This window comes from Haemaphysalis longicornis, unplaced genomic scaffold (genome assembly GCF_048455015.1).
Source record: "Haemaphysalis longicornis isolate Haplotype H1 unplaced genomic scaffold, Haemaphysalis longicornis Haplotype H1 scaffold_4, whole genome shotgun sequence".
NCBI lineage: Eukaryota > Metazoa > Arthropoda > Arachnida > Ixodida > Ixodidae > Haemaphysalis > Haemaphysalis longicornis.
The window spans coordinates 89676482-89805924 of NW_027526361.1; the positions used below are offsets into that span (position 1 = coordinate 89676482).

A 129443-nucleotide genomic window follows, 5' to 3' on the forward strand; every position below is an offset into this window, starting at 1 on the left:
CGCATCTAAAAATAATTACCATGGGTCACTAAGAATATAACAGTCAGTCAGCAAAAACTCCACACTTATAAGTCATTGTGCAGACCACAACGAAAATTCCGCTGAGTTTTTAATGGGCATCTCAATCAGGCTTGAATTTCTGTCGACCTTCTGTTGAATCAATAAGAACTCAACAAAATGTCAGCGGGAATTGAGAAAACATTTTTGTTCAAGGGTGGGGACAACAAGAAAACAACAATTCACAGTTTGAAGGAAACCGGTCTTGTAGGAATAAACCGTTCTTAGAAATAACGGACGCCGACCACCGATTACAAATTGAATAAAACATCGAAAAAAAATCAAGGAACGTTTCGCCTTCCTTCTGGAAGCCTTGTGAGCAAGGATTCCGCAGGTAAGTCGGAATGTCCCTCATTTTTGTTTCATTCGAATAAAAAGTGTCAGTGAAGTTTTAATGCGGGGTCGCATACGTCCTTTCTAACAACGAGTAAAGGAAGCACTCGCGTACGAGGTGACGGGGATAACATATCGCACCGGGACAGTGTTTTAATGTACCTACAATGGTTATTCAGTTGCTCGTTCGGCAAAATGCGAAGGGTATTTGCAGTTCGAAACCGATGAAGCCACTAAGTGGCGGGAGGGTCAAGATATTCGGCAGAGAGACTTATTACTGCTTACGTGTACGAATGCGAAGGTGTTATAGTCCGGTGAATGAATTACTATAGAGTTTTAGCACAGAGGAAAGCGTACGCTACGCGACGGTTGGTGCGTACCGGGACCAGAGTGGGCAGGTGCGCATTCGTTCCGCGGGGACCAGCGCCCTGCTTCACCGAGCCCGCACATTCGTTCCGGTGAGGGATGGCCGTCCCGGGCCGGCCGTGCCAGCGCGCATGCGCAGTCCTGTCCCGCTACCCGCTATGCAAATACTCTCTCTTTTCAGAAATGTTTCTGCATGCAATAAAAAGGGACCATAAAGACAAAATAGAAGTTCGGTTCATTAAAAAGGCTGTTTTGTCGCGGTAATAGCGATAGCGATTGTATCGCAAACTTCAAAACTAATAATCGAGATATTAAAGAAAACATGGGGAGCTGTGGCGAGTCTGCGACTCCCCAGCCACTTTCCGGCAACTTTTTATGACGTCACGGAATCTCGCTTGTGCGATTGGCTGCCGCAAACCTAAGCCACTACCAAGAAACATATGATTGGGCGATTGTAGTGGGGACTACGGTTCCGTTTCATCGCGTCACTTGAAAGCTAACCCGCAGTTAACCCACCGAGAACTATGTTTTTGTTGCTGGCCTATATTACGTCACTCCTACCCATATTACGTCACTGTAGCGCGAAATTTGAAGGATTTTCAAAATTGTCGATTTTTTTTGTGTTAAATATATTTCGCGGCTGGAATGGAACTGAGTAAGTTACCAAAGGCGAGCTCCTTCAAGCTCCTTCAAGCTGCTTTAAGTGAATTCTGTCTTCACGGCCACTGTAAGAAGCCAGACCTCTGAGTTAGGCGGTGGAGGGGTACGAAAAGGACGCTTCAAAATCAAGCCTAGATGCATTATCAGCGTCCTCAACGTCGTCACTATCGGTGCGTGAACAATGAAGCACGCTTAGCGTTACTTGAGGAGAGGAGGCCGTATAGCACTTTCCTGCGGAAATGATATTCTCAGAGGACCGGCAAATTTTCCTAGAACTAACTCTCATGCTGAATATTTTTGCGCTCTAATTTGCACCACGCGAGAGTCGGTGGTGCATGTGAATGAAGTCTCTTGCATGGCCCCTCTCATTTCCCAAACAGATATCTTCTTGCACATAAACAGCCGCAAAGGAGCGTCGCGGTAGTGGTCATGTTGATCCGAAACCGGGTGATAATCTCCCTCGTATATTAAGTAGGCGTGCCAACTTCAGCACTGCCCTCCATTCTTTCCGTTTTATTTTTGTTATGTCGCACTCAGAGAGGGGAAGGCTTGGTACTTGTGCAACGTGTGCCTGCGATACAGATTAGCTCGGCGTTGCATCTACAACCACTCGGTTCTCTCACGTGCTTTACTTCGGCGTCGCTCGGATCACGTCCACGCAAGGAAACGTGGTTCGAGGATATGCGTGTCTTAGCTGCAGAGCAGGAGACTCGACTTTAGGGAAATGAACAAACGCTGCACTTTACAGGACCTTCGCGGCAGATTTCGAGACAGTCTGCGGAAATCGGGCTTGTTAAAGCGTACGCGCATAACGCAAGTATGTACTGCAGAAATTGCAGTTGAGTGAACGAGATGACTATTATTAGTAGAAATTTCGCTCAAGGGTGCAACGAACACAGCCACTGTACCCGAGTTTAAGTCTTGTTAGGTCCTGTGCTAATTTCGAGTTTAGGTCCTGTTTAGGTCCTGTGCTAATTTCGACCAATTTATCCCCGCAAACTTCTTGATCTCATCGGCCCATCTAACTTTCTGCCGCCACCTGCAATGCTTGCCTTCTCTAGGGATCCACTCTGTTACCCTCAATGACCAACGGTTATCTTGCCTTCGCATTACATGCCCTGCCCGTCCATTTCTTCTTCTTAATTTCTACTAATATGCCCAATATGTCTACTAATTTCTACTTCAATGTCTACAATTTCTACTAATATGTCGTGCAGAAGGACCGTGGTTCGAATCCCGGTGCCGGACAATTCCCACCGGATTAAAAAGAATATCCGCATATTGATGGAATTACAGAATGAGGCTTGGGGTGCGGCCTGACCCCGGCGACCATTGCCGGTAACGCACTCTCTCACCAGAGCAGGATTGGCCACCCCGGTGTATTAACGGCCACAACCTCGCATGAATACGCCAATTAACCTGTTTAGAACGCAATAAAATAAATGGAAGCATAGTTTGTTTTCAAAATTTTGTACAGTGTTGGTGGCCACAGTTAATTTTACGAAGAGATGAAGATCACGATGTGACCTTAATCAGGTGGATCGGTCGCCCGAAGATCGAAATGATGATCAGCTGAAACGATGGCTCGGTGCCCGGACTTTACAGCCACCTTGAATAAAAACTGCTGAAAGCATAACATTTGATGTCATACGTCAAAAGCATGCAATCTCACACGTTAAAGGTAATCGGTGTCTATAATTATCAATATTAAATAAAATATTTTGTCAATGTAAAATGTAACGGTGGCTTCGGTGTTGCAGCGCTACAAACAATATAATATGAAAATTGAGGGCAGTCATGTTTGCGAATTTCAGGCGTTTATTTACAACAAACTACTGCTGAATGTCAAGCCAACAGGGCAAAGAAATTCTGTTCACTTAACCTTTTAATGTGAATATTACTCAGTACTGCACGTGTATACACCTGTGATAATCTGGAAATTATGCATTGATTCTGCGAAAAGGGAACTGGTGCGGAAATATGACGCCAAGCATTGTGAAGCTGCTCAGATTCCGCAGTTTTGTGCCCGCATTGTTAGGCAAGAAAAACTACATTATAAACGGCTGATATTGGATGCCGGGAAAGTTTAAGCGGGTAAAAGGGCCATGAAGACAAAACCCAACTTTTTTCAAATTATGTATGCTCGAAATAACGCCACGTCAGAATAACATTCACGCCAACTTTAGCATCAAGTTACAACAATTAAAACAGGGGAAAAGCGGCAGGCGGTTTGCTGTGCCAATTACGGATTATGGTGCAAGAACAGGATACATTTCTTCTGAGGAAAGCGAGTCAGAAGGTGTCGAGACACCTGGAAGAGGACAACAAAGCGTTTATCTTCTTTCTCTCCCGGGATCGCCCTCTTTTGGGAACTCCGGCCTGGCAGTCGCTTTGTAAACAGCCACTCGTGAGAAACATTTCGCATTCGTTTCATCCTGATTCACCTCCACCTGCACCGGCGCTGATCTTGCCTGCGAGCTGATAGCCTTCGTACTCATCAAAACATTACCTCCATCTTTTCCTTGTATCATTTTGTGTGGCGAAATGGTTAGCTTTGTTGAAACACGTGGCCGTAGTGCTAGCGCTCTTTGCATTCCATCCCTCATACAAAATAGGATTATACGGCTCCCCGCATACTCTGGGCTTAAACCTCAATGTGTATTTATAGCAAAGTATGCGTGAATATGCTTATACGAATTTCATCTGGCTTCCAAACCAGTGTCTACGTATGCAGCGTACCTGGCGTGAGAACCGGATTCTAGCGTGCACGGTTGGTGTTGGCAGAGCTGTTTGGCCGTCGTGAAACTTGGCTTTCGAGGAGGCAAAAAGAAGCGTCCTCGGTGAAGGGAAAGTAAGACGCTAAACCAGGAGGAATCTAATCGCTGAAGCCAGATCGTTCCTACGTCATTTATAAAAAAGGGCGCTCCCGGCCAGGAAATAAAAGATCGCATGGCGAGAACATGGGCAGACAAAGCAAGATGTCAAGGGAGGGGAGACGAGTATAAACTTATATTTCCTGGAACTGTTTGGTTGCTTAGCGCGTGCAGGTAACATCGAATACGGGTCACGCCGCGACCTTTGCGCTGGGTAATACCCTCCACTTTCGTGGGATTGTTTCTAGAATTCGGGCTTGGGGCTTTGAAACGCCTCATCTCAGTTCAGCATTTGAAGACATTAAGTGCTCATCTCAAAGACCTGCTGGAACTTCTTTGTAAAACCGATAATTGGTGTACTGGCATCTTTTTGGCTGAACAGTAGCGTTAGGGGGGAACTTTGTACACATGTGGACGTTACACACGTCAGCGTATTTACAACAAAACTATACCAAACACCCAGGAACGTATAGCTGGAAGTTGTGAGACTAGTGCAATGTCCCAAAATGCTGGGCGTGCTTACCTGAAGTAAATTGCCGATCGCCGGAATCATGCAGCGTATATGGTTGCCAAAGCATTCGGCTGTTCTACACACGATTTCAATGTTTAAAACCAGGATCGCGTCGCAAGGTATGACTTCAGTACATACACCTCTATGCTTGCTTTAGAAGCCCTAGCTCTGTTATTAAGGAGGCCTACCATAGAAAGGACGCCTTATTAATAAAATGCCCCCCCCCCCCCCCCTCCCCAGGGCTTTTCATCAAGTCCGCGTGGTCTCTGTGTACCTATGAAGCGCATCGTGTCACGCGTTAAAGATGAACGGATGGATGGAAAAATTTCAGGGGAAGTCACCCAAGAATGCTAAGGCACTAAAAAAAAAGGATCGCACGATTACTCCCATCGTCTTACAATCGCCAAGGTAAGAAGATGTGCCCTGTTTCGGCCTCTGTGTCCTGACCGCAACCAAAGGGACACTAAGACCTTCGGCTCATGGGAACCATGTAATTTCCCGCCGAGATTCCCGGAGCCCATCTTCCAGCAAATACGCGCTCAACAACATCTAAACCGCGTTGTATACCACTCAAGGCTTCTTTCGTGCACCGTGTCGAGAAATTAGCCTCGCAGGGGCAGCGGACCACGAAAACATGCCATCGCTTTGCTTGGGCAGCCACAGAGCGCACCGATTATGCATGCAGTAAGTTGGCATATCATGCGTGTCATTGCATGGCCCGTTTGTTGTCGCGCTCCGTTACCTCTACGTACGCGTACTAAACACATGGAGCATCCCAGCACGCGTCCGCCGTACACTACCCCGAACATACTTCGACGTTCTCGTTGCCGTAGGAAATTAACTTTGGCTGGCTTGACGCGCGAGTTAGCTGGAGAAAGTCGATGTGGACCGTCGAAGACGATGTCACCGTCTCCTCTCAAAGGGACACCGAGACAAAAAATAATGGTTAACATTCGCTTGACGTGGCACAAAACGGAAATGATCTTTTTTTTTTGTTTTCTTCGGTAATGCGCAGCATGCATGAAGTTGCGAACTGCTCGTCACAAAGTGTGGGGAGCGCAGGCAAGGAATGTGTACGTACTTGGAAATTCTGGTGCTGCTGGTCAATCTCTCCAAGGTTCTCTTCTAAAGCGCCTGGCAAAAGGCGTTTTGAAGGTTAGCAAAATAAAAAAAATCCCGGGCCATCTCCACTAACGTGAAACCTGGGGAGGGGCGAAGCGTGCAGTGTTCTGCCACCTCGGCGTTTTTTCCAACGGAGATAAAACCATTTGGTGGTACAGGTATACAGATTTGCTGTAAAAGTCTTCTGTCTTTGAAGGACGAAGCTCTTTAGCGCGAGGCGCAAACGAGTGTCCCGTTGTTTTTTTTAGTACGCGTTACGTTCTAGCGCGGGGCGTAGACGAGTGTCCCGGTGTTTTAGTACCGTGACTATATGAGAAGACAATTACCACGATGACATAAGACGCCAACAGCTGCAGCCCCTATGGGGCCTCACTCCTAATAATTGGGATATTAAAGAAAACATGTGAAGTGGCGATTCCGTGACCCGTTCTGCGGCGATTTCTCCATGATATCACATAATCTTGTTCGTGTGATTGACGGACGCCAGCCTAAGCCATGGCTGAGAAACGACTGGGCTATTGTAGTGGACCCTCTCGTTCCGTTTCATCGTATCACTTGAATGCTAACGGGCAGTTAACACACTGTTAATTATGTCTTAGTGCTGGTCCATATTACGTCACTCCCACCCGCATTACGTCACTGTAGCATGAAATGTGAGGTGTCTCAATTTTTCTCGCGTTTTTAAAGGTTAAAACAACGTCTTTCGCGACTGCAATGAAGCTGATTGAGTTACCGAAGTCTAGTTATGTCAAACCGAACCATGCTGTATGTTGGCTCCATTGTCCCTTTGGACTGCCCCGAATGCATCTTTGCTCGTGGGAGCCCTTGCACACACCTCGGGATTTCAGCAAATATTTGAGTTAATACCCACCGGGCCGGCTCTCTCGAGGTCGTGAGCGGGAAACGTCTTTGCCCCGAGACTATCACGCCGGCTTGTTTCCCCGTGGGAAAATTTATGAACGTTGTTGTTTGGCTAGCACTTCCCGGACAACCCTCGGGCGTTCCACAATGTGATCATCTTGCTATCTGTGTATAATACGCCTTGTTTGCTATCCCCGTCACACACCCGGAGCGCAGCATTGCGTGGCGATAGGCGTAAATTAAGGATCTCCACTTGAATGTGTCCTTTTGCGCGCTTTCGTTTTGTTTTATGCTTGCCCCCATGCGACGCGACCTCCAGCGCTCTCCGCTGGAAGCCATCTGTTTTTTCGAGTGTCCTTTTTCTTCACGTTCTCGGCCTTACTCTTCCTAAATAAACGAGCAAGAAGTTTTCTTTATTGTTTTTTTTTAAGTTGGAGCTGAAATAAATTGTATCCTACTGCAGAAACAAAATTTTCCGTTGTGGCACAATGCGCGGACCACTTACTGGCCGCTTTCGAGTACTAAAAATTAAATAAAAAGAGGAAAGGGGACAGCCGGCATGGTGGGAGGCAGCTACAGTTTTCTCCAGCAAATCAGGCCATCGCATTTTTTTTTCATCAAACAGTTCAAGACACGTCTGATCACGCCGATGATCAAGTAAACAAAATTACGCGCCCGAAAGCAAGGGAAAAAAAAAGGCAAACAGATATCTCTACATTTTAGTAAAAGTCACAACCCAAAAGTTAGCATTTATTGTGTTAAGAACAATTTGCGCTAACGCTGTGAAGTAAGACACGGGTGTGTACGTGTGGAGAGAGAGAGAGAGAGAGAGAGAGAGAGGGAGAGAGAGAGAGAGAGAGAGAGAGAGAGAGAGAGAGAGAGAGAGAGAGAGAGAGAGAGAGAGAGAGAGAGAGAGAGAGAGAGAGAGAGAGAGAGAGGTGGTATCGTAGCGCCATTCATTACTTAACGTTGCGGAATATATGTATACAATTAACGAGAGCTATTGCGTAAGTACCCGGAAAAAAAAACGTTCTTGCTAGCTTCGTGCATGTGCAAGTCCTCACCTTATGAAACCCTGATTCCCTAATATCGCGTCACCTTGCTTCGCCTGCCGTGTACGATATCCGTTAAGCGGGCATGTAGACCCATATATCAGAACGGCTATCGCGAATGCGTGCACCCTTGCTTACTACGGCAGCATGGCTGAACCGAGTTTTGAAAGCCCGATTATCAAGGAGCCGCAACATTATTCGCTCTTTCGAGGGCAAGCTCCGCATTTTTGCGTGCCTCTCTGAGAATTGAACAGCTCGTCGTGCGCGCGTGTGCTCGCTTTTCAAAGTACCACTTCCTCCTCGAGGTCTTGGCGACGTGATTTGCATGGATGCGCCGGCTAACAGCAACCAGTATACACTAGTCATATTATACGCGAGCGTTGCTAATTGATAAAATTTAATACCGGAGGAACGTGATAGGAATGCCAAAAGACCACCGTTTCAAGCACGGTGCGGACAGACAATGGGCAAAATATCACGCTGTTAAGAACAGCTGATGTCTCTGCGGCTGGTTTCAAATTTGCGTCCACATCTGTGTCTATTCTTCTTATGCGTTTTTTCTTATGTCTGCATTGTGTCTTATGCCTAATTTTGTGTCGCATTCTTGTATCTTATTCTGAGACCGCGATACCGCGCAGTGTAAACTAACAAATGGTAACAGCCTTCTCAGACTTAACTGGCTTGCAAAGGTCGTTTCTCGCTCACTGCGCAAAGCTCTCGATGCTTGTGTCAACGCTTACTGTATTTCACCGCAAGCAACAAGTTTTTCGTTCTTTGAAAGTAGTTGTTACGCTACGTGACAGTTTTCACTCTTTCGGGATTCTTCAAAGAGGCCCCTGGGTGACCTCTTTGAAGGATCCCGAAACAAGGGGGTAGAGGTATTTTTTAAACTCAGTAGTGTACCGTAGCTTGTGCAACGTGTGTCACGACCATGCACCACAACGCAAATGGTCATAGATTGCGTCGCAAAAGTGAGATCTGCTTAACAACTTCAACGTGCATTTGGTTTACGTGTTCTGACGTGGAGCGTTCTTACAAGATGTTCCCGAAGTGCTTGATGAGAAGAGATCACACATGCCATATAGGTCACTGCTGGGCTGAATAACAACCAAAGATCTGCACATATCCTTCGTTCAACCGCCAGATGACGTGAGCGTTCAGTTGGCAAAACATTACGTGCACGGCCGCGAAAACTTATTGACAGATCCGATTCGGAAACCCGAGATAACCACGAAAGACCAGGGACGACTACTCTGACCACGTCACGCAGACGCACGAGTAACCATGCTTCATTTCGACCCCGAGAGAAAAGTCACCTTTTCTGTTGTTGCATAGTAAATGTCCTGGAGCGCTCTTCCGGCACTAACGCGTCTAGGCCGTGGAGGGAGCACTTGGCATGTGTTCCACGGTCAGCGCACGTGCTGCACGTAGCTTGGCCGGTCTCCTTCACCGCACGTGCGGAAACGTCTACGTTCCGGACTTGCCTGGGACTGCCAATTACGTACGCGTGTGTGTTCGCACGCTCACTACCCAAACAGGTGACACAAACAAGATGCGAGCGTGGCATTGCGCGCTTTTTACACCACCTTACGAGAACCGGATTACGCGCACCTCTAATTAAATCCACACTTGAAGCTTCGGAGGCAGCTGATCGTTCGGACGCGTTAGAGAAACGGCATGGAGCGGAAATGGCGGAAGTCGTATTTGGAAAGCGTCCGAAACCGACACGGACTGATCGGTTCCGACATGGGCATGCGTGACCGAACGTACGTATCATTTCGTGGTGCCTTCCGATACGAGAGGGGAATCTCTCCACTAGAGCCTCGCCGCGCGCCTAGGCCGAGGAGGAAAGCACAAATAGCGAACAGAGCGTGGTCGGTGCCAAGTCTGTTCACACCGGGAACATGTGCTGCTGCCGCGTCGCTTCATCTGATAGCGGCCGCTGCTCCGGGCGAGGGGGAGGGAGCGGCTGCCGCCTCTTCACTGCCAAGGTCGGGAGGAAGCGTGCGCTCTGATTGGGCGCTTGCGGAGCACATGGTGTTCTGGCTCTTCTCTATAAGAGGCACCCCGTGCAGTAAATGGCTTCACTTTCACTTGAGGGGCCGTGGATAAATTTTGAACTCTGTGCGGAACTTAAGAGGCTGCTTCTTGAAACAAAATGCTCGTCGCCGGCGTGTGGGTTCTGCTGGCGCTCGCGGCGCCGCTTTCGCTCGCTTTCAACCCCGTCGTGAAGACGTCTTCCGGATCGGTCATGGGACGCAGGGTACAGCACGAGGACAAAGAAGTGGACGTTTTCTACGGCATCCCGTACGCCAAGCCGCCCGTCGGAGACCTCCGGTTCAGGGAGCCCCTGCCCGTGGAGCCGTGGTCTGGCATCCACAATGCCACCGCCAAGGCGCCCACGTGTGTGCAGCTGAGACAGAAAGAGGACAACTCGTCATTCGGGCCGCTGATGAAGATGATGAACCAGCAGCCCATCAGCGAAGACTGCCTGACGCTCAACGTGTGGCGGCCGGCGTCGTGCCAGGGCGCAAACTGCCAGGACCTTCCGGTATTCGTGTTCATCTACGGAGGCGGCTTCTCCGTCGGCGACGCGTCGCTGTTCATCTACGACGGCGTGCACTTCGTGGCGCGCACCGGCGTCATCTACGTGACGATGAACTACAGGATGAACATCTTCGGCTTCCTGGACGCCGGAACCAAGGAGGCGCCCGGAAACGTGGGCATGCTCGACCAGACGATGGCCCTGCGCTGGGTCAACCAGAACATCCGCTACTTCGGTGGCAATCCCGACCAGGTCACCATCGGGGGTCAGAGCGCTGGCGCCATTTCTGCGGGCTACCACATGATATCGCCCCTGAGCAAGGGTCTCTTCAGGCGCGTGATTCTGGAGAGCGGCAGCCCGCTGTCCACGGTCGGTGTCCACCACGCGTCGGGGCCCGGCCAGATGATCGCCGTGGCCAACGCGGCCGGCTGTTACGACCTGTCGAGGCCGGCCGAACAGCAGATCGACGACATGGTGAGCTGTATGAAGAAGAAAGACGCCGAGAAGCTGCTGCAGGCCGCCGACGAAGCCCTCGGCATGAAGCTGTACCTCTACTTCCCTAGAGCCAACAGCAATTTCATGCCTTTCGACCCGTCGGACCCCGACGCGTACACGGTCAATGCCAAAGAGGTCTTCGTCGGGCTTACCCAGAACGAGGGACTGCTGTTCGCGTACGTGATCCAGAAGAAGTTCGAGAGCTCCATCGACTTCATCCAGAGCAACTTCCCCACGGTGATGCGCACCGTCCTTAGGACATTTTTCCAGCACATGCCGGGTCGGGTGGCTCAGGACATCGCGGTCTCTTACACCGGAGGCAAGGAAGAGCTGACCGAAGAAGAGCTGAAGAGCATCGCCAGCAGCGTATTCGGCGACATCATCTTCACCTGTCCGACCGAGCTGTTCGCCGATGTGATGCTGAAGAATAAGGTGCCGCTGTACCAGTACGCCTTCGTGCACAAGCCCAAGGCCAGCTTTTTAAGTAACTTCTCCGACGAGGTGACGCACGCCGAGGAGCTCCCGTTCACGAGGGGCGTGCTCGTGTCTCAGAGGGACGAGTTCGTGAAGGTCACCGCTGGTCACAGTGATCCCGCGATCAGAGACTTCATGACGACTCCCGAGGAAGTCCAGTTCAGCGAGGAGCTGCTACAGACGTGGGCGTCGTTCATCAAAACTGGGTGAGTCGCCCCTTCTCTTTTGCCGAGCGAAAATAACCTTTATTGGCAATTCGTCCCCAGTTCGCTGCAGTGCAGTTCATTTACGAGGAAGAAGAAGCGCGAGAGATTAACGTTACGAAACCATTCGCGAAAACTGTGGCGTAAGAAAAACAGGCGTTTTATCTCGCTCAAAATAATTTGGAAAGCTTTCGCAATCTGGAAAGGTTGCCAGTGGCACGTGCCAATGTCTGAAACGGTGATTCCTTCTTTCTCCGGTTGTATTTTCTCACTTTTCGTGTGAGAAACTGTTCACTCTTGTCAGCTAGGGAGCTGCGTCTACCTCGAGCGAATATATACATGACTTCCATCAAGACTAAACCCTGGGGACTCGAGTAAATGGACGATAACCTTGGCGCCGCAATGTTCGTGTGGCGGTAATGTTGTGCGCGTTTTACAAAAGCAAAATAACGATTATATATTTGAAGGAGTAAAAAATCGAGAAACGATGTGTGGCATCAATTTTAGAAGAAATATGATACTCCAATGCGGAACGTGTTAAACACGAACACACCACTAAACGACTACAACTACACACAAAAGGAGCCAGTGGTGGAACGTATTGCTACGTGCGGTCAATCGGTCGCCATCAATTCAGTTTTGAACTTTCACATCAAGACCATTCAATTCTTCGCGCTATCGCGTAATCGTACAGAGCATTCAAGGTCACCTGCCATGAGCTTCGCCCCGTTACGTACACGGACACAGTCATGTGGAGGGGGGAACGTACGTGACTCTAACCAGGGACGCCCGCGATTTCATCGCGCACAGCCGTGATCGCCGCCAAGAAATGACGGACGAAACTTTTTTAGCGCGATGAGTATCGCAAGACTACTGGTGCTCGGACGCCCTTCTCTCCAGCTCCTTCAGGACGTAATGTTTTATTCAGCTTCCAAGTCTACCGCAACCACGGTGCCACGCCACCTACCGCTCCGTCGTACACAGTGTAGTAAGAAACCTCCGGCGACTGTGACCGGAGGCAACGGCCGCCGTCGACTTCCTTCTCACCTCGCAGTGACTCCCGGGGGGAGGGGAAACGGTCACTGAGCGGCTACCGGTTCAGACGTATACTCTTTGGAACTATCCCAACAACACGACGTCCCAAGCCTATTGCGACAGCGCTAGCTTCCTTTTGCGTGCTGAGTTGACGTGATTAGTTTTGCGCCTTGAATATTTTAGTACGTGCAAGAGCGCGCGTGTAACGGTATGACTTCCGAAAATAATTGCTTGAACCACGAGTCGCGAGCAGTCGAACGGGCGTCACGATACGGGAAAGAAATCTAGTGCGCCGAACTCCGCGCTGTGCGGAAGCTTCGGCGTTGGCTGTGCCCCCTTTTCTACTTGTACGCAACGTTTACCGTCATAACCTGTAGCGCACGTTGTACACTTGCGGCACCTAGCTCTAGCATACGGTCAATGTCGATGTCCTTCGTGCGCATAAATAAAAGGCTTTCGTGCGACGCATGTTGTAAGGTGGTGTGTAGATGCTAGTGAACTCAACGCAACTATTAATCCTCATTGAATAGCGGCCTTTGCAAACATCATGTACGAGTAAAATCATCTTAACTATCAAAACTTTCTAACATCGCGGTGTCTAAAAGACCGCAGACAAGTTGTGAGGTGAGCGACCGGTTGGTTGATAGATGGCCCAATGAAAAAAATCTGTGCGGTGCTAAAATTTATTACTGAGATCTTTTAACGTGCCTCGTAGATATGTATTTCGAAGTGTTTTACCGTGTTTGTGCAGAATGCAGGGTCGTTTCTTTTTTCTCCCGCATTCTCTGCGGCCACTCACGCGTGTTTCACCTTCATTTCACGATCCCAAGCGGCGCTAAGGACAGACACACGGGCGCTGGCACGTTCGTGTCCTTCGTCGTGTGCCTTTTGTGCTGCTTGCCATCGTGGGGTTGCGCCGCCGGCTAGCCCGGCTTTCCCTCTGCCGTACATGTCTCCTCGCCTTTTTATGCTTGCGGCGTTACCTTAAGATTCACGCGCCTTTAGCCGAGTTAACCAGAATTCGCCTATATCCCTCTTTACAACATTGTGCAATTTCGTATCACTAAGACGAAGCAGAGAAACTAACTTTAGTTTGCACTACACCGTGATGGTTGCGTGAACGTGTTCCTGATGTCTGCACATTTTATCTTTGGTGTTTATTTCGTTAAAAGGGGTAGAGACGAAGGGCTGAACGAGCAGTTCGCGATGCATATATTAGGTGCGGGCGTTAGTCGCAAGTGTCGTGTTTTCTTTCCTTTCGACGCCGTTTGTGCGGGCTCTAAAATACCCATGGCAGCATTGGGCAAGCTAGGCTGTTTGCAAAATAAAAAAAAAAAGTTTTGATCTGGGGGCGCAGGTTGGAATCGGCGGACTTGCGACTGTTGATGGGCTTATTGCCAGTCGAAGCCACAGGGAAGAAAAAGCCGTTAGAAATTGTTACAGTTCTCAACGTTACGACAGAAATATCTATCGACCTGCATTGAGCCTCGGGGCGCATTACGGGTAAAACGGGCTTATACAAAGCAGTGCAATGTCTGTGGTCAGGAAAGTCCTTGGGGGATGCCTGTAGTGGCGTGCACTGCTATCATGCGTGGTTCTTAAGGCCGCTCTCCAAGGGCGCCAACCCGCCTCCGCCTGGATGAGACAACATCGGCTAACTCTCGACGCGTAGGTGACAGCCTTCTCTTTTATCTCTCGCGCCATGCGTTATACGTCTGATATCGGAGCGATAACGGAAGCGGTTGTGTGTGCTTGTGTACGGTGGGGATTGTGTGTACGCGACCTTTCGCGAAGTAAACTGCATTTACAAATAAGCAACAGGAAGTGCCTGAAAACGGATATTTCTTTTACTGTTTCAGTGTTTAGGAATAATTCTCGGGTTAAACTTTCCGTTCAGCTTGGTTGCACTAGTCGCCCGTAGACGTACTGTCCCTGCAGGAGTTAGTAGCTCGCACTGGGTTATCGTATTCACTTTATGCGTAAGGAATACGTCATATTGACGACTTCAAGTGCACGTTGAGGAACCAGCGGTCCTCCATTGTGCGACTAAAATGCATCCTGCTTCCAGACGTCAAATCTCAGATTTAACATCTAAACGTGTGAACGCATTTACAAAAACGTTGAGCGCAAGAAAATACCTCCCTGCGCCATTCTACTGCCATGTATTTCACCCTTCTCATTTTAAAATACCCGTCACAGATGAAAGAAAATTTGAATTTGGCGGTAAGTTGCTTCAATTTGGACATACACACTGACCAAATTTCTCTGCCAAAATTCGTTTGGAAAAAGCAGCGCTTTGAAAACTACCCGAAACGTCCGGAATACAATCGATAAGAAATAATTAAGTTAATCCACAATTTGGATCCTCTGAGCTTCACGAATGCTTTCTTCCGAAACAGAAAGAGGGGGAATAAATAGGTGGGACCGAATAAAACAGGAATTGAAAAGAATACTACATGCCTCGCGGAAACACGGACAAGTCGAAATAAATGAGTGCATGGTCCCCCATGGATCGTTTTTCTTTTTGTTTGCTTGCTTCTTGGGCGACCTTATTGTAATAAGGCTGGTGATCTTAAAAAAAGTTGCCAGTGAACGCTTTAAACGTTTGTTAAGGAAAACGAAACAAGAAAAGCCTATTTTAATTTATAAGGTATAAATAAAAAGTATACCGATAAGGCAATGCAGGCAATAACTACGACTCTGCTTCGCACTGCTCGTTGGAATTAAAATTTTGCAGTCATCTCACTTACCACCCACCCCCCGTAAAACGCCCCCGTCTTTCTCTCCGCCACCTCTGACCTAACACTGTGCAGTTTTTTTCTCAGAAAGCTCGCGCGGTTGCTCATATGAGGTTCAGTTTCGGGTTTTTCTTGTACCGTGCCAGCTGTAGTGCGTCACTGCTTATAGAGGCGCGGGCTATGACGCACGTGCCAGGCTCTGTCACATCGCAAACAAATCTTCGATCTCCCGCGACTTGTTTATCGAAAGCGGGCGCGACCTGTGGCTGATTGTGGCACACGGGCCGGGTCGTGTATTCCCCCCATTAAGACCTGTTTGGAGCCACGCCGCTGGTTTAGCACGCGAATGGCATTGCCCTGCATGAATAATGCATTTTATTTAGGGACTGGGGTCTATTATGCATAGACAAATATAAACTGACCAAGGCCACGCGAGTACTTGAAGGGCGACTGCACCCAGGTCAGGGGTAAGCGATGGTACACGGTATCTGAGGCGGCCGTCAGGCTGTTGGCAAAAGCGCGCAGGTGTCATGTTTGTTTGCTGTTTCTTTGTGTGATATATATATATATATATATATATATATATATATATATGTATATATATATATATATATATATATATATATATATATATATATATATATATATATATATATATATATATATATATATATATATATATATATATATATATATATATATATATATATATATATATATATATATACTGAAAGAAATGCCGGCAGTCTACAACGCCAAAGAAGGCATAGGGGAATGGTTAGATTATTTTTTACTGTTAGTGACGTTACATTGTTATTTTATTATTATTAATAATTATTATTAATTTTATTATAATTAATTATTATTAATAATATTATTAATAATAAAATAACAATGTAACGTCACTAACAGTAAAAAATAATCTAACCATTCCTCTATGCCTTCTTTGGCGTTGTAGACTGCCGGCATTTCTTTCAGTATTTCCTAACGAGCCCCTCATTTTCAAACCCTATTACCGTGCGAAAGCTTAGCGAGGGCCTCGGTTCTGGCAGCCTTGATGCCAAGGTAGCATAAGAGGGTTTCCCGCCAGTTAGCCACTTATGACAGGTTGTAGGCGTTCGCGTCACGCCCCGGGGGTTGAAAAGAAGGCCCCCTTCTCCCCGTGTAGTCTGAGTGGCGCTGGCTACCACCCTCAAGCGTCAGATACAGTTGTAGTAAATATAAATACCCCAGAAAGTGACGGAGAACACAGTCGCCCAGATAGCCGAATTGGTAAGGCAATCGATATCTAATCGAAAGGCGTGGGTTCGGTCCCCACTCTGGGCGCGTGTTTTTCTTTCTTTCTTTCTCACCTAATAGTATTAATAATAATAAAATAAGAATGTAACGTCACTAACAGTAAAAAATAATCTAACCATTCCCCTATGCCTTCTTTGGCGTTGTAGACTGCCGGCATTTCTTTCAGTATTTCCTAACGAGCCCCTCATTTTCAAACCCTATATATAGGGTATATATATATATATATATATATATATATATATATATACACAGAAATACGGATTGCCAGTCAAGAATGCCAAGGACAGCAAAGGGGAGGATGCTGTAGGTCATTGAAACAGATAACGAAGGTTTGAAAGAAAGAAAGAAAGTGGAGAAATAAGTCCCGGAGTCGGAGTGGCGCTGGCTACCACCATTAAGCGCAGACAACAAATCCATTCACATAAATACCCGAGAAAGTGGAGGGGAAGACCTGGAGGGGAGGTAGCGTAGTGAGGAGGGGAGGTAGCGTAGTGGTCATCGCACCAGACGCGTATTCTGGAGGTCGTGGGTTCGGATCCCACCCGGTGGGCATTTTTTTCCACTTTCTTTCTTCCAAACCTTCTTTATTTGTTTCAATGACCTACAGCATCCTCCCGTTTGCTTTCCGAGGTTTTCTTGACTGCCAATCCTGATTTTCTGTCTTATTTCAACGAGCCTCCCATTTCCTGATTTGATATATATATATATGTATATATATATATATGTATATATATATATATATATATATATATATATATATATATATATATATATATATATATATATATATATATATATATATATATATATATATATATATATATATATATATAAAAGAAAAATTCGTACAAGGTAGAAACCACGATTGTTGCCAACGTTTCAGCAAAGAGACTCGCCTTTTTCTTTTCTTGTGTTCTCTACCATCTTCTAAGTTATATTGCTCCCTATATATACATACATATATATATATATATATATATATAGCAAAAAAAAGAAAGACACACGTCGAAAAAGGAAAAGGTTTAACGTTTCGGCCGAGGGACCGGCCTTCGTCAGAATAACCGGTTATTCTGACGAAGGCCGGTCCCTCGGCCCTCGGCTTTTTATTGCTACGACTTGCCAGTGTCCAAGAAATATTTTCCTGCGATATATATATATATATATATATATATATATATATATATATATATATATATATATATGTATATATATATATATATATATATAGTAAAAAATGGGTATAGCTTCTAACAAAACTGTTTATTGGTCGACGTTTCGATCGGATGCCGATCTTGAGAAAGATCGGCATCCGATCGAAACGTCGACCAATAAACAGTTTTGTTAGAAGCTATTCGCCCCGAGCGCGAACACAGTCGGCCCCTGGCGGCGGCGGGACGAACCGCTCCTAGTGTGGATGGCGCTCTCGCGTCGTCTGCTTTTTAACGTTGCGTGCGGCGCAAAACGCGTGCTGCACACGACAAAACAACCAATATGTGTGCTCGTTTGGCAGTAAGCAATGACATACTTACCTCTGCTTGCGCATTTCCTCTAGAAACGCAATAATCAGCGGCCGTTGCGGGTTAATGCGCTGGTTTAATTCCACAAAACATCTTCACCCTGGTCACCGCTTGAGTGTGAAACGTGTTATATAAACATTGCTTCCACACATTGCACTTTTCTTATTGTTCAGTGCAGTCACCTGCCGTTTCGGGAACGTCGAAGGGTGCTTTTTTGAAGGTGGCGTGGTGATTATTTAAAGGATAAAAGTTTAGTACGCTAAACGGGTAAGAAGCGACAAGACCTGTGCATACGTGTGCAAATTCCACGCCCTTGTAAAATTGCGCTGTGTCCTTATCGAAAGAAGAAACAAACAAAAATATTTACACTGCACACGACCCGTGCGCTATCGCCCATACATTACCGGACACGTATTTTACACCCGCAAGCGCCTGTGTCATCGTGTCCTTTCCGTACCTTTTCTAAAATAAATACCATTTTTGGACAGTCGTTGTTTATACTCGGTAGGAGGAATAAACGTTTATTCAACTGTATCGAGTTGCTAATTTTACGTATTATTTAAAATACGTTTCTATGGATGCGCAAGAGTATTTAGGGGGATTCTTCGGTAAAATTAAGCAGTTGTGAGTTCGCGTCTGTCATGTGGCATTTAGTGTATCATGTTGATATATATCATTTTCAAATCCGACATGAATCACCTTGTCCAGAAACGTGTCTCACTCAGCATAACCAAATGCCTAATATGGTCACGTCTTAACCTTTTAAGGTGGACCTAATGTTTAAAGAAAGAGGAGAAAACGCGTAATATAATGCACGTCGTTGCCCACATGTGTGAGGGTGTGTGCCAGGACTCGCTGTTTTTTTTTAATTTTTTCCCACAATGCTTGCTTTCTATACAATTTTGAAAAAGGCGAGCCACAATTCCTGGACAATCCCGGACCAAAGGGGGGTTAATCAGTTTTAAAAATACGTACTGCTTTTTCACCGCTACAGAACACGACGCCTAGTGTAGTTTCGATTGTAAGTAATACTGATAACCATAGTTTGGCCTTTCGCGTTACATGCGTTCTCTTCTCGCTGCTCTTGCAACGTTGGCAGGACCACCCCCCCCCCTCTTCCCGAAAAAAAAAAAACTAAATTCACAGAATTTCATTTTTTAACCAATCCTCAAGAATTAAATTCCAAAACAAAGGCGATATTCAGTTTACAAAACAAAGTAGTTACCGGGAATCCGTTGCGCTGATTCGACAGCGAGAAATAAAAAGGAAATGTTTTACTACATCTACAACAGCACAACTTCATTTATTGCCATATTTAGGGCTCGTAAGCGACCTTATACGCAAGAATGCAAGCACATCTCGCCGTTGCAGGCACCTGTTAGATTTTAAAAGGAACGCAAATGGTCAACAGAGCCGCCGTAACAGAAAATTTGTGCTCACTGTGAGGTCCCATTAGCTTGGTTTGCACACTGTAAATCTGCTTGTCACTTTGCGGAAACCTTGCTAAACATGAGATGTTGATTGTACTGCGTGCGTTGACAATTCAATTCGCAAGTTCACTTGCGACGAAAGCCGTAAATAAGTGATCCGAAACCGTTATTCATCAAACCTTCCTTCAGAGTCGTTAAAATTTCATTTAAAAGACCCGTTAGAGCGGTTACATTTATATTTCTGCGCTGATCAAAATTCAGTAATTTTATGTTGCATTTTGAACACACAAAAAATATCGTAAGCTCTTAGAAAGAATTTCGGGGCAGTTAAGTAGTGTTACCATTTTAGGGCATCCCACAAATGCAAGAATGCGTCATGCTACCAGTGAAAGCGATTGAGATTGCCGTTGTAAACTGAATTTCAGAGATCGATGCATCCTGATTTGTTTCTATTTATGCTTTTATTGAAGGCCCAAACCCGTAGTCTGGAAAGATAGAGCTTGCTACGAGCCACAGCGTACAAGTAGTAATGAAAACTGACTGCTTCCATGCTATACATTGAACGTTGAGGAACCGAACTACAGCATACCACTCTTGTTTGCACCTTTCGTGCGCACGTACGGTGGGAAAAAGGCACGAAGCGCGCCCACAGTGTGCATTCTTACGGGCCGCTCAGCGGAGCATCCACACTAGCAGCGCGACGCTGTCGCCACCTACATGTCGAGCTCGCGGCGAATACCCATTTTTTACTATTTGCTACGGCAACCAAAGACAGCCCTTCTCGCAATCTATATATATATATATATATATATATATATATATATATATATATATATATATATATATATATATATATATATATATATATATATATATATATATATATATTTATATTTATATTTATATATATATATATATATATATATATATATATATATATATATATATATATATAGAGAGAGAGAGAGAGAGAGAGAGAGAGAGAGAGCAGCGCGGTGAGTTGCATTAACAGGTGGGGCTCCCTATTGATTGATTGATTGATTGATTGATTGATTGATTGACTGATTGATTGATTGTGGGGTGCGCCGAAGCTACACCTGGCCTCTGAGGCACGCCTGCACGGCATCTTCAACGTGCCCACAATCTCAGCACTTGGGCGTTTTCGCTTTTCGCCTCCACCAGAAAGGCAGCCACCGCGGCCGGGGTCTAACACGCGTCCTTGGGCTCAGCAGCATAAAGCCTTAGCTACTGAGCCACCGCGGTGGGGTGAGGCTCCACATCGAGGCCTGTTTTGCGCTCGAATCTCTTTGACAACTTAAAATCTGTTTAACTATCACCCTGTTTGTTGCGGACACTCCTTCTTAAAGCGTCAGTGATCATGACCGATTTTATGGCACCTTGAAAGTAACAAATCAAAATTTTCGCGAAATAACGAGAGAGAGAGAGAGAGAGAGAGAGATGACAAAAACAGAAGAAGGAGTCTCTACAAACACGGAGGAAAAAATAAAGATTTATTGTGAAACGGACACCTGTATTGACGGATTCTATAATTGCGGTTTTATTACCGACACTATCAGCTTCTCGAGAGACCGATAAATTTCTGCATGAAATTTCTGCAGCGTTGCTGAAAGTGCTAATGCGTGGGATGAGCGAACGCCAAATATTGAGAATTCGCATAACTAGCGCATGCATTTCCTCCTCTTGTATGAAGCCACGAGAAAACTTTTAAAAACCGCTTCGATGTCTCTGCGTTGACGAGTACGTAAATTCCTCTTCCTCCGAGCAATGCAAAGCTGAAGCCACTGAAGCAGCACGCATCCATACGTCAAGGTACAGGGTATATGAAGAAAATACTTGACTGAACTTTCAGATGCCAGGCCAGTTTTTATCATGTTCTGGTTTGTTTGCACCGAATGAAGATTATATCGAGAACTGACTTTGTCCAGGGAGATGGCAAATATCCGGCAAAAGATTGGTCCCCGACTTTCAGAAAAAAGAAAAAGTGTTGTAAGAGAGGACCTTGCTTTTACTGAGTGTTCAATTCGGTCGAAAAATTCAATGAGCCTACTCAAACAACTAAATCTCGTCGATCGCTCAGAAATCTTCCTTCGGTACTCGTAAACACTTTCCCTGCTTTTAAACTCCGCTGTCGGTTTCTCTCAACCGGTAGAGGAAGTGATCAGCAATCGTCGGTTGTTCGTCTAGGCGGCAACCGCGGCTCTGTGGGTGAGGACGGGGAGGCCTCGGGTGACGATCGCCCTTGCTGATGCGGCCGGCCTTTCGGGGCTCGCCTTAGTCACACAAAGGCACGCCGGGGTGGGCCGAACTCAGTAACGCCTAAATGGCGCCGCTCTCGACCTGCCAGCAAACGATCCTAATCAGGGCCTTCGCACGGGAGGAGGTCTAGAGTGCGGCTGTCACGGTGGTGTCGCAATTAACGCGCATGGCCACAGCGCAGCGGTTCTCGTTATCATTTCTACATACACGCATGCATGGCGACGTTCTTCATCCATCAATGCGTCCAAGTACGAACGCGTTCCTTTAGGGGGCCCTCCTTTTCCAAGCCCAACCGTCTAGAAGTATTTAGCGTGTGCTGGCTGTGAAGCCGAGCATTACCGGCATTTAGCGTCACTTCAGTCCACGTTCCTTTTCGTCGCTGATATCTCTCTCTCCGAGGGTGATATGTATCGTGTGGTTACCCGGAGGATTCGTTACGCTGTGAGTCGCCGATACCAGACGGAATGGATAAGGCAGGCGTGACATCTACTGGCGTGACTCGCGATAAGGTATACACGCCTTTATGCGAGTTGTTAGCGGCTAATAAATATCGCGTGCCTCGTTAACATGATTCGAGTTGCTGTATGTGTGTGTGTGTGGGGGGGGGGGGGGGGGGAGGGAAGGGAAGGCGGAAGGGGTGGGCGAGCGAGGGAAGTTTTGATTCCATCTTCACCCTTTGGCGACTGGCGTAGCAGGTTGGGCAGTTTGTCTCAAGCGTGACCTCACCGACTCATTCAAATGGCTTCCCTGCATCCTTCTAATTTAGTGCGTACGAATAAAGCCAACAAAAATAAGGATTCAAATGGTTGTTTGTTTAGTAGTTAACCATACATTAAATGATCGTATTTGTCTTTCGATATCCGTGTGTACGAGATTTCGGCGCACGTTAAAGATCTCCAGGTGGTCAAAATTAATCCGGAGCCCTCCACCACGGCGCGCCTCATCGCCTGCGTTGCGTGGGCGCGTTAAACCCTACAATCAATCAATTGTCTTTCGATATTGAATTGCCCTGCTTTTAATATTCCATTCATTTCTTTCACAGTTATCTTTTGAAAGTACATCTAAATAGCGATTGAAACTGGTTGGGTTCTTAAGTGCAGATGGGATATCGTCTACCGCAATACTTAACTGAAGCATGCAAAATAACCATTGGCTTCTAGGCCGTACTAAGAGCGTAAAAGCTACGTTTAGGAGTGCAGTAAGGTAATGACGTAGCGGTGATTTTTTTTCTCGTATTTGTCACTCCATTCTTACTAAATGAGCGCAACTCCTCAACATGTTGTTGTGTTCCGTAAATGCGCTCAATTTCTTTTGCGCATAGCGACAGTGCACGATCGAAATGAAAGGCTATTGGCAACCGGATAATAACAATATCTAAATTAATGCAGCCGTACGTACCTTACTTGGCTATTATTATTCACCCTCTCGAGTTTTGCGCGTCGGTAATGAGCAATATCTAAATGGCGTTGAATTCACAAACAGTGCGATGATGCTCAACCGCGTAGTGCGGCAGCAGAATTCCGTACAAAGCTATATGACACGTGTATTCGGTCCTTGTTTCTTCTTCTCTCTGAAAGAAAGGCTGCGGTAGCAATGACCCCAATTCCGCCAAGGTGCTATGCCAAGCCCTTGAAAGTCGCCGCCCGTCAGACAGAAGCTGCCAGCCGCGACTAATTGAGCGTGCAGCGTGCGACCGACGTCACTGTCACGCGTGTGCGAAACCGAGCTGTTAATGATCGCCGAGCCCTTCCTGTATATAGCATATAGAGTCTGACACTCCGCGGACTGCTCTGCTGAAGTGCGCCGTGCGGTGTGTCCTTCGAGGTCAGTGTGTCAAGGTCGGCACCGCGGAACTCCGTAAACGCCTCGGCTCGCTCCCACTGGAGCATCTTCTTAGCCGAACTGCATCCAGTAGAACTGTATGGTTATGGCGACAGAACTAGTTGCCGGGTCTGAGCTTATCCTCGACGTACTCCCAATAGACCGACGGTATCATAATTGTTAAGGTCTACTAATGAATGTTTTTGCACCAGTTTTAATTTGCGCAAACAATGCCCTACACTTGACTACTGGGCTACTTCCTGTCGCCAGATATCGGCTAAAGTGTCGTTTACAATAGCAGTCTCAACAGCAAGAGTTTGCAGAAGCTACATTAAATTCTCGGATAAGGCTAGAAAAAAAAAAGATAGTAATAAGAAATGTCTAAGCAGCCTTCTCTAACCGTGCAAGCAAGACTACTTATTAGAGTTTGGGTTTGGGCTAGTTGGTAGCGTTAATGCATGACTTCGTGTAGCGCCAAAAAAGAACGACAGAAGACACAGGGAGGCGACGGGCACAAGCGCTTGTGCCCGTCGCCTCCCTGTGTCTTCTGTCGTTTTTTTTTTTTGGCGCTACACGAAGTCATGGACTACTTATGCCGCTGCCATAATGCAGTCTACAGATCATATAGAATGCAACATTACCACCAGCACATAGTGTCTGATACCCTTTCGTAAGTAAGGCGTCATAAATGGCTCGCGGATAAAAAGATTGGTTTATGTTTGGTGGGAAAGGGTGAACGAGTGAATGCACAATCGGGTGGTTGGTTGATTGATTTATTGATCTATTGGCTAAAGATAAGAAAAGAACAACGAGACGGTAATGTAGAGTACGCTCACTGCACCTCAAAGTTTTTAAAGTTACGAACCGATTTGTTTTTGTTATTTTTTGTTATTTTTGTTTCTCTCCGTATTAAGGTCTCACTCCCCTCGCATGTGTTGCATGAATATCAGATATGTAGAAGCAATTAAGTGAATGGTGAACTGTCGCTCAGGTCGTCTTTTCTTCGGCGACTTCACTTCAACGGTCGGGCCTATAAACCTTAGATCTCTCCGACGTGTTTTCAGTTAAACAAAAACTCGCTATGACCAGCAGTCGTGCTTGCATGCAAGCCATTTATCGCTTATTGAAGGCTGCCCGGACTTGACAGGATCAGAGAAGATGTCGCCGCAGAACAAGCGCAAGCTTAGAGTCAATCCTTGAGCTCATACCTGTCCAATCGCGCGAATGAGTGGATAAATTACCGAAACGTTGCGCGTGAATGCAACAGAATTCTCATTTTGTTGTTCTGTGGCAATGAAATTGAGAAAGGCGCTGCATACGCCCGGTGCCTCATCGAACGGAAGGCGGGAGGGAGATGTGAACGGCCCCGTTCAGAGCCTGCGGGAAGCCTTGAGAAAGCGAAGCCCCGATGGCGGTCGATAGATTACTGTCTTGTTCCGCGATATAGATCAAGAATGGTGCGAGCCTCCTCCTCGCCTCTTCCTGTTTTCTCGCCTCCTCGAGGCACAACAAGTGGTGTCCTAGCTCCCTGAGGTCGGCCGCACAACTGCCGCCGTTTTGTCGTTCCCATTGCTAAATTCTCACCCTTTTCCACGAGACGCCGACAGCAGCTGGATGTCCCTCAAAAGATGAATACTGGCTATGAAGCGTTTGCATTTTCGCCCGCACTTCGAGACCGGTGGTTGTCATGTCTCGCCACGCACTCTTCGGGCTCCGCACACTCTTCGTTGTGACTCTGCACTTATCCGTCTGGAAGACGCCGCGGGTATGGGGTGCCCCGGATGTGGAAGAGGATGACGTTATTGTGAAGACGAAGCAGGGCGACATCGCCGGTGAACGGGTTACTATCGACGGACACGGGGTCTACAGATATGTCGGAGTGCCCTTTGCCGAACCGCCTTTAGGAAAGCTGAGATTCCGAAGGCCCTGGCCGGTCAAACCGTGGAAGGGGGTCCTAAACGCCACGAAATTCACTCCGTCGTGTATGCAGATGCCGCTGCAGGTTGACGAACAAGTGTTTCTGGACTACGGCAAGACGTCGGAAGACTGCCTCCACCTGAACATTTGGCAACCGGCCGGTGCGAGGGCCTGTTCGAAATCCGCCGCCCCGGAGAAGTGTCGGCTGCGGCCCATCGTCGTCTACTTGTACGGCGGAGGGTTTTTGACGGGCGACGCGAGCTTCTTTGTGTTCCGCGGCGAGCGATTCGCCGCCATCGCCGACGTGGTGTACGTTACGGTCAACTACCGGGTCGGCGTGTTCGGCTTCTTCAAGACGAACCTGCCCGACTACGGAGGAAACGCTGGTATGTTCGACCAGGTGGAGGCGATAAAATGGGTAAAAAAGAACGCAAGGTCGTTCGGTGGAGACCCAGACGAGATAACCCTTTGGGGCCAGAGCGCAGGAGCGGTGTCCGTCGCGTACCACGCTATCTCGCCCGTCAGCAGAGGACTGTTCAAGAGGGCGTACCTGCAAAGCGGGGCTCCTGGAACAGCCCTCGCGCTCATCAAGCTCAACACCCCTGCCGTGGCGCACAGGACCCTGGGCCTGCATGGCTGCTACAAGCCGACGGTCCCGTGGAAGAAGCAGGCCCACGACAGCATAAGGTGCATGCAAAGCGTCGACGCCAAGGAGCTTCTCGAGAAGACCGCCAAGGAGCTTCCCCTGACGAACCTGCTGTTCCTTCCCAGCACCGGAGACGAGTTCCTCCCAGAAAACCCTCTGCAGGAAGGCCAGCAGATTAAGACGGGAAAGGAATTTATGCTCAGCACCACGCCCGACGAAGGGTCCCTGTTCGTCAAAGGGATGCTCTTGAGGAACCCGCCCCTGCGGGCGCTCATCGCCGAGGACTACAAGACACCGGTGAAGATCTTGATGCGTCTCTTGCTGGACGTGCCGTCGTACGAGACGGAGGCGCTAGCGGAGACGTACCTGAAAGGCATGGACAAGGGCCACATCAACGAGACCGAGTGGAAGATGAACCTGGCCCGCCTGTTTAGCGACGCGTTGTTCGAGTGTTCCGTGGACTCCTTCAGCCTGGCGGTCGCGAAGAAGGGCCACGACGTGTACCGCTTCGTGTTCGATCACAAACCGTCGTTCTCCATCTGGGACGACTGGATGGGCGTCACGCACGGGGACGACATCATATTCACCGCCGGCACGGCGGCCGACCTCACGAGCAAGATAAAGATGTACGGCCGGTACCTGGGCGACCACAGCATCGCACTCCCGGAGCCCAGTGAGGACGAGCTGGAATTTTCGCGGGATCTGGTCCGCACCATCGGAAGCTTTGCCAGATATGGGTAAGCCAACAAAAATGTATTCTCACGCGTTTCCTGGATGGTGCGCTTCCCATAAATGAGATAGTAAATGAGATAGTTTAATTTGTTTTTAAATAAATCTGGTGCGCGGAAGGAGCTCAAGCATTATGGCAAATAGCTATGCGCGAAAACTCTTCGTGCAAGTGCGTAATTAGGCCGGTCTTGCCCCTATGTAATAAGTAATTGATAAGCTTCGATCAATATTGATGTATTTACCATTAGTTTGAAATATATGAGGCAGAGAAATCGATCTTTCCTGATGCCATGAGAACACGCGCGCTTCTGCGTACACTCGAAGTGTGAACGCAAGGGGCAAAGTTACAACAGTTCCAAGCTAGAAGCAACAACGACAAAAAAAAAAAAAAAATATGTGCACCTTGAGTGTCATGTTGGCAATGGTTGTGCAGTTCTCTTTTAGTTGTGCTCGTTTTAATGCACAAGCTATGCGATTGAATGCATCGGCCACAGTAGAGGTGTTCATATTGCAGCGTTTATTAACTAAAGGTGCGGTTAAAATACATCAGATCTGTCGTGGACCAATTTTTTGTCGTCCCGGTTACTTAACGTTTTGGCATGTTTTCTTGCGATTCTTTCCCACGAAGCGGAATAGTTATTTTTACATTCACGACGGTGCCTACTTGTCCTTTTTATTAAGATTTTACTGCACACAATGTTTAAGTAATTACGGCTGAAAAATTTAAATTTAAATAAAAAACAGCGCTTCCCGACTCCACGAAGACTGTTTGAAGCATAAACGGCACAGCCTTGTTGCTTTTTTTCACTTGTCATTTCCATTAGGCATAGCGTTACTGCCTACTTGTGATGACAGTTTTACCTACTCCTTAATGGCCTTCCCTTTGAGAAATTTCGTGCCAAGGTCATGACCTTCGTCTTGTCGCTTGTAGAATTTTCGCTCAGATTGTTCTTACTCTTTTTCATGTGCCCTTGCAGCGTAAGGCAGGGAACTGAATTCCACATCGCCTGCCGTACGGCACAGACTTGCACTATCGAGTAACGAGACGCAGTAGAACTATCATGCATGGAGCCGTTTGTGATACTCTGGCAAATGTCTTGCAGAACGCAAATACGCCACCCCCTTTTCGTTATTATTTTTAAATGTTTACCGACAAGCGTTTTTCCTCCTCCTCCACCTGTCGAATAACTCGCTGTCAAATAACCCGAGGCGCCTGCCAATAACTCTGTCGAATACTGTCGAATAACTCGCGAATGTACAAGACCCAGTTCATGCAAACCGTTCGACTTTTTCTTACTGCCGATTACTGCTTTGCACACTTGCAATTTCTTGTGTGTTTTGGCCGCGCAATTCCGGTTCGGGCATTTTGATGGAGAGTCTTCGGGACTAACTTTCGCAATGGCCACTTTTTTGTTTGCAGTAGAATTATGAAAATGTCATTGGCCGTAAGGTGCGTCATAATTTGGTTTTCCGAACTCCTCTTGCCCTTTTATCAACCCACTTCCCAGCACGATTCCTCGACAACTTTTCCGTTTTTGCGCCAATAACCCGAAAAATTGCCGCCTCACTCAGCACTGCACGACCTCTTTGTCCGAGGCGCAAGTGTTTCGAGAGGAAAATAGAACCTCAGCAGTGAAGTTATTTGCGCTACGCGTCAAGGTCCGCGCTTGAGGGAATCTCCAGTTCATACATATGCGATTTGGTCCGCCAGAAGGCTCTGTGTTTTTCTGAGGCCCCTAAAATTAATTCGAGGGGTCTTATGTTTTGCCGTACTGCGGCGCCATCTGGAAAGAAAGTGGCGAAGCACGTTTTATGCCAATGCCCTCTCTCCATCTTTCCTCCATGCTAAAGTTCACTTCATCCATGCCTCTCTCAGAGGCGCCGGTACCACGGTGCCTCTACAAAAGGGTTACGGTTCAACAACTTGGCGCAGCAGTTGAAACGTGTTTCACAGCTTCTGTCTATGAGCCATTGCCGTGGCGTCTGCCTTGTGGGGCTAACGCCAATCCTCGACTTATTTGCAAGTGACAGTTAGCGCCACCCTTCGACACGCGTAGAAAGCCTGCGCCGACTCCGCGCGCAGAAGAGGGCGCGAAAGACAACTCCTTGGAGCGCCATGAGATGGCGCGGCATGTCAACGGCTAATGAGCGGCTATTACGCCATTACGCCTTCCGCGGAGCGGGCACGGGGATGCCGGCACTTATAACGGAGCTCTGCGTGGCGCTACTGCGAAGCTGAAGCGCTGGAGGTAAAACGCGCTTTATCTTTTCCCTTGTATCCTTGAGTCCAAGCGGCACTGATTGCACTGTTGGTCGTTGCGTGTCCGGAGTGGGTGTGCAGCTATTACGACACTATCCTTCTTGCGTTTCATTTTCCCATTAAACGGACTTTGTCTTCATTCTCTCGGACCGCGATGTCCGCGTGGCCGAGGTCAAGGGTGCTGGTTGCAATATTGCTGAAAACTACCTTACCCGGGGGGGCTCCGCTGCACCACACACTTCGAAGGGCCTTTGCTTGCAAGTGGCCCCACGGGGGCACGCTGCGGAAAGTTGCTTCACCGACTGGCTTTGTAACAGCGGGTTGTTGTAACAACGGAAAAAAAAAAAGTTTCATCATATATCATCTTTGAAAAAAACGGCAATGGTCGTTTTGGCGGTCCGCAACCGTTAAATGTCACGTTCTGCCTCGGCTTCAGTATTGTTTTTTCTGTTTTATTTACACGCTCACAACACCTGCTTGCTTGGGCTGCTTGTTGTTGCATGATAACAACAACGACAAGAAAAAAAAACAAAAAAAACAGGGCGTTGATTTGTTCAAAAGGACCACGTATATGGCCCCTAAAAACGTGTTTCGAGCAATGCATTTCTGTGTAGTAGTGAAGCAGGCTTTATAGAGGCTCGGTAGAGGCTCGGCTTTATAAACGCCCAGTAATGGCTGCTCAAAGCCGCACAAGGAGAGCTGAATATCGGTTCAACTGGCTGAATTTCCACTTAGCTCTGATAACTGAATTGCCCGTATTTCTTCAAAAAATTAAAAAAAAACAAAACCGGGCCATCTCCACCAACGTGAAGCGTAGGGAGGGCAAAGCATGCAGTGTATAAGTGTATTCTTGGCGCCGTGGCGTTTTTCCCACGGAGATGAAACCGTTGTGGAATAGAGGTATACAGCTCTGCGGTAATAGTTTCGTGTCTTTGAAGCACGAAGTGTCTTAGCGCGAGGCGTGGGGAAACGAGTGTCCCGGTGTTTTAGTACCGTGGCTTCATGACACGGCGACGACGACAGGAGACGCCGACAGCCCGAGCCCCTGAAATCTTGATTTCATACTGCTCACTGCACTTCATACTTCATACTTGGGATACTGCACCTCGGTGTCTGCGAACAGCATTATAATTTACCTCTGCTGCACTGAGTAAAATAACGTTGTCTTGCACTATAGGAAGAGGGTAGGGGTGATTGGTTGATTGATTGATTGATTGATTGATTGATTGATTAATTGATTGATTGATTGATTGATTGATTGATTGATTGATTGATTGATTGATTGATTGATTGATTGATTGATTGATCGATTGATTGATCGATTGATTGATTGATTGAAGGGGTTAACGCACCGACGCAACGCCGGCGATGAGGCGCGCCGTAATGGAGGGCTCCAGATTAATTTTGACCACCTGGGGTTTTTTAACGTGCGTCGAAATCTCGTACACACGGGCGTTTTTGTTTTCGCCTACATCAGAAAAGCGGCCGCCGTGGCCGGGAATCGAACCCCTGACTTCGTTCTCAGCAGCGCAACGCCTTAGCCACTGAGCCACCACGGCGGGTGAGGGTAGGGGTGCACGTGACCGTGGTGGTGCAGGACACCTTCGAGCACCTCCCCGTACGTATGTGACGTGATCATTGCACTTAAAAGTGATTAGAATGTAATGCGCTAAGAACGCGCCGAACAGAAAGAAAAGACACACCACACGCTCATTGCAGTCTGGTGTCTCTTCGTTCTTTTTTTCGGTATTAACGTATTGCATTCTAATCATGTCCGACCAACCAGCCCCTCAGATCGCCTTTATGCAGTTAGGCTCCGCTCCGAATTAACTTCACTGCGCATAGGCTCTCGCAAAAAAGACAACATACCATAATACGACACGCGCTGATGGATAAAGCGGCCGGAAATAAACTCAAATACTGCACGCATTCAACCGCGCCATGTAACAGCAGGAGGGGGCGTATACAGCATGTGAGACCAATTTGCTTCCAGCTGAGCCATACCCACGGCATTATCGCATTTTTGTTGGCGTGAGGCCATAGTGTGAGGCATAATAGGAACTTCGCACGCTCGGGCTGTCCGTAGCATCGGTTGCACAAGTAATGGCACAGAGCCCAAGTTGCGACGATTACGACCTATTGTTCCCCGTAGGCGTCCGCGGCTGCTTAGTTAGGTATTCCGTGAGCGGAAGCATCAGCTGCTCCAACCACTTCTGGAAGGCCTTGGCACGCGGAAGCAACTGGAACGCTTCGAAACGCAAGGTTTCGGGCTATCGCCACGTGCTTATAGGATACGTGATAGCCAGAGTGCACATGTATTGGCTGTTAGTCTCACGAGTGCTTAGTTCCCACAGTAAAACAGCGCTGAAAATGCTAGACCCAGTGCTTCACTTGGGGCTTCGCCTCGCGTCGGGCGCTTTCCGTACAAGCCCCTTACAAAGCCTATACGTCGAGTGCGATAAATGGTCCCTAGATCATCAGCGAACATACATAGATCTTCTGTACGCGTTTAAAATTTCGTCAATAACCGACCATCCTTTCAAACCATTTATTTGTGATACACCCATGTCCCAACTTCTTCTTAATCGTCCATCTATCTCTGCTCCGTTCTCACATAGGGTGAGACAGGAAGTGTCAGAATTATCTGTGACCTTTTCAGACACCTACAAATCAACCCTTTCCGACTTTTTACCACCGTGGCAGCTTCGCCCCGTGTCGTGCGATTTGTCGTTTGTAGCGATTGATAAAAAACGAGTACCCACAATTGTAATTCTTCAGCACTTCTTGTTCCTTCAAGATAAATACAAGTGTGCAGAATTTTTTAGCGATGCGTCAAAAACAGCCCGTATGGTGTCGTGTGCTGCGCACGGACCTGATTTTAGGGTATCTAACACCCTAAACTCGAAAAGCAGCATTTTTACGGCCGAAGACTATGGGATATTTCTGGTTTTAAAGCACATAGTTCATCATAAAATTCCCAAGTCCATCATATTTACAGATTCCTTGAGTGTAGTACGTGCATTGTCATCTAAGCAGCTTTGTAAAAACCATGTTATTCATTTAGTTTACAAAACCATTATGTCAGCATATGCATTAAGTCTTGAAGTGACCGTATGCTGGGGGCCAGGTCACTCGGGGATCGCCGGAAACGAGACAGCAGATCAAATGGCCGCTGCTGCTGCACTTGCAAACACGGTGGACATAACAACAATACCGTACACTGACGTTAAGTTACACATTAGACAACACTTTCGCAATACATGGCAAGCACACTGGAATGAACAGGCAGACAACAAACTACACGTTATAAAGACACTCTTGGGAGCATACACCACAGACACACACAACAGGCACAATGAAGTTACCCTGGCTCGATTATGGATAGGCCACACGCATGCAACGCACTCATACCTGCTCACGGATCTCCAAGACCCTTGTGTAGCAGGTGTGGAGACGGCCTATCCGTGATCCATGTGCTACTTCAATGCAAAGCACTCCACACAACACGACAGAAACACTTCGCCGACCTCTACAGACAACACATTCCACTCCACCCAGCATTGTTTTTAGGGGATGATCCCATGATTCCTGTACAACGCACCTTTAAGTTTCTTAGTGACATCAAGTTTTTACACCTCATTTCCTATCACGCGTAGTTGTTTTTAAACCCGATTTCATGCCACGCACCATCACAACCTGGCCCTTTACACCAGCCATCCTCATTGTCTTTTACTGTATTCACTTTTGTTTTTGTTGAATGATTTTACCGTTTACGGTTACATCCATCATACTTAACCACCGTTTTGGCGCTCTTTGCCCTCGTCGGCCTTGCACCATTAAACACCAACAATAATCACAGTTCCCACAGTATCTTGGAAGGACCAACTGATTCGACGAGATATTTGAAAGCCCATTTCGGTTTTATCGCGTTTGCTCCGACTCACGCGTGCGTACAGAAAGAGTGAGCAGCGCTGGTCGCTTCAGGTGGTGCATTCACGAATCTCGTGGAAATGTCTCCGTACGTCTACAGATGCGGAAAACATTGGGGAAAAATGTAGGACAGTTTTAAAGCTCCGTCGCGTTCTACAGGTGGCGGAAAGCTCTAGGTTAGTTTAATTTACTCATTCCATTGATTGATTGTAGGGTTTAACGCGTCGACGCAACGCAGGCGTTGAGGCGCGCCGTAATGGAGGGCTTCGGATTAATTTTGACCACCTGGGGATCTTTAACGTGCGCCGAAATCTCGTACACAAGGGCGTTTCTGCTTTTCGCCTCCATCAGAAAAAGCGGCCGCCGCGGCTGGATATCGAACCCGCGACCTTGTGCTCAGCAGCGCAACGCCTTAGCCACTGAGCCACCGCGGCGGGTTAATTTACTCATTCACCTCTAGAGTTATCTGGTTTTTGTGTTGTTAGCGTTAGTTTGACATAGGTTTGCGCGTGAAGGATGGACGACAATCTTCAGTAGGGTTTATTTTGCTTCGTTACAAAACACCGAGAGGAGGCTGATGCAGATTCATTCAGGGTTCAGAGAGAGAGAGAGAGAGAGAGAGAGAGAGAGAGAGAGAGAGAGAGAGAGAGAGAGAGAGAGAGAGAGAGAGAGAGAGAGAGAGAGAGAGAGAGAGAGAGAGAACTTCGGCAATGTTATGCTTCTTTCTATGTAGCAATCACGTGAACAGGTCATGGTCGCGGCGTGAACAAACGATTTTAAAGGATCAATTAAACCGTTTCATGGCCTCGGGGGCCATGAAACAGGGTTGTCGCCGATCTTTCTTTGAACAAAAACTGGTCTGACGTGACGGCGGCCTTGACGTTCCGGCGAAATGCACGACGCGGTCTCCTATAGCCGCACGCCGAAGCTCACGAAGAAGCTCGCTTTTATTTTTGACCCCTCGACATTTTCTAGGCGCCAAGTTTGTACGTCTTCTATTTGAGTAGCATACGGCGCAATTCTTTTAGTTGAAGCTGAACAGGCCGCATACTTGGATTTTGATGACGGAGGTATTAAGCCTTCGTAATAGGCTCCTCAGACAACTGATGGAAACTGAAAAAAAGAGAGAGAGGAGGAAGTAAAACGTACAAATTGGCTGTTCAAGTTCATGGGATTGGACCAGTGTAGCTTGATATGTTAGACACTGTGCTTCAGCAAATGCACAAATCGTGTGTTCCAGGGAACCGAAGAAGATGCGAAAAAAAAAAAAAAAAAGACACCCTAGGAAATTCGCGTAGCCTGGGAGGGCCAACTTACATATCAGTTTCTCAGCCGAGCAGCTCATATATTCTACCCCGAGTGTCCCATAGAGTCGTTTGTTACACCCGAAGTCCTCTTTGGGCGTTTAGATCGCAAAGTAGCAGTTTCAGAAAACTCCCTCGATGTACGCAGACATTCGACATATATGGATATTGATATATTGGTGTCAGCATTGTGCGCACCCACATGTATTGACAGGAGTCGTTATTTTTCGCGTGGACCCATTGCTTTGCTACGTGTACAGGAAAGCCGCAATAAAGCAAGGACGTGCCTGAATAGTCAAGTTGGCTAACGATTCGCTTAGGCTATGTTCAGACTACCGACGCAAAGTCATATCGCGATCTATGGACGTAAAAAAAACGGCGTGTGACGTTGTTCGGTTGACTGAGACGTAAAATGACATCATTCTTTAAAGTTATTACGACTGCTGCGGCAACAGTCTGAGCCCGCCCTTAGTGCTTCGCCACTTCCAGCCATCGCTGTTCGGATCTTAATCGCACATAGTCGCCCATGCGCCTCGGCTGCGCTCGGCCACAGCGCATGCGTGCTGGACGTTCGAACCGGCGGCACCACATCGGGCTTCCCCTACGGGCCCGCGCCCATGACCTGCGAAGTCAGGGCTAGGGAAATTTGCAAGGCCATTGTGAACGCCAGACCACGCGTGAGAATCTTGCCGGCATGGTTGCCTCGTTTAACGTATGATTGCCGGCACCGGCGGCTGGGAAACACGTGCGCGGTTACTTTCATCCGTGGTGAGCGGATTCCCGCACTGGGGGAAGGCCTTGGCTAAGCGGGTGAGAGCGTTGAAATGGATAAAGGCTTCAAAATGACTTAAGCGTAGCAACTGTAACGAAGAAACAAGGCAGGAAGTATGACGGCACTCTGTTTTGAGTTACGGATGCGTCAGATAAGCGCATGTAGAGACAGGTAACCAGCAAAGGGGTGGTACGCAGGCGCGAGATTCCGCCACTCTTCGGATGTCCTTCCCTTTTAATTTACTACGAAACCCAGCAGTTTTGTCCTCGGGTATAGGCGGAAGTGTGCAACGGCGTAAAATTGTATCCGGCGTTTCTCTTTTTAAGACTTTCAGTTTATTGTATGTAAGACCACAAGAACTCACGAGTACACGTGACCTAAGAGGGTTTTATGAGTAGCTGATGGAAATTAGACCGATATGACCGATATGATAATATTGTCTTCGTAGGAAGTTTCGTACGCATTGTATCTCCGCTGTATACGAGTCTCTCAAACCGCGTGGCAAGTCCTGATTGAGGAGTCCATGCGTACTGTTGTCCCAGCGAAGATGCTATCTTTTACTCTAATCGCATGCCGGGCCTCGCCATTGGCCAAATTTGCACATTTGTTCATTTTGGGGCGTTGTGATAAAGCCCACCTGCGGCGGCTTCTTAGTGGGAAGCGTAGCGCAGGATATTCTCTTTCTCAGCGAAATGTCACCTCAAATCCCTCAAACGTCCGTTGAAAGGCCTACCATTCAGTAAGCTCGGGAAAATTAACACTTGTGCCCTTGGAAGCGGACGGCGAGTACGATAAAGAAATCTCAGGCCGAGGCGCTCCAAAGGGAAACGGCATGGCGAGGCGTGCTTTAAAAGCAAGGGGGATGACCAATCATACTCCAACTTCCTCTGACAGGCAAGCAGTCCGCGGCCGTACACGACACGACAGCGAAACGGACCGGTGGCTTGTCACGTGGAGCGTATATAATTGTAATTGCGCATACATCGTAAAATACGCCCGCACGGTCCTTCGCACGTCCAACATCCGTACTGGCCAGTCTCGACTCCAGGATGCGATAGCCACTTACGGCCGTCACCGCGCGCAACCTTGGCTTCGTGCCGAGGTGCGAGCACGGCCGTGCCATTAAGGCGCGAAGTACGAAAGACACGCAGAAGAAATGCTGCCTTTTCACGCCTATTCCTAGCCGCTTTCGTATCATGCGCTTCGTGTACGTGTCAATTAAAGCCGTGAACTCCGACACCGGGCCGCTTCTGAAACTCGGTTCCTTGCCACGTGTTGGCTCGAAATGTTTGGCGGCGTTTGCCCGCGTACAGCGGGACAGGGCACACATTGTATACGATATGGTCTACATTAGCAACGATGATTGCTCCTAATGAGCCAAACATGCGCGTCCTAAATGCCGGGTGCCATCTTGAACGAGAAGTCACGTCTGATGGCTGCACCAATTGCTCGCAGATGATCGTTTGGTGGACACACGTGTATTTAATGAGGCTCTAAAGTAGTGGCCTTGTGACAGTTGAGCGGTAAACATTGTCAATAAATGCAGCGTTTCTATCTCACGAGTAATCACCGACGGGAAGCGAGATATAGCGCTAGAGCGCGATTTATTTTCAATCCGCTCCAGGGTTGTTTGTGTTCAACGAATGCAATAGCTTACTCACGAATTCAATCGTATTCTCATTAGTTCGGCTAGTGATAATAGCCATTTGCTAGGTGAAATCGCAATTACCCGACCAACGCTCCATGGTGCGCATTTATGTTTCATTTCCAGTCAGATGTCACCTCGATCGAGTCAAACCTTTGCTATCGAGTCCCTAGACAGCAAACCCTTCTGAGGAGTGAACCGTATTTGGCAATGTGGTCGCAGCGGTTGGCATTTTTCTTCCCTGCCCACATATTAGTTTATGAGCGGTGTACAATTTGCAAGAATACTTCTCTTTTTTTCATTACATAGTTCTCTCGCTTTATGTAGGCTGCACATCGCGCGCAAACAGAATAGTCTTTAAAATATATAGGTCCATTAAACCAAAAGCTCACGCGTTATACCCCTGTACGGGTGAAAAACTCAAATCTTGAGACAGCTGGCACCAACGTCCGAAACGAAGATGCTCCGATTTGAAAGCTGCGAAGTTGCATCGTACGCAACAGTACCATTCCAGCACAGTTTTATTTATCGAACATTTATTGCAATGTCACACTGCCTACAATAAATAAATAAATAAATAAATAAATAAATAAATAAATAAATAAATAAATAAATAAATAAATAAATAAATAAATAAATAAATAAATAAATAAATAAATAAATAAATAAATAAATAAATAAATAAATAAATAAATAAATAAATAAATAAATAAATAAATAAATAAATAAATAAATAAATAAATAAATAAATAAATAAATAAATAAATAAATAAATAAATAAATAAATAAATAAATAAATAAATAAATAAATAAATAAATAAATAAATAAATAAATAAATAAATAAATAAATAAATAAATAAATAAATAAATAAATAAATAAATAAATAAATAAATAAATAAATAAATAGTAAAAAAGAGCACCCGCTGTTGTTGAACGAGCTTTTTTTGCCGAGGCTTGAATTCCTTTAGCTCGTTCCTTGGTGCGTCCCATCCGATTCCGGAGGACCACTCATTCGTGAAAGCAGTTTCGTCTAGCGTATTTTCCCCGTCCTTCAGCAAACATGCACCGAGATGGGAAAAACAAAAGCACGCGTTGTTCTTTTTTTTTTTTATTTCCGGTAGCTCTCGCTTTGCCAATCAAGCGCTGACCCATTCCCGGGTACAAACCCCCCCCCCCCCCCCCCTCGCTTCGTTCACCCTCTTCCCGCCTCGAAGGCACAACTAGAAGACAAGGTTCCGGCGAACCACCTCCTCTCCCTCGCTCTCTCTGATCATTTCATTGGCCCCGTCTCAGTCTCTACGGCCGGCGTTTTGTTTACCCGCACCAATCAAATGTGCGAATCATACTAGTCACGTAGCCTGGCATCCAATGGTCGTCGAAATAGCGGTTGGTTCTCGAGGAAGGAAGGAAGGAAGGAAGGAAGGAAGGAAGGAAGGAAGGAAGGAAGGAAGGCCAGTGTTTAGAGGCAGTAGTCGAAGGGCATCTGCACTCCACACAATCGATGGCCGGCTTAATAGTCGAGACCCAGCGAGCGTTGCATTGCAGTTCACAGGCGGAATAAGAATGAGGCGAAGACTCAAGGCGCTCCTCGTAATCGGCTCCTCAGTCCTTGGCTGTTAATGAGCAGCAGCAAAACAGAAACAGGAAGGAAACGCAGAGGAGGGTTGCAGGAAGAGGGAGAAACAGAGGGAGAGGGAGAAACGAAGGTGGGCACGTAGTCCCAAAGACGTAGTGTCTCTGTACAGCGAGTTTTTCGTGCAACTAGCAAGGTCTCCTTGAACGATCCCTCTTATTTAGGTTGTTTATTTTTGTTATTGGGGCTACCGAGTGGTCTCCTTTTCGCTTGCTGCGGGCGTCTGCGGATTGGGAGCGCCTGTTCGACCTTGTGGGCTTTACACCGGGGGCTCGTGCTACCGGTGAAGTGCGCCCTCTCAAGGTTATGCACCTTTGGCTTCGCCGCAAGGCAGTAAGATGACGTTAAAAAAAAAATTGCTCTTTTTTTACGCCGTTCTTGCCTCTGTCGTTTTGCGTGGTCATAAAAACGCCGAGGAACTTGCGGGTTGAGTGCTTGATTGCCCTTGGTAATGCGCAGATAAATCAGTTTTGTGTAACTTGTGACCACTTGTAATCGGCGTCTAAGTTGTTCGAGATTCTATTTGAGGAGCACATTGTTTATTCTGTCGTTTCAGTATTCATTTTCCTACATTCTTTCTAGGATGTGACACTGAGCGGCACAGGCCTGATGATGTCACTTTAGATCATTTCTATTTTGACGTCACGCACGCCGAACCAACTTCACAGTCATAAAGTTTAAATTTGACACGATTGCGAAGCGCTTTCATTTCACCAATTATTTCCTTATTCACTTTACTCTTCGTTATCGTAAATTCTTTCTAGGTATTCGTATTCGTCCAGCATTGGTGAGTTGTACGGTGGTTGGCTTGTTTCAACACAACGAAGTATTTGAGTTGGTCAAGTAACAGCAAAATGGTTGGCACCCAAGAATAAAATCGCGAAACTTCGTGTTTAACCCACTGAGCAATGCCACCTTTGCGGGAATAATAACAACAACAAAGACCTTTGCAGAATTTTGAACAGTGTTTTTCAGTAGGGAGCTTTTCATGGCTCGCAAGATGTCAAAATCTCTTGCGAAAACATTAGCGCGTGTTAGTCGGTTGTCCGCGCAAAGGTTATAAGTAGTACGCAGTGCCAAGGCCTGAAATAACACTTCTAACCCTGGTATTCCGACTCCTCGAACCTCCATTGTAGGAGAACCTTGAAATCGATTTGTCCATGCATAAGCATTGCTCAGTCCTTCCATGAGACGAGTGGAGGAACCAAAGGAGGGACTAGGAATGCGGCCCCAAGACTCGCAGCTTTATTCAAGGTCGACTTTTTACACGTTGAGTAAATCGACAAGGTACTAAGGGGTAGCATGCCACCATGCAAATATCTGCCCGTTTAATTATTCCACGCGTTCTCCGTTGTTACTCCTTAAAATGTCTGCGCCGTGCGGTGCACCGAATAATTACGCCACCGGGAGGGCGAGTGAAAACGCGTGCTTTACATATTTGAACGCGCAAAGCGGACCGATAACGCCGAAGTAGGCACCTCATTGAGGAAGAGCATTGAGATTTCCCAAGACCAGCTCTGGACACAGTACGAAAAATACAAGGAAAATGCTACGAGACGAGAAACAATTTGCCGGCGAATAGATGATTTTATTCATCGTCATCACCGGCTTGCAGACCTTTACTGGCTGCACACATGGGCTTGCACTTGCTCGCCCGGGTGTTGCAACCTTGGTTGCCGAGGTAGCTGGGGCGAAGAGCCTGCAGCGAGCTGGCGAGAGCGAGGGGTGCGCATACGGCGAGAGCAAGCCGCTCGCTACCTTGAAGCGCTCTCCACTCCGAGGCAAAGTAGCTGGACCCCTCGCTTTTGCATACGGAAGGCCAAGGCATGAGAATCCTGCATCCGCACACGCCGCGCGAACTAAGTATGGCAGCCGTCCGAGTGACACCCTGGCTCCTGTGGGGCGCCGTGTTAACCGCAGCTTGGGCCTACGACCCGGCCCCGATCGTTAACACCCGGCTCGGTGCTGTAGCCGGAATTCGTCAGAAGGAGAGAGGAAAGATCATCGACACGTACCTCGGCATACCGTACGCGCAGCCACCCGTGGGCGCAAGGCGCTTCCGAAAGCCCCTTCCCGCGTCTCCCTGGTACGACGTCCTTAACGCCACCGAATTCAACCCGGGATGCGTGCAGACGGACCTGCCCCTCAAGAGGGGCGCCGTGTTCAACATGTCAGGCACCGTGGAGGACTGCCTCTACCTCAACGTGTGGACGCCCGAGAGGACGTGCGTGACCAAGTCCAAGAGCCCGTGCAAGAAGCTTCTGCCCGTTCTGGTGTACCTCTATGGCGGATTTTTCGGTTGGGGCACGACTTCGGCGTTCATCTTCAACGGCGTCTTCCTCTCCGCGCGGGCCAACGTGGTTGTGGTGACGTTCAACTACCGCGTCAACATACTGGGCTTCATGAACGCGTCCATAGCGGACGCCCCGGGAAACATGGGCCTGTACGACCAAGTCGAAGCGCTCAGGTGGGTGAGAGGCAACGCGGAGTTTTTCGGGGGCGACCCCGAAGCGGTCACTTTGGCGGGACAGAGCGCCGGGGCCATTTCCATCGCGTACCACATGATGTCGTCCATGAGCAAAGGGCTCTTCCATCGAGCCATAATGCTCAGCGGCTCGCCGTCTTCGATCGCGTACGCGAGTGGCATCGACCAGAGTGCCAACTTTCGGAAGATCAGCCATTCTGTGGGCTGCACCGACTACTCCTCACCCTGGCAGGACCAGAAGGAGGACATGGTGGCCTGTCTTCGGAAGGTGGACGCCCATAAACTTGTTGAACGCGCGTTCGCGTCCCTAGCGTACCAGTACGTTTCGGTGCTGCCAAGTTACGGCGACGACTTCCTTCCGAACGACCCCGTGGAAGAGGACCGCTTCAAGCTTAACGTAAAGGATATCCTCCTCGGGACGACGCGAGACGAAGGCGCTCTCTTCCTGGAAGTGTTCGCCAGCCAGTACGGATTCGACATTGGCGACCTCGATGGTTTAACCGCACTCGTGCTTGGTATCAAGGCGCTGTTCAACATAAAGCTCACCGACAGCAGAGCGCTGGCGGATGCTTACATTGAAGCGGACGACGTGGAAGACCCGCTAGCAGCCTTGAAGGGGATCAAGAGGAGCTTCGACGACGGCGGCTTCGAGTGTCCAGCTGACCTGTTCTCGGAGCAGGCCGAGAGAAACAACATCAGCGTCTACCGCTTTCTGTTCGATCATCGACCCTCGTACAGCCCCTGGCACGAAGACGTGGGAGCGACGCACAACGACGACATCGTCTTCTTTCTTGGCACCATCCACTCCGACCTGGAAGCCGTGAACCACACCCGGAGCAGGGACCTGTTGGCGCTGTTCCCAACGCCGCCGACGTCGAAGGAGTACCGTTTTTCGGATGAACTGGTCGAAGTCGTTGGTCAGTTCTGCTGGAGTGGGTGAGTGTGCGCTGGAACTTCGCAGGTAGCGTTTTTGACAGCGGAAGTATAGGGACTGTTGACGGTTTTAATTTTGTTACGCCAATACGAATAACAGAACGCGGCAGCACTCAAATTCGGGCTTTATTACTGTAAACGAAGTAAGGGCTTAGTTACGTCATGAAATTCCACTTTGTAGAGAGGCAGGTAATATATGAGAATTGGTGACATTGAACAATTTTGTTTGATAGACTCTGTCACGCTCAGCTCTGTTGGCGGAAAAATACCACTGAAAAGGCAGAAATGTGCATTTTATTTTATTAGGAATGAGGTAGGGAAAGTAACAAATATTGACTTGGTAAAGTGTGACAATATATTATCGTAAAAAGAATTAGTTCTGCAGCGCGAACTATTGATGAAAAGCTAGATATTTAGCAGGCGCATTGAATTGCAAGTCACGGTACCTTGTCGTTCTGATGAATCGCGGTTATGAATTTTTCTGTCAAAATAACTGTCAAATGATTCAAATAACTATGACGCGGAAATAGATTTTTCTCAGCAAAGGAAGTCATATCTTACCATTTGTACTTTCAGTAGTTGAATTGAAATTGCGATCTTCCGTTTATGTGCCATGATCAGTCAGAGCGAGCATTCCCTGCAGTCTTAGTTCTGCATTCCCTTATGCACTTCGCTTCTTTATTTTTTATTTTATTTTACATACTGCCAATCACATTTGGGATTTTTGCAGGTAGGATGACACAGTTGTTTTAAATACACGAAATACAAACGTGGTTTTCGTTCATACAGGAAGACAAGGGTATACACATGCGAGACAGGTTTTCTACATGACAAGCGAAGGTTACATATTAAATATGAAATCTGAAATCTCATGCATCAAACGTCACCAGGTTCATGGAAACAAAGCAACAAAACGTAAGCAACTTCAATGCAGCATGAAACGCAGACAGGCATAACCGTCTGTAGGCATCTGTAGGCATAACCAACACATTACAAAAAGATTCGTTTGAAAAAAAAGTTTTTTTTTTATTTGCTTTTTAGTTTGATGAGAGACCTACAACAAGACTTTCAGAAGAAATAACAGTCTCACCGACAAAATAACCGTTTTTTGTGCCTATATATGCACTGCGCTTTGCGTACCACCTCAAGAGCCTCGGGCTTCGCATGCTTTTCCTGCCGGCAATGGTGGCGCAGATACACAGCCTCAAAACAAAACAAAAAAAAAAATCACTGCATGAGAACAAAGTGAATGATATTTTAGGTCTGCTATTACTGAATGGTAGGTGCCCGCTGCCCCGTCTTAATTCTTACATACGGGGGAAAATGTCCTCAACACCCGGCACAGGCCAAGGAACCGCCGTTGCTTTACTCCGAAAATGTGTCTTGTTGCGCCAATGTTTGTTATGTCGGCTTCATTACAAAAATTACGTCGGAGAAATAACAGGATGAAGCGCGGATGCCGTTTCGCTTCACTTTTCACACACTTCTTGGCAAGCGAAAGGGTTTCCTATGACCTCGATCGGTAAAATGGGTGCAATTTAACGCCATTGTTTCCAGGAGAGCGGAAATGGAGGTCGTGGAAGGACGTGGGTTGACTTGAAAGCAAGTTGGCTTGTTTACATGGCTGCGCAAGAAGGATACAGGTCTGACTTGTACCGGCACCCTTTCCCCGCCTGTTATGAGACCAAAGAGCTGCACGCTCCGCTAGTAAAGTATGGCACGAATTCACACATGGTGGCTGATATTCCGTAAAGGTTTACGCCTCACTTATAATATACATTCTGGCAGCCGCAGGAGCCGTATCATCGCTATGAAAATAAGCAAATTACCGTCGCTGAGGAGGAGAAGGCAAAAGGTTTTATTGAGCAAAAAAAAAAAAAAAAAAGAAGAAGGTGGGTGGCGTCCTCAGTTCAGGAAGCCGCGCGCTTCCGCAGCCCGGAAGGCCCGGTTAATCGGGCGTTGCTGGTCCTCCGGGTGCAGGCTGGTCAGTGCGCGTTCCCACCGCTCAGGGGATGGGGAAGGGAGGGGATCGGGATGGTGCGGGCAGAACCATACAAGATGGGCTGTTGTGGGGGGAGGTTGCAGGAATAGCAGAAGTAGGAGAATGTGGTAGGGGAGATGTGCGACAGTACGGCACATTTGAAGTATGTGCCTGTCTGTAGCCGGCGCCACGTCCGCACCGTCGCAGAAGTTTTTTTTTTTTTTTTTTTTTTCATGCCTTCGTCAAGAGCACGCGAAGCGGATTGCCACATAGCTTACAAAATGCGGTCGGTGTGCGTATACGCCGCAAGTGTGTTCTACATTCTGAGCATTGTCCGCACTGTCAAGGTTCGCGCAAGGTTAGATCGTTGGCTCCATGCATGCCTTATCAACACATAGCCTTTCCATGCGTAACCACCCTCTTTCCACGTTTCCCGCGTTGCCTTGTTTGGGCGCGCCCACGCGCCAGCAATTAACACCTACAGATTCGCCTTATGTTTCGTTCACTTCGTCCTACAATACACCGTCCTCCTGTGGTGGTTTTAGAGTTCTGGAGAAGTTCTTAATCCCCTTTAAGTGCAAAATATTTATACGACTATGTTTTGCCTCACCAATGGTGCAAAACCGGCCTCTTGGCGAGCTCCTTAGACCCCATGCGACGGTTGTTGCCGACGCCCAGTGAGTCAACTTTTTCGTAAATACGCTCGTTCATTTTATGAAATTAGACGCCACGCAGCTGTTTACAACGCACTTACATTCACTAAATCAGGAGCAAATGAAGCAGACCGACGGAAACGTCGCTTATAAGAAAACTAATGGCAGTTGACTTTTCCTGGCAACGCCCGACAGCGCATAAAACTGCGAAAGACACCTAAGCATTTCTAAAGATGTAGTGAATGCGAAAGCAAGCGGTCTTAGACGCCGAGCGGATATTGTGTGCGTCCCCACGCCCCCGACAGCGGAGGAGAGCAGAGGTAAGCACATCGCCGGCAGATGGTACTGCGACGCGCTTTAACAAGCCGGGAATTCCCGGCGTGCATAGCGTAGCGCGGATAGCCTTTATTGGTGTTTACAGCGAAGATGTCCTTTTCTATGGTCCAGCAGATCGTCTCCGGTGAAACACCGAGCTTAGAACAATTTTCATCATATGGAAAAACTCATCAAAATTAAAAAAAAAAATGTCCTAGGGCCCCCGTATTTTGATATCAGACGAATTATATTACCCTTAGAAAGATGATGTCTTCTCAGCTTTGCTCTTGTGTTTATAGATGAAGCCGTCTTTAAGGGGGTCGGTCTAAGCTGCATTTTCTCCATTGTGTGTTGCACAGAGAAGCATGGCCGTCTAATGAGCGAGTATGGTTACAGCCAGCCCCTTTTTGTGCTTTTCTCCATCACCGCACTCTCCTTCTCGAGTCGCCTACACTCCTTGCCACGCACGGCGTCTCTCTCTCCCCTGACATTGTTCAACGTCGCGCGCTCTCCGGCGGTCATTTATGCGGCGCAAAAGAGCCTGAACCGTGATTGGTGCAGCCACGCTAAAATAAAACATTATTGGGCCTACCCACCAGTCGGGTGCGTCTCTAGCCAGGGACCTAGATGTCGCCCGTAGAGGTTGCGCACAACATAGCAAATCCTACTGCATCAGCTAAGTTCCAACATAGCGAATCCCAGAGCGGCAACTTCGCTGGTCTTCCCTCTTCACAGAATGGAAGGGTTCTGCTTTTGTAGCGTGAGCTACACTGCTCGAGGTTCAGCAGTTTAGCGTGGCTCCTGGAGAGCCGCGCTGCGCATGCGCGAGGAGCAGTGACGTCTCACGGCGCACAGCTGGCGCGCCTGAGCCGCCGCCGCCACGACTGGATTGAATTAGATTGGATTGTATTGTAAATCGTTTTAGCAGCCGTAAGCACGATAATCATCTAATCCTAGACAACCAGAAAACCTAAGAATAACCAGCTGAACCTTAGCTCACGCTGCGTATATCCTGGTATACTCGAGCTTAAGCCACTGCTAATTTTTTGTGCAGGTTACAACGCCCCTTGTCTCTCTTCAGTGACCAATTCTGTAACAGCTGACGCTGACTAGATTTCAGACAGCGCCAAGGGAAAAGTCATCGCCGATCGCGAGTGCAGTCCGCCCAATTCAATTCAATTCATTCAATGACCCCTCACATCGAGCAGCGTTCGTTAACTGCGCACTCCTCCGGCCATTGCCAGGGGCGCATACGTCTCTTCCCTTTGATGCCGATACGTGGGAACGCACAGATTATTGGCGGATTATATGCGTTCTCGCAAGCAATTACATAAGCCTCACTTTCACGCGCGCTGGGCTGTACGCGCTAGCGTCGATGCGAGAACGCGATAAGCGCGTTCGCCGCCGTCTGGCGAGCTCAGTGAATGCATCCGATATCTCTCGCCGCGATCGAGATCTCTGGCAAGCGGTATGTTCATTGACGGTGAGTGCACCGACGAGGTAGACACCCGCGAGCGAGATCGGCGACTCCCGAGCTCGGTCATCTAATTCGATAAGATCGGCCTTAGACTTGAACGTGAACTCGCCAGCACGCGACCGAGCGAGATCTGCGAGATTCGCGAGATAGTCAAGCGGGAGACGAGGACAAGGTCTTCTCGCGAAAGTGCTTGTAGCGCGCTGTTTCCGCTGGTGCGTATATGCAAGTGCACTCTTCGTGAGGGCACGGGCAGCGGGGATTCAGAGAAAAGGTTGGAATGCTTGAGAATGGGTAATGACCGCAATGCTGAAGGGCTGTGATTATTACATTGATGTGAAGAATCCAAGCTTCACGTTGAAGTTGTACAGCGCAAACAGGCGAAGGACGGAGCAAGAAAGCACGGCGCCAGTCCTGTGATTTTTTCATGTGTCCTTCGACTGTTTGTGCTCTACCATGTCAACATGAACACCACCAACTCACCCAACTATTCATTTTGTTTAAGCTCAAGCTTGCGCAGCGGTGAAAGAGAACGCCAGAGCAGATGTTTTACGGATGCTTGTAGCTAACAATATATTTTGCCGAATGCATCAAATATTTGAGGGAAGCCATCGGTTACCTTTGAAAAACACCCCGAACTGGTTATATTTCCGACCTCACGCTGAAAAAAAATAAATAAACAGTAGCCGGCAGAAAGGGGTCCCGATTTATCTACACTACTCGTTTTACTTCGACGCGTACTCAGCGTCCTCTTTGACGTGGGCTTGTATCGTACAGCAGGAGAGGCCTGTCACGGGAGATGAGCGTGAGAGCAACGTCCTCATGCAGACCAGTGACACATGACGTGCGTCTCGGCGATGCTTCAACCAAGCGCGTCAATCCGCCATGTAATCACTTCAAGCTGCCTAGAAGGGGCCGCTTTTGGAAGGGACAGACAAGCGCTGTCCACCTTTGCCCCGTGTTACCACTGATAAAGAATTGGCGTTGTCTACTGTGGCACAATCTTGCGAACGAGCGCCTTGACTTCGGCCGTAGGATAGCGAGGAGGCCGAAAGTAATCCTTATTTTAGGATATTGCCCAATACACATTCATAAAAATTCCCTCTGCCCTGTTGAGGGGAATAAATGCCTCATTGGTAACTCTTAACCTGAATCCGCCGAAACAATGCATGGTTGTTTCGGTGGACTCTCTTTCGGTGATATTGGGGAATGCTGGCTGTCTCCCGCCAAACTGCGTCAAGTTTAAATGCGAGGTTTGGGGTCATGCCCATGGGCAACCGTGTTTAAGCGCGACAAATCCCCACGGCTCAAGGCGAACAGGCGAGTGAATTTAGTATGTAGTTCCGTCTCGCGCGGGCGTACTAAAAGGCCGTTGCTTGAGGCGAGTGGAAAACCTTCGTGGAGGGGAAGTCTAGCCGGAGCGGCTCTAATTAGCGTATCCGTAAAGTGAAGTAAGTGCTAATTCGGCATTCCGCTTAATAGAACGTTCGTGGCGCCGTTAGCTACACCACTTGCTGTCTACGCCAGCCTTCGATGTGGTTCTTTTTTTTTTTTTTCGTCGGAAAGGAGGGCGGCGGCCGTGAGAGGCCGCTACCGAAATGCATATGCGACATCGATGAATATACAGATAACACTTTTACAGTTCGGCTACGGGTCCTTGAAGAAAGAGGCAGGAAAGAGAAGGAAGGAAGGCGCCCATTTCGGCGTTGCCGGCACGCGTTCAGATTTACTGCTGCGGGGCTCATCGGTGCAGGAAGGACCTTGACTTCGTTCCGGACGAGCTCCCCGGGTGCCCCACATGCTTGGGCACCGCTCTCCTCATTAGACACCATCCTTCTTCCACTGAAAGCCCAGAAGTGGCTCCGCTGTACTTCTCCGCTGAGGCTTTCCGTTGCCCTTTCACCGAGTGCATTGAAGGAAAAAAGTATCGCGGGCTCGGGAGGCAGGCGAGGATTCTTGCTTGACTTAGTCGGGAACGGCGAGCCGTTCGCACGCATCTCAAGGGTAAACGTCGAGAATAAAACTGTGGCCATTTTTAATGGAAGATTGAAGATGGTTGAACGCGGAAAGTATAGGGTCAACCGTTGGCGGTTGCTACCGAATTATCATACTGATCGTCCTTCAACAGAAACTAATACCCCTGTCACACGGGCACTTTCAATCGCGATTGAGTCGATCCGGATCGAGCTCGATCCCGCTCGAACTCAATCCTGGTTTCTGAAGCGTGATCGAGGCTTCCAAGCGCGATCGAACGAAAGCGGCGATACTCTCGTCCCTGCTCAGTAATGACACAGAAGGTGAAAACTTCAACTAATGCCACAAATTGTGTCAAATAACTTGACCCAAACAAGCGTGCGGTAGCATTTCCATAGTTACGTATACCTACGACCGCGCGAAGTTACCAGACGCCGGCCGCAAGTACATTGTTAGCGCCATCTGGCGTACACAAGTGCAACCGGTGCACCTTCTCGATCGCGATTGAAACGGGCCGTGTAGCAGCGGCAGTACGCCGAGCGCGCTCGAAAACTCGATCGTGATTCACTTTAATCGCGATTGAAAGTGCCCGTGTGACAGGGGTATTAGCTTATAATGTAACCCCAAAATTGTTCCCTATTCAGGCTGCAAGGGAATTGCTATTCACAGTGAAGACGTTAATCGCACTCGTATTGCGAACATTTGATGAAGGATTCTCCTTTACGGAGGAGGTGGTATCAATGCGGCTTACAATACACCGTAAAACGTGACAGGCCACTGCGGCCTTCATCAAGGCAGCGTATCGCGTACGGACGCTGCTAAAAGGGGGGCTGAGCATGTATGCAAAGTATATTCGCGAGCCGAATGCTGTATAACTGAACCAAATCATCGGCCTGGTAAGCTTATATCGAATCCCTCCGACGCAGTAAAGCTCACCGCAAACTAAACCGCTAACCTTGGCAGTTAAGCGAACATTCCGCCTAAAGAGCGCGAATAAATGCATTTTTAGGTACAAATAACGCTGCACGCAAATGCATTTTTGAAGGGAAATACAGAAGATTGAATGTTGTCAAATTGGTGCACAGATGTATACTAAAGTTAATCCACCAGCGCCAGCGCTGTGACGGGCGTGGGTACAAGGCCGCTTCATTTAAGTATTGCTTAGTCGGCCGGATCTCGCGATGCCCTTAATGGGAAACGCGCTCGTTTAAAATCCGGCGTCCGACGGGGAGGGGTAGAGAAAGCGTGTGACCTCTTGTGCTATTACCTGTGCCGCGTACCTGTTGTGTACGCGCTCACTGGGCGCCCACAGACTGGGAAAGGCTCGCAGTGGGACATTACGTTGCCGATCGCGTACGCGAGCCCGCATATACGGTCGGCCTTCGGAATAACGACGACGGCGAGGACGTCGGTGGCAATGCTGCGCCAGAGGCGAATGTCCCGAGGCACTCCGCAGGGGAGCACGAGTTTACGGAACCGAACGAGCCCGCTGGTGGTGTTTCTTGATTTGGTCGTCGTCGAAGAGTCGGGAATTACGCGTTTCTGTTTGCTGCTGCGGACGACGTGACTGTGGTGGTGCGTGCGCTGCCTTAAATGGGAGCCCCGCGCTCATTGGTCGGCTGGGTTTTTTTTTTTGTGCAGCGGATTAATAGCAAGTCGCTGTTGCCGATGCTAAGCTAGTCTCGGTGCTATATGTTGTCAGGAGCGTGCCGGGAAGTACAGTGCGGGGAAGACGTCCGCGTTCGGCGCATGAAGTAGGCGTTAATGGCAAACATGTTTTTTAACCTTGGCAGAACTTTTGGTCGAGGCGGTAAGCTTGTTTTGAAATATATTGTATGTATATCTATACAGAATCTCTCTCTCTCTCTCTCTCTCTCTTGCTCTCTCTCTAATTATAGCGGGATTTTTTCTTCTGTCTTGCGTTGTGAATGTTGTCACAAACCGCGCCTGTGACAGCGCCACTCACCATTCGGAAACCGACGAGCAAACTTCGAAAAATTGCCGTATGCGTATCTCGGGCTTTCGCTATCCGGAAACACTACTTGATATTTTCCAGATGACACTGAAGAAGCTTTGCCACTTCGACCTCAGGATTGGTCTGTCATTGCACCTCGTGTTGTATAGTCTTAAATTATATACGCACCCATCCTGCGGTTACAACTGAAGTTGTTTTTGCCTATACATTTCCTTTAAAGACGATGCTACGTATCTTGAGTCACTGGAATGTTATTTGTTCGTCTTTGCGTGCATTCGATCCGGAAGACACATAGGAATGAAAAAACAAACAACCCCATTTTCCTAAATAAAATTCAGCACATTTTATAGACTTAAGAAAACAGCTTCCACCTGTGCGGGGGAAGGGGGGGGGGAGAGTATCAATGGAAAAGTTAGGGTTGACACTCTTTGTGTGATATACCCGCCCACTTGCAGACAACAAATTCCTGAAAAAAGAAGAACGAGTCATTTACATGTTTCGGGGATGCCTTAACGACTCTCATGCCTTACACACCTTTCACTTAGCTTCAAAAAACACGGAATACATGAAAAGGGGGAAGGAAGCGTCCGTCTATCTGGCATTCGCCCTGACAGTGTGTCAGACTGCTTGTAAAGCACGTTTTCTAAGACACATAAACCATCAGGGATCACCTACTTTAAGAGAGCGCTTTGCTAACCGTTTAAAAAGTGGCGGTCCTTCTGGTAGTGCTAAAAGCGCGCCTGTCTCATTTTTCCTTATAACGTTACCATCTGTACTTCAAGAGACAGAGGTGTGACTCAGATTCTAAACATATTTTTCGGTTTTTCTAGCTAATATAGTCAGTACAGAAGACATAGGTCGCAGGCAGCGTTCTTGGCCCAGATTCCGGACTCCACCCTACATATATTCTTCTTCCAGGCGCTGTTCCTGCTACTACAAAAAGGAAAAAGAGGCATAATCTGACAACTGAAGGTTCCAGAATTGAATCATTCATTCTCCAAATTAACATTAAAACGTTTCTCCCCTACCGCCGGCGCTCGTTTCAGACGACGACAAAAACGCGACAGGGCGCGGTGAGGAAAAATGACCGTGATGAATGCTCCCCGGAAATTAGGGCTACCACCCGTTCTCTACCACTTAAGGCACCCTTCATGTCCCCAAGGTGTGTCTGGTTTGTCTAAATGGTCGCATACGGCCTGTCTTCGCTCGCAGCAGCGTCGCCGTATCGTGAGCGTACAAAGAAACAACTCCGTGTGCCAAGGCGACGTAGTACGCTCGGTTTGGCGCACAGGGTAATCCCCTTCGCGGGTATACACACGCGCGTTCGTATCAACCTCGCTGGCTGAGAGAGCCCTTAATGGAGTCTTTTGAGCCACGCAAGTAAGCGATAAACATGCAACCGCGCAACTTGTGGCATAAACGAACCATGGCGAGAAGCCGCCCTCCCCATGGCCGTATACTCTCCAGCCAAAAAAAAGAAAAGAGAGAAAGAGAAAAGAGCACAGGAAAAGCGGCAAGCTGCACGCGATTCCCCTCTCGTCAGAGAGTGAGGACAACGCATGTGTGCTCGCCTCGTGGTCCCCCGGGCAATGGCTAAGTGAGGCCGGAAGAAAGTCGCCCCTGTGACGTTTGGGGATTTCTTTTATAATTGCTGATTCTAATAGTACTTTGCTTGAAGAGGGAAGCTACATGGCCCGATGGCGGTAGAACAACGCTTGGCGGCGCACGGACCGAGAGAGAACATGCGTACCGCTATCATCGGCTGTCTGCGGAAGCGGGAACGGATGGCGAGACGTCAAGACTGCGTGCCCGGCGGGGTCGCCGCTTACTCATCGCCTTCGCAGCTATTATCTCGCTGTGCTGCGTCTTACCACCAGCCGCTGCAAGCGGCGAATACCAGGCTGGAGCCGCGGTCGTGCAGACGAGCTCGGGACCCGTGGCTGGACTTAGACTGAGAAGCGGCGACAGGGTGGTTGACGCCTACCTCGGCATTCCGTTCGCGAAGCCACCCACAGGTGAGCGTCGCTTTCGGCTGCCCGAGCCCGCATTGCCCTGGACCGAGACCCTGAACGCGACCGCCAAACCAAAAGCTTGCGTGCAGACTAGCTTGCAGATACCCGGTAGCTACTCAATCGACATAGCCGACACTTCGGAAGACTGCCTCTATCTCAATATCTGGGTCCCGAGACGTGACTGCAGTGACCGTGCTACCGAAGGTCTTTGTCCCGACCTGTTGCCCGTGTTCACCTTCATCTACGGCGGGATCTTCGTTTGGGGCTCGAGTGGCCTGGGCGTTTACGACGGGCTGTCATTCGCGGCGCAGGCCCAGGTCGTGTATGTCAGCTTCAATTACCGCGTGAGCCTCTTCGGCTTCCTGAACGCTTCCACGCCGGAAGCCCCCGGAAATATGGGCATGTACGACCAGCTGGAAGCGATGCGCTGGATTCACAGGAACATAAAGCAGTTCGGCGGTGACCCCAGCGCGATAACGCTCGCTGGGCACAGCGCCGGAGGCGTGTCCGTTAGCTACCACATGATGTCCGACCTCAGCCGCGGACTGTTCCGGCGGGCCGTCTTGCTGAGTGGGACACCGCAAGCTCTCTCGTACTCCGACCACGCCGACCAGGCCGCAAACTTCCGCGCGCTGGGCTTCCATTTGGGCTGCGCCAATGGCGAGGTGCCGATCGAGGTTCAGAGAGACGCGATTGTTCAGTGCATGCGAAAATGGGACGCGCACGAGTTGGCCACGGAAGCGACCAAGGCGTTGCCTTTCAAGTTCATCACCATACTCCCTGGCTACGGCGATGCCTTTCTGCCGCGCAGTCCTCTGGACTTCGACAACCAGTTCAACGTCAAGGAGATCTTTCTCGGAACGACGCAGGACGACGGAGCGTTCTTGCTGTACGCAATGTTGAACCAGCTCACGTGGCTCGACGGAAAGTTGGACGGACCGACGGTGTTCCGGGTCACAGTGAAGACCTTCTTCAACGTAGACTACGCGACGAGCGCTAAATACACGCAATTCTATTTCGACGAGAGCGGCTCGCCGCACGAGCAGTGGGAGATCGAGAAGAACCTCTCGAGGCCAGTCACGGAAGGCGCGTTCGACTGCGGCACGGACCTGTACGCGGCATCCGCGATTGACAAGGGCGTGACGGTACTGCGCTACGCGTTCGTCCACCGCCCCTCGCGCAGCATGTGGCACAAGTGGGTGACGGCGACGCACATGGATGAACTTCCCTTCTTCTTGGCGACGACAGACAAGATAACGGGCAATGTGTCCGAGGGAACGCCAATGGCTGACCCGCGCCCGGCGGACCCGGACGAGCTTCGCTTTTCCGAAGAACTGGTCGACGCTCTGGCAAGCTTTGCCAAAACTGGGTAAGCGATGTGCGACCTTGTACAGGGAAAATTAGAAGAGAGCTACCACCGGTACTCTCTAAGAAAACACGAAAAAATTGAGGGTGCGCCCCCAGTGGATCAGTAGCTGTGTCTTGTTGGCCCCTGTGCCGCAGCTTGGAAGTTACAGCTATAGATCATGGGTAGGCTGTTATTTCAATGGGCACGCAATATAAAAAAGCTGCCGTGTGCAGCGTTGCTGGAGCTCACTGCGGAAACCAAATGCTGAAAACTATTCCAGAGCCTTTTAGAACTTCGCTCTTCGTGGTCAGTGCGTCGCTTTAACCAAGATAATTTTAAGTTAGTCGTTACATTTTTATCGCGAAAGGGATAGGAAGAATGAAACGATAAAAAATGGTAAGATCTGTTTTTTCTTTTTAGATGTTTCGTGCACATTTTGGAGGAAGCACGCCGACGTGGAGAACGCGATAAAATGCACTGCTTGCGTACACAGCGATAGCTAAAACTGTGCGAATTATCTGCTGTTTTAATGCTATCTGGCTGAAATTTAAGCGCGATTGTATGTTACACTACAATCTTGAGTGGGCAGTATCCTCGCGAATACTGAGGAGATCGCTACTTGAGAGCTTCACTAACTTTTTCTTGCAGTTTTCTCTTCGAAAAAGATGAACATTTTGGCTGTTGGGAGCTTAGCGCACTTGTTTTCAAGATTTAAGTGTAAGCGTCACGAGAGCCGTGAGCTATCGGTACGCGAGCTGTCACGAAATCTTGCGCGGTGCTCTCGCCTCTGCCGCGTTCGTCGATTTGGCTAAGCCACAATTTGGGTAGCGTCTGCTCCTTGACTTAAGCATTGTTACCTTATAACCTCGATCCTTGCTTCGTGTTAAGGGATTAGTAAGACATTCCATCCTTATAAATGCTCTAAGGTTGACCGAACTACTCTCAGCTGTGGATCAAACGTACGGGTCTTGATCAATCCTCAATACCACTGCGCCTGATTACACGGGCAAAAGCTCGCACTCGGTGAGTGGTAATATTGACCAATTAATCCTCCCACCATACAAAGCGCTTGTTACATATACTATTTCCACTCGGGAACTAACATGAACGTGTTGCGCAAACATTCTCACTGACGCGGAGAACGAACGAACAAACAAACAAACAAACAAACAAACAAACAAACAAACAAACAAACAAACAAACAAATAAATACTGGTGGCTAAAAACCACAATATCCAGCCATTTTTTATATTTCCTAAAAACCTGTGCACGCAACTAAGCAGGGCGCAGATTTTTACAAAAGAAAGACTATCGTCCTTAAAAAAATTCCCAATGGTCGTGTGTGCGTGCCTCGTGATGACCACCCAGCGTCCCCTGCGCACGTTTGTAGAGCCAAGCATACCCACTTAGGGAGATTGCCCAAGATTGCGGCGACCACCCGGCAGTTAAAAAAAAAACAAAAAAAAAAACAAGGAAATGCCGAGCGCTCGTGTGTGCGTGCCTCGCGGCGACCACCCAGAGTCATCGGCGCACGTTTACAAGCCTTTTGATGGAAATCGACATGCAAAAACGCCCGTGCATACGAGATTTCGGCGCGCGTTGAAGATCCCCAGGAGGTCAAAATTAATCCGGAGCCTTCCACCATGGCGCGCCTCATCGCCTGCGTTGCGTCGGCGCGTTAAATTCTACAATCAATCAATCAACGTTTACAAGCCAAGCATACCCACTTGGGAGATTGGCCAAAATTGCCCCCCCCCCCTAATGTTTCCTGAACTAATGAAGTTATACGCGCTCTCTTCATGCATCACTTTGGTTTTCTTGCTCAATTTATTGGTTTTGTGATAAGATCGTGTTGATTGTGTCTTGTCGTGCTGCGTGCTCAGCCGATTTACGCTGACACGCGTAGATTTTAACTAGGTCATGCATGGCCACTTAGTAAAAGCACTAAGTACCTAGTAGATGCTGTGACAAGTAACTGGTTAGTGTTCTGTTAGTAAGTGCAACGACCTTTTTTTTAAGAGTGGGGCGTGAAGTGCAACCAGTCCGTTTGCTGAACAAATTGATCCAAAAGAATGAGAATGGAGAGTCAGGAAATAGTCGGAAACATGATGTAGCACGAAATAATCCTTTGATACTTATCGTTAGGAAGCTGTGGAAGCTGTGCCTTCAACTCACGTATTCAAACTTAAGTGCCACGAGGAATTTCGGGGGACACACGTAAGCCAATTTATTGTGGTACGCCATCACGAAGCAATCAGACGAAGCTGTGGCCTTGTTGATCCCAGCCACCTTCTGCCGGGGCATATAGCTACATCCGGGTGAGAATTCCCCCTTTTCTATAATTGAGAAGCCAATGCATGCTGTGCAATCCGTCCTCGCTCGCAGATCGAACACCCTGTGGCGCGCGAAAACAGCGGGGAGATCACCGTCATATCATCGGGTGAGCGTTACCGGTATACAGCTGGCGCCAAGGTCAGGAAGTAAAACCCACGGAGACGCGCTCGACGTCTCATTCCATCCCGTTTGCGCGCGCTGCCGGCTGTAAATAGACACAAGAAGAGTTCAGGTGCAGCCCAGCGCAACGAATGAAAACCGGCCATTTCGATACCGTGTAATAAAAAAACGGCTTGCAAGACTGGCAACTTAGTTGCGGGTTTGGTTCGGATCGGTTCTAGAGGCGGAAGTAGGGCGAGAGCTGCACGCATTTGACGTGCCAGTTTCGCGGCTAGTATGACTACGGCTTAACGACAAGAAAAGCATAATAACGCGCGCTGGGCATACATAAAAAATGTGTCCTTACGCATAAAAAAAAAAAAAAACCTTGCGAAAAAATGGCAGCGTCTCCACTCCGTGGATGATGGCCAGGGTGGGGAGTACGGGGACTAGAAATGACATCCAAGTTGCACCCCGAGTGGCATCTGATTTGCGCCCCAACCGTCATTCGATTTGAGCCGTGAGTTGCACCTCGATTATTCCCTAAATAAAACTGCAACTCACGGCTCAAATCGAATTTCGCTTGGTTTTCGCCTGATGGTGGCCCATAAGGGATGGGGCTGAAATTGTCGCCGATCTTGCAGCTATGAAATGTAGTAGCAGTACGTACGGTTGCGTATGATAGCCGCCACACTCATTCCAACGCGGCTGATCTGAGCATCCTGCGTCGCTTCTCATCGCCAGAAATATTCACTAAGTATGCAAAATGCTTTTACACCTTCGATCACGTTGAAAACGGGGTTTCCTTTAAAATTGGGCGTCGATGTTTTCTGGACGTAATCGTAAAGAGCACTAAAGGACTCGGCAGACACGAAGAATTAATTTAAACCTTTATTTACCCTAATCGCTCTCGCTATAGTTGAAACCATGCCAGTTATCCGCCCCTCAAGGCGAACATAATCTTCAGGCGGTTAAATTAATACTTGCTTCGTATTTACTGAGTAACCGTTGAGAAACCTTCTTCATAGTTTTGATTTTAGTCACCGTTCGGAAAGTAGTTTCATGCCAGCGCGGTTCGTACTTAATGCTATGGCGAAAGACTGAATTTAAATAGAACGAAAAAACAAATCTCAGCCACCGTCTGCATACCGCGTATTTTCTTTTCTTCCCTCGTCCTTAATAACTGTTGCCATGCTATGGAGCAAAACTCGGTGTTATCACATTACGAATATTTCCTGGTACCTGCGGGAGCTGCAAGCGAAATTCGCATGCGACATCCGTACCGCCCCTCGTTACGTGGCCAGTGAACCACGCCGCCACGTGATCCCGGCGGGGCATTTCGGCCGCTTCGATGACAGTCACTACCACGCACCAAGGCCGTGAGGATACCGTCATCGTCGCCTCTCTAGATGCAACCCATCGACCGTTACCAACGTGCCACTCTCACTTTTTTCCTATGCCGATCAGTGAAGTGGGCGCGATCGCTCCATCTTCCTCGGGATGGTGACGTGGATCGGCGTCTCTCTCCCCATCCTGCGGAGGCGATGCTAGGCATCGCTGCATTCCTGGGTCCCTGACGGAGGAGAGGGGGAGCAGGGCGCGAGAGAAAGTGGTTTATGTAGACTGGCATGTCGAGTTGAAGGGCGCGTGTGTGTTTACGTCTTCCTCTCGCTGTCGGGCGAGGAGAACCTGCTTTCAGAGAAAAACTGATCCCCCGTAAGGGGCGCGGTCTTGCTACTTTTCTTAAACCGTCTTCCAATCGGAGGCCCTGAACAGGAGCTGCTAAGGTTCACCTCGTGCGGCTGCCTGACGTGTAACCGCTGCTCTGTCGAGTCGGCTGTCAGTCCTGTCAACGTCGCGCAAGTCTGTCGAGACGCAAGAGAAGAGACTCTTAGTAGCTACGACGACCCACCATGGGACCGACTATCTTGTGTCTACCCCTCCTGGTATTCGCTTTTATTGTGAATTCCAAGGCTGAAGATGCACCGCTGGTTCGAACCTCAACAGGTGAGCTCGTCGGCAAGCGCCTGCACAGCGCTGGAAGAGAGGTCTACGCTTACCTCGGCATACCTTACGGACAGCCCCCCGTAGGCGACCGGAGATTTCTGAAGCCCCTGCCTATAGCTCCTTGGAGCGGTGTGTTTCGAGCCGATACAATGCATCCCGGTTGCACCCAGACCGACTTTGTGGTCACGGACGACGCCACGATTGACATGTCCAACACTGTCGAGGACTGTCTCAGGCTGAACGTCTGGGTGCCTAGGCGCGTACAGAACGACACCAGCGGCGGCATCGACGGAAACAGCAGCCCATCCGTCGACAATTCCACGAATGGTTTTCCCGTGTTCGTATTCATTTACGGGGGCCTTTTCAGCTGGGGCTCGAGCTCTCTGTTCATGTACAATGGGCTCGAGTTTGCCGCTCGCGCTGACGTCATTTTCGTGAGCTTCAACTACAGGCTTGGCCCTCTGGGCTTCCTGAACGCGTCGGCTCCGGGAGCTGAGGGAAACATGGGTCTGTACGACCAGCTCGAGGCTCTGAGGTGGATCCACAAGAACGTACACGCCTTCGGTGGGGATCCCGATGCGGTTACCTTGGCCGGCCAGAGCGCCGGGGCAGTCTCAGTTTCGTACCACCTAATGTCCGAGCTGAGCCGGGGTCTCTTCCAGCGGGCCGTGCTCCTGAGCGGTACGTCTAGCACGCTAGCGTACTCGGAAAACATAGACCAGAACGACAACTTCAGGGCCGTCTCAGGGGCCCTCAACTGCACCAATTTCTACCTGCCCGGGATGGAGAGGGTGAATGCTTCTCTGGACTGCCTGCGTGAGGTGGACGGCCACCGTCTTGTTCGAGAGGCAGAGAGCGGCATGGCCTACCGGTACATCACCATCCTTCCAGGCTACGGAGACTCGTTTCTCCCGCACAGCCCCGTAGACCTAGACAGGGCCAAATTCCACGTGAAGGACGTTTTCTTGGGGACAACCGAGGATGACGGTGCGCTCCTGGTGAGCGCCATGTACTCCAAGATGAACTGGCTCAAGGGTTCTATCGACGGCCGAACTATCCTCAGGGTGTTCCTCCGGAACTTCTTTCACATGCCAATGTCCAAAAGTGCGCCCTTCGAGAGCGCCTACTTCGGCCGCGCCCAGCAGCTTCCAGAGGCGCAGGTGCTCAAGGCGATGTCGTCGGCTATCACCGACCTGGCCTTCGACTGCGCCGCTGACTTGTTCTCGCAGGCGACGCTCCGAAGCAACGTGACCGTGTTCCGCTACGTATTTCGGCACAGGCCATCGTACAGCTTCTGGGGCGACTGGGTCACCGTGACACACAATGACGATTTGCCATTCTTCTTGGGCACGGTCAGAGCCGACAAGAAGATGCTAAACGAACAGTACAAGGATTCGTTCGGCAAACTCTTGCGCGAGAAGTTCACGCCTACGCCCGAAGAGTTGCGCTTTTCCGACGATCTCATTAGGGTCCTGGCTGATTTCTGTAAGAGCGGGTGAGTACGTCTCAAGTCTACTGGCTAAAAATGAAAAAAAAAAAGTAGTTATGAATACCTTTTCAAGTCCACAAAGTTAGATCATTGGATCATTTTTTAGCTGAGGCAAGTTTTGTGGCATACAAATTAGCGATGTTCGAACTGCTTCAACCAAAAAACAATTTCAGAAGAATACTTGCTTGCATGTCATCAGCTATGTGGATGGCAACCTTCTTTATACCTTATTTAAAATATTCTGTCGATCAGTTGGTGTTCCCGTGACATTGCAGTAACTTCAAGTGCTTTCACCTGAAAAACAGTGTTAATTCGGGCTTGTTGGTACATACTTAGTTTGATAACAGCGCTAAGACAGGACACAGAGAAGGCAACACGAGACTTTCACCTCTATGCTTTCACCTCTATGCCCATTTGAGCCATCAATTTAAAAATCCATTCACGAGTGTCTAGAAACTTGATAAGACACCGGACGTCTATGAGCGCAATACGAAACGTAGTAGTGAACTATGTTATCTTGTTTATACAATATAAAAGCGGGCATTGAAAGCCTTATTTGCATTTTAAAATGGAAGCATGATGAGAAAAACTTTCTGCTTCACTGATGGCGACTGTTGTTGGGAGCGCAGACTAAAATAAGTCATCATTTTCTGATCTCCGTGGCTCCTATACATCTGAGGCCAATGTGTCAGACCTCTTACCTTACAGTTTCTTTCTTTTTATAGGAGAAAACAGGCGTTCACACGAATGCTTTCGCGATTTCTAATTCAACGCTGTTGAAGTCTGTCCTACATATCACTGCGACTCCTTCCCACGGCGTTTGTTCTAACCTCGTTAACCTTGAAGGAGGGTTGTACGACGAGCTGCCTATTTGAGATAAATAACAACATTAGGCCGGAACTTGTTCGCAAAAAACGTATACCTGTTGCTGTTTTGCTAAGGTTTATGTTTTGCTTGAGGGCTGCCTGTAAACATTCCTTGCTCCTCGATGGGAGCATCCCAAATATCAATTTGAGATGCTCCCCAGTTTGCTTCGTGCGAGGATTGTATCCATTTTTAGTTCGCCTTTTCGAAAACAGGTTGTTATCATACTCGGAACCGGCTATCAGGAATAATTTTGCCCTTTCGCTGAACCCGCCTCAAAAACCAGCTTCCGTGCATCCGCGCATCGTCTCTGGCAGTCGGCCTGAGAGATTCTCGACAAAGAACGAGCAATGACCGTAACACTGACGTCACACGCGGTAGACGACCAGAGCGGAGTTCCGGCGCAACACGTCAATCCATTGCGGACTGAGCACTGCGTAACCGAGCTAGGAGTGCAGGACCGGAGTGCATTTGCCTAAAATGGGCGACCTTCGAGGGGCGGTCTCGATTCGGGTCTTTGCACTCAAACCGGGTGGCGGTACGGCCTTGTACTCTTCAATTAGTCCCCCTTGGCGCGCGTATACAAGCCAGGCTGTGATGGCGCGGTTCTTGATTTGTGCTTTGTCTCGAAGTAATCGCGTTAATTTTTACCTTGGGTACACGTGCCGCGCGCCTAGTAATAAGCGACGAAGACGAATGCCTCAGGCGCGCACGCGAAGGTACTGACAGAGCATGAGCTGAGCTGCTTTGGGCAGCGGCTGGCCCGTTTCCTTGAGAGATCTTTTTCTCCGTCTGCTCCCCCTTTTTTATGTTCTTCAGCATTGCGGCAGGAGTTCACTGTAGCTAAACGTGGCCTTTGGGGTAAGCATTATCCGCGCGCCTAATAGTCGCCCGGTGTCCTGGAATTCTGTCGGCTACTGCAGCGCGTGACAAAAAGAGTGTAACCTAATATCGAACGCCACACCGGTTGTTAGATTTCTCCAAGGATACCTGAAAATGCCTAAACGCTAGCGTGCCCACTCCTCACCCCCCTTTCTCGCCGGCACACCTGTTTTGCAGGGCTCTGTAATGCTGAACTGATAGGTAACCTCCTCTGCCGCAACAATGCAAAGACATCGCTTAATCAAAGATATCTTTGCTTTTTTTCTACTATGTGGGGACCCACGCTTTGGCGTTTTTTGGCACCGTCGCTGCTGACGGTGCCAAATCAGCGAGCTTCCAGACAACGCTTGCAGACGTGCATTCTTCGTTTTTTTTTTTGTTTTACGATACTACGTTTGTTTTACGGACTTTCCCCTCGCCTACTCTTACGAAACGTAACAAATATAAGTGATTGCTATGAAAATCCGGCAAGAGTTAAGACATTTGATAACGTACGATGCGTCCTTATGCACTGAGGGGAAAATACGAATAGCTAAATGAGCGTACTGATCTGACAGCGAGGATACAAATGATTGGGGTTAGACTGAGTAATGGTTTTTTTGGGGTGCCTTAATAATCGAACTCTTGCCTTTCGCAAGTACAGCCGCAGCATATACTGAAGTCCATTAGGGGATTGAGCTTGCGTAAAGTTTCGTAACATGTCTTCGCAATGCCATCTCTTGATTACCTCCCCTCTCTGTTCGCGGTGAAAACTTGTGGCCAACACATTTTCTCTTTCCCGTCACGGAAGTTGACTGGCAGTCGGCGCGTGAAGCAACGTATAGTCGTCTCTGTGGTCCTGCGCATCACAGGAGTTCCTGTAGCGTTTTCTGCTGCACTGGAACGAAGCTCGTAGGGAGTTACAACTGGGGATTCTATAGGGATTGTGCGGATCAGTTTCACAATTGATCCATAGACGGTGCTGCACGGCCTGCACAGTAACTGCACACTTCTAATAATTATTCGCGTAACACATTCGAAACGTTATATGCACGCAATGGTATTTGGTCTTCGGGGGGTTATTCTTACTGCGCCTCACCGCATATGCCCTTCTTTGAAGATTCGCGCCGTGGGTGTATGTATGAAGCCTGCCAATCAAGGGCGTGTGTCATCGGGAGATGAATACGCCGGTGTTTCAAGCCTAGTCCAGAGTTACTTATTCACCCAGTAGCACTGTATCTGACAGTTCGCCACGAGATGTTTGTCGCCACCTTTTTAAAGCGAAAGCTTTCTACGGGGGACCGATGGCGTTCTGTCGAAAACCTAATTCATTTCCCCATAGACAGGTGGGTGGACGGAAAAGTTCTGATAAGATCCCTGGGTGCACTGCGCGTGCGTGAAGTGTGCGGGGTTCCTTCGTGTCAAAACGGTTACTCGAAAATCGTGAGAAAGGAACGGCTCTAGGTATGGCGATACACGCGTCGACAATGAAGACGGAGTAAAATCTCATTAACCACGTATCGGTATACATTTAGATCATTCCCAGATGAGTTTACTCAGTGCGCAAAAAAATCGCCGCGTGGGTTCGTTCTTGTTTTGCGATTGGGGTCTTTGGAGGTTTGACCATCGATTGGACGCACTTCTAGCTTTCGCGTTTCTCTCAACTTTCTTTTAAAAAAGGGTGCTATTTTTTCTTCTAATGTCGATTAATCGGTTCTTCGTTTAAAATCGGCGTGTCTACTGGTTATACCTCTTCTTCTTTTCGCGTACATTTTTTTTAACGCTTCTTATTAATTCGTTGAGAGTGTGGAATTTGTAATTATACATGCTGTCGAATTATTAGCGCTGGAGGCCAGTACGAAGAATTGGACAACTGATATGCGCTTAATTTCCACCGCAGTGAATTCGTTGTAAAGCGAACCTAACCCATTTCGCAGTAGTCCTCGTAATTAGTTCCAATAATGTCAGTCACAACAAACCACCGCAGTGCTTCATTCACTGGATTACGCTAAACTTTGGTAACCCGGCTGAATGAATTGGTCCATCTTAAATCAAGGGCCCACTAGAGAATATTCTGTTCACGCTAGGTGCTCGCAGGTCAGGTAAGGAACTCACGTCATTCTGAGAATACTTTCTTACCTTCATTCATCTGCGCCGGTCCGCGAACGCTAATTTGTGGCAGTTTAGCGACAGGGGTCGAAGCACTGAACGTAATAAATCTACGCAGTCCAGAGACTGAGTGGGTACGAATAACACGAAATGTTTCATCTTGCAGTTCCCAAGAAGCAATATTGCTTTGTGGGGGCAGTCGGCGAACGATCTCTGTCCTTTTTTCTCTTCCTCTCCCTTACGCAGAAAGCCAAAGATCCCAAAGACCGACACCGAGTGGCCAAAGTACACCAAAGAGAGGAAGGCGTACGTGATCCTCAAGCCAAACGACTACAAAGTTGCGTACGGGCCAAGGTCCAAGAAGTGCTACCTCTGGGAGCCGTACCTCATCAAAAAGTGAGTTTTCCCTCGCTCCACGCGACTGGGAAGCGCGAAATGGTTCAGCGTGCTTTGGTGTACTGTTGGAATGGTCACACGGTCCATCCGGTGCAGGGCTATTCATTATTTCTGTGTTTATTCGACGCAGTATCACAGTACGGGGTGGCTTGACATAACGACACCAAGCGCTTCACCATGTGATACCATGATTGCAGCGTCCCAGAGAAAGGGCCGTTTCAAGAAAAAAAGAGAGAGCTAAATTCAATACCGAACCGCCGCGAATATGTGCATACGATTTATTAATTGCGTTTGATTAATCGAACTACATGCAGCCAAGATGGCTGCACGAAGAATTTCTTGCCAGTGTGAAGTTTTTTTGGGCTGCTGCCATTAGAGCTCAAGCGTGCTACTTTGCTTTCAGAAACAAAAGTCCACGCTACTCTGCAAATTCTTAAAGGATAGTTGAGCAAGAACGATCTGCAAAGGTCCTTCCTCTTTTTGGGTGCACCAGAGTCGCACAATCAAGCCCACAGTGCATGGCATCCCTCTTGCATTTCTGACCATGCTTGAAGCTATCCGCCTTCTATACCACCTTATCTATTCCGTGAGGTCACTCTGGATTTCATTGTTTATCAGTGCCCATGCAACTAGCTTCGATAACAACATCATTGAGCTTAGACCTTAGCGCAAAGCAGCACCAATTTACTCCTTAAAAATTGCCTTGCGGAGACTGTCGTAAAAAGAAACAGTCCTGCCATTCCGCTACTGTACTAGCTCATTGCAACCTTCCCATGAGACGCACGTCCACCAAGTTCACTCAGATCACCGAGCTAACTTCTGCGTTCTAAGTCCAAGGAACAACGTAGCACGCGCACCTTATTCGAGCTGATGCAATGAAAAGTTGCAAGCAATGGCAGTGCGACGCACCTTCTGGTTAGCGTATATATTATCTAGACGAGGCAGCCTCGTGTACGACGTTTCGCCTCGCGTGTGCAACATTGCTTTCGTCCCTGAAATGTGCAATGCTGCGACGGGGAAGGGATTGCCGGGTTCGCGATGCACATGGCGCACGTCGCGGGAAGGGCGGCCTTGGCAGGCAGCGTGCCTTACGATTCACCAAACTGACTCAAGGTTTTCAGAGAACCGAATCGTTTTCCTCGCAAGTGACCTCCTCTCGTTCCGAGCCGCAGAGTCTCTCGGGTGCGAAGAATTTGGTTAAAAGGCACGCACCGACATCGAAACTTTTCGCGCCGTAGCTTTCGAAGGAGGAAATACATTACGTGACACGATTACTATTCCTTCCCCTGGAACCCAGGTGACTGGGACCTCGCCACATTTCTCGTCAATTAACAGCCCCTCAGTTTATCTAATGCAAATGCTTTTGAGCGAGAATAAACCGAATAAACAGGAGACTGCGGACGGAAGCGCCATGGCAGCGTTGGCTGGAGCTGTCCTTGGAGCGTGTTGTTACGCTCGAATGCTCAAGCTCACGCTCCCTCTCGAGGAAATAAAAAAGGTAGGGAGAGAGAGTAAAAAAGAACGCCCACGATTTGAATTGTGTTACCGCATTTCATTACGCAGTGCCGCCACGATTAGGCAGAGACGAGGAAACGGCTTTCAGGACACCGGTGTAAGCAAAAACAAGCTTGGCTGAGCAACAGAATCCTAAGCGGCCTCATTATAGCCAGCCACGTCACGCAAATCGGGCTCTTATTTCACTGCCTCGTACACTTAGCCAACGTGGGCTGTCAACTTAACCTTCTTGTGAAGGTAAGCGGTAATGATGCGCGACAATGTTTTCGTTTGCTCGGCGGAGTTGAGAGGAGGCTGACACACATAGAGGCTTTGAAGGAGAGGAAACCCGCCTAGAGCATGGGCAGCAGGAGTGACGAGGATTACGAGCTCTGTTCCAGCGAGGCCTTCTGCACATCTCGTTCCAGTTACAGGTCGCGATGGATAGAGCTATAATGTGAAAAAATTAGCAGTGGCTTAGCTCGGCTATGCCAGGGTATACTTAGCGTGAGCTAAGGTTCAGCTGGTTATTCTTGGCATTCCCGGTTGTCTAGGATTAGCTTGATTATCGTGATTACTGCTGCTAAAGCGATTTCCAATCCAATCCATTCTAGTCGCGGCGGAGGCGGCTCCGGCGCGCCAGCTGTGCGCCGTGAGACGTCACTGCTCCTCGCGCATGCGCAGCACGGCTCTCCAGGAGCCACGCGAAACTGCTCAACCTGGACCAGTGTAGCTCACGCTGCAAAACGAATGGCGCTATGTTCTGGGAACCACGTAATCAGTAACCCGCGACACGCGCTTGTCCGGTGCGTCTGACCCCACAAAACTAAAAGTGCTGTCCCTACTTCTTTCGCATCAGCCTAGCCGAATGCCACAGACTCTTTCAAGTGGCACCTAAAAATAACGTAAAGACCTCGCACCCTCCTCGAACCCCGGCTTATCTTCGAAATATTTGTCTCTGCGACGACGAAGTAGAGCTAGCTTGTACGGCCTTCCAAGAAGCACGGCCTAATTCCTACTACACTCATCTTTATTTTTGTCCTCTCCCTTATTTCGCGCGTTACATTTTGGTGCCCAACTGATGCCCTGCCTTTCTCTCCTTATCACGTGCAGGAAAGTGGCTCCGACGACACCCGCGGTGCCCAAGCTCAAGCCGACGCCAAAGCACAAGTCGGAGAAGCGGCCCAGCAAGCCTCTGCAGCCGATCGACAACTTCATCGAGTCTTCTGCGGCCGCCAATTCGTTCTCCTTCGCCACGGCACTGGCTTCAATCCTCGTCGGCGTTGCTATCAGCCGATCCTGAGCCCCGTCTATTGCACGTCTTCTGTGATTGATGAGAACGCTTTCTTGCCCGTTTCTGTCCATCTTCGTCTTGGCATGTTCCCAGCGCGTTAACTGGGAGATCGTGCCTTCGCCAGGACTAGCGGTGTTTACGCCGCTACGGCAAGTTGTTATGCCGGTTCCCACGGCATGAGCATGTGCGGATCTCGTGCCGAGCAACTCCGCGGCGAGTGAAGGTTTTGCCTCCTTCTACGGAGTGATTGAGGAAGGAACTTTAGCGTGTGAGCTGACATTTCTCGAAAATGTGTAAAATTTTGATCCCAGCTGTGTTAGAGAAAAATGCGAAAAAAATAGTACGTCGTGACGTGCTCTTCCCCACGGTGTTCTGCACTGTTAGTACGCTTGTTCCTGTTCAAACGTTGCTGGCCGTTGTGTTAATTTCTTTTGCCACATTTTGTGCGCTGTAGCACTGGTTCTAGTACGCCGCCTTATATTTCATTTTGTTAGAGTTTGAAAGGTTCCGCGCGGTGCGCATACACGAGTCGAACGTGCTTGGTGTTTGACGAGAGCATCCAATACAGGTCCCACTTGCTTCTTACCACAGCCGGGATAATGACACGTGGGCTCATAGAGGTTGACAGTAGTGCACGCGCTGGTCATGCCGTCCGGTCGAACGGCCTTCACTGAGGCGCACCTTTATTCAGAGCACGACGGAGATCACCCCCACTGAAACAGTTCTTATCAGGTCCGTATCGCCCTTGACCTGCGACGAAAGACGCACCCCACACGTGGTTATGGCCTCTGCAAAGATCCCATACGCGATGATATTTACGGGCTCACATTTTTTTTGCATTAAGGTCTGTGTAGGCAATTTACGACTGCGTTAGAGTCTTAGTTTAATGTTAAAGCAACCTTCTGTGCGTAAAGCGTACGTCAGTATCGCAGATTACGTTTGTTGTTGCTGTTGTTGGGTTCAAGTTAGGTTGTAGCGAATTTTAGGGCCTAAAATATCGATAGTTACGGTAAAAAAAAGGGCTTACATTACGATATGCGGCAGCAGGGATAATTTAAGATATATGATTCCTAAGTAATTTAATTTTTAATTCGTTGAGTGTAAAACGAACAAATTGTTAATCTGCATTCACAGTGGATTTGTTGCCCACATTCGGAGTGTTTCTTTAGTTAAAGCTTGTTGTGTTGAGAGTATTTTTTTCGAAATATGTTACGAAGTATTCCAGTCTAAATGCCTTTTTGTGAAAATTGCAATTATGGTTATTGTTTGCTGTTGAACAGAGTACAGGTGGGGTTACAGAGCTCTTTTTTATGTGGATTTTATTCATAACGCATACGGAACCTGGGGCCAAACTTGAGGCGTGGAATCATTTATGAGTGCCCGATGGACGCCATGTGCAATTCCATAAAGAGCTCTTCTTGAAAGGGGCGCACTGCCCACTTGAAGGGTGAAATGGAATGTTAGTGTCGCTACGTTGTTTGTATCAGCACTCGTCGGGCTATGGAGCATTGGTATGCCACTTGCGCAAACCATGTACTCACTAGAAACTGCAGAAGGAAGTTGCTCGTTCACAGACAACATCAGTTGGATGAAGCTTAGTGAATTTGCATGGTTTAGGATTGTGTAAAATGTGCTTTACAAGTCTATAGAAATGCAAAGATTGTTACCAAATAATTGCGCTTGCCATAACGTAGTCACCGCTCTATTTTGTATTAGTAATTGCGTCAGCGTACACTAAGCGCTGCTAACGCTCGATCGCTGTAGGCTACAGTGCCGCCAAATGTGGAAGATAACCGCAGAAATCTTGCCCGCCTTGTATCCTAAAACAAAAACGGAACCGTCATCACCTATAAAAGCACCTGTTCACATCCTCCCCTCTTTTGAAATTTACCGCTAGTGTGTTGTGCAAAATTTTGTGCTGTTATATGTGATGTCGGTTTAAGGATAGGCGCGCTTGCATGCGCACACATTGATGACGTCACGGTTTTGGGCATAGTTTAGATGTAGTTGCCACTACGGTTGTCCAGCCAACTCCGGTGCAGCAGGAAGGAGGTATACGAACACCTCGTACAAAAACAGCTCACTATCCCTGTCATGAGTAATCTGACACACCTATCCTTCTGACTATGCATTCGAGAAGCTTTTGTTTCGTAACAACCTCGATCTGGGCTTATCGAGTTTTCATTTTTATGATATCTATATGGACTGCCTTACGTGTCCACATGCGGTATTGTATTTTATTAGAGATAGCGACAATTGAGTCGAAGTGCCAGCCTGTAGTCAATATCACGTAGTAAGATCGTTTTGTGAGAACTGCAACTGAGCCAAAAGTTTCTACACAACTCGATGTTTTCACCCCTTCTCATGCAACATTTGTACATACTGCTTCATATCTCACAATTCCGCCTTATGCGAATAGTGTTAGTTTCTGTGTATGTGTGTGTGTGTGTGTGTGTCGTTCGAGTAAGACGTTTTTTTCTTCGTTTGGTTTTTGTCTTCTGTAGTATTTTCGCGTGAGTTTCAAGTGCCGCAAAATACATGGTACAGTGAACATTTGGTGCGCGTTTGTGTAGATGTATGACTGACACGTCGACGTTTTGTCACTGCTGTTGAATGATCGAAAATGCAACAAATAAATTTTCGCTGAACAAACCACTTTGCATCGTTACTTTTTATTTAGTTCAGTGTACACAGTCAAAAACAAGTTTCAGGCTGCAGGTTACTGAGAAGAGGCGGGCTTGAAGGGCAATAATGGCCGGCCGGTGCACATACAGCGCATTCCTTGGACAAAGGCACACTGCGGGATGGACTCGGTGTCCTTTTTGTCTGCCCGTGTGTTCGTATTGTTACGGGGAAGTTAGTGTATTCACAAAGGTATTTACAAGGAGAAAGCCAGAGCAGAATGTCCAGATCCACGCACCAACCAAATCGAGACCGATCGTCGTCTACTTCCTCTTCTAGCTGCTCAGCGCGCATCAGTCCCTCTCTCCAGCACAGACAACAACGCATACCCGTCGGCTTAGTACATAGCCCAACATCTTCGTCACAGTATGAATGTGTTCTTTTGAAGATAAATCACGTATGAGGTCGAAAAAATTAGTCAAGTTGCTAATCGCTGCCTCAGTTGAGAACCTGTTATGGTATATTTCGACCTGAACAGAAGTAGCTGGCGTCAGATTTTAAGCCTGCTCATATCTTCGACAAGACAAAAAAATGTAGCTCAAGTGGCATCACCTGTATGCAGGTTGTCTAAACAGAACGAGCGCTATTGCGTTAAGAATTTCAGAGGACACTTCTCCCCTTGTTCACGAAGGACCTTTGTTCAGAAAAAGTTGCCGTTAAAGAAAAGGAAATGGGCACAATTTTCCAGTAATTTGCCACATCTTGTCATTGTAACGGCTGCAGAAAAAGGGGGAAAATGATGAAAGCAAGTTTGTGCCTTTTACCTCACTGTCAACGCAAAACAAAGCAGTGGCCAATTGCCTCGGATTGGTTCCACAAGCGACAGTCAAGCTGCGAGGAACCAAATAATCCTTGACTATAAAGCGACGTTTTACAGGTAACGCGGGCGGGCAGAGGCCTGTATGCACATGCCGTTTACTTGCTGCCATACAGTATTATCAAGAAATATTACTTATGGTTTATAGTAAACGAGCACGGGAAATAAACTATCAGCCAATGTATGCGGCTAGCTGTTCCTGGACAGCCGTACAGGTACTCAGAAAAAAAAGCGTAGCGCGGAACCTGAAAGTCTAGGCTGCTTTGAGAAAGCCGCAAGGTGGCTTAGAATTTTTTTGGTGGGATGGGTAAGAAAAACGGCAGATGACCACTCAAATGTTACTGACTTGAAAATTTCAAAAACAGGTGATCAGCCATATTTAAATCAGGGCGAGACTAGCTGATGGGCAAAGAAATCAATCTTTTCCACGCCACCAGCACCAGTATTGAACGGGAGGAAAAAGTTAAAGAGGCACATGGGCTCGCGTTTGGACAGCCGTGCGGAAGTATAGCCAATCCTCTATTGAATGCTTAGACCTTATCTTACGTGCGACTAGAGACCAGAGAGGCACGAACAAGCATGGATACCAGAAATACATTCTAAAGTTCAGCACCTGCAAATATAAATAGGTGCTGTCCCATCCAGCGTAGCTTTTGCGCTTCACAACAATAAACGGCAAAGAGGAGAAATGCCCGCTGTTCCGAGACCGATGTAGATGAATCCCCAGGAACAGTGTCACTTCCAAATTTCATGTCACACCTCTAAATTGCCTCGGTTTTGTACCGTAAAAGACCGGGCAGATTCCTCCTGACATTGTAATGTTCGCATAAGCTCCGGATGCATCCAAAAAGCGCTGTTTCGGCGTCATGGCCTCCAAAACACTCTTATATAAAACTGAAAAAAGTGTCAAAGACATTTGTAAACCACTAATCTCAGAACCTTCTTACTTGAATGAACCAGTCGTTAACCACTCGCACAATGTTCTACAATGATTTCTTTCGGTGGCGCCCATATAAATTCCTCGAAGGTGTCGTAGACCTCCGCTTCAACGTATACTTGTATTACAACATAGACCTTCGTAAGGGTTCGATTAGTAGTGTAGCCTTGCTCAGCGCGTAAAAGAATGCATTGCGCGAATTGTTCTGATCATAATTAACTACCGTACGCAGTGACTGCGGGAGTAATAAATTTCCACCGTAACTTTCCCAAAATATGCACTGTTGGACACGTCCTCTCTGACAGTGAAATTTATACACGGGCAACGAGAATTTAACAATGTTTCGTTTCATCGGTAAATATTCGGAACATTCCTAAACAGGCCATGAAGACAAAATACCGGTTTTGTTCATTAAAAACACTACCTAAGTTATCTCAATCACAACGACACAAATTTTATCGCAGATTTCGAATAAAGAGGCGAGATATTAAAGAAAATACATCAAGCAGTGGCGGCTCCCTAGCCACTTTCTAGTGACGTCTCTATGACGTCACCGAAATTTGTTTGAGCCATTGGCGGCCGCCGTCCTAAGCCACCGGCAAGTACCATGACTGTGCGATTGTAGCGGGACCTGTAGTTCAGTTTCATCCTATCACTTGAATGCAAACGTCTTGTTAACACACTGACAACTATGCTTTTAATGATTGCCCGTTATACGTCACTCCTGCCTTAATTACCTCACTGTGGCGCGATATTTCCGTTTTCTAATATTTCTTGAGTTTGTTTAAGTTAAACCCACGCCTTTCGTGGCTGCAATGGAGTTGAGGGAGTTAACAAAGGGTAGTTCTTTCAAACTGAACAAAGCTGTGTTTGGTCTTCATGTCTCCTTTAAAGGTTTTTCCCTTTGATACATGCTCCTAAAGATTATGAGTTTTCTGTTACGGGACCATCCCAATTCGACACCAGCAGCTCAATTTTGCTGCCTTCGGGCTTCACTGCATATACCTTTGCTTGCAGTGGAGCACCCTTTAAAAGGAAACGAGTTTTTTTGTTATTATTCCGATAGGCCCCCTCGCTAATAACTAATTCCGTGAAACGGCATCTCATCTGCACAAAATATCGCCATTGTTAACAACAGGCAGGCGAGACCACCAGAGTACCAGAGTGTTTGTCTCGGACTGTAATAGCCGCCGTCTCTCAGCCCCCTTCCATTTCTCCAGCCCACCAACGCTATCCCTTATTAATGAGCATCCTTACAGCTCAGTGGAGTTTCAAGTTGTCGACTTCTTCGGCCCTGATAACTCTACCGTGATTAGCAGCTGATAGCTTACACTATCGCGCTTCTTGTTCTGATGCTAAGGTGACATGCGAGGATAAAGACCACACGAGAAGCTGAATGCTCTAAATGACAACTTCAGTCATGCCGCCGTTTGCATTCGCCGCTACTGGGACAATGTGTTGAACACCCTGGAGTATGTATACGTTCACTGGTTCGCAAGGTGTGAGATAGCGGTGATTTTTATAATAGCTGATCTGTTGAGGCCGACACAAATCCGTCCGACGTAGATAGAAAACCCCGAGCTCACGTGAGCGCGTGCCTCGCGGTGATGGCCCGGCGCCCCTGGCGCGAGGCGCGAGGCACGACCTTCACGCAGTGGCTACAGCAAAAAAAAAAAAAAAAACCGAGCGCACGTGAGCGCGTGCCTCGCGGCGACCGCCCGGCGTCGTCCAGGCTTGCGCGTGTGCTTACGCCATATGAGTCATCGTCATCGTTGTGTAGCGTTCATGGACCGTTCATGTCGGCCAAGTACTCGGTTTTTGCTGATAGGTTTTTATGCCGCATTTCTAGATTCATTCATAGACGACATTGAGGCCTGTCTGCACGACCAGTTCTTACTCCCCTGGGGACCCCGAATCGGTCCACAGCGTTGTCGTCTGCATACCCGGCATAATTAAGACCCGGAATTTGACGCGAGCCTGGATGGGAGACCTGCCATGACAATGTTAAATAGAGCCGGATATATGACAGTGCCTTTAGGGACGGACGCCTGTTTGGTTCTTATAAAAAAAACAGCGCTTCTGGTGTGCATCTTCCCGCCGCCCCGTTGTTTTTTGCGCGCTGTATTGTTTCCCACGAGGGCATTGTACTTGTCTAAGAGCCATGCGTTTCATGATCTCACAACGGTTGGGCGTAAGGGATTCCGCCGTCTATAGTCCGACTCGGCCGGCCAGGTTTAGGAATTGGTATCACCACTGATTTCTTCCAGGCAGGGGCAAGGTAATCCGTTGGTCCAATATTCGCCGAACACTTTCAACAGGACAAGTTTATGGGACCTTGAGAGATTCCAAAGTGTTGAATAGCGCACACCATACGGTTCCGGGGCGGAGCTTTTAGTGTTGGAATCATATAGGGCTGCCCCCAGTTCATCTGGCTTAAAAGGAACGTCGTAGTCTTTCGTGTCTGATGGAGGGACCGCAGGCAAGGCATTCGCACTTTCAGGTTGAGGAAAAAAGACACTCCTTGCTTGCACAGCTAACTGTTCCGGGGATATGTTCAGTTTCAGGGCCATGCTTTCAGAAGGGGAAATCACATTTGCCCGTCCAAGGATGGCTCGAAACATGTGCCACGCCCTACACAAATAATTAGCGGCTTCCTTTAGAAAGTGGCGCAGCAGCTGCCGATCTCGAATGGCGAGCTGCATAGCATACTGCTCAACCTCTTTCGTAACGCGCTTGAGAGCGCGCCTACGACGGGATGCCGGCCAGATCTGCGATTCGCCTTGAGGGCACGAAGCCTACGATTCCGCAATCTCAAAACGTGGAGCCCCGCTTGGGTGCGTCGAATGTGACGGAGAGCTTCGTCATAGCTTTCTTGTTGGCATCTTTTATCTGAGCAATGAGCTCATCTAATCCTTGCGGAATGTCCCCTTCACCGAGCGTCCTATACGGAAATCATCCGATGAGACGTGTTCTTCTATCCGATAACCCTGACGCGACTGCGGTGTCTTTCGGCCTCTAGTGGTCCACGACACCACCACAGGATAGTGATCACTGCCCATGACATATTCAACCCGTGACCACTGGAACTCGCTGGAATGAGAAACAAGTGCCAGGTCCGGAGAAGTGTCCTGTTGACCTCAGTGCAGGCCAAAGCGAATTGGTAGAGTTGATCCATTGACGATGGGGATTTTGGTTTTGACAATATGCCCCCATAGGTTTCTTCCCATAGCATCTGAGCGTTGATATCCCCAGCAGCTGTGCATATGGCGTTAAAATCTCCCTCAACGACGTCGCAATCCCGCGGTTCGAAAAAAGAGATATCAACTTGGTATGCAGTAGTAGCGAAAGATCTCGCATTAATTGAAAATAAAATAAAACCAAGGCTTGTTTGTCCCCATCCAAGGTAAGGCACACTCCCGCTACTTCTTGCGTCTGGGTGCACCATGCGGAAGAATCAAGCTGTGGGGCGTGCGCGAGAGAACAACCCCGCATGTCTGCCCATTAGCTACTGGTTGCCCTAACCAATGTACCATCATACGCATGATCTTGGGGCGCGCACACAACCCAGCCCTCCCACCTTTACCCACTTCCCTTCCCCTCCCTGAGCTGTGGGAGGACACCTGACGACCAGTGCCGGCTTGGATGCACCGCAACTCCTGGTGTCCAGGGCTAATACAGCAAGGCCGTCCCATGGTCTCCTGGACTGAGGAGCCACTCCCACATCACCAGGCTCACAATAAAGTTTTTCCTCCTCCTCCGCCGTAGTTCGCGATCCTGGCCTAGTACGTCGGTGCTCTGTGGAAGGGGTGCCATAGGGTTTGTGCCCTATTAGATTGGGCCTATAAGTGCCAGCCGCTTGAAGCATGATAGCAAGAGGGAGCTCCGGCGTGGTAGACAGTCTCCTTTGAAGTTCCACTTGTTTGTGGCGGATTTCCCCGCAGTTCTACTGCAGGAACCAAACAGGTGAATCAGAATATGGGTTCGCGCTATTGCCCGATATTATGAATCTCGAAGGTGCGCGAAAATGAAGATGATGGATGCCCGAGTCTGGACTATTGGCTCAGAGAAACTTGCGACATTTCCAATGGTGGTAGTATGCGTTTGTTTACCTCAGCAATAATCAGTTCGACAATGCGCTTGAGCTGTTCATTATCTATAAGTGCGCCGAGCGCGAGCGATCTGTCGAAGGATTCAGTAGCGTAGCTAGAAATATTTTTCGGGGTGTGTTATACTCCGCCACTAAAAAAAAAATAAATAGAAAAGATACTTGGAGCCCAAGCAATATCTTATTTTCGTTTTATTGTCTTATTCTTGTTTTTAAATTTATAGATGAAGTGTGTTAAAACCATGGACGGAAAGAAGGCTGAAAGGAGGGGGATGCGCCACATAAAATTTCGGGGAGTGTTCTGACACCGACCCCACCTTGGCTACGCCCTTGGGAGGATGTGTTTGTGCACCCGGTCATGTACCACGCAGGACGAAGCATAAAACCGATGTACTCGGGCCGGCTGTGGACCCGTCGTATGTAGCTCCAATGATGTCTGCAGTAATGGAGGAGTCGCATTTCTTTGATTTGTAATCTCAGATTGCGTAACATGTTTTCCGCTTATCGCACAGTTTTGCTTTGCCTTCGCTGCCTCCTGTCTCTGGAGTTACCTGACCTAATCCTGGAGGGAAGTCCTCAGGCGCACTCACGAAGGGTTCCGGGCAGATGGTTGCGCACTGGCAGGGATCTCATGCGCGGTCTCGGTCAACATTTGGCTTTCACGGCGAAGCTTAGCTTTTTGTGTGCGTTCCCCTCATTGCGATGCTCGGATACGGCGAACGATGCCGTTTCTCAAGGTTTTAGTGGCCTGTCGCCGAGCAGGGCACTTCGCGTCTGTGGCAACGTGTTTACCTCCGGAGTTTCGGCGTGCTCGTTCTGTCAGACGACAAGGCTCAATGTTGCCAGGCACTGGGCGACTGCAGAAGGAGCCCCGGCGTTTGTATTCTTGGGGACAACAGTTTTCCCTGTGTCAGATTTTACGACAAGTCTTACATACAAGATCTTTCGGGTGGTAAGGTACCACTGGTAGGAGCGTGCTGTACAGATGAATTTTCCGGGATCGTTTTTAGCTCTCAAACATGATGAGAGCTGCTCAGTTTTTGCCCATGGGCTTGGAGTTGGTTATGTTGAACGAGTAGCAAGTGAGGTTAGCCATGAGTTGATCGCTTATTAGCTTGTTTGCGCAGCCGTTGAGTTACCCGTACTCATGGAATGGGCGCACCACCGCTAGCTCCACGTTGTACCTTTCCAACTAACACGCGAATTATTTCTCTTTCCTTTACTGACGCGACAAAGACCGTAGCGGCGAAAGATATTCTTGTAGCGCGAACCCGCTAGCACGCGCCTCTTTCAAGCAGGCAGGTGCATGCCGTGCAGAGAAGACACTCTGTGGAACAACGGGGTGAAGTAGTGTCACTGTAAAAATTGAAAAAAATATTTTTCTCTGCTAAAACAAAAACTGTTCGAATTAAACTTTCTGAAATCAATTAAGATCATTTGTACTAGTGGATGGCTTGTATTTGATGTTTGTACTATGAGCACAACAATGCGCAATTTTAAGGTGAATATGGGCCAGAAAGGAGATTTTTCCAAGTTTGACAAACGTTTTCTCACACATTTCGCCTTTTTCAGTGTAAATATAGTTTTCACCAATTCCCCACAATGCGGAGATACAGGTACAAATGCTTCATTGGCTGCGAGAATGTGATCGTATTTGCTAAAAATGTTTGAAAATGCTCGACATCGTGTATTTTCTGAATGGCGCAATCACAGCAAAAAAAAAAAAAAAAGGAAAAAAGGAACAATATTTTTAAAATGTGGCATAGAGCAGCCCAGGGAATCAACATGATGTTCACAAAAAATGGTGGCCATTGTAAGAGAAATTACTTTTTCATGAATTTTTTCACAGACGTAAGTTTGCTTTAAACCTGGAGGTAAAAGGGCCGCTATAAAAAGAACAAAATTTTTTTGGACAAAAACACTTCCAGGGAACATTGTGGGCCATGCGAGGAGGACCCACAATTTTTACTGAGCAAATCAGTGATGGTTGATTTTACGGCTGGGACATTTGGCATGGAATGACCCTGCTGCTTTCGTTATCTTCAAGCACAGCGGCCGGTTCCGGCGCGTTGAATGCGTCGCTGCGAAGTGATGTTGTTGCCTGCGAAGTGATGTTGTTGCAGTGGCGCTGGTCCGACGCTTCCCGGGAGCCATGTTGTCACCGGCGGCGGCGTGTCCAAATGTTTCGGGTGGTTTTTTTTTTTTTTTTTTTTGGGGTGGTTGCCGACGTGGCACCGTTGAAAACGTTGTCCATAGGTGCGAAAGGCACGATGGTGGCGAACCCATTCATTTTTTAGTGTCTAACCAAAGACGTCCGTGCCCAAACCTCGAGAAAAACAGAGCAATGCGAACATGTGTGTTGTCGAGAGGGCTACTTGCACTGTCCCCCGGAACCGCTGTCAGTGCGGGGAGAACCTAGGCCGACCTCCAGCTCTGCCGTATCTCCAGCGGTGCACCACTAGTGCGAGCTGCACCAATTTTTGTTTGCTCCGTGTTTAAAGGAGGCTTAGAAAGGGGAAAAGAAAAGAAATGAGGAAAGTACGAGAAAGAGGACGGGCGAAAATAACAGATAGTGGGGAAAGCGTTAAGAGTGGTCAAGGTTATAGGTAGGCGCGCAGTCCAGTTTCGTGCAGAAATTGAATTAGTTACCTACAATATCTGTCTTCTTGCATCCACCGGTTGTAGTCATCCGGGTTATCCAACCGGAGACAAGCCCCTCTGAGCATGTTGTCCCGAGGTGTCTGTGCTCTCGTGCACATCACAGTAGATGCTTTGGCATCAGCTAGCTTCAACCGCCGGAGCAGGACACTTGGGGCAAGTGGGTCGTCTGGTGAGGGTCCCCAAGTCCAAGTGACTGAAGGCGTGAGAGACGCCCAGCCCCGAAGCCTCCTGAGAGAAACTTTCACTCCCCGGGAAATATCAGGGGGGGGGGGTGAGAAGACACACAGGGGAATCAGAGCACGTGTATCCCGTCTCAGAAGAGATTTTCGGGCTAAAAGGCGGTAACCATGTATGGTGCAGATTGGAACATAACATTGGATTTACTTACGGAGAGTTGAAGTGATGAGCTTTGATTTTGTGCCGCCTCAGTTCTGGCCCCGCATTGGACTACGCTGAAAATGTACCGTTAGAGTAATCTGCTTCAACTAGTAGCGCAGCGAAATGCATCGCTCAAGATTTCAGATACTGGTGTCCTCGGGAGCGCCATTCGCAAGGTACGTGCTGCTCGCTGAGGGCGCAGACTGAGCATACGCTACGGGCCACAGTTGTAATATATGAAGTTTTTTTCTCATTTTACACACTTCGTCTGATCTACTTATCGTAATAAGCACGACACTCGGGTCCTATGGAAGGAACCTTAACTTTTAGGAGCGAATGACTGAATCACGCTTGGTGGTGCCACGCCGGAGGCTTCTCATACCTCCGTACATTGGAGCGCTTCCGCGAACGTTTTGTTCCGTTTCGCGACGACGAAGATGGCTCCGACTTCCTCCACAATATTAAATTATGAATTTTTTCGTACCTAACCCATTTTGCAAACTACGAACTTCGAGCACACAATCGGAGCCTACGGTGAAACCGAAACTGGAAAAGGCCAGTTGTGGCGAGTGCGGGGCTGGAGCCATCTGGTTAAGGCAGGCCATTTGGTTAAAGCGGGCCTAATTGTAACACGGGCGTCAGTGTGAGGTGTATAAGATGCATATTTCGCATTTCGTTCAATAATTTTTGCAAAATTTTTACTTTTTGTAGTTATCATATTTTTTGAGTTTTCGAAATTCTGTTCGACCAATTATCTCCCCTACGCTATTATAACAATTGAATGTTACTTCCGACGAATCTGCATTTTTGCGGAAATGCAGGGTGTTTCAGGGTCCCGGGTGCGAGGGTACTTGGCAAAGAATGCTACGCATTAAACGCTGCCGCGTCCCACACATGGGTGGGAATCAACGTAACGGGAAAATTTCATCGTAGAAGATCTGGATTTAAATGAACTTGCGTGTGGTATCTGTCTAGCGGTATTGTGCTTGGCGTAGTTCCTGATTATTAAGAACAGCGGTCGGTGTCGAGTGCGTCAAGAAATAAAATACGTTTAAGAAAAGTTCAACGTTACAATATCCCTCGCAAAGACACCACCAGCTCCTAGCGCAGAGAACATGATACGCATTAGCGGGGGCTTTTTCGGTCGCTGCTCCAGTAGAGCCTTCGGGCCCGTACCGAGAAAGCGAGCGTTACCTCCGCAAGTCGCCGGCATGCTCCTCCTGCGATTACCGGGCTTTGCGGGCGCAGTAAGCGGAGGCTAGCTAGCGTTGACCGGTGTTAGATAAAATCCAGTTGTGCACGATGCCATACAGCAGAAGCCGCAGTCGCCTCTTCCAATCCTGGCTGAAGAGTCAAAGAAAGTTTCGTTTTTATACCAGGTTCCAGTTGTGTGCTATGCCCGCGTTGTGCGTTGTGCTGCTGAGCCCAAGGACGCGGATTGGATCCCGATCGGGGCGGCCGCTTTTCTGATGGATCCGAGGCGAAAAGAGAAAAAAGTCGGTGCGTTGAGATTCAGGCGCACGTTGAAGATCTCCGGTGGTCGAAATTAATCCGGAGCCCTCCGCTACTACGCCATGCCTTATCATTGCCCAGGTGCCGCTTCGGAGCATTAAACCCCGTAATCTGACTGCTGGTTCTCACCGGGGATTCGTAAATTGCTGTGCGGCCCCAACGGGGAGAGGATATTGCATCATCGTGACAGGGAACTGCATGATGAGGCCGCACAAGATAGCCCTTTGCAGCATGGGGCCGTATAACGGATGTGACGCGGGTGGGTGGCTCAGAAGCTGCAGGCAACGGCGGGGAATTCGTGGATGTTCCATTTTAAAAACGCTGAGAGCGGTGCACTATGCCCGTGTGATAGGCCAGGTCTTGCTTTATTGCCATGTACCTATTTAACTGTGTTAGCTGTCAGTCGTCCATAGGGCTTGTGTGTGCGTGCATGCGTGTGTTTTGGTGCGGTATAGGGGGATGCTTGTTGGCTACCAGAATCGCAACGTATGCGCCGCCAGGGAGTGGTGGCCTTCCAAATCCTACAAGTGCTCTTGCGGAGGTGTGCCCTTTACAAGCGGGCGGACCTTTTAAAAGACGACAGCCATCCCTAACCTGCCTAAACGCGAAAACTTTGTCTGTCTGTCTGTCTGTCTGTCTGTCTGTCTGTCTGCCTGTCCGTCCGTCCGTCCGTCCGTCCGTCCGTCCGTCCGTCCGTCCGTCCGTCCGTCCGTCCGTCCGTCTGTCTGTCCGTCTGTCTGTCTGTCTGTCTGTCTGTCTGTCTGTCTGTCCGTCCGTCCGTCCGTCCGTCCGTCCGTCTGTCTGTCCGTCCGTCCGTCTGTCTGTCTGTCTGTCTGTCTGTCTGTCACTCAATGTAGCCACTTACCACCCCGCCAAACGACTGGCCGCCTATCTGTTTTCTTTGCTGCTAGTGAACTGCTGAGATGGCTCATACATTAGCCCGTCACTGAGGGCAAAACAAAACAAAACAAAACCGTCTGCGGAATATTGAGGCAAAGTAAAAATACACATCAGAGACTACCAGCGTTATTGTAATTAAATATGCAGGTTTGAATGGTTTTAAAATGAAGACACATAAAAAGCAGCACGTTAAGAACGGTTCCCAACAAAGGCGAAACCAATGTGCGCTGCACCCCAGGTGGAGCGCGAACAGCGGGAACGTGGGAAAACTTGAGCTGAAGAAAGAAACCTCCATTGCACTAAGCGGGAGAGGGGCGAAAGGAGAGTGAAGAGCGTGAGGTGTCAAAAGGGAAGAGAGAAGATGGTACTACATGGCATGAGAAGTAGGAGACTAGTTTTTAGTCTAGATTTGTAGTGAAACAAGCAGGTACACGACCAGTTGTTTTCCCTTTCATTTTGTATTTGGCGTTGTTCACTGCTCGAATCTTTCTCCGACTACTGACTCTGCACATTTAGGCAGCGGCAGCTGCCTCTCACTCCCTCGGTACCTGAGAACACAAATGGGCCCCATCTACGGACATTGCGGCGGACATCGCAATGAGTTTGCTTCAGGCCAGCAAAAGGATTCTGAACGAGTTCTCTGGAGGCACGGTCACAAGTTACTAGAAACTGTTCACATATGGTCAGAAACAGGCTTCTTGAAACCAATGCAACGAGCCTCTCAATTAGTGTTCAGAAAGCAGAAGGGCTTGCCGATGTACTAGGTGGGACATTTTGAACGCGACGAAAAACAGCGCTAAAAGCGGGGCTAAAGTAAAGGCACATACGCAACACATTTGCTGACGTCAGCGCATGTGCTGCGTATTTACGTTTACTTCTGTCGCGGTTTTAGAGCATCTTCCCTCCGAGTATTCAGAAAGGAACTCAACGTGCCACCTCAAGTAACGTGGAGCGGCGAGCAGATTGTTGTTGAATTACTGCCGCAGGTTGCCGCAACTAGAACAAAACTATTTTTGCTGTCATACTGTTGCAGTAAGGTGTAAATGGTGACATGTGTTTCCCGTGTAAGTGGTAGCACTTGTATAATTACGGAGCCACTGCTGAGCAATAGTTCGAAAAAAGGCTCACTTCTTTCTGCCAAGATATTTTCGATGTTCCCTTTAACCGGGCGTTTAAAATAGGAATCTCTGGATTAAAACACTTTACGAAGGAAACGCTACGCTATTGTTTAAGAGGGCCATGAACGCAAAACACAGATCTGGTTCATTAAAAAAAGGCTGCTTTGTCCCAGTAACAGTCATGGTACTCTTGTCGCAAGCTTTAAACAAATCATCTAGGCATAAAGGAACACAAGCGAAGCAGCGACGACTCACCATCCCCCCGCCGCGGTGGCTCAGTGGCTAAGGCGTTGCGCTGCTGAGCACGAGGTCGCGGGTTCGATTCCCGGCCGCGGCGGCCGCTTTTCTGATGGAGGCGAAAAGCAAAAACGCCCGTGTATACGAGATTTCCGCGCACGTTAAAGATCCCCAGGTGGTCAAAATTAATCCGGAGCCCTCCACTACGGCGCGCCTCATCGCCTGCGTTGCGTCGGCGCGTTAAACCCCACAATCAATCAATCAACGACTCACCACCCACTCTCTGGCGAAATCTCTATGACGTCACAGAATCTCGCTTGCGCGATTGGCGGCCGCCGACCAACGGTACCGCCGAGAGATATGACTGCGCGATTGTAGTGGGGCCTAGCTATATACGTTTGATCGTATCACTTGAATGCTAACGTGCAGTTAGCACAGTGATAACTATCTTTTTAGTGCTGGCCGATAATATTACTCCTATCAATATCACGTCACTGCAGCGCTTGGTTTGAAATTCTTTCAATATTACTTGAATTTTTTGGTTAGAAAATTTATTTCGTTACTGGAATATAGCTAAGTGAGTTATCAAAGGTTAATTTATTTAAAATTAACAATTTATCTTCATGGCCTCTTTAAGTAGAGTCCCATTCATTCAACAGAAAATTTTCTCAAGGATGTAAGGTTGCGGGGAAGGGGGGGGGGGGGTGTACGCTTGGCCTATCTAGGAAAGGGGTATCAATTAATTGGTTGTCTGACGAATTGACGAAACAGAGCGATCATATTTAATCAGCGTACTTTTAAGAGAGTTCTGCACAAAGGACCATTATGTCCGTCTGAACACCTCTTGTCACTCTGGAGGTAAGCCTCCGTGAGCATTGAACTGAGACCTAACTGAGACCCTTCTTTTTGCTTTCTGCGTCGCCCATACTGAAACCAGCTTCACCAACACCCTCTCAATCAATTCAAACCCAGGCGGAACTTCACAAAGGAGGTTTGGGCACAAAGCGCGTTCATTTTACTTATTTCACCGCAAATTTTGAACGACGGCTTTAAGATTCAGAAAAATAGAAAGCTGCTTAGCGACAACAAGGCGCCGAAATAAAAACTAGGCAACCCCGCCTTTTTAAAAATTTGCTTTCTGCCTGCTTGTCTGTGATGTAATGTTCTAATACGCGGTTCTACAAAGGAGCCTTGGGCTGTCTACAGGCTATCCATTCTAGTCAGGGCAGTGCCGTGTGTCTGGGTATTTGCTTTGAAGTCCATGTGATTTCGGAATGTGCCACCACTTCCAGGTCGCACCACACACTCTTGTCGGGAAAAGTATCTCCATAATAAGTTCTCTTTTTGCATCGCGCCAAAGCTGTGCACGTAAGCCTGATGTTCGAGAAACATTTCCGCATTTACATCAAGTGCAATGCGCTTAGGCACCCATTTACCTCCTGTGCTTCGTCTCTGTTTAAAGAGTCATATTCGGTAAGAGTTGGCTTTTTTTTTTTTTTTTCATCCATGGCTTCAGACGGGGGCTCGAACTTCCAGACCTGTAGGCTCTGCAGTTACGGAAAGAAACGTCTGCGCAGAATTGGTTGGGCAACAAGGAAACGATATTTACGGCATTTTGTTCTATAATTATGTATTAATCCTGTTATGCCCAACCAATGAAAACAATAAATAAATGTTCTAATGCATTGTTACATTGTAGTTTGTCACTGAAATAATAAAAAACTGTGAAGAAAAAAAATTTCCCCCCAGGGTTTCAAAATAACATATTGTATCATAAACGCATAAAGAGTAAGCATATATATACCTACATAGATACTGCAGGTATAAATGTAGCGTATACCAATTTACATGTAGGTATTTGTATACCTACATATAAAGTTGGTATACAATGTATCAGGCACCCGGTAAAAAAAGTGTATCATACAACCATTTAATGTAGGTGCAGACCCACCGGGAGCGCTCACGACGGAGGAATCCATCTTGCATCTGCATTTGGGACTCAATGGGGCGAGTTATCGAGCTACAGATTCTTGAAAAACGCTTAGGGGGTATCAGAAATGATACTAGTGGGCACTTCTTGGTGGTCGAAAGGCTCAGGTGCGAGTGAAAAATTCCGAAAGGTGGCGTATCTTATATGATACATTGGGCATTACAGGGTTAAAGAACGCTGTTTATTAGTTGATACAACGCTCCTTTCTAGGAGAAGGTGCGAAGCTTTACGGCTATGCGTTGACATTGCGCGTATTATCTGTAATAATGATGAAAGAGCAATTATAAGACGCAAGTACGATGAGAATATGAAACGCATTGCAAAATGAAATACCAAAAACAGAAAAATGATAAAAATACAAATTTAATATGAGTTAATTGAATACTTGTAAATCCATGTTACATACAAAAATATCTCCAAATCGTCATTTTGCTCGCTTGTCGACAGGAAAAGGCATTAGGAAACTCTGGTATCATGAATCTTTACACGACACTCCAGGGGGTTCTTCTCTTTTGCAAACTTTGCAAGCTACTTGCTTTCCCTCATAAGGTCGGAGCATGCGTGCATTTAGTACGCGCTATTTCTAACAGTGCCTTTCAGGACCCCAAATGTAACTTCTCCGTAACCCCGCGTAGTGGGAACAGCAGGTTACCTATAAAGAGCCTTGGACGAGTTGGTTCGATGCTAGCTAGTAACAAACAGAGCATCCGAGCTAAAATTACAGCTATACGTTGAGCACTCCGTATAAATCTAGCACGGTGTCGCTGGCATTCTAATTTTAAAGCCTCCGTACCTGCGAAATGGTTCTTCCTTGTGGTCGTAGTGTTCGTCCACGTGTCATCCAAATGGCATTTTGGGGCTCTGCAGGATTGAGATCTTATCGTCGAGTTTGTATTCACAGCCAAGGCCACCAGAGCTTTCAGCCGATTTGGGGTCAATATCCCAACGTATATGCAAAGCGCATTTTAGTGAGCCCCGGCACTATTTTTAGCGTCGGCATTTCTGGCGGTATGAGAAAGATGGACGCTAATTTCGTGGCTCTTCGTATCAAGTCTGTTTTTGTGGAACTTTAGCAAGGTTAACATAGAGGGTTCGGTATAGGAGTGTAGTGTTGATGAGCATGCCTCCCCTGACTATAGAGGCCGGTGTCGGCTGATCTGTGCGAAAATACTTTCCCTGCGTCACTTACTCCGTTCAAGCTTCACGAAGCGGGTGTAGCTGACGAAACTCAGCTGCATAGTTTTCTAGCCTGGCGTGTGCTGTGTGATGTCACTGGAAAACGACGAGTCCGACTACTCAGTCACTCGCAACTCGACGTTGTCCACGTACGCGCTATATATAGGGTGCAGAAGCAAAGCAGAGAGCAAGGTAGATCTGCCCATTTGTCCACCCCACGTGAACTAAACATCTTAAACTAGTATAGTTTAAATCAGCGCTATGTTCATGCATATACCAGAAGTGCAGGAAACAAGGGTGGTTTGCTAACGAAGAGGTCGGCTTTATTTTTTCCGTCGGTAGGAAGCCCAACGGCGGAACGAGGTAGTTACGCGCGGAGGATGCCGACAAGCGCTTCCTGCGGCCACCCACGAAGTTTGAGGGGGCGGTTTTTCGATTTCTACAGTTGCACTCGTAAGATAACGGCATTTTCATGTTGCGTCTGCCGTCTACTCTATATTTCGATCAACTACCAGTTTTTTACATTGATGATTAAGAGGAATTGACGGGGCCGCTTAGCCATCCGGGAAGTACACATCAGCTCGCTTTTTGCATTCCTAGAACCGGTAACGAATGAAATTGCCTTAAATTAAACAAATGAAATTGCCTTAAATCCATGGAGTTAAGGCAATTTCACTCATCGGACCGGAGTGCGAACACAGAGGTCATGTACATTCACCTGACACGGCTAGCCAGCCTTCAATCAAAGTGCGAGTTGAGGTTGTTTATTGGTCATCTTCGAAACGTAGAGACATCAAATACGGATAACACTGATGAGTTAGTAAATAATTTCCAAGAAATGAAAAAGGAAGCTAGACAGAACTATGTCTGTACACCTGGGATCTGTACTGTTGATGCCAAATATTGATTGATTGATTATTTGATTGATTGATTGATTGATTGATTGATTGGTTGGTTGATTGATTGATTGATTGATTGATTGGTTGGTTGATTGATTGATTGATTGATTGATTGATTGATTGATTGATTGATTGATTGATTGATTGATTAAAATACAGCTAGAAAAGACCATTGGTATAATGGAGGGATCAGGACGGAAAATTCCGGGAGGGGATACGGAATGCACTGGTATTGGGATCGCAAGACGCCATTGGCGGGAAGAACATGGGATGCTTCAACACCAGCCCCTCATCGAAATTTCACCACATCTCACCAGCACTAAAATACGCCCGCTATAACGCATTTCCTGCCCCTGTATCATTTCTGCGCATGCAGTTCACCAAAACACAATCTTGAAGAAAGTGTTTTTGTTGCTTAACAAAGCAACCTATCCTATTACGGAGGGTGTGACTTGATTACCGGTGGTGATTTGATCCCCTCTGTCATTAAATTAGCAAAATAGGTTTTAGAGAAGTAAAATAAAATGTATTCTTCACAACGAAGCTCTTTACGCTGGCACAAATCCGTCCGTAGCACTAAAAAATCCCGGAAGCTCAAGAAAAAAAAATGCGGCTAGGGAGGTCCCGGGAATGAAACCCGGTACCTTTACGCCGTGAAATCGGCAATCTAACCACTGGGACACACCAAAGGCTTTTTTTCTTCTTTATTGCTGGGACACACCAAAGACGTGCAGGTTAGCAGCGGCGGAGAACAATAACATGTGCAGCCAATTGGAAAGAAGGTCGGAATCAAACCTAGGTCCTTCGCGTCATAAAACCGATGTCTACCCGATTCAGTTATCATCTTTTTTTCTTTATTTTGTCAAACATGTTCTGATGGTACAAACAGGAGCAGTAGTACAAACAAAATAAAGTTGAACTAAAAGATAAAATCGCTATACCCACTTTGAGGTATAGCGCTAGTGGCTAAAATATTTTCATCTGTGTTAGCTTTTCCACCTGTGACAGCCAGTTCGGTACATCAACTTGTGCCTTCACAACTTAAATGAAGGAAAACCACGGTAATAGTCCCGGACAGGACGCGCATCCGTCCGACACCTCCATATACTGTGCAGGCCCAGTAGCATGATTAAATCCAATAGAATACCACCTTCGTTTTGAATGCACAAATAGCTATCATAGTATTCCGGGCGTACAGAACTTCCTTTGGGTTCGTAGCGCGGCCTTGACTTTGGTCTTGGACGCGGGTTCTAGAGCGTGATAACGCGGTCTACTTCGGGAGAGACTGGAAAGCCTGCGGACGGAACAATCGGGGCCTGCCCGTCGCGGAGAACTTTCAGCGGCAAGTTTGGAAATCCATGTCAGGTGATGACTAATGTAGCGCAAACTTGGAGCCTTACTAAATAACACAAAAGAAAACTTAGGTCGCCTCAACGAGCCTTGGGAACGAATAATGATCGGAGTAACAATTATAGGCAGCAAATGAGCTTCCTGGTTCAGAGAAGAAACTAAAGTACAAGATATTGTTACGTGGCGGCGTATTGTTGGTGGAGGGTGCTGGTTTCATTCCGGTCCCGACCTTGAGCTTCACCCCGTCTCGGCTCATGAAGCAGTCTCATCCTGTGTCTTGGAAAGAGAGAGAGATAGATAAATTGCAATAACACTGAAACTAGCACTATTTAAGACAACACTATTGAAGAGGGGTTCATTACGAACTCCACACTGGACGGAGATGGTACCCTGTTCACGGGAATCCATATGCTGCTCTCGTCGCCTGGCCCCTGGTGACCAGCCGCAGCTCATCCGCCAGGGCGAGCGGTCCGAGACCCGGTGAGCCATGGACGTGACCATTCTCCGGCCCCGTGTTCCCTGGCCATGACCCGCCGAGACCAGACTATCAGACCAGCCGCGAGCTGTAGTCACGCCAGCGACGTTACCCCTCCCAGATCCGAGGGCTTTGGGCGCTTCTTCGTGACGTCGGCGGGAACTGCTGTTTCGGGGCCGTGCTCACCACGACAACCATGATCATCCGTCGCGGCAACGATTTCCATGCGTATTCTCATCTCATCTGTCGTTGTCACCACTTACTGGCGCCGCTAACTGGTTTGTCTACTTACTGCGGCCTCGACTGGGACGGTCGCTTGCAACCTGAAAGCCATGTCACGAGACGACGATGAGGCGGGCAGTGGCGCGTAGCTCGGTGGTCATGGCCTACGACGACGACGAAGCTCTGTAAGGCCCATAGCATGCGCGGACTCTCTTATAGCTACCACGTACATAGTGTAAATAGATCGCTCCTCATTTACCATGGTTAGTCTCATCTCTGTCCGGCCGCCACGTAACAATATCATATTTCAAATAAAGAAAATGAAATCCACTTGGGCTGGCCACGTAATTAAGGTGAAATGACAATCGTTGGACTACCAGGGTGACAGAGGGGACACCGAGAGACGGGTCTACAAAAAAAGGAAGGGCGATGGAGGGAAAAAAATAAGTATATTCGGAGGCAAACAATTGACTCGAACGGCGCGGGACGAGAGCGGTTGGAGGTTGATGGGAGAGGCCTTCGTCCTGCAGTGGGGTTAGTGGGTTGTTGATAATTATGAAGATGCAACAACAACTGGGTGTCGGACGAAGGGAGACGGGAAGTCAGCTCTGCTGTTTCTACAGCCTTGCACCACTAGTGCAAGCAGCCTCAATTTTTTCTTATGAGCCGCAACTCCTGTTTGTAGGGTACTTGCTCCATTTTCTCCGAGCATGCTTTCACAGAAAGTTGCTGCGCTCGCTGTGCTCTTCGCCTATGTTTATGGTCAAACAAGATCTGGTGCCTCTTATATTTCGTTCAAGTTAATATGTGAGCATTTAACATGTGGATGGTTATTGTGCCGTATAAAACTTTTCTAGCCCTAACAAATTAATGATGAATTTGTTAGAGAAGGAATCCCAGTGGCACGTCCTGCATAAAGTATTTCCAAGGATGTTATTCACTGGGGTTTGTTTAAATACAGACCATCACATGGGAGTTCTCATTACTCTCAAGCAGTGGTAAAAACCCAGAATACTTGTCAAGGCCACTAGAATACGCATGCAGTCCAAGAACGTGAGTGGCTTTTGGTGCTTAGGAGCTTAATAAGCCTCTATTCAGGGAAAGAAAAACATGGTTAAAAGCATTCACACATGCATTCTACACGTTTCACCAGATATTGTCTGGTGAAGCCGTACCAGTACCTCAACACCAGCAACCCGAAAATTTCACCAGATTTTCACAATCTGGTGCCGTATTTCACCATCTGGCAACGTCCTGAAATGGACACACACAGGCTGCTGCTGCTGCTGCTGTTGCTTCTGGTGATGATGATGATGACTGGAATCTATTCTGGTGGATTTAATTGAAAACGATCTTTTCAACTTGACAACCATAAAATAGCCGGCTTCAAGTTGCCTCTCTACTGTTTTGGTTGACTTCATTGGAGGAAACGGTTCAGGCAGTGCGCTACTTGCCTCTTGGACTGTACAAAACAGCATGCTATCGTCGTGCTTCGATTTACTAGCGGTGCAGGCGAGTGCACACTGAGCTCATGCTTTCCGTATACAAACAGGGTGAGGGGATATGCCGAAATGCAAGACAGCTCCGGTCCTGTCACTTCGTGTTGTTTTGTTTTGAGATGTGCAATGATCATGAATGTATTACTGCTTGACCAACGTTGCATTCTCCTTCTCAAAGAAAAAGTAGAAAAGTAAACAGAGTTGCTGCAATTGGTTGCACCTGCACTAAACTGCCGGGAACCGTCAAAGCATCGATGAACTCTGCATCGGCGGTTACGGCGGAAAAATCCCGAAGCTCCTTATAAATCCACGATAGATGATTGATGACTTATTGCGCTCCGCAACTCTTTCTAACGGGTCAACACTGCTGTGCACGAGCGGGGTAAAAAAAGAAGAAAGGAACTGAAGTCTGAACGTTCTGAAATGGACCGGACGGTTCCTTGACCCGTAGCCACAGACGAACAGCTTGAGCAATTGAAGCAAGGTTTCAGTCACTGCAGTTGCCCTGCAGCCCTGCCTGCAGTACGAAGCCCTAAAGAGGGGCTTTACGAAGCCAAGGAGTATTATGCCACCTGTAGAGGAACAGCAACACGAGCTCTTTGGAAGTTACTAACCTTCAAGCAAGATGGCGCTGCAGTCGTGGTTTTATATCGAAGGCTCGAGGGCCCTTTTCAATCCGGCCCCGGCAGCTCCAAGGCTGGCGAAAACAAGGGAGTGCATCTCATCGACGCCGCGAGGCTAACTTTCCCGTCGTGCCGCGGCCCGCCAAGCGAAGAGGAAGGCTGCAGGCGGGCCACGCTAGCCCAAAGAGGCTTTCGCTCGCTCGTACAATGCCGTGCGCGCCGTGATTACGTCGATTAGGAAGGAAAAGAAACGGGGAGCGGCGTTGCATCCTCGTGACGGTCATTAGACGCTCGTCGCGTGACCGGCAGCCGCGGCGACTGGCGCTTCGGGAACCGCAATAGCTGCTGTCGTGCTTGGATATTACATATTGGTGTCAATCGCGCATAATGTGACCGATCGGTTGCGCTCCGGCGTCTTCCGTGTCCTTTGTGCACGGTGTGGATCTCTCGAACGGAGCATGCAAGACTGAGCGCCGGGCCAACCCAGTTCCTGTCTGTCGTTACGTTCGCCTGTCGGCGAAGTGAATCCCCGGAAGTGCGACGCGCGCGGAACAAAGTATGGCCGTTTGTCACTACGTGCACGGAGCCCTGGCGGTTTACGTGTGGTGAACAACAGATATGAGGTCATGCAGCCTATTGCAAGTGGCTCTTCAAGGGCCGCGGAAGTACCACATCACGGTTATTTGGAAGGGAATTGAAATTTCGTGATTCAAGACCTTCGAGGAGCACAATTGAATTGAGAGTCCGTGATCTCAACTGCTATCTGCATCATTCGTGTTGCTTCCGAGATGTTGACGACAACGTTCATAATCATTGGCGTCAGCCTGTTGTATTCTACAGGAAGCCCATTAACTCCGTACCGCTCTTTGATTGCGGAAGTCGAATTAATCTCTATTTTTCCTGAGTTTACTAATTGTTCACGTTTTTGTCTCCCGAGACGCGCTGTGCAATATTCACACTCTGCCTTACGCGTGTAGCCAAGCTTGAATGTCTTCCGCATTACACACCACAGCGGAAAAGCGCATGCGACCCCCCACAGAAGTTCTTGTGTTAGGAACGCCGGCCCGTGCCTGCAATAAAGCGTTCATTTACTCCCATTACTCTAGAAGAGAGAGAGAGAGAGAGAGAGAGAGAGAGAGAGAGAGAGAGAGAGAGAGAGAGAGAGAGAGAGAGAGAGAGAGAGAGAGAGAGAGAGAGAGAGAGAGAGAGAGAGAGAGAGAGAGAGAGAGAGAGCTTTTATTTGGGCAGGAGAGAACTGGGGTAAATGGGAGTAGAAGGGAGTAGAATGAAACCATCTTGTTTTTATGCGTAGCATTCTTTGGCGAGTACCCCCCACAGCCAGGACCGTATAACGCCCTGCATTTCCACAGGAATGCAGGCTTAGCGGAAGTGACACCTTTAATCGTTATAAAAGCCTTTTTGGAGATAATTCGTCGAACAGAATAAAAAAAAAAATGAAATAGAAAAATATAGCAAAAATGGCGAACCCTGAATGCCCTTCATTTGCACAAAAAAGAAGAATTGGCGGAACTTACACTTTAAGGCGTTATAGCAGTGTAATTGGAAATAATTGGTTGGACAGAATTTTTAAAAACCAAAAAACAAGAAAAATGAAACAAATAACGAGAATTCCGAACCGTGTAACGGTCTGAATTTTCACAAAAATTCAGATTTGGCGGAAGGGACGCCTGTAATCGCTAATTATAATAGCGTAAATGGAGGTAATTGGTCGAACATAATTAAAAAAAAATATTTCACCTTAACGAAGTCACACTCAAGACAAGCGGCATAAGAATACTACGCATTTCTGCAGATTTTTTTGGATTGGTGACGGAAGTTGATTTCTCCCAGTAAGCTTTAGTCCTTTTGCAAGAACCAAAACACGTACTTCAGTAGCAATTATTTTGTTTTCTCATAGAAAAACAATGACCCAAAAAAAGTGTAACGATAATTATGGCCCAACATCCATGTCTTTCGCAGTGAAGACAGATGACCGGACTAATTGAACCAATGAATGGTGCAAACAAACCATATTAACGAAGAAAAGAATCGCACCTAAAGCACCCAACGTTTTTGTTTCCGATATGCATACACATATTTTATTCTGTGCCGGTTGTCCTAGTAAAGGCATTACAAAGGATTGTATATATGCCGCCGCTTAGAAAGTGCACTTGGAGAGCGGACCACCACCACATCATCATCACCACCACAGTCCTCCTCCTCCTCCGCCTCCACCACCACCTCCTCTCATCGTCGTCGTCATCATCATCACCACCATCATCATCGTCGTCATCATCATCATGCCACCACCACAATCATCATCATCATCATCACACCATCATAATATTCATTTCTACAGCAGGACAAAGTACTTTCCAGTAGTCTTTCAGATGGTTCTATCCCGCGGTCTCCGTATCCACCATTCACATCTCATACTTCACGTGCTCAACGCCGGTATGGCTCTGTTTTCACCGGACCAATTTAAACTAGCTCTCCAGCGCAAAAATAGATCCCTCATTCCCTCATTCACTTTAACGCACGAAGCATCCGCAAAAACTATGATTATATCAGCACATTTCTTAGATCGCTAGAACATCCCCTTTCTTTTATTTGCCTGTCGGAAACTTGGCTTTGCAATGACGATGCTTTCTTAAACGTCGTTCCACATTATCAGCCCGAGTTTTGCCATGGTCCATTTAGTAGCCATGGGGGTGCTGCTATCTTCATCTCACAACTAGTCTCATATTCACGCAGGCTTGATATCGCAATAAACGTCACTCATTGCGAATCTGTATTTATCGAACTTGACAAATATTTTATTGAGGGTGCGGGCAAAAACTTTATTCTGGGATGCATCTATCTTTCGCCGTCGTCATCCGTTCCTGAATTTTTGGCTAGCCTTGACGCAGTATTTCAAAAACTGTCGTTGGAAAACAAGAACGTTGTTCTTGTAGGAGCTATTAACATCAACCTGTTGGATATTGACTCTAAAACACCCGCAGACTACATTGCCTGTTTCAGTGGGTTCGGCTATGAATCTTTAATTCAACATCCTACTAGATGTACGTTCCTTGGCCCTGAAACTCTACTTGATCATGCCATATCAAACATATCACCTGCACCGGCATCTGGAGTGGTAAGTGTAGACATCACCGACCATTACCCCATATTTCTTACGTTTAGCTCTGCAGCGGCAAAAAGCATCCCGTGTTTTTCAACTTCTGTGTTCAATAGAGATAAATTTGTAGAAATTGTTACCTCCACTGTCTGGTCCCGTATCGACACCCAACAGGATGGAGATAAGGCTATAGAAGAATTTTGTAACATTTTCCATAATGCCATATCCGCTAGCACCTCTGCAGTGAAATGTAAAAAAAGGTACAAGTACCCTGGCAACCCTTCGGTTACACAGGGGCTACTACGAAGCAAGCGCAAGAAAGAAAATTTATACCGCAAAACTAAAAAGAAACCTTTTAATTTATCACTTGCTAGGCGCTACCAGAATTATTCCAAGGTTTTGAATAATTTGTTGAGGGCAGCTAAGAACGTTACTACGTAGGTGAATTTGACAAAAATAAAAATAATCCTAAAAAACAATGGAAGTTATTCAATAATTTTCTAAACAGGTCCGCATGCAATGTGCCTGTATCGGAAGTAAACTACAACGGCGTCATTCACAAATCTAGCGACGTTGCCAATGCATTTTGTAAATACGTTTTCTCGCTTTTGAGACCACAGCTTTCTTCGTCATATTCCGATATATACCGTTCTAGTCATACATTTTACATTTCTCCTGTGTCACCTGAAGAGGTATACTTAACAATTTTGGGATTGAAAGATACTAGTGCAGGACTAGACAATATCCGTGCAAGTCATTTAAAGCTGTTGCTGATGTTATTTCTAGTACGCTATGCATAATAATCAATCGCATTTTTGAAGGTGGAATTTTCCCGCAAATTTTAAAAAAGGCGAAAATTATTCCTGTGTTCAAAAAGGGAGATATGTTACTAATTTCCAACTATAGGCCGATCTCTATTCTATCAAGTATCAGTAAGATTATTGAGCGGTTATTTATACAGCGTTTGAATGATTTCCTCGCGAAATTTGACCTCCTTAAGCCCAATCAATTTGGTTTTCGCGCCAGTAGCTCGACTAATCTCGCACTCCTATCCCTAACAGATTATATTAAAAAATTAATAGACTCCGGCTTGCTAGTAGGCTCAGTGTTTATAGATTTCACGAAGGCTTTCGACACAATTAATCATAATATTTTATTTCATAAACTTGATATGTACGGCATAAGGGGCCGTGCACTTTCTTTTTTGAGGAGCTATTTAATTAATAGGGAAGGCAAGGTTTACAATGGCGAACATTCTTCTGATACCAAAATTATAAATCAAGGGGTCCCTCAAGGGTCAATTATTGGCCCCTTATTGTTTATCTATCTATACCTATAAAAAGAAGTGCCCGACTGACTGACTGACTGACTCATCAACGCCCAGCCAAAACTGTTAGACCTAGAGACTTGAAATTTCAGGAGTTTATTTGCGTCATTGAGTAGGTGCTCACTAAGGAGGGTTTTCCAGAAATTGCCCTCCGAACCGAAGAAAAGGGCGAAATTGTGGTTTTGCGAATTCGTGATTTTCTCGGTCACCAATTCACATATCGAAGTGCTTTTTGCTGATTTAAGTAGCCCTTAAGAATACCTAAAAAGTAGTTTTTGGATTTCACCCTAACCTACACCAGCGAGGTGATTCCGCATTCCGGATCTAAAACCGTGTTCCTAAAGATTCTCAAATAAATCTTTCACCGATTCAGTAATCCAACTGATTTTTGCTAGAATATGTTACTCATACAAATGCACAGAACCTTTTTTAAGGATTTCGCTCTGCGACGCCGCTAAAAGGGTCAAATTGTTTTTTACAAATTACACGGCTGATGAGCCAAAAAGGCCCGACAGGTTATGTACACGTCTAGCCAAACTGCTCTTTCAGACGGCTACAGATTGCAAGGGCACGTTCTGATTACGGTGTTGGAGGTCAATATTTCCTAAAATTTTAAAAAATCCACCATGGAGAGAGTGAAAAGCGGTAAAATTGTTTTTCACATATTAATTTTTTTACCGCCCGCAATCGGAGATATCGAACTGGTTTTTGTTGAGATAGGCAACTTACTCACTTATCTCAACACTGTTATACAACATATTTCAATGACACCCTCCCAATAGAGGCAAGCGGGATTTCGGGAAAACACTGTGTTTTTACACTGTCACAAATAATCACCCAGCCAGTTGATATCTCCCATTCGTTTTTTCTTGAAAATGCTGCCCATTTAATTGCCCGAAAACCACTTTCAGGATTCTGTCCTAAGATGCGGATTAGAAGGCCAGCGAGATTTTTTAATCTGCATCCTTTTGGACGTAAACTTCAGTTGAGTTTTCCCGCGTTCGCTTAGCGGTCGCCATCTGTTGACACCTTCGGCACCTACGCGTCTCCAGTAGGAGCAGGTGTCATATATCATAAATGCTAAAGAGAAGATGTACCAGTAAAAAGCGCATAAGTTAGCCCTCGGCATCTGCTGGGACTTTCTGAAACCTCGCGCCTCCCACAGGAAGCCCATGTTACTTATGATAAAACTGTCCCGATGAACATCGTTCATATCTTCTGAGATAGCACTTCCTATGAGGAAGAATACCCCTCACCCAGCCGGCCTCCATCATGTGTTCCCAGCGCAATCTCCTGCTGAATTCAAGTTGTGGCTGCAACCTGGAACTCTTCCTCATATATTAAGAGCGAAAGCAAACCAGGCTCCTCCTTCTTTCATCCACTTTTCCAAACCTTGAGCTGTGGGAGAACCTGGTGACAATCAGCGATCTGGATGTCCTGACAATACTTCCTCCAGAGTGAAGGCTGCCCACTCATCACTGGCTTTCTGAAATAGGGAACTACTCCCACTTCGCCGGCCCAATAAAACCTTTTTAACTCACTGACTCATTCGCTCAAACGCGCCATCTTGGTGCAATTTGTTTAGCGAGAGTTGGAGTAAAACACGAGTACCAGTCGTTTCACATTACCACGACGGGCCTGAAGTAAGAGCCTATGTACTGACAGCAGGCAGGCACTCCCGAGTGTGTACCACTTCCCAATGAAGCAGCCTAATATGGCGACTAACAAATACCAATTGCTGTCCTTAATATAATGGCCCACCCGGGCACCGCCGGGTACTACCGCTAGTAATTTATATTAATGACATCGTGGATCATCTTCAATCAAGTCATTGTGTTCTTTACGCCGAAGAAACCACATTATCTTGTGCCCACAAATCGCTACCGCCCCTTGTTTCATTGCTAAATGGTGTTTTAACGAAAGCCATGGATTGGTGTCACAAGAATCACCTAATTATAAATCCCTCAAAAACTAAATTTATGTTATTTAGATCGGAACAGAAGCGCGTCTCCTTTAATTCGGCGATAAATCTGGGTACCGACACTATTCATGTCTCTGACCATGTCATTTTTCTTGGCGTTCACCTTGATGCTCATCTCAAATTTCGCAATCACTTCAATTACTTAAGACGAAAAACTGCATATGGCATTAGAGCCCTCATTAAGGCTCGTCAGTTTTTTTCCACGTCACGCGCTTCTATCTTTGTATTTTGCATTTATTCACAGTCATTTGACAAATGGAATTGTTGCGTGGGGTAATGCGTATAATTCTCACATTTCATACGTCCAACATGTCCAGAACCAAGCCATCCGCATATTCACAAATAGCTCCTTCTATTCCAGCGCTAGCACACTTCTTGCTCAAAATAACGTGTTGTGAGTTCGCAAACTATTCCAATATAACATTATTACTTTATTGTTCAAGCAGCTGACTAATCAACTTCTTTTCCACTTTATTGAGTTAAGTTGTCTCACTAATACCAACCCAACCAGATTCGCTGCAAACTACAATTACTTGCTTCCTCCAGTTTCAACAAATTATGGCAAAATGACTTCGCATTTTTCCGTTATTTCAAACTGGAATAGTCTGCCGGATGCAATTAAGTTGCTTTCTTCGTTATCGCCATTTAAAAAGCATCTTAAAGAGTTTCTTTTGCAGTTTTGATTCGTTCACAATAGCTGTACGAATGTGTAATTTTGCGTGTGTTTATCTTTTTTGTTGTTGTTGCGTGGTTGTTTGTTCGCGGTTTTATTGAATATGTGTGTGTTTGGAGTTTCGTATTGCTACTGGGATACAATTTTTTTTCTTCAGTGTCAGCTACATTCTAATTCACTTTGCTCGTTTCATTTTCCACTTTCTTTTCAACGTGCGCAATACTCGCCCCTTGAACTGCGTTAGTTTTTGTCCTGTCTTGGCATAAATTCTTTAGAGATTTCGTTTAAATGCACTGTTTCGTCTATTCGTTTTTCCTGCACATTCTGAATTGTTGTTTTGCTTTAAAGTGTGATTTCACATACAATACAGTGTAGTGTGTCCAGTTTTTCCTTTTTTTCTTTTTTCCCCTTTCTTTTTTCTTTATTTTTTGTTTTTCTTCGTTCCATCCTTTTTCTTTCCTTTTTTCTTTTCTTCTCGTTCTTTTCTTTTAATTTAGTCTGTCTGGTAATGTTACGACATGAGTTCTTGGTTTGCATCGCTCTGTTGTTACTTTGGCTCTGTAAGTGTAACTCTGAGACTTGTGATTATTTAAATATGTCTTTAGCTTCTTTCATTGTATTTTTTCTATGTAATTATATATCAAGGGTCCCGGTGCAGTATCAACTATGGGACCCTCGTCTGAATATATCTTCACATGTAACCTTCCTCTTTTACAAGAATCAGTAAACTTCTTCTTCTTCTTCTTCTTCTTCTGCATCGCGTTATCACTCTCCTTGTTCTCGTTTCGCGTGATCCGGCCCATCCGGGCTCCCGGTGTCCACTCCAGTGGTGTCCACTCCAGGAGGCCCACCGGTTTCCTTTTGCCTTTAGCGACAGATGTAGCCTATTCATTATCTGACAGTGCTCGCCAGTTGCCAAATGCGCTCCAGCCCATAGTGATTCTACGACTGAGTTCTTTCTCGTGGTTTGGGCCGGCTCTGACAAGATGCCGAAGATAATTATATTCATTTAATATTCTAGTGCTCCATTAAGTACGCTGTAGGGGGCGCTTTCTCCACGGGCTGTCAGTTAAATTGCTGATAAACTACAGCTAAACTAATAAATTGCTACCAGTTCATTGATACCGACGGCTAGGCTTTCCTAGTAGAGTTCCTGACCAATTTCTTGCAGGTCTCCTTTTTTATCGCTGAAAAAGACGATGCCACCGGAAAACGTAGAGGGGCCCAGCTATTTTTCAACAACTTGTACCCCTGATGTCTCCAGACTAGGCTTCCTAGCTACTCTCTCTACACACGCTGCAAAGACTTTTGCTAATATGATGTTGCTTTGTTCGGCGCTTTTCTTGCAGCTTTCCAATCTTTTTATGAATGGTTATCATGCCCGTACATTGTCTGTATATGGCCTCCAAACGCCCCATGCGTACGTCTCATCTACTCCCTCTTTCCACAGAAAGCACCCCTGCGTTGGTGCTTTCTGAATCAAAGGCTTTTTTGTAATCTACAAATGCAATGGAAATCGTTTTATTGTACTGGCCGTATTTCGCTATTACCGTGGAAATGGTCTGAATGTGATCCATTGTTGTGTAGCCTTTCGTTAATCCAGCCTCTTTGCTTGTGTGCACAAAATATAGGGGCTCTAAGTCAAGAACTTGTATGCAACAGGCAGCAGGCTTGTAGGCCTGTAATTTCTAAGCTCTTCAAAATCTCGGTTCTTGTGCATTAGAGTAAGGTTGGTATATCTCTAGGCTAATAGAACCTTAATTACCCACTGAAGTTCTCACAATAATTTTGCTGGCTTTTTTTATTACATCACCTCCATCCTTTAGCAGAGCCACGGATTTCCCCGTCGTCTGCTGGGGATCTGCCCCTCTTTCATTCGGTCCAGCGCGTCTTCCACCTCTTCATTATACTTGGAACATCGTGAGGCAATCCATTCCGTTCAGTATTGCTTCCTTCCCTAACGTTGACAGGGTATTAATCCGCACAAACTTTCAGGCTACTTCCACTGTCTTGTCGATGTTGTTCGTTAGTTACCGGTGGACTGGCCGAGAAACTGACCAAAGCATTCTTAGGATGGATAAATTGAGAGGGTCATCTGGTATCTAGAAAACAAAACTGTTTTTAGCCAGGACGACGTCCACGCCGCGTCACGGCTAGGATGAACCTCTCGTGAGAGGGTCGTCCGAAACCGCTCTGCAGGCGACTAAATAAAGTTGCTCTCTCTCTCTCTCTCTCTCTCTCTCTCTCTCTCTCTCTCTCTCTCTCTCTCTCTCTCTCTCTCTCTCTCAGGCCTATTGGCATGAAAAATAAAGAAGAAAGTTGCTCGACAGAGGCACAATAAAAATAAAAAAATAAAAAAGAGGCACTCGGCAGATAAGGAATAAATGACTCACGCACCATGCAGGGCGATGTCGGATTTCTTGTATGCTTGCTTGCTAGCTCCTTTCATTTCTGGCCGGCGTGCTCCTTCAGACGGTTTAGCTCCCCCCTTTATGCACTCGACGGCTTTCCAGCGCAAGGGTCAACTCCCATTGTAGAGCATGCACGTATAAAAATGGATGTTAAAGGCGTATAGGTGTATATTAGATGGTACCCTGAGAAAGGTTTTGTGAAGTTGAAGCTAGTGGTTGAAGTCACCCCCCCCCCCCCCCCTTGTTTTTTGTAGGAATCGGCTCGCGGGGTATGTTTGCTAGACGTGTTTTAGACGACGACTGCGATGCGTTTTTTTTTTCAAGGAAGCCGCTGAGTTGCTGGTGTTCACCGGGGACGCGAAGAAAAAATTGGAGATAAGGTTGGATGAGTATTGTTGGATGAATGCGAACATCGCATGACAAAAGATGGAATAGAAGAAAAGGGTGTACTCGAAAAGCTTCGGTCCCGAAAACAAAATATCATTTGGTTCATTAAAAATACTACTTTGTTCAGATAACAATAAGGTAAATTTTAGCGCGAACTTCAAGCGAGTAATCAAGATATTAAAGAAAACACGTCAGCCATGGCGACTCACCAACCTCTCTGTGGCGAGGTTTGTATGACGTCACAGGAGCTTGTCTGTGCGATTGGCGGCAACTAATGAAAGCCACTTCCAAGAAACACGACTGGGCGATTTTAGCGGGGCCTCTAGTTCCGGTTGATTGTGTCACGTAAATGCTAACGTGCAGTAAAGAGGTTTTGGCCTCTTTAGCTTTAGCTTCTATTTAGCTTTAGCCTATTTAGCCTATTCAGCCTATTTAGCTTTAGCCTATTTAGCTTTAGCCTATTTAGCTTTAGCCTCTATTCTGACACTGATGACGTCGTGTGCTGTGAAATGTCAGTTTTCCCTATGTCTTGCGTTTTCTGGCTAGAAACATATTCTGCGTATAGATTCGTAGGTTAACTAAGGCTTGTTCTTCCAAAATAAAAAACGCAGTATATTTTGTCTTCATGGTTGTTTGAACCCAATGGCAAAGAAAAGGAACCTTGGTTTCTATTTCCAAGCAAACAGTGGGAACAAACCTGTGATTTCGCTCACCTAGTCACTGATATATTTTTAACCACTTCATTGTGCCGTAACAACACATTCTCGCTCTACTATAAGATGCAGTTAAACTCATAACGTACTTTGAAGGAAGAGGAGGAGGAGGAGGAAGAAGAAGAAGAAGAAGAAGAAGAAGAAGAAGAAGAAGAAGAAGAAGAAGGAGGAGGAGGAGGAGGAGGAGGAGGAGGGGGAGGAGGAGGAGGAGGAGGAGTTTACTGAAGTGCGTAAGAAAAGTACATAAGTAAAAACACCACAGACAAGGGTCCCACAGTCAGTGATTGTACAGGGACCCTCGACGAGTTAATGCAGAGGTAATAATTACAAAAAATATTGGCAGCAACAGTGCAACAATATAAGTCGCTAAAAAAAGGGCGAATTCATTTCAAGTAAGAAAACAAAACAGGAGAAAGTTCACAACTGACAAAACAAGACAAAAAACATCGGCATTTCTAATTCCAATTAGGAATAAATGAGCAAAAACGTGACCATAGACCAATTAACAGAACAAAAGGTGGTCTCTTAGGGACGATTTACAGGACGACACGCACATGAATAATTTCACAGGAGATGGTAAACTATTCCAAATTGATATTGCAGAAAAAGTTGAAGTCATTTTGCTGTAATTGGTTCGTACACGTAGTAGTGAGAAGTTGCTATTTGATGCAAACCTTGGGCTGTTGTGGTTTGCTAAGAAGGTGGGGTTGATAAAATTAAAAGGCAATCGGAAACACAAGGACTTGAAAAATATTAAGCTTAAATTATATTTAAACAACTTTTCAGCTGATAACACGTTACAATGGCGCAATAATTCTCGGCAGTTAGATTGAGGATGGCTCCTGCTGACAATGCGAATGGCTTGATTTCAGATATGTTGTGTTGATGAAATATGACAATGATATGACTTTTTCCAGTATCCCCAGGTAACTAGTTATGTAAAGCACGTGAAGGTGTAGGTAATAGGTTCACTAATACACTGCATCTGAACATGTACCCATCACTATCCGAGCAAGTGAGCGGCATCTTTGCATTAAACAACAAATTGACCCCGTTTTTATAGGCACCTCCTCGTGAATATCGCGAAATATGAAATATTTATTCTGCTGGAAACATCAACAGTTATTTTATGGAAGATGGAACGGGCTTATGTGATTGATGCACGAACATCACATTCAGAAACATTTCTCATATAAGTATGGCGTAAGCGCCACGATCTTATTTTGTGGGACCAAAAAATTTCGGTCCCGTATTGCTGCACGATCTGATCGACTTGTAACATTCATTCATCATAAATATCATGTAATGATGCCCTAATTAAAAGGACTCCTAGCGTTTCAATGAGAGAAAGGTAGTAATGAAAGAAGTGTAGAATTCTGACTGTTCTAGAAACTATAGGCAAGGCTAGCTTTGTAAGCTTAGCACAAATGTTTTGAAGCTGGCACTGGCTTGGTAAGCGAAGTTCCGGTGAAGAAATGACCGCCGTTGGAAAGAGGTAATATAGAAAAATGATTTTAAATCGGACGCGATTTGAACCAGGCTCTCCGCAACTGAGGTTTCATGTGTGCTATTGCCGCAAGGTTTTTCCTTTATTGCATGAAAAAAATACACTCAGACCTGACAGTACGAGAACACTACATAGTCGATTGATTGATTGATTGATTGATTGTGGAGGTTTCACGCGCCGACGCAACGCAGGCGATGAGGCGCGCCGTAGTGGAGGGCTCCGGATTAATTTTGACCACCTGGGGATGTTTAACGTGCGCCGAAATCTCGTACACACGGGCGTTTTTTGCTTTTCGCCTCCATCGGAAAAGCGGCCGCCGCGGCCGGGAATCGAACCCGCGACCTCGTGCTCAACAGCGCAACGCCTTAGCCACTGAGCCACCGCGGCGGGTAACACTACATAGTCAAGCAAACATGAGAATACTCTAAAGTCAGGAAGAGCACAAATACACCAAATTCAGGCAAGCACACACAAGCGTTCAAAAGCGGGAAACAGTCAGGTGGCTGGTCGAAAGAATTATACCGACCATGTAGGAACGCGACAGGTTCCCGGAAATATGACTTTGTTGATCTAGGTGGCTTAGCATGCCTATCAGGTAAGTGACATTGCCAATAGATGTTACATTGCTCTCACCTCTGGATGCAGGCTTTTCATGGGATTTTCGCAACCTTCATTTGATGTTCGTGCAGTGAGCCTATGCGTCGCATAACTTTTTTCTTCCGGTTGTGAGAGGGGCACCTGGGCTTGTTCATGTTTCTGTTTGGCAGCTCGTCTCTGGCTTATTCGGCTTTAGAGATGTTCGAAATCCGTTTTGTTAAAGCTGTACTGCAAATACGTCTTGCAGTACAGCGTCTCCATGATATGGTTGTCTCTTCTGTGTCTGTAGAAGTAGTCCGAAGTCCGCGGTGGTTTCTTTACGAAGTGGTTGTCGCGTTTGGCTCCTCACAGGCTTGTATATCGTGTCCCGTACCTCTAGTGTCCATACCTGAACGTCCTCAATAAAGTGTGTAAAATGTGTGTTTCGCCAGGTGTCAAAACGTTTTCTTTGTACGCTCTCTGTTAGAACTTTTATGAAGGACCAATGTCTTTTTATATCTTGGTAGACAGATTGCCGACTGTGTTCTCGACCAGAGAAATTTGATCACTGTTTTGTATATTGTAAAAATGCGGTCTTTTTGTGGGACATTTTGCAGCGAGCGCTCAGAAAAGATATGGATATCCTGCCTTTCTCAATTTGATTTTTGTCATTCGGCTATCGTGGTGAGCCATACTATCACATATTTGTTTTAATTGGTTTGTACAGGTTATCCCCGCAAGGTGCCAGCGGCAGAACAAAAGTTTTTGTTGTTGTTGGCCCTTTCCTTGGTGGCGCATAACCACTTTCGGATAAGCCAGAAATCGGGAGCTTTGAGAGGATAATGCGCCCTCTTCCCGAAATTCGCAAAACTATAAATTAGAAACATTATAGTTGCAGGATAGTGCGTGCCGCGTGACACTTGAGCCTGATGCCACGTGAATAAAAAAGAAACTGGTCGAAGTAGTTTCCACGAAAATACAAAGAATCTCTAGCGAAGAAAGAGACAGAAATACTTTGTAGCAGTAAAGGAGTTGTTAATAAGTATCTCCATGCTTCCGCCTTCAAGCCCCGTAAACAGACTTCAGTGCCCCGAAAAATTTCCGCAATGAGATAATGAGATTTAATTTTTTTCTGCCATGTACGGCGAACATTCAATGGTGAGATAGGCAGAAACCATCCGATCTTCAGAACACCAGATAAAGGCGGTCCGTAGTGAAACGGTTCAACATATTAGTGACCTGTGTTTATAAGGTCATTATAAAACTGAATGAACTTAACTCGAAACAAAATTTTTATTTGAGCACGCGAATGTCTATAGCTTTTAGTTTTGTGAATTGCTTCAGTTCATTTAGCGTGCTCAGCAGTTCACTCAAAAATTTAAATTCCGTTAGATTTTTTTTGAGCTGACAACTTAGCTCTAACAAAAATACGCTCTAATTACGGCAGGCTGAGTTCTACGTTTGCGGCCGTCAGAAAATGTAATCATCTTGCGGTGGGTGCTAAACAATGGCGATCCTTATCAAGTCTTACGAAAAAGTTTCAGAAATTTTTTCGGAACTGTAAGCAAGAATTTGTTAGTATTTGCTCTTGGAATTTCATATTTTCGTACTGTAGTTATTGTTACACATCTATCCTGTTAGTTATCTGATTCCTTTTATAACGTTGTCTCTTGCGAACCCTTCTTAACGTAGCACACTTATGTAGAAAAAGGCTCGATCTATTTTACTGTTGCTTATCACCTCGTTAATTTCTCATATTTCTCAGTTCTTTTGCTGCTGTATTTGTCATTAAGTGTTTCATCTGTAAAAGGAGAGGTCCACCTTTATCTCCGTTTTCGGGGACCCCTTTCTGTATGTTTTGCTGCGTAAAACGTTTTCTGCAAAAATGAACAACCTTCTTCGTCTTCTTTTCCAATTGCGGTCATTTGAAGGTGTCTTAGGGGCAACGTAGATTCCCTCGAGAGAATTCGCAGTGCACTGACCCGGAGAGAAAAGCCGCCATTCACTTCTTACATTTTCCATTTTCATTCCGCGCGCGCTCTTGCGCTACTTCGCTCCTCTCGCTTTTCCGAAGTCGAGCAGCGCACTGCAAATGACACCAACACTTGCGGCGGTTATTTTTGCCCTTGTGGCGCGTATCCACCGACCATCAATGGTCGCGTCGAGGCGAAGAGGCGTCGCGGCCTGAATTCCCCCTCGCCCGTCGGGCAGCATCGACTTTCCTTTCGCGTCTCCACGCGGAAAATAATCCACGGTCAAATGCTCGAAGATGGGTGGAGGATAATACAAAATGAATAAACCAACACCATCGCAACCAGTTCGTGCCGAGCGTGGCGTTCGATGTCAAGACGTCTCTTGCAGGCAGGAGGGCATGTGGTCGACCTTGGCTTCTACTGTGGGCTCCCTTTGTTGTGTTTTGCGTGGAGATTGCGAGTGGCGTGGAAAACAGCAACGGCGAAGAAAAAAATACAGAAAAAGCCTGCCAGTCACTAAAAAAGTTTCTTCCACTGCCGGTGGCCGCGCTAACGTGACCAGCCGTGGTCATTCATGGACGGCCTGCGGATCGACAGGGGACGCCATACAAATTAATAGTTGTGATGGTATTAGACCGAATAGGCTTAGTAGTTTTGCTTCACAAACATTTCTCTAGTGGTCATGCAGCTGTTAACACCTGAGGGATTAAGACGGCAAGCAACATTTCTTTTTTAATTTTTGTCTGTTACAGTGGGAAAAGACAGGGCGCATATTTAAGGATATCGGCCCCTGTGGCCCTCAAGTCTTTTTACACCATGCCGATAACAAAACGAAATTTCAGTTTGCAACATCTGTAACGGAGAGCTTGTAAATCACAGTTTATATCATTCCGAAGTTCAGAACTTCTATCATGCCTTGCATTTGAAAGGTCCATACTGGAAAAAGCTGACTCGAGGTTTCATTTTTCGAGTGTCTGTAGCCCGTGGAAAGTTTTCCGCAGTTTGGGCGTTTTATCGCACTACCACACCCTGTTCTGTGGACAGTATGGCTTGGTTCAGTATAAACACCTTAATTGTGAGTTGCACATCACTATTAGCCATGAGCGTGGGCAGGATTTTGTCCTGAAGGGGGCACCCCGCTGCCCCGCCGTAGGAGGGGGGAAGGGGGTAAAAAAATAAGTAATATTCCACAGCATCAAAGGAATATAACGGAGGTAGCTCGTTCTTGTTATTCAGATTTTAAGAATAAGACATGTTAAGAATTAAGATTCGAGATGTTCATTAACGCTGATAGGTCACAAGAAACGACTGCGTTACATGACGGTAACACTTCATTAAACAGAACTGTCGAAGGCACAGGGTTTTTGAAACACTTGTCTCGCACCGATCAGATGAACATGTAAAATTAAATGATGTTGTGAGGCAACACTGTGAAAAACTGGTAATTTGTTTTGCAAACCCTTTCTTTCAGTGATTCATACATAAATGTATGCACCATGCGTATACAGGCTGGTACACTGCAGAGTGGTTATCTCTGCGAATGCTCTTTGCCTGTCCATTTCATTTTTCTACCGTGCTGCTAAAGCATGCAAAGTCCAGACAGTCGGTTGTGGAATACTATCGAATGCAGCCACTCTTTCACACGCCGAACGCTCGATCAGAACAGCCTGTTGTCGGGAAAATGATAGCCGTTTGCAGAGCGCGACTGATATCGGGATGCATACCTCCTAAACGAATGCCAGGAAATCCACAGAGTATTTATTGGAGTCGGTGTTCTTTGACGACCATCCTCAAAATTCAGCTTCACAACAGAAGTTGCCTAAATGGTAGTATTTCTTAAATGACTCGCAGATCTCAGTTTTTATATCTTGCTGGTTGCCTGAACGCCTTTAGCTTATGCATTAAAATAAAACAAATGCGGGGATGTCTCCAAATTTTTCTTCTCGTGGTGATAGCAGAGAGTCCAAGTAAGGAATGAAGATGCTGCGAGTATTCTTTTGGAGCTCCGGAGTGTTTGGCCGGCCTGTATTTGGCGTGCAATAATTCGAAGCGCAATAAATTACGTGCCAAGCTGTCCTGCTGTCTTTTGATTCTCTGATTGTAGGTGTGTAAAGCCTTCTTCCGCTTTTAGCCTGTTGTCGCGTATGGTTTTCGTCGGGACACCACATGTGCTGCTGCTCGACTAAACTGAACTATTTAACGCGCAGAACGAAATAAAGTAAGATGGCGTGTATTGTACTTTTGTACATTCTTCATAGGTAGAACCACTCGGCCAGAATAGCCAAACTCAGTAGATAATTCTCCCTCTCTTTCTCTTCCGGCGTGAACCCGGCGAGCGTCCACCCATAAGAATAAAACTAAATACCGCTTTCGATGAAGCTATTTTCAGTATGATTTACCGAAGATAGGGTTGTAACAAAGTAACGCAATAATTTGTCCAATAAGCACGTATATCGCAGGATAACGGGCCAACTTCATGGGCCATGTTGCAGACCGGGTTAACCGGGACACAGATATTTGTCCTGAAATAATAATGAGAAAAACAAAACAAAACCGAGAAATCGGTAATAAATCCGCTTCGATTAGTCATTTGTTCAAAAAGTGGGTGTGCCTAAAAGTTTTGAACGCAAAAGATTTGGGGCCAGATTTCTGCGTCAGATGGAATTTACCTGCGAGAGATGGTTTGAGGGTAAAGTGATGTGGAGGCGGTCCTGCGATGGTGGAGGCCGCTCAGGTGCCGCAGCGGGAGTGACGCAACATTAAAATCGCCACCGGGTTTCTCTTTAAAGAAGCTTCTGAAGCCCATTTGAGGTTTTCAAAAAGCTAAAACGAACGAGCTTCGCGTTTGCCTAAAACAGCTCCGACATGGTTCGCGCTAGTCTAAAGCATCTCCGTTATGTTCACACAAGAGAGCTCACCTTACTCTAAGAGGCTGCGAGGTGCCCTAGCCGGACTTTCTCTTCTCGTTGTCTACTTTACGAGGTACACGTTGTGGGCACGACTTGGTTAAGTTAGAAACATTGAATTTTGGAAGATTGAAATAAAGATTGAACGACAGCTGGACGGTTGACCACTGGTGCTGCCGATTTTAGGGTACTGGATGCGCGCCCGCCACAGTGGCGGGGGCGCATCCAGGCACCCTAGCCTATTTCACCTCTCGATGTCATCTAGCCGCAGAAAACAAAAATAAAAAAAAAGGGGGGGGGGGATGGATTCTTCGCTTTTCCAGTGGGAGCCGCAAGTATGACTTCAGGCGACACAGCGAACTCGCCTGTTTACTTACGCAGAAAAGGTGGTAGTGAGAGGTGAAAAAATGATTTGGTGCATACCAAGGAACGTAGCAAGGGGGGTGTTCTAGTGTCAGAACACCCCCCAAATTTTATAGGGGCGCATCCGCCCTTCTTTCGGCCTTTTTTTACGCCCATGCTTTTGACACCGCTCATCTACAAATTTAAACATAAACGAGAATAAGATAGGAAAATGAAGATAAGGTATTATCTTCTAGACTATATTCTTAAATTTTTTTACCAATGAGGTATAATGATGATGACTGATGATTACTATTGGGATCCCCTTTGTAGCGGGGTGATGACGTGTCATCTTACCAAAAAAAGCAAATCTCCGTTTAATACAAGCGCTGATCTAAGGTTAGGAACAAAAAAACTTATAAGGCACAAAATGCTTATTTTTTCTGTTACAGGTGGTAGCTGTCCTAGGCAATATTCCCCTCTCTGCTTTTCGTGCACCAGCATTATAATCTTCTTTTCATCGCCTCGACAGCCTTGAAGTTAACTCCCGCTGTGTTACCCTTAAATAGTAGGGCTTCTGGAAGCCGAATATTTCCCTCATGTAGACGTCGGACCCCCCTCCCTCCCCCCCACCCCCCTCAAAAAAAAAAAAAAAGAATATGTCTGACTACGCCACTTGTGCTCGCAAACAGAGCTCTTGCCCGAATCGCAAAAGGAAGAGCGTGTATCTGAGCACCCTGGAAATGACGGATGAGTTTATTTCCTTGATGCTGACGGGACCCTCTGGCCTTTTGTGTTAATTATAGCGGGACCCGCGGGGTCGGTACGGATTGTAATTATCACCTGAATCACGTTTCTCGCAGTCATGGCCTTGCAGCTTTAACAAAGCTGTGGGGACAAAGTAAATGCACCTTCCGACGCCAAGCAGCAGCTTCCGACGAGAATGTTTCGCAGGAGCAAACGCACAGGAATCAGCCTTTCGAACACATTTGACACGGGCATGGAGTGGCTCAGCACCTGCTGTTAGACGAGGGGAGTCACTAACAAATAACCCAAGCATAGCTAATCAGGAATAGATAAGGTAGGTCCAGAGTTTGTGCGAAGAAAAAACTCCGGTGTGCCAGGAATAAGGTCCCATCTCCCCGCGAGGGGGACTCGAGTAAATGCGTCGCATAGGGGGTGGGTGTATTGCGTTAACGTTTAGTGTTTGGGGAGTTGGTGGTAGTGAATGCGTTGTATCAGCAGCTTCTTGACGTAGTTTGAATGAATCAAGGATATAAGGCGCGTTCGTAGCCTTCCATTATGTGTCGGATTTGTGGCGCAGTGGGTAGAGCACCATGTACCTTTAAAAGGGTCGAAAGTTGGGCAAGTTGGTATTGGCGCATCTTAAAAATCCAACTGCGCGCAAATTAACGAGGACGTGAACACAGTGTGTCTTCAGTGTGGTGTCTTCAGTGTGTTCACGTCCTCGTTAACTTGTGCGCAGTTGGATTTTTAAGACCATGTACCTTGCGTTCCGCCCGCAGGGTCGTGGGATCGAAACCAGGCGCCGGTAAGTATTATTTTTTTATATAGTGTAGCGGGAGAGGTGCGGACCTGTTGTTGAGAGCGGGAGGGTAGCGTGATGCGGGAGAGGAGGAGTGGGGGAGAGGGCGCACCTGGAACGGCTGTTGCGGACGCCGAGGCACGCCAACGCCGACAACGCTGGGTGACATCGTGAGTTAAAGAAATGCTCTGCATTTAAAAATGGCATGGACACATTTTGCAGGGTGGAGGCGTCCAGGGTTGGCTTAGATTTTTGTTTCTGGTGCCTACTTGCATTCCGGTTGAAGAAACTCCAACAGGTGCATTCCCCCCTCTTTTTTTGGCGTTGGGGTCTCAATGAACATTCTGGAAAGTTTCCGATCACCAATTTCAGCGAAGAAGGCAAGCACGAATGGAGAAGCAGGGATGAGGAAGAGATGGAAAGAGGGGGGGGGGGGAGGCAAGGGCCCTTTTTGCACGCCCCCTGCCTATGATATAAGCTAAACCAATATTAGAAAGGTCGATTTTGATTGGGTAGGAGAGATGGCAATAGTACAATAGAATGCGAGCATTCATATTTCCAAGAGTCTGAAGCAAGTTAGCCAGTTGCTGATTTTTGTGTTGTTGCAGATGCGTATTAGAGGCTTGAAGACGTCGGAGCCCAGTCGAGAAGTCTACACACAAATCAGTGCCCCGGAAAATGTGTCGTATGCACGCTACTTTGAAACTATAAAAGTTACACAACCTGGCTGAACAGCAGCACAATAAACATCACATTGCCTGCGCTTTCAGCTCAATGCTCGGTCGTGTGCAAACAGCCAGGAAGGTATTGACGCATTGCCTTCATGCTGTCACATATAGCTGCTAGTCGAACACGGCTTATTGTTTCTCCCATTAACCGTTTGCGATGTTGATTATTTCAGTACATATCGCACTATGTATACTGCTTCGCATTTTGCCTCCAGGCTATCTCTGTAACCACCTCACTCTAATGACAAAGAACAATGGCAAATACCCACTACATCTGATATCCATAGAGCGGTAAGAATTGGCTTGGGTGTTTCATGGCCTAATTATTTTAGAGCAAAGCTTTAATAATCTCGTCGAGCGGTTTCGCCGCCGCGGTAAAGTTGACCTGCATTTGACCGCAGCTGTGCCGTAACCTTGGAAACGTATCACGTGACTCGCCGGGCTGACCTCCACGTGAGCCGCGTTTCTGCGCTCAGCCACCGTCGCCGGCCCGGCGCATGCGCTCTCCATAGCTGGTTCGCGCCTGACCAAGTGAGTCGCCGCGTGCACGGGAGCTTGGCGATGAATGAGAGCGAGGCCAGGCCGTCTTCCCTGAGCGTTGCGCTGGAGGTTGAGGCTCTAAGCTGTCGTCGGCAAGCGGCGCCTGACCACCCCGCGGATATCGCGCGGCGGGCCGTTCGGCTCTGAAAACGCCGGAAGCGGGACCACAAGCGTAGACAAAAGCAGGCTCTTGACCAATAGTAGAATAATTACAGCGAAATCAAACGTTAACCAAACTAAACCAAGACTTAACCAGGCCAAGCGAAGTTTTCGCTTTGCATATCCATGGTAAGCTGAGCTAAGCGTCAGCCTTTTTTTAGCACGATTAATAACCACGTTTTAGGAGCGTTTCACACTTACAAAACAGTGGTTGATTCCTTTGTCATAGGAATCGGTAAAACACGAAAGTGAAATGACCAGCGAAATCTGCAGCTGAGCATGATTTGCGGGTCGGTGGCTGTCTTGTGGGTGTGCTTGGCGAGCGACGTCCTGCTGGCGGGTCGCTTCGGCAAAGGTGTACTGGCGGCATTTCCGTGACGGATATGACGTCAGTGAAATCTTGGTGTATCCCGGCATAAAACACTTTCGTGTTAAAATATAAAACCCGAAAACGAACAAACCTAAGTATAACGTGCACTATAGTCCAAAATGTTGCTTCCCCGCAAGAAGGCCCTGTGTGCCGGGGTGCACCCTTAACAGGCTGCTTGCTTCGTTGTAGTGGCGTCACTTCCGTGACAGATATGACGTAAGTGAAATTTTCGTGAATCCCGGAATCAAACACTTTCGTGTTAAAAAGAAGATCGTATAGGCGCTTTCGATAAGAAAAGCAATGTTAGCCGGAAATCTTTTTTGTATTCATTGAAGCCGCCGCTGCCGTTTTTCCGACGGAGGCGCAAAACCAAAATATCGTGTGTCGAGAAGTTCGCAGCACCATGGCTAGGTGTTGTAAATTAATCCGTCGCCTCCCACTACGCCGCATCTCCTAGTCAAGGTTACGGTTCGGTGAGTAAAACCCCAAAAATTGATTTTCTCAGTATTGTTAGAATTGGGATTCCCTCCAGCCTCGCTCGGCCACGTTTCTGGGTGACGTTTTCTAGTGATTGAGCCGATGCGCAAAGCTGCTCTGTTTTGCATACATGCGATAGTGATCGAGACTACATCATGGACGATTGACTCGCTCGGAACCTCCCACAAGTAAGCGGTTGCGATTTGGTTTAACGCACGGAAATGCATATAACCAATTTTGTAGTTCGGAACCGCTTTTGTAGCTTCTTCCACGTGCAGGTCGTGCTAACCATTGCATAATTGGCATTTTTCATGAGAGCTACCTGTATAACAGGATCTCAATGGACGCATGTCTGAGGGCTGGTCTATAACGATCTAGTGCGAACGAGTACTCAACGTACCAAGTGTTCGGGCCGTAAGTGACCACTTCTGCCAAAGCAGTGATACACGAAGGAAGTTTATTTAGCATTTTTCTCTTTGAAAACCTAAAGAGGCTAGGAAGACACAATGTACGACAAAAATGCTCTCCGTATGAATTTCTTGTACCCCCGAAATATTTCTCTTACTTTCACGTGCGTGTACGACAGACCATGCTGACTTTGTGTGCAACTTGGAACCTTCGCCACCTATAAAAGAACCTCTCATTTTTCGCATACGGAAATTACAAATCTTCATGCATCGGCGTTGTTTATCCTTACCCCGGTTTTTCTTGCCCCGTGAGCGCGTCAGTATGTAAACTGATTTCTTCTCGGCACCCTCTGTAGCCCCGTCCTCACGTTTCTCAACTCTTATATTTAGTACTACCGAATTTGAGACTTATATTGAGTGCCGGAATTTTTAGATACTTCCAGAAACACTAGCCTCTTCATCAGTATATTTTGATTTGCATACTGCTAAGATGGTGCGTGGTACCGCAAAAGGTTTCGGCAGTCCGCCCTCCTATCGAGGTCGTTCGTCGAAATGTAGGTGGAGACGCGCACCCCCTCCGATCACGACAGTTCGTCCGCCACTCGCACTTCTGGCCGGGCGACCCCGCGTGTCCTAGGGTTATGAAAGCGTAGGCGACGGCCTCAGTCACCCATCTGAAGAAGGTCTGGCCGGCGCCGTAACGATCGCGCGCACGTTGTGATCGCCGCGGCCTTTAACGTTCCGCCCCAGAATGCTTTCGGGTCAGTAAAGCAATCTCCCTGCGGTCGTCGCGCCAATGTTCAAGTAGCACGAAAACCACGTGGGAACAGCAACAAAAAACAAGCAGGACGAACCAAGAGAAAGACGAAAGGTCTCGAGAGACATTACAAAAAACAGCAAAGTGGAAAAAACAGAACGAGAAAACCTCACGAACCGTGAAACGACGGGAAACCGCTTGACACGGTCCACGTGATTGAAGAGACCTCTTTCCACATCGTGATGGCCGTCGAAAAGAAGCGGCACGCCTGCATCTTCCCTCTCAGGCCTCCAGCCGGAGCACGGCCTTTCATGTGATGGCCCGCAGTCGTTTTCCGCTGGCTCGGTCGAACCTCACGGGCGTGCGTCCGTCCGTTTTCCGTCTCAGGTGTATCCAAACATAGCCCCATGGCCAGCGGGCCGCGTACTGTACACAGCTTTGCCGCCTAATACCACCATTCGAGCACACGGGCTAATTCGGCCCGAATGCTGGGCATACGCCCGGCGATAAGGAAGAGGAGGGAACGTCGACAGCTCACACACGCGACTAAGGTGGATGGACGAGGTGGAGGCTGAAGGGGTCAATATTGAGACAAGGGGCTGCGAGTCTACAAATCAATCCCGTCCGACTACCTTGAGGAATGGTGTTTTGTATTGCGCTGCTGTTTCAGGCATTACGCGATCAAGTTTTATTTTTACGCGTCGCAGAACGAAACTTCAAAGTTTTAAACACTTCGTGGTTTGTGGTTCAAATTAATTAATTATTACTTGTTTCGACAGATGTCGCCGACTTCATTCTTGCATCCTGAGTCATAGAGACCGTGATGATTGTTATGATCAGTCTTATAGCCATCCGTATAGCGGCCCAAATGCATCCGGCTTTCAAGTGTATCCACTAGCACCGCTGAACAAATGCGCCGCAGGTCGACCGGAACCAACCGGAAATGTAGCTTTACCCCTTCCGGAAGATGCAGACACCCTCAAGCACTTATCGTGATGGCGGTCTACGCTGTCGTCTGGATGTCGTTGCGTGGGCTCATCGGCGCAGGAATCGCATCAGTCATTCAGCAGCGCAGGGCTTCTCAATTTGGGTGCGAATGACACGATAACCTGGCACGACTCATGAATATTTTTTGCAGGCTCAAGCAGAGAAAACGTAGTTTCAATTCGCGTTTACTGCCGAAGGTACACGTTTAAGCTTCGCTAATCTTCCGCTCACTGCTTTAAATGCCGCGACATGCAGAATCTGCAACCAGCCAGGCGTGTTACAAGAAAGTTCGCACATTCACAGGGGTGCGTTCTCTCTCTGTACGCTATCGCACTCCGCTTACAAGGAACAGTTTACTTAGCTCCTTCTTCCCTCCCTCTCGATTTTCTTCTTGTTCCGCACACGAGCACATACCGAGTCTGCAAACATCTGCGCGTTTCCTCCAGTCATCCGAGTTGCTCTTGGTTGCGCCCGCTTGCGAAGGGGGAGGGGGTGGCGAGGTGAATCGGCAGGGCGACTATAGCTGAGTTCTTCCCCCTCCATCTCGTAGTGGAAGAAGGCGGTGGCTGCTGCCGGCGCTGTGCACAGCTTGTTGGTGGTGGTGGCCCGTGGTGGTGGTGCGTTGCTGCGGAGAGGGATCGTTGCCCGGCGAAGCCCCCCTCCTCCTCCCACCAGGAAGACTACTGCCGGGCCGGCGAGCGCCGCCGATGGACTCTAAATAGTGCGCGACCTAAATCGCCGACGCCCGGGCGAAAGTCAATTCGCCAGGCGGCTCCTCTCGAGACCGGTGACCAGAGCGCGACACACGCTGCCTGTCCCGCCGAGAAGCAGCGGGCCCATCTCCTGGTGTGCGACTCGCGGCAGTGGACGACCACGGATGACGTGCGGACAAGACGGCTAAACCCGAGGTGAGGGGCCCGCCTCGAAAGTATGCGCGCGCGGGCTGACCGCTATCCGTCTTGCTCGTTCAACGGAGGCTGGCGATGCACACTTGTTTACAAGCCGGGCTGTTGTAAGTACGAGGGAAGAGCTGCCCCGACGTGTACGAGCCGTGTTCCTGCGACATTGATCGCTGTGGGGGACGCTGAATGCCAAGGCTATGACATTGTAACTTTGTTCCTGGAAGCTGTCCTCCGGGAAGTGACGGCGGTGGACAGAAAAGCAGTGATTATCGGAGCAGCAGTAGGCGAGCATCGCTTGCGCTTGGGGAAGTAGCCGCACAAGGATGTATTTGCCGACTCTTGTAGGATGCACATCAGGCGGCTGATCAGTCCAGCGGCTGCTACCATTCTTTTCCCTATCGTTGGTGCCTGCGAGTTTGCACATGGGGGAATTTACATCAGCGAAAAGACAGCATCGGCCGGATGGTCACTACAATGGTTGTAGAACAATTAGCCGTGTGCATGGAATCCCACGAAGAACCATTAGTCGGTTGTCATGCATGTTTAACGGCCGGAAGTATGCCGAGCTCGCGAAGAAAACAAAGACACATTGCATGCTGTCTGGCGTGCCTGCGTTGAAAGCTAGTCTTCGCCCTGAACTTGTCCTCTCGGATCACTTGAGGACCCACCGCGGTAGTCAGTGGTTAAGGCGTTGTGCTGCTGATTTTAAAGACACGGGTTCATCCCGGGTCCCAGCATCAGTGTTTCTGGTGTGAGCGAAAAACAAAATAGCGCCCGTGCGTCGACATTTCGACGCGCGTTCAATATTCCCGGGTGGTCGAGATTAATACGGAGCCCTCCACTATGGTGCGCCTCATAGCTTATGAGTACCTTCGGCGCGTAAATCCAACAAGCTTTTCGAGAATGCTTAAGTCAGCACGCGCGATTGTGGAGCGTTATTGACCAATTATTTGTTTGATATCTCGCGATCCGGACACTGAATACTCCAAGCTCAAACTCCGTTAAGCTGAAATTTCGGCGGCTTTCTAATTGCGTTTATTTATCTTTGTCGCGTACTCTTTTTGGCCTCATCCAGCTGAAAAGGCTCGTCAAGATTTTTTTCTTGCTCCAGCAGAAAGCCTTTTTTTCCTCCGCTCACTCAGCCACGGAAAAAGTATGTCTACTGAGGCACAGTGTGGTTGTTTCTGTGACTTAATTACACATAAAGCGACTACTGTGCCGATTTTACTCGCAATTATCAACAAATTTTAAATTTGAATTGCGTTTAGGATGAAGTTGGGCTATTCGAGACAACGTCTACGCGGGCGCTTTTGTGTATCGTCTCCATCCCTGCCACAAAAAAAAAAAAAAAAAACGAAGCCGCAGTCAAGGCTCAGAAACACAACGCGCCTTAGTCATTGAGCTTCTCCGGCAAATTTTTTGCGATGAACTGACCGTTAGAGGTGGTAATATGCACCGGAATACTTGTTCATAAACCATAATTATCTAGAATTTATCAGCTTGTGAGCGTCTCAAATACCTCGCACTCAAGACGCAATATCTGACGAGCTTTTAGGCTATTTCTACTTCCCTCATATCCCTTGCTACGTTGCTACCAGAATGACAGGAACAAATAAAAGGTAGTAGTGTTCCAGCACTCTGTAATGACAGGAAACTTGGTTTTGCGCTGTGATTTGAGCGCGATGTAAAGAGCGGCATTGGGAAAATAAAATGGTTTGCGTAATTATTGTGCGGTAATAACTTCCGGCTGCGCCTGAGCAAGTGGGAATACTGACAAAGACGACCCCAATTCGCGGTGTGAAGTAGTGTACAAAGTAAAACACAATTCACCGGGGCACTGGCCGAACGAGGGCAAGAAACACGCCCCAAAAATATACGATTGTTTCAAATTTGCGATTTAACCTACTTCTCAGTTAATTAGCGTCCTGAAACTTGGAAGAACAGTAATTTTATACTAGCAGTAAAACATAGAGCTGTACGCAGGAGCGGATTATCCATGGTTCGAACGGTTAAAATGAACCGGGCCCCCCGAGTTTAGGGGGCCCTTGAGGGCTGGAAAAATGGGAGACTTCGTAGTTTGGTTCGAAGAAGTTTAAGCCTCCTGCTAATTTCCCCTGATTGATAAAGAGATTATCTATTTCTATAATGAATGCTTCTAAAAGGCCGTTTTTTGCTTAACGTTCATGATTCTGAAGTCAGCTCACATTTCTTCAATCTGCGGTAAAGGCGTTGCACTCGCCCAAAATGATGCATCGCGTAGAGCGACGCAGCTGATCCAGTTGATGGACACAGAGAGCAGCCAAACTGGAATTTGTTGAAGGGTCACTGCTTAAGATCTGATTAACAAACTGTCCCAGCAAAAGGCCGGAAAACGCTTGTAGAAACGTACTACATATCTTTGCTTAGTTTCTGAAAAGACGAATAAAAAGATAAAACGTGGCGATACGTACACATGCACCATTTTCAAGGTTGGATTTCTGCGAAATGCATAACCTAATTTCTACACTGTGTTGAAGTAGAAAGTTATTGCAAAAATTGACATGCATTCCGAAATGTATTTGCAGAAAAGGCGTGTGCAATATGATTGTGTTTCCTGCTCTTATCAAAGGGGATATTGCTTGCAAAAAAGGATATGCGTCAGCTGTTTAAAAGTGAACGATCTATGCATAAATAGAGGTATATATGATTGTTATTTCGAGAGTGTTATTAAAAAATTTTTGTGAAAGTTCGGTATCGGTCTCGTTTTACAGAAGTTCCATCTTTTTAGCTCCCGGAATGATGAAAACATTTGAATAATAAGCCGTTCAAATTATTTGTTGTGGTCAGTCGGCATATACAATATAAATAACAGCACTGCTTGTGTGGATACGATGCCTTAGTAGAGCTTAAATTTCTGTTTCTGGATAAAATCACAAAATACCCAGACGATTACTAGCCCATTTACTGTAGGGATGCACGAACAGTATCTGAAGAAGGTCCGCCTGTCTACTTCGGCAGCGCTCACACGCAGGCAACAAAAGAGTGCGCTGCCGAATTGGTGGAGCGGATGGAGGAAGCCATGTTTCACGAATGCGCTTCGTTATTTTCGAGGGAATACGTTGTCTATTAAAACAAGTGTGACCTGCACTAAAGTTTAAGACGATTGGAAGAAACACATACGGCCCTTAGACTGCAATTTTAAGAGACGTATATATTTCTTCCTTTCGTCTTAACTTCTCGCGCAGTTTACTTTTTTTCCAGTACAAACCAACTAACCCGAAAAGCTTAATGCTGTCTGTGCCTCTTCGTCGCCTGGCCTTCGTCTGTGTCTCTTTGCCGTTCAATTCCGATGACGACCTCTTTACATGCTGTGAGAGAAAGTAGACGCCCAGACGATCTCCATAAACACTCCGGGTATTCTTCGAGTGAATACCACATGTGTTGTTTGTAGCGAATACCAAAAAGCGTTAAGTCTCAGGAATGACGAGAGAGTGAATCGAGAAAGTGGGGGGAGGGGCCCCTTTTGTTTTTTAGAAGTGGAGCTGCTGTACAAGCGGTACGTTTGCCGTTGCAGGAAAACATACCACGAAAATGCCGAGCGCTCGTGAGTGCGTGTCTCGCGGCGACCGCCGAATCCTCGGCTAGCACAGTGGCTGTAGCAAAAACAAACAAACAAACAAACAAACAAACAAACAAACAAACAAACAAACAAACAAACAAACAAACAAACAAACAAACAAACAAACAAACAAACAAACAAACAAACAAACAAACAAACAAACAAACAAACAAACAAACAAACAAACAAACAAACCAACAAACACACAAACAAACAAACAAACAAACAAACAAACAAACAAACAAACACACAAACAAACAAACAAACAAACAAACAAGCAAGCAAACAAACAAAAAACTCCAGCGCTAATGCTAAAGGAGAAAAGACACCCCGCTTGGCAGAGGTCACCGCAGCCACGGCATTTTCCAGAGGTCATTATGGATAACTGGAGACATGGCTACGAGTGTGCCGCTCCTTCCCGAGACAACTTGCAGATCCCGCCATCGCTGCCTCGAGCCGATGACGAAGAGCTGGTGGAAGTCTACAGTGCTGAGAATGACTTTGCATCCACCACTCGCCGCGAAGACGACGGCCTTTTGGATGCACAGGACTATTACTAGCACCGTAACTATTCAATTAAACAATGATACTGAAACTTAACTATGCGTCAGGCAATGCTCACCTACAACAGCTTCACTATTTAAGTATTACGCGTGAGTAGTGAGTGCAAGCTTCCCTTAATTTTTTTGAACCGGGCCCTCAGCAATGTTAAGCCGACCCTGGCTGTACGGTTCACGGCAGCTTTGTGATGCGTCTGGAATAGCTTAGGAGCGTCCGCTTCATGGTAATCGCATTAAAGCTGCGACTGAATAGTTATCCGTGATACCTGGTGACGTAAACCTTCACACGGTTAAGTAGTCACTTGAGCACTCGAATGTCATATAATTTGTTTCTGGATAGTTTCGATTGTACACGGGTTACGACCCTCTTCTGTAACTTCCCTCCTCCCCCAACTCGTACCCGAAGCAGACGGAAATTCCAAATTCTTTACAACTCCATGGCGAAATAACCAGTTATATGACAAGTTAATTCAACTAGAACTATCCATAGGGTCGTCTTAGCAGCAAATTATGCTATTTTTCCCTAGGTATCTATATTAGATTGAAAGCCGATCGCGAGAAAGTTGGCTTTGTTGCAAAGCGTCTTGGTGTGCGGACGCCGAACACGATGGAACCATTGGGTGGTAGCGGTAAACAGACTAGCTGTGAAAGGTTCATTTACCCCAGCAGTTCCTTCCCTTATCCAACCCGCCACAACTTTGGACGCTTTGTCATTGTGATGTATTATCGAAAACACGAGGTCGCTATTAGCCGGTTTACGACTTCATGCTGGAGAGGTTAAGATGATGCTATTGTGATGATGCTTGGCCCATAAAGTGTGGTAACTCGGGGGATTCGCTTTATCGAGAATAATGCAGTGCTAGTAGCCACAGCAAGCGTCCCAGAATTTTCTTGCATAACGGAAAAATTAGACGAAAATATAAGGTATCTCAGAAAGACCGAGAAGTGTCATGAGAGGGGGAAATATACATTTCATTCAGATTCTGGCCCCATCCTTGTGAAATATTTTGAAAAATACTACAAAAGCAAATGTATACTAAAATTTACAAAGTGGTATTTACAGATTTCGGACATACCCACCCTCTCGAACAGGCCACACATGTTAAATGTGTTCTATTCGATTTTTAGGTTGAAAAAAAAAAAAAAACACATGGAGGCGCACTAGATTGACATGCGCTCGCTGATGGCGGGGAAAGTTCACCTGTTCGCATATCGTGACCGGGTGTTGTGCGGCTTGAGTCTCCTACACAATGACTGACGACTATTCTCCTTTTTCACGTTTTGAGAACCCGCGGAGTGCGCTATTGCAGCACGAAACGCTTGTACTTGTCTAAGTTATATCAAGCAAAATCACGTGGAGCGTGAGGAAGACGTAGACATTCAGCTGCTACCCTTTCATTTTTTTGTTAGCCTTTCCGAATCTTCCTGAAAGCTTTACCCATTTTTTTTCTCTACAGCGGTCCTTCTGTGCTCTGCTTAATAGCTTCCTGGTATACACAACGGGGAGAAACGAAATATTTTACTATCATTCTCACGAAACAACAACAAAGTTTTCAAATAAGAAGCATTTGTGAGCAGACCCCCTCCTTCACATCCTTTTTCTTTTCTATGTTCTTTTTATTGTTCTTGTTCTAGGTAGGTAGAATATATATTATTATAAATATTGTTGTTTGGGGGCTGTATGCATTAAATAACGGTGTACTTGCACCACAGTGAGTAAGCATTAAAAAAAAAAGAACAGAGGGCGGTATTCTCGTAACTGTCCCTTTTGAAAACGTCCCTTTTGAGTCCCTTTCATCGTGACGTACTTCCGGTTAAGCAATGGACGTTAACAGTAGGTTTGTTGCGCTCGCGCTACGTCACTTCCGGTCGTTTGCTTTTAGCCAATCAGGGCTCGCCAAAAGGGACATTTTTGAAAGGGACGCAAAAGGGAGAAAACTCGAGAATACCGCCCCAGATGCTGCTTACAGGTAGCATGGCTCGTACTCAGGGTTATAACGAACACTTTCAAACGTCACGCATTAGTGCCCAACTTGCTTGTAGTTAGATAAATCACCCCGTTTCTGTTTCCCCTAATTCTGGGGCGAACAAGGGAAGAATAAATGAGCCCAGGTCAAACAACTTGATGCACTAGCTTTGCGTTAGGAATAAATTTGAACCTGTTTGAAGGTTAGGAGGATAAGCAGGAACAACCTTGCCTGTACACCTTACTGAGACCTGTGTATTGATGTTGTTCTGGGTATTGTGTACGTCGATAATTTCGGTAAAATGTTTCTAAAGACAGCTAACACCCCGTTAAAGCCAACGGGCAGCTGATTGCAATTCAAACAAAGCATTCGCAAGAGATATCTACCATTACTGGGTCACGTGTTTGGGAGTAACTTTAATTGATATTATGTTACAATGCGTTATTCAATTCCAAACCATACGGCATAGTTAAATTCGGGAACCTAGCAATCGCACAGAAAAGGCGCCTCATTGCGAAAGCTGTTTTGAAATGTCGCATTACGCGTGAAATAATGGTCAACATGGTAATATCATTGCAGGAAAAGTTATCTAACATGAAGCTTGAACGGAAGATACCAGTCAAAAAGGAATTCAAGGCCACCGACTGCACCAACTTCTGAAGTCACGACTCTGCGGTTACTTTGCACGCAGAATTTCTTGCTCCTGGAAAAAGTAACACGCTTGTTGTCACAGTTGTTGTCCTGTTGTACCAACAGGACAACAATTAGAGAAGCAGCAATGTAAGATGAAAATGTTAGAAATATGTCCCTGAAAGTGGGTGCATACGTGGAAGATTTAGTAACAGAAAGCAATTACTGTCCGTGAATAACTACACCTTTCCTGATTTCGTAATGTTCTTGAAGGAGCAGGAGTCGCAAATGTAGTTGGTACGTTGGAGGTAACACTAGCGAAAATAAATAGGACAGATCGAGCGTTGATTGGTAAGACGGTTTTATTGAGCTTCAGGGGGCTTTCAGTCGATCTTTCGTAGTTCAATTTCAGATCTCCTGAAGTTCAGGAACGTGGGAGGGTAATGGGGTCTAGTTAGAAGGCTGTAGGGGCTCAAATTCTGAAGAGTGCTCAGAGTTGACGATCTGACAGCAACCAGAATACCAGGAGGAGGAATGCTCCATAGAAATGTTGAACTGATCACCGTACGCACTTTTCGAAAGTCCAGCCGTCCAGCTTTGACAGTTGAGTGGGCGGTCTATATCCAGCGCATGCGCAACTTTCCCACATCACAAATGATCCGGAAACCATGTACGAATTATCTGTAAGATTCCGTGTAGCTAAGAGTTGGACATGTAGACTTTATTGGTATGCATATTTTGTTCCTTAAAACGAGAAATGTCAGCCGGTTAGGTAGGCTCAAGCTACTGGTGAAATCGTCGATGGGGCATGGAATTCAAAATCCGCCTGTGGTCTCGATTTCTGTTCATCGTAGTGCAACAGCTTAGCATTTCATAAAGTGAGCTGTACGGGGTTTGCGCTACGTATAAAGCACTGATATCTTCCATCCCAGATTGTGTTTTTTGTGCCGCGGACGCATCGAATCCGAAAGTGTAAAGCCGGCTCACAGAGATTACGTCAAGAAATGCCCTCACAAATGTTCGCCTTAAAAACACATGACGGGACCTAAGCCGGAGACTTTTACAGCATAAATATAGACTTTGTCAGTTTCTTGCATTAACATTTACTTCACAGAACACCTCCCTTGCTGATATGTAGCGTGCAAGGTGAACACCAAAAGAGTCACGAAAATCTTATTCAGACTATTTTTCTAAGACATACTTGTCTACGCTATGACCATAATTTAGGTGGAATCCCCATCAGCATTTCGGAATATTATTTCTACGTATGTGAAAGTAAACAGAGCTTGTGCGCGGATCTTTTCAGATTCTCAACTGAGCAAAGAAGCAATCATGCGGACAAGGATCGTGGTCCTGCTGTTGTACGGGTGCGCTCTCCGAAGCGCCCAAGCAAGATGTTACATATTTCAACCGGGTGACCCGATACAGGACACCGACGAAAAGATCTATCTCGCACAGCCATTCAACGTCACTAGTCCGCTGGATGCCGGCGCACCAACAACAGCGCAGCCAGCGTCCACGGGCAAAGATCAACTTTCACTTGTCGTACCACCCGATGACGTGCAGCCTTTGTCGACGACAACTTCGCAGCCCATCTCAACGGACGAAAGTCCCATTGTCGAGACAAACGATGGCCCTGTCCAGGGACAGAAGGTATACGCATCTAACAACAAGAGTCTGTACCAGTTCGTCGGTATACCTTTCGCAGAGCCGCCCCTGGGAGCCCTCAGGTTTCGGAATCCCGTTCCCGTGAAGCCATGGACGACTGTCTACCAGGCGACAAAGAAGCCGTTCCCTTGCCTGCAGACAGACTTTTACATTAACACCAATGTGACGATCGAGACGTCTAACTCAACTGAAGACTGTCTTTATCTTAACGTATGGACGCCCTCACGGGAATGTGTGCTGGGAAAGTCCAGTTGCGTTCCAAAGACCGTAATTGTGTACTTTTACGGTGGGACATTCAGTTTCGGAGGAAGTGGCTGGGACTGGTACGACGGCAAGGAGCTCTCGGCGCGCGGAGACATCATCATGGTTAGCATGAACTATCGGGTCGGGCCGATGGGCTTCTTTCACAGCGGCACGTCACACTCCTCCGGGAACGCCGGTCTCCACGACCAACTGTTGGCCATGAAGTGGGTAAAGGAGAACATCCGGCACTTCGGTGGCGATCCCAATGACGTCACGCTAGTGGGTCAGAGCGCGGGTGCCATTTCCATAGGCCTGCACCTGGTCTCGCCTCTCAGCAAGGGCCTGTTCAAGAGGATCATCATGGAGAGCGGAAGCCCATACTTCCGAATCGCTGACAATACCAGAGAAGGCCCCCACAAGGTAGAAAAGCTTGCTCGAGCCCTTTCATGCGCAGGCAACGACATGACCATCGAGTCACACATGGCGGAGATGGTCGACTGCTTGAGAAAGATCGACGGTAAGGAGCTTCTCATTATGTCGAACACCATCTTCGGAGTTCATGCGCTCACCTTCTTCCCTATCTACGGCGACGACATCATTCCTGACGACCCGTACCAGATGATGGAACAAAAGAAGTTCCACAAGGCTGACCTGCTCATCGGCAACAACCTGGACGAAGGCAGCTACTTCGTCTTCTACCTATTCGGCAGGGCCCTATCCCTAGAGCAGGCTTACAAGATCACCAAATACGAGGTGGATCTCTACGTGTCCTACTGTCTTCAGATGCTTTTGAGGAAAAACGTCTCCCCTATCCGCCACTACTACCTCAGCCACATTAGCGAACGGGAAAACATCAAGGCTCTCCAGAAGGCCGCTGAGGCCGTTGGCGATTTCGCCATCATCTGTCCCACCAAGTACTTCGCCGAGAGCTTTGCGAACATGAACAACAAGGTCCATTACTACCACTTCACGCACCGGCCGTCGTTCAGCACGTGGCCTGGATGGGTGGGACCGACTCACGGAGACGAAGTGTTCTTCGTCATGGGACTTCCCTTCAGCAGTCCCACAGTCGCCACCGACCAAGAGAGGGAGCTGTCGAAGCTCATGATTGAAACGTGGACAACATTCGCGAAGACTGGGTAAGTACACTTCGGTTTAACTTAGCGTCATTTCAAGCCTATTCTATCCCAACTTAACTGGAGCTGGATTGATAGAGTTGCATAGTTCAAAACAAGCATGGAACAAGTGGGAGGTTCCTGAAATGTTTACGAGTGGGGATGACTGACAACGCAGGTGAACAGAATGCGTTTTTACCTGAAAGTAAAAAAAAAATGCTTTATTCAAGTTCCTTGTTTGCGACACCCCTTCCGTATGAACTAATAACAATTGAGGAGGGATCGATTGTTTTATTGTTGCTGGCGTTAAGAACTTATTACTGGTCTTTTTTTGATACCGTGACCTTAGACTGACCGAACACTGAGTTTTTCCTTATTGACATTAGTAAGGGCTCAGGCTCCCTGGTCGCGAACAATTAAAGATAAAAAAGCACTACCCCGTGACGATTAAAAAACGATCTCCTGTAGCAGTGACTACAACAAAAGCTCAGTCGAAACAAAGCTGGATAAATTGACATAAAATAAAGTTGATGAAAAATGCAGATTAGATGAAGCCGAAGGACGAGTTTAACATTATGTTCCATCTAAATTCCGTCATACTGGGTTTTGCGTGCATCTTTCATTTGCCTAAATTCCGTCATACTGGGTTTTGCGTGCATCTTTCATTTGTTCCCATGACCGTGAAAACACGCATCTAAGCAACTATGCTATAGTTAAAGTCAACCATAGCGGAGTTCCTCTTTCTTGTCCTCTCTTCTTCCCGGCATTTTACTTCTACTAAACCTCCGTAGGTCGCGAACGTTTGTTTCTACGAGGCAGCACAAGAGAAAGAAAGCAGAAAGATGAATCCTGGTTCATTTCCATAAGAAAGATTTTAGGGTTAATTTAAAGCTTTTGTTTATTTTGTCTCGAAGGAAATTGCGGGGTAGGAAACTGATGTATAATGACTGATCGCTTTAGTTTTCCGAAACGTGAGCTATATTCACTGTTTCAAGCTATATTCAGAAATGTATATGTATTACCTAGAGTGCACTTGACGCGGCTCTAAAATCAAGAATACGTAAATGTTACACTTAATTAGTAACAACCAAACAATCTGAATTGTCGCAACAGGCTGGTAAAAGAATATGAACGCGAATACAAAGTAAACGAAATTTGCCTTATTGTAGGTAGCAACGTGAGTGTGAAGGGATACAAAGAATTCATTCATGTTTTTCAGTTGTGATGCTAAATTTTAATGCATGCAAGCTGTAATGACAAACATTGTAATCAGCACGCCTTGCGCCCTAAACTCGCTTATACCTTAGTAAAAAGAAACAAATAACACTTGAGAAGCGAATAAGGATTAGTGCCAGTGCAACAAAAGGTGGATGTAATTCTTTTCCGTAACGCTTTACAGTCAGCCAGCTGCTTCGGGGTGGTGTGAAAGTACTGAAAGGAACTTTGCCCATAGGTCGCGTTCATTTGTACCGGCGTGAGGACTAATACATTCATTGGTTTACGCTGCTGAGAAAAGTTACTAGAGACTGCGCTGCGACTAATTTGAGCTTGTTTACTTACAGGGATAAAAACTACCCAAACGGTGAACCAGAACGAGCGCAATCTTACGGCTTTGGCCTCGAATGGCACTGATATTACTGCATTTGACTGAAGTTGGGATTATAGAAAGGCGTTGTAAATTATCACGGCAGTGACGACACCGGCAAGCTAATTAGACAACTGCGTACGAATTGTGACTTCTACACAAAACACGGTGACGGGAGAGCGTGGGTCAATGTCGAAAGCGTGAAAATTTGTGTGGTGTAATCTAACGCGGAGTCAGCGATGTCCCCGCTCGGAGTTGGCACTCATGTAGCCCGGCCGTCGGCAGATGCGCTTTGCTCGTTGGAAAGTGCAGTCGCGGTAGTGACAGCGTTTGTGTTTCGCGTGGTGTAGAGGGAAAAAGTGATGATGGACACGCGGTCTTCTATGAATGGATCAACGAATCCTGCACAAGAGCGTCGACAAATGAATGACGGGAATAGGCGATGAAGACGGGCAGCCGAAATGAACGAACAAAGGCAGCGCTGTATGGCGATGCCTTAGGGAAAGATTTTTGTTTCCAATCTCTGGTCAGGGTCTGTCTGATTATTCCGCGCAATATCAGGACATAAAAAAAGTGGAAAAAATTGCGGAAAATATTTGCTGCCGCCTGAATACCAGCGTTCATCCTTCTAAATTTATTTTGACCGTTTATATATAATGCTTAGGTAAAGGTGTGGAGTGGACGACGAAAATTGTAGGTGCACGACTAGAAGAAAAAAGAAGAAAAAACTTGTGCGGATTATTTCTCTACATTGATAAACTTGGCGAATAAGTTTCCTCGCTCATTCCGAAACTTTGAATAAGAAGGGGCCGCGTGCGCAAATCATGCCTCAAAGGCCTCGCGCAGCCACAAGCCAAAACATCCACTTTGTTGTCTGATGAAAGTTATGTTTTGCTTTTCGTCTTCGCAGGAAAGTTCCAGACGTTGCCGGTAAACCGTGGCCGGAATTCACTGCGAAGAACCAAGTTTACATGGAGCTGAACCCCAAGAGGTACACCTACGGACGCGGTCCCAACGAGAAAAACTGCAACTTCTGGAAGAGCTACCTCAAACCCTGAACAGCTCGTCAGCCAACGCGGCAGGAAGCCGCGTTAACCGGTGCACCAGATGGCGGGAACGGCTCCCTGCCGTCTCCTCTATTTCACCCTCTCAACGTTTCGAAGGTTGCACGGTGGGGCTTGTGGTACACTGGGGACTGACTGCTTGTTATAGGCGCAGGAATTCAGGACCAAGCGGGGCTACTGGCTTCGCCCAGGCTTTCAGTGGTTCGTCCAGATCCACTGCTGTGTACAGTATACATATTCAGAGCACACTCATTGGGACATCACCACTTCGTTCTGTCCAAAGATCGGCCCACCGTCATCAGTCGCAACTCAGATCATACTATGTATGAATCTAACGCGAAAAATACACTACAAATCTCTGCTGCTTCTGGTTTGTCCTTCTCTTCGAATAATGCACATTTTCAATCCTGACGTGACAGTTTCTGAAACAAAAAGATGCCGCATAAGCGCCGGTGCCGCTGCAATCGAGAACTGATTTTCAAAACGACAATGCGATTATTAGAGAGTTTTAGCTGACCGTTTTAGACGGTCCGCTCCAGTGTCGGCGGCCCGCTCAGCGCAACCGAAGCCAATGCCGTTCGCGGCCGAGCACGCCACGCATGCGCATCGGCGCTCCCGCGTGCTATCGCAGCTGAGCGGACCGTGGGAAACGGTCAGCTAAAACTCGCTATTATTTGGGGCTTTCAGTACTTCAAAATATATTTATTGCTAAGCTTTCCTAGCCTGCTAATTTCAGTTACAAAGACCTGGCCCGCATTTGGGCCGTCCCCCGCAAGCGCGCTCGCATACCTCATAATAGAGAGTTTTAGCAATCCGTCTGTTCCGTCGTGTACGTTGTTACCGTGATTACCGGGACCCTACTGCGCATGCGCGCGCGGAAGGGCAAGGAGGAAGGGTGAGGAGGCGCACCCCACCGTGGCGAATGCACGGACATGGCGAAGGCTGGCCCGCGGAACTAATCCCCCTACCGCGACGAATGCCCAAGTGCCCAGACGGGCCCCAGTCAACACGGTAACAACGTACAGGACGGAACAGACGGACTGCTAAAACTCTCTAATAACTGTTGTTCGCGTAACGTGCTACGAAAAATTTTGCGCAAGTGTTTACTGGCGTGAGCTCAAACTTCGACTGCGACGCTGAGGATACATGGAATAGACCGAAGCACCCAAGCGGAAATGAACCGCTGTGTAGCCGTTGCTGCCGAGCCGTTCCCTGAATTGTTGCAATGCAGCTTGTTGCTATATCAGGTGGAGTTTTGAGTAAAGTAAGTATGTCAAGTAAGTCAGGTAAGTCAAGTAAAGTACGTCATAAAGGCTAATGATTCAATATCGATGGACCCTACTCTTTCTAGACAAAAACGTAGAATAATTTTGAGAATGATTTACTAAGGCAGTAGCATTCGTACGCTGCTGTTCCGTTTCGAGGATACGTTTTTGTGGAGCGTTCAAGGAACACAAAAAGCTAGGTCTATTTTATTGTTTTTGCTTTTTTTGGTTAATCAAGTGAGGGTTCTGAATCTCTTGCACCTTGCATCTTCGTTTGCTTAATTTTGGTGGTTTTGTTTTAAAAAAAAGATTTTAGTTTTGATTTTATCGCGTGAGGACGCTATAAATTAGCTAAAGCTTTTTAATCAGCTAGTTCATTTTCCGTTTTTATTTTTGTTTTACCTGGGTTTTGAATTCTTTTTAAAGTTTTTTTTAACCATGTGAGGACGTTGGATTGGGAAGACTAGCGATTTCGCTACTTTATTTATAGTTGCTCTGCTCTCTACAATATTGTTTGTAAGCTTCCTCCAATAAGCGGCGGTTGCAAAATTTGGCTATCAGGCGCCCAATTCCGCGACTTCTCGTTTTATTTGGCTACCTTTGTTTTTGTTTTGTTTTTATTTTTTGTTATAAAGAATTCGTTCACGCTACTAAATGAACTAAAGGCCTTGAATTCACCGGTTAGGCATCTTTTTTGCATATACAAGCAATGACATTGTTCGCTTCGGACTTAATAAATGCTCACAGATTTAAAAAAAGTTTCAGCAGGAGTGTCG

At 47.2% G+C, this 129443-nt stretch overlaps 3 protein-coding genes across 5 annotated transcripts; all 3 read left to right on the forward strand.

Annotated features, from left to right (window-relative positions):
* The first annotated feature begins 9750 nt into the window (after positions 1–9750).
* On the forward strand, positions 9751–69259 carry LOC144179024 (acetylcholinesterase-1-like). 3 transcript variants are annotated; one of them, XM_077707198.1, is made up of 3 exons: positions 9751–11555; positions 63667–63816; positions 66424–69259. In XM_077707198.1, the coding sequence occupies exons 1-3, from the start codon at positions 9994–9996 to the stop codon at positions 66611–66613; spliced, it is 1902 nt and encodes a 633-aa protein (XP_077563324.1). In that variant the 5' UTR covers positions 9751–9993; the 3' UTR covers positions 66614–69259. The 3 variants fall into 3 exon arrangements, with proteins under 3 accessions (XP_077563324.1, XP_077563321.1, XP_077563322.1); XM_077707195.1 differs by lacking the exon at positions 9751–11555 and adding an exon at positions 40322–41928; XM_077707196.1 differs by lacking the exon at positions 9751–11555 and adding an exon at positions 57767–59592.
* Positions 25193–26973, forward strand: LOC144178710 (acetylcholinesterase-like). Its single transcript, XM_077706731.1, has one exon. The coding sequence runs from the start codon at positions 25357–25359 to the stop codon at positions 26971–26973; it is 1617 nt and encodes a 538-aa protein (XP_077562857.1). The 5' UTR covers positions 25193–25356.
* A 45361-nt stretch (positions 69260–114620) lies between the features above and the next one.
* Positions 114621–127812, forward strand: LOC144179025 (acetylcholinesterase-1-like). Its single transcript, XM_077707199.1, has 3 exons — positions 114621–114978; positions 123034–124777; positions 127249–127812. Exons 2-3 carry the CDS (start codon positions 123060–123062, stop codon positions 127394–127396), a joined length of 1866 nt encoding a protein of 621 aa, XP_077563325.1. The 5' UTR covers positions 114621–114978; positions 123034–123059; the 3' UTR covers positions 127397–127812.
* Positions 127813–129443: the final 1631 nt, after the last annotated feature.

Bases quoted from the DNA above. Each gene is read 5' to 3' on its own strand.
- LOC144178710 (XM_077706731.1), top strand. From the start codon at position 25,357: ATGTCTCGCCACGCACTCTTCGGGCTCCGCACACTCTTCGTTGTGACT.
- LOC144179024 (XM_077707195.1), top strand. From the start codon at position 40,334: ATGAGAATCCTGCATCCGCACACGCCGCGCGAACTAAGTATGGCAGCC. The intron at 41,929-63,666 runs GTGAGTGTGCGC...TCCCTTACGCAG, and splicing joins GGTCAGTTCTGCTGGAGTGG to AAAGCCAAAGATCCCAAAGA. The intron at 63,817-66,423 runs GTGAGTTTTCCC...TATCACGTGCAG, and splicing joins GAGCCGTACCTCATCAAAAA to GAAAGTGGCTCCGACGACAC.
- LOC144179025 (XM_077707199.1), top strand. From the start codon at position 123,060: ATGCGGACAAGGATCGTGGTCCTGCTGTTGTACGGGTGCGCTCTCCGA. The intron at 124,778-127,248 runs GTAAGTACACTT...TCGTCTTCGCAG, and splicing joins ACAACATTCGCGAAGACTGG to GAAAGTTCCAGACGTTGCCG.